The 144,179-nt window shown below is 41.8% G+C and overlaps 4 protein-coding genes across 4 annotated transcripts; 2 read left to right on the top strand and 2 right to left on the bottom strand.

Moving 5' to 3' along the window:
* Positions 1 to 4,977: 4,977 nt before the first annotated feature.
* On the bottom strand, positions 4,978 to 9,994 carry LOC121062147 (E3 ubiquitin-protein ligase Topors-like). The gene is made up of 3 exons (XM_040541811.1): positions 9,985 to 9,994; positions 8,967 to 9,110; positions 4,978 to 7,053 (listed from the first exon to the last, which is right to left on the bottom strand). Exon 3 carries the CDS (start codon positions 6,967 to 6,969, stop codon positions 5,995 to 5,997), a length of 975 nt encoding a protein of 324 aa, XP_040397745.1. The 5' UTR covers positions 6,970 to 7,053; positions 8,967 to 9,110; positions 9,985 to 9,994; the 3' UTR covers positions 4,978 to 5,994.
* A 15,659-nt stretch (positions 9,995 to 25,653) lies between these two features.
* On the top strand, positions 25,654 to 36,509 carry PHAX (phosphorylated adaptor for RNA export). Its single transcript, XM_040541463.1, has 5 exons — positions 25,654 to 25,830; positions 27,566 to 28,185; positions 30,836 to 30,956; positions 32,646 to 32,729; positions 35,165 to 36,509. The coding sequence occupies exons 1-5, from the start codon at positions 25,726 to 25,728 to the stop codon at positions 35,432 to 35,434; spliced, it is 1,200 nt and encodes a 399-aa protein (XP_040397397.1). The 5' UTR covers positions 25,654 to 25,725; the 3' UTR covers positions 35,435 to 36,509.
* Positions 36,510 to 52,852: 16,343 nt separating this feature from the next.
* Positions 52,853 to 80,557, top strand: LMNB1 (lamin B1). Its single transcript, XM_040541469.1, has 11 exons — positions 52,853 to 53,313; positions 63,701 to 63,857; positions 65,048 to 65,173; positions 66,183 to 66,353; positions 67,708 to 67,833; positions 71,416 to 71,636; positions 72,575 to 72,800; positions 77,809 to 77,913; positions 78,362 to 78,481; positions 79,195 to 79,305; positions 79,626 to 80,557. The coding sequence occupies exons 1-11, from the start codon at positions 52,961 to 52,963 to the stop codon at positions 79,665 to 79,667; spliced, it is 1,758 nt and encodes a 585-aa protein (XP_040397403.1). The 5' UTR covers positions 52,853 to 52,960; the 3' UTR covers positions 79,668 to 80,557.
* Positions 80,558 to 91,110: 10,553 nt separating this feature from the next.
* MARCHF3 (membrane associated ring-CH-type finger 3) lies at positions 91,111 to 111,255 on the bottom strand. The gene is made up of 4 exons (XM_040541247.1): positions 111,101 to 111,255; positions 110,200 to 110,404; positions 96,974 to 97,183; positions 91,111 to 92,276 (listed from the first exon to the last, which is right to left on the bottom strand). The coding sequence occupies exons 1-4, from the start codon at positions 111,253 to 111,255 to the stop codon at positions 92,118 to 92,120; spliced, it is 729 nt and encodes a 242-aa protein (XP_040397181.1). The 3' UTR covers positions 91,111 to 92,117.
* Positions 111,256 to 144,179: the final 32,924 nt, after the last annotated feature.

Below are 144,179 nucleotides of genomic sequence, written 5' to 3'. Positions count from 1 at the left end.
TTGTGATAGTTAGTTTGAAATATAAATACTTTGAGTGCCAAAATATCTTTTGGTTTCACAATATTTCCAATTAAACTAGTTCCTGTGCAGCTTTCCAGGCCACAGTCACAAAGGTCTGTGATGCAATGAATAATGATAGCAGAAGTACTAAAATGAAAATATTGCACTGAAATAGAAAATCTGTTGAATGCTAATTTACTGAGCTCTCAGTGAGATCGGGAATGAGGGTTTTTTTCTGTGCTCTTAATCTTTTCTTGTGAAAAAAGGTGTCTCCACATATCTTTCTTTAAAAGCTTGTTTCAGCATAGACTCACTCAGTTCAAGAGTCATGCCCTCTATGTGCATGTTTGTATGCTCATCTCTTTCAGTTTATGCATACCGTAAAGGATTTTATTTTCACCAGGATTTCAGAATTGCATATTGCAAATGCATTGGAACATTTTAAGACCAATGCTCATCCTCACCAACAGGCATCAAAAAATTCTTCTCTAACTGCATCTATTTATGTTACTAAAATTTGTTTGCTTTTAAAGTGTTTTGAATCTTTTTATCAATCAAGAAATACTTAACTGAGGAAATTCTGTTGAAAAAGAAAGCATTGCTGTACAAAGCTCATCAGAATTTGGTTTTACTGCTGTTTCTCAACCATGGTGTAACACTCTGGTATACTGTCTGCCTTTGAAGCTATATGCTACCCAAATCTTTCGTATTGTATCACCTGCGTTTACAAGTTCAGTGCTGACATTTCTCTTGATTCTACTGTGAGCCCCACTGTGTTTTGCTAACATCACAGCTTCTGGGATTGTTAGTGCTTGATTAAAAAAAAAAAAAAAAAAAAAAAAAAAAAAAAAGTGAAACCTTTAAGCTCTCAGGGGTAATTTCAGACGTGAAAAAGGAAAAAATAGATAAGGGTATACCAGGTATGCACCAAACAACTCACAACTCATCCCTCAGGCCAATTTTCCAATTTCCTTTAAGCAATATTTTAGGAGTTGATTTTTTAAACAGGAATTTGTGGTGTTGAATTAAGAGTTGGATGACTGGCACTTATTATGAATTACCTGAAAAGTTTTCAAGCTTCCTCATCTAAATTAAACCGAGATTTGAAACATCAGATCATCTTCCAGCCAGTGGAAGCACAACAAAGTACATCAAGTTACTATAACCCCTCCTTTCTAAGGAGCAACAGAATCTCTGAATAATGCCTTTTCCAAATGAACTTCTTGATAGAGTGGAATATATTCTGTTAGTGAACAGATTGTGTAGCCTTATCCCCACAAATCAAATTATTTCCAAAAGATCCTGAAGGAGTAAAGTCTCTTTTCTGTCATGAATTCAACTCCTGACGAAGCAGAAAAACCATGACAATCTCAGTCACTTTAATTAAATGTATGTCTCAAATCACATTTTCTCTATCTGCATGACTTGCTTATTAGGGCAAGAAAACCAGCATGGGTTTCACGAACACATCAACTAATTAGGCAACATTTTCTGAAATTTGCACACACTTTGCAGCCAGTAAAGGACAAACAATGGTCTGTGAGAAGGTATTACCATTCCTTAGGATGAGGAATCCTAAACAAATTCACTTATCACTGCAAGAAGTACAGAACGAGTCTTTGGAGCATGGAAGGAGTAGTTTCCCACGGTTTATTCAATTTGTTCTGTATACTGCTGCACATTTTTCTATGAAAAAGTGTTGACTACAAATTTGGTAGGATGCTGACTTCCTACAGTAAACCTTCTGTAACCAGGGATATATCTTACTTTTAAGCCTTATCTGGAGCTACAGTGCTGAGGTTCTTGTCTCACAAGACTGAAGTAATGGAAATAACAGAGAGGAGCTATAATTTGCAGATAGTGGGATTGTGCTTTTTTCCACTTGTCTGAATTTTAAGAATACTAGTAGGTGATATTTTCAAGGTGAGATTATGTTCAATGAATTTTCTCAAAGTTTCTTTTTTTTGTTAATTCAATCGGTTTTAATAAAGGGGAAAATTGAAGGTGTACAGAAAAAAAAAAAAAAAAAAAGAGAGCAACAGTGAGATTAGCATTTAACCAAGCACTTCTCTGTTTAGCTGACATGCAGAAAGCAAACTCCACAATCAGTAAAACTGTAAAGTAGGTATGTTTATTCAGTGCTGGGCAGCACGAGGAGTAGTCCCACCAAAGTCGTGTGCACCCCAACGCGGCACTTGCCTTGGTTATATGTGGTGAAGAGTTACATATGCATGAAGTTTCTCGAGACGCCTATACATATGCATGACCTATCTCCGCTTTGTATTAAAATTAGTTCAGGGAGTCATTTTCATAGATTCCTCCTATCCACGCTTGCGCAGTGTTTTCTGGTAGTGGTCGCCAGGGGTCGTGGGGTTGAAGATTAGTGAATCTTCCTTGTCACCGCTGGTTGACCTCTCGTCTCAGCACAGACGCATAAGCTTCTCAGCTTCTGCTTAAACTGCAGATTCGGTTTCAGTTGCTTCTTGAAATGTGTTTCCTGTTTTCTATCAGGAACTGTTAATCGTGAGGAATCCCAGAATTTCCTGCCTCAGTTTCTTTGCAGAATAGGTAGCGGAAGATATAGTACGTGTCCCTTACCTGTCTTATTTACTAAAATTCTTTTGGCTTCCTTTCACATCCCCGTTAGCCTATCTTATCTACTGAAATCCTTTTGGCTTCCTTTCATGTGCTCATTAGCCTATTTTATCCACTAAAATTCTTTCAGCCTCCTCTCATAACCTCTAAAGAAAATTTGCCTAAAGTCCCTAATACACCTCAGGCTGGAAAAATTTCTTTTACATCTCAGCCTGCACTAAAGAGCGAGACAGGGAAAGAAGTCTCCATAGAGAAAAATCATATAGGAAACTCTCAGCCACAAACAGGGTTGTGAGTAAACAGACTTTCCATTCTTTTGAGTCTGGTAAACTGTACTCTCCCTGGTTTATCATCTTGGATCTGCTTTTGTATGTTTTATGAAGTGCCTGAATGAACTACTCAGATTGAGCCAATTTGAAAGTTTTATCTTTCTAGAGTATCACATAGGAGTTATGAAGAGAGAACTCCTTCATGTGAACTACTGGAGGGTTAAATCCCCTTCTGCCACAGCTTGAGACTCCACTTCAGCCCAGGAACTGTCTATAACTCTCACCTGAATCCTACACACATGATTTAATGTCCTTGCAAACATTATGGAATAGGGTTTTTTTGCAACATGGGATGTTATTAGCAAGTATTACAATCGTTAAACTTGATGGGATATGAGGGGAGAAAAACACAGAAAGGTGCACAATATGGTTTATCTCATTTTCACTGGATTTTCTTGAATTCAGAAGCACTGCAATGGCAGTGGTATGAGGTACCAGACTGAGTGATGACAATGATACGGTTAAAAAACTTTCACTATCCTTGATCTTTCTGAACTTTGTGGCTACCTCTCTTCCAAATCTAAACAACAAGTGGTCTTCAGAGCACTAACGTTATTTCAGTTCTAGTTATGCATTAAAAAATATATATATTCATTTTTTGAAGCATCTGTTCTTACTGCTACTATTATTGTTACTACTATGAGGTTAAAGAGTCTTTTGTCTTCTGTTATGATTACTGTTTCTCCTAGATCTGATTTATTCGTATCATAGAGGTCTAATGCTTTAAGTTCAACTGGATGCAATTTATTATTTTAAAATTATAGTTGTAATTTCCAGCCTTTTTCTGCAAATCTAGGAAATACAACTTCATATTTCCTCAGCACTATTATAACTGTGGACTTTATAATAAAGATTTACCTGTTTTATTTTCAAACAGTCATCTTATTAATAAAAGAAAAAAGTTGCATAAAGTTGTCCTGATAAAGTCCATAGGGTGAACGTTGTTGTTAAATGACCTAATGTTCTTGATCAACAATTATGCTTCCATTTTAAAAAAAGGGCTTGGACATTACAAATCTATTTATATGCTATGCCTTAGGCTTGTGGAAATATTAAATGATCCCCTTAATATATTACAAAAACAACAGCGAACCTCAGTCAAATATGAGTGACCAAATACAAGTGTAACAATTTTAGGCCTACAGTCCTCAAACTCAGTGCAGTGACCTTTTTTCTTTTTTTTTTTCTTTTTTTCTTTTTTATTTTTTCTTTTTCTTTTTTCTTTTTTTTCTTTTTTTCTCCTTTTTTCTTTTTTTTCTTTTTTCTCTTTTTTTTTTTTGTCTGACATAAAAAAATGAACAAATACCTCAACCCTCTTTAACGGTATCAAAAAAAGGTAAGTGATATCATTTAATCATGTGGCTGCACCTTCTGTTTCACTGCAAAGAAGTGCTCAGTAGGTGATTATGCACAAGGTTCAGATTTAATAACAGGAATGGGATAGCTTTAGGCACAAGCCCTAGGTTTCTGATCTATGCTGGGTAAAAACACCCTTAGCATCATCCTCAGAAAGTACTTCTCTTTTGGTTTTGCTGGCAGCTTAGCAAGTTCTCAGGCGTTTTACTGAGGAAAACATAGTTTTTCAAGCTCAAAACATGGTCTGACCAGGGAATGAGGTGCCAGATGCACTGTTCAGAATGATTCAGGGGGACTGCGTTGGGTGTATGTGGCAAGGATTTGATAGCAGGGGGTCTGCAGGGGTGGCTGCTGTGAGCAGAGCCCAGCAGCTTTCCCATGTCAGACCAGAGCCAGCTCCAGCTGCTCCAAAAGGGACCCACCGCTGGCCACAGCCAAGCCAGGGAGTGACGTTGGTTGGGCCTCTGGGAGAGCAGTTGGAAGGAAAAAAAATAATAATAAAAAATAAAACTGCTGTTCAACAGCAGCTGGGAGAGAGGAGTGAGAAATGAGAGAGCTATATCCCTGCAGCCCCCCAGGTGAGTGCAGCAGGAGGGTAGGAGGTGCTCCAGGCAGGCAGCAGCAGTTCCCCTGCGGCCTGTGCAGGGAGAGGCCCCTGGTGGAGCAGGCTGTCCCCCTGCAGCCCACGGGTCCCACATGGAGCAGATCTCCACGCTGCAGCAGGTGACTGAGCACTGACACAGGTTGCCCAGAGAGGTGGTGGAGCCTCCCTCCTTAGAGATATTCAAAAACTGTTTGGATGTGGTCCTGGGTAACCTGCTATAGGTGGCCTGCTTGAGCAGGGGTTTGGGCTAGATGGTTTCCAGGGATCCCTTCCAACCTCAGCCATTCCGTGTTCTCTGACTGTGAAAATGCCGACTCATTGCAGTCCCTGCGTTTCAAGAGAGAGTACCACTTGTGGGGAATGAAAAAAGTAAGTGAACTGGAGGAAGACCTTTTTCAGCTCCAAAGATGGTATTTCTCACCAAAACAGTTTTGGACACAATGGATGTAAGATAAGCAGGCATTCAGTGACATTCATGTAGTTTTGGGAATCTCAGCAACTGTGGGCTGTAAAACTGGTTTTCTTCCAGCGCTGTCCATACAATTTGTCAGAAACTCTCTTGAATCATAATTTTTTGACAGGTTCCTGTCTTGGTGACTGAGTTGAGGCTCTCCACCAGAATACTTAAGTTAATGTGATAACATGGCTCTTTTTAGTGGTGCCCAGCACCTGGACGAGAGACAAGGAGCACAAGGTGAAACACAAGAGATTCTGTCTGAAGAGGAATCTCTTCTTAACTGAGCATGCAACTAACATACTTTGCTTGGAGAGGCTGTGGTTATCTCCATCACTAGAGATTCAAAAGCAATGCTCCTCTCCCAGCACATCTACCCCATTGACCTTTAGAACCATAAGGCACACAAGGAAGCAGTAGGAAAGTAGAAGAAAGCAGCAGTGGTGGGGATAGCAACATCAAGACATTGTTAGCAATGCAGTGACTTTTCCTGCAGTTTTCTTGCCTTTATTTTTTCAGTGTCTGATAATTAGATTCATACTACTACTGAGAGCCCCCAGGTACCCCTGGGGGGCTGGTGTTTGCCCCAGCAGCTGGACCGGCCCTGGTTTGCCTGCTCCTGGGTCACTGCCCCAGTGTCACTGGTGCAGTGACCTCTAGGGGGGCAACAGAGATTTGTAGGAGGCAGAGGCCCTCCTTCCAGGAGCTCGTTGCCCCCCCCTGTGTGAGCGGCCTCTGCCCTGTTGACCAGCAGAATGACCAGCTACAGCCTCCTCTGGCTCTTCCCGGGGCACTCTGTCCCCAAGAATGGGAAAAGGGACAGAAGATGGGTGGCTGAGACCCCCACGAGGAGCAGCAGTGGAAGATCTAGGGAGCTCCTCTGTGTTGGCTCTGGAGGAGGACAGGGCAGGAGTGGAAGACTCTCCCAAGGACACAGAGGGCCCAGGGGAAGTTTCAGGGCTGTCTTCCAGCCCCATGGCAGCATCAGAGTCATCTAGGCTCAGCAGACAATGTGCCTCCCAACCACATTGATGTACAGTGAACTCAATGAGCTGCTGAACAAATACTACTGTGTGGCTTCGCAGGTAGAACTGCAGCCATTGGACTAAAGCATCTTCTTGCAGCCCAAAGATGCCCAGGCTGGACATAATGAGGTCCTCCACCACATCTGCTTCGAAATTCTCAACACCAAGAAGCCGCTGAAGTTCACGGTGCAGCCAGGGCAGCAGGGACTGAAGCAAAGCTGGGTAGTCTCGGAAGATGGATGCCCACAGAAGGGGGTGGATGCCACCCAGAGGAGCATCGGACACCAGCCCCACAGTCAGTAGCTGGGATGTTACAGGGCGAGGGGGGCTGTGTGTGGCTGGGCCTCCAGGAGCTCTTCTTCCACGGTTGATAGTGACCGAGGCCTCCACAGGTGGTCTGATGGTCAGTTCTTTAAAGTCATTGTCCGCCTGCACTGAGTGCACAATGGAGGTCACTCTCCCCTTGCAAAGGGGGCACTTGGGCTTCCTCTCTGCCCAGCGCTGGATGCATTCAAAACAAAACTGGTGGAGACACGGCAGTACATAGCCAGCATCACTCCACGTGTCTAGACAGATTGGGCAGCGCTTATCCAACACTGTGGCCATGCTCTCCCTGTGCTCTGAAGGGCTGGGCAGAGGTGGGATGACAAGCTGCTCCCTCCCGCTGGCGCTGCAGCAGCTGGTGTCACACTAGAAAGGGAGGAGAGGACAAGGTCATCGGCTGAGCTGGGGAGTGGTGGAAGAATTGTCCAGGTCCCTCAAGGAAGAAACCCTTACAGCTGACCAGGGGGACGTGTCCTCACAGCGCTCACCTCTGCTCTTCCAAGATCACTTCCCGGGTGCCCTGGCTGCCTGAACCAGGCAGGGCCGTGGGAGCAGCTCTGCTGGCTCTGGGGAAGGGCCCTGAGAGCTGCTCCAGCAACTCCCACAGCAAAACGCAGCACAGACCAAGAGCACAATCAAGGCAACCCTTGTTCCTCACTCCAGACTTCACATAAAAGTTCAGCTGGGACACAGGCACAAACTGACTGTGTGACACCTTGCCCAGATAAACAGCGATGACCACACAGTCACAATCCATCACTTGCAAACATCACTATCCACCAGTCAAGGACATTACAATTGGTTCTCACCCACAGCACTTGCCCTAGCAGTGTTCCAGCCTGCATCAGCACTTGCACCATTACACGTGTGTCTGGGGCATCCTACAAAATGCCCTTGTTCACTCCATCCCCCCCCCATATCGTTTGGCTTCTGATGAACTTCCAAGTTTCACGACAGTTGACAAGGCCTTGGCTGGCCCTGTCTTCCTAGGGCCCAGTCAAGTCACTGTAGCAATTGTACACACCTCTTGCAAGGATTAGTCAGAAGGTTATTTAACTTCAACAGGTCTCACAAACCCGAGCTGCTCCACAAAAACAATTTCCCAAAAGTGATATTTCCCTCAACGTATGAGAAAGAATTCACTTTTTATCCAACACCTCTCCACCAAAGTGTGCAATGAAATTAAAGAATCCAAGAAATGAATGAAAGAATTGTTCCTAGTTGATGCCTTATGTTCACAATTGATGACTTAAATGCAGAGCCAGTGGAAGCAAAGCTTTGGCACTGTCAATAAAAGGGCACTCATAGCATCACAGTGCGCTCTCTTCGCAGTCCCTGCTAGATGCTTGCCTATAACATAATGCTAGAGAAATCACCACAGTTCCCTCAACGTACTCATCAGAACTCATCCTGATTCTGATGCTCTAGTCATCAAACCCACTCACAATGAAGGAAACACTCATTGTCTTAGAATTAAATTTTTAAACAAAGGTGTTTGAGGAACTTTTTCTGCTCCCTCAGCAGTCTTCTGCACCTCGAATGTAGAAACTGCTTGCCTGGACTGAACAGGTGGTACAAACATTTCTCTTTTGTGTCAGTGGCACTTGGCCCAAACCCACTGACAGACACAATGTCAGTACATAAGTACAGCATTTTCTGATTACTTCAGAAACTGGACAAAGGGCACCAAGAACAGACAAGAAAGCTCTACATAGTAAATACTAACTTTAAAGGAAAATACATAGGAAATGCAATAAATTAATGGTTGCAGAAAAGACAAAATGAAAAGTCCTAGAGAAGTGAAATTAATCTAAGTTAATTTGATTTGTTTACTATGGAGACATCTACACCTGAATTGTCTATTTTTCCTCTACAGTTAATGGAGAGGTGGTGATAATCCCCCCAGGGGAAGAAAAAGCAGACAACACTGAAGAAGTGCAGGAGCAACACAGCCAGTAGGGAAAGCAGTATTACTTCTCTGCTTTTCTCTGTCCCTTCTAGGTTCTGGGGCACTGCATAAAAAAGCAGAGAATTATATTAAAAAAAAAAAAGAAGAAAAACAATCCCAACAGATGTACAGACTGGGAGATAAGTGGCTGGAGAGCAGCTCAGCAGAAAGGGACGTGGGAGTGCTGGTGACAGCAGGCTCAGCATGAACCAGCAGCGTGCCCTGCCAGCCAAGAGGGAAAACCACAATGTGGGGTTCATTAAACACAGCACAGCTAGACAGCCAAAAAGAGATGATTCTCCCACTGTATTTAGCATTGGTATAGCCTCACCTTGAGTACAGTGTGCAGTTCTGGGCTCCACAATATAAGAAAGGTGTCAAGGTACTTGAAAGCATCCAGAGGAGGGAAACAAAGCTGATAAAAGGGCTGGAAGGCACGTCCTGTGAGAAGTTGAGGACACTCGGGTTGTCCAGTCTGGAGAAGAGGAGGCCAAGAGGCAATCTCTTGGCTATCTGCAACTCCCCGGGGAGGGGAGGGACAGAGGGAGGTGCTGGCCTCTGCTCCCTGGAAACCGACGACAGGGCTGGGAACAGGAGAAAGCTGCACCAGGGGAAGTTCAGACTGGAATTAGGAGAATTTTCTTTACCATGAAGGCAGGGAAAAAATGGAACAGGATTTCTAGCAAGGTGGTTGATGCCCCATGCGTGTCAGTGTTCAAGAGGCATTTAGGTAATGTCCTCACTAATAAGCTCTAACTTTTGGATAGCCCTGAAGTGCTCAGGCAGTTGGACAAGATCTTTGAAGGTCCTATCAAACTGAACTATTTTATAAATTCCACTCTGGTAGCAATACAGTCTCACCCTAGACACTTTCCCTAGTAAGAAGTGTTGTTCTCCTCCTTTGCTTGCACAAACACAGCTTTTCAAGGTAATGATGGGCTACTGTGCAGACAAAAATGTAACAAAAAATATATTAATCTTGCTGATCCTGGTGCTGTGCCTTATGATCCAAGCGTAATTTGTTGACTGACGATAGTATATAGGAGTGAGAAGGGCAGGTATAACTAATCTAATTCTTAGGGTACCTCTGGGAAAATTTTAGAATACTTCTTAGCAATGTCAAGATACCTCCAGCAGTGACGCAGGATCAGTACCTCAGTGACTACAGACAGGATGAACCCAACACCATTCATTCTGCAAAAATCACAACACACTTAAACACCAGGGGTGAAACTTAATTCATAGCCAAGTGTGACTTTTACCCAAAGTTAACAAAAATGCTATTTCTGACTTTTCTGACCCTCCACTGCTAAGTGCCAACACCGCTGGACATTATCAAATTAACTTACGTATTCTGGAAGAGAGCCTCAATTATCAGACACTGAAAAAATAAAGGCAAGAAAACTGCAGGAAAAGTCACTGCATTGCTAACAATGTCTTGATGTTGCTATCCCCACCACTGCTGCTTTCTTCTACTTTCCTACTGCTTCCTTGTGTGCCTTATGGTTCTAAAGGTCAATGGGGTAGATGTGCTGGGAGAGGAGCATTGCTTTTGAATCTCTAGTGATGGAGATAACCACAGCCTCTCCAAGCAAAGTATGTTAGTTGCATGCTCAGTTAAGAAGAGATTCCTCTTCAGACAGAATCTCTTGTGTTTCACCTTGTGCTCCTTGTCTCTCGTCCAGGTGCTGGGCACCACTAAAAAGAGCCATGTTATCACATTAACTTAAGTATTCTGGTGGAGAGCCTCAACTCAGTCACCAAGACAGGAACCTGTCAAAAAATTATGATTCAAGAGAGTTTCTGACAAATTGTATGGACAGCGCTGGAAGAAAACCAGTTTTACAGCCCACAGTTGCTGAGATTCCCAAAACTACATGAATGTCACTGAATGCCTGCTTATCTTACATCCATTGTGTCCAAAACTGTTTTGGTGAGAAATACCATCTTTGGAGCTGAAAAAGGTCTTCCTCCAGTTCACTTACTTTTTTCATTCCCCACAAGTGGTACTCTCTCTTGAAACGCAGGGACTGCAATGAGTCGGCATTTTCACAGTCAGAGAACACGGAATGGCTGAGGTTGGAAGGGATCCCTGGAAACCATCTAGCCCAAACCCCTGCTCAAGCAGGCCACCTATAGCAGGTTACCCAGGACCACATCCAAACAGTTTTTGAATATCTCTAAGGAGGGAGGCTCCACCACCTCTCTGGGCAACCTGTGTCAGTGCTCAGTCACCCGCACAGCATAGAAGCACTCCCTGATGATCAGGCAGAAGTTCCTATGTTCCAATTTGCACCCACTGCCTCTTGCCCTAGGCACCACTGAAAAGAGCCTGGCTCCATCCTCTTTGCACTCTCCCTGCAGCTGCTGATACACATTGAGGAGATTGCCCTCTGAGCATCCTCTTCTCCAGGATGAACAGGCCAAGCTCCCTCAGCCTCTTCTCATGGGAGACGTGCTCCAGTCCCTTCACCACCTTTGTGGCCTTGTGCTTTGTGGCCTCTTCCCATTATGCTCATGTCTCTCTTGTACTGGGTAGCCCAGACGTGGACACAGCACTCCAGGTGTGGCCTCAGCAGTGCTGAGGAGAGGGGAAGGATCACCTCCCTCCACCTGCTGGCAATACCTTGCCTAACACAACTCAGGTTACCATTAGCCTTCTTTGTGGCAAGGGCACACTTCTGGCTCTTGTTCCACTTGGTGTGCACCAGGCCCCCTACAGCCTTCTCTTCTATGCAGCCTTGCAGCTGGGTCAACCCCAGCATGTACTAGTGCCTGGTGTTGTTCCTCCGAAGATGAAGAACTTCTTGTTGAATTTCAAGATCTGTGAGATCATTTCTCCAGCCTGTCCACGTCCCTCTGGATGGCAGCATGATCCTTTCATGTATCTGCCACTCCTCCCAGTTTTGTGTTGTCAGCAGATTTGCTGAGGGTACACACTGGCATATCATCCACATCATCAATGAGGATATTTAATAAGAGCAGACCCCTATTGACCCCTGGAATAGGGCACTAGTTACTGGCCCTCAAAACAGACTTTGCACCACTTACCACTCTCTCATCCTGATTGTTCAGACAGTATTTGTTCCATCTCACTGTCTGCTCACTAGCATGTCTATAAGGATCTTGTGCCTCAGCATCAAAGGCCTTACTGAAGTAAGCAAAGACAATATGCACTGCTCTCCCAAGACCTACCTGGCCAGCCATTTCATTGCAGAATTTTACCAAGTTGGTAAAGCACGACTTCCCCTTGGTGAAGTCACGTTGACTACTCCTGACAATTTTCTTCTCTATCATTTGCCTGGAAATGGTTTCCAGGAGTAGCTATTCCACCACCTTCCCAGGCATTGACATAAGGCTGACCAGCCTGGATTCCCTGGACAGTCCCTCCTGCCCTTCTTGAAGATAGGAATATCATTTGCCTTCTTCTAGTCTTAGGGCATTTCTCCCAGCCCCCATGATCAACCAAAGATTATCAAGTGTCCTCACGACATCTGCCAGCTCCCTCAGCACTCATGAGTGCATCCCATCAGGGCCCACAGACTTAAGATTGCCCAGATTGCCTGAGCTGACTCCTCCACCACATATACCTCACCTTTGCTCAAGCTTTTCACCCTGGCCTCTGGGTTTCCCGAAGGCTGGTCTTGCCAGTAAAGATGGCCTTGTCAGCCTGAAGCGGCCTTTCCTCTCCAGTCTGCAGAGGAGCGAAGAGGTTCTGCAAGGGCACCTCAAGCTGCAGGTGAAGTCTCCTCCTCCTGCTGGTCCTTGTACTGCTGCAAGCTCCATACTTATCAGCCTCCCCCTCTTAAATGCCCCTCCCTCCATTAAATGCCTCGCCCTGCCCTCCTGGGTGGGCCACAATTAACCCATGTTGGGGTGGGTGCTGGGGTGCGGGAGGGCATGTGGTGGTGATCTGAGTGGTGCAACAGGACCAAATCTGAAGCATGTTGTCTCCAGGTTCTCCTCATGACAGAATAACGCAACCAAAATTGGGGTGTTTTGTGTTTGGTCAGAGGGAGGGCAGGCTGGAAACTTTGTGTCTCTGGTGCCACCTCAGTAATTATCCAGCCTGATCTGTAAGGACATAGAGGGGGAAGATAGCCCATTCCTGAAGGACGTGCCTGTGACCAGGCAGTGAGGTACTCACGTCTGTGGGTGTGCAGGTGATCTGGCTCAGTGTGTATGGCTGAGCAGGGACAGCAAGGTAAGGAAGAGCGGGATGCACTCGGCACGCACAAGAACAAGCAGTGAACGTAGTGAGGAAGACCACCAACGACTACCAGAGACCCTCAGAAGACCACCAGTACATTCAGGGACATTTGCACGTTTTTAACAAGTTACGGGAAATGGTATGGATATGTTGATAATCTCCCGGGAATGTAACAGATATTTATGTGTTGGTTGTTTATAACCCCTGTAGCTTGGACAATTCAGCACGCACTATAGGTGGAGTGATCCCCTGTGCATCTGGCACCACAATTAAAGAATGCCTGCTTTCTAAAACTCCTAACTGAGTTTCTTCGACCAACTTTTACAATATCAAGCCTAGAAAAGCTTGCTCAGAGAGCTGTCCGTGTGAGTTTTGAATATCTTCAAGTATGGGCATTCTACATCTCCGGGTCGCTCGTCTCAGCATTTTAGGAGACTTTTCTACAGTTTTCATCAGTTTTCATGCTTTTATTTTATTATCTGATCATTAGGTCTGGAATACTAAAGAAAGTGCCCCCGCCCCCCCCATCTCCTTGGTGACTGCAGAGTGCCCCTGTTGCTGGCATGGTCCTGCTATTGCCAGATCCCGGGGCACCCTCCTAGTGTCATCTATGAGCCTGCTTATGAGGGCACCTGCCAGCCCTCCTCTGCTGCGGGCACCAAAGCCCCATATATGAGCGATGTATGCCCTGAGTGGGAGCGGTTGGGCCTTCTGCAGCCTCACCACACTTCTCCTGCAGCTGCTCCCCCTCCCCCGGGATGGGAGGGAACAGGGGTGGGGGGAAAGTAGCTGGGACCCCTATGCAGGGCAGCTGTGGAGCTGCTGGGAAGCTCTTCTGCATTGGATCCAGTGGGGATGCGAGGGGAGGACAGGTCAGGGGCAAGAGTTGTCCCTGCAGAGGCAGTGCTGGAGTCCGGGAGGCCCAGCAGACGTCGGGCCTCCCTGCTGCAGTGGTGCACAATGATGTCAACAAGCTTCTGCACAAACATCACTGTGTGCCATCTCAGAGATAGCCACAGCAGCCAGATCAGGGCATTCTCATCCAAGCCAATGAGGCGCAGACAGGACATGATGACACCCTCCGCTGCGGCTGCTTCCCAGCTTTCTTGCCCAAAGAACTGCCTCAGCTCTCCGCGCAGCCAGGGCAGCAGGGACTGAAGCAAAGCTGGGTAGTCTCAGAAGAGCGATGCCCAGGTGCTGGCCTGAATGGCACCCACAGAAGAGCTGGGTACAGATCCTGCAGTCAATGACCGAGATGCTGCAGGGAGGCAGGGGCTGTGTGTGGCTGGGCCTTCAGGAGCTCTCCTTCTATGGCGGATGATGACGAAGGCCTCCACAGGTGGTCTGATGGTCAGTTCTTTAAAGTCATTGTCCGCCTGCACTGAGTGCACAATGGAGGTCACTCTCCCCTTGCAAAGGGGGCACTTGGGCTTCCTCTCTGCCCAGCGCTGGATGCATTCAAAACAAAACTGGTGGAGACACGGCAGTACATAGCCAGCATCACTCCACGTGTCTAGACAGATTGGGCAGCGCTTATCCAACACTGTGGCCATGCTCTCCCTGTGCTCTGAAGGGCTGGGCAGAGGTGGGATGACAAGCTGCTCCCTCCCGCTGGCGCTGCAGCAGCTGGTGTCACACTAGAAAGGGAGGAGAGGACAAGGTCATCGGCTGAGCTGGGGAGTGGTGGAAGAATTGTCCAGGTCCCTCAAGGAAGAAACCCTTACAGCTGACCAGGGGGACATGTCCTCACAGCGCTCACCTCTGCTCTTCCAAGATCACTTCCCGGGTGCCCTGGCTGCCTGAACCAGGCAGGGCCGTGGGAGCAGCTCTGCTGGCTCTGGGGAAGGGCCCTGAGAGCTGCTCCAGCAACTCCCACAGCACAACGCTAGTACCAAGGCAACCCTTGCTCCTCACTGCAGACCTGCAAACCACGCTTAGCTGGAGTGCGGGCACAAGCTGGTACAGTGAGACTATGCACCTGCATATCAGCAGTGACGACCACACAGTCACAATCCATCACTTGCAAACATCACTGTCTGCCATTCAGGGACATCACAATGACCATCCTCATATGCAACACTTGCCATAGCCTGCACCAGCACTTGCACCACTGCACACAACCATGCAAGGAGAGCTCCTGGAAGCCCAGCTGCACACAGCCCCCCTCACCCTTCAGCATCCCAGCCTTTGGCTGTGGGATCATTGCCCAGTGTTCCTCTGTGTGGCCTCCAACCCCACATCTGGGCATCACTTTTCCAAGACTACCCAGCTTTGCTCCAGTCCCTGCTGCCTTGGCTGCACCACAAACTGCAGCTACATCTTGGGGCTGAGAATTCCCAAGCAGATGTGGTGGAAGACCTCATGATGTCCAGTCTGAGCACCTTCAGGCTGCAATAAAATGTCGTGATCAGGCTGCTGGGACTCCTTCTGAAAAGTCACACAGCAATGTTTGTTCACCCACTTATTGACTTTGGGCACCAATGTATTCAAGAGGACTGCCATTTGCTGAGCCTAGAGGACTTCTGTGCTGCCATGGGACAGGAAGACAGCCCTGCAGCTTCCCCTGGACCTGCTGTGTCCTTGGGAGAGTCTCCCACTCCTGCCCTGTTCCTCGCCACCAGCTCTGCCAGAGACAATGCAGAGGAGCTCCCCAGCACCTCCTCTACTGCTCTTCATGGGGGTCTCAGCCACCCCTCTTCTGTCCCTTTTCCCGTTCTTGGGGACGAAGTGCCCTGGAAAGAGGCAGAGGAGGCTGTGGCCAGTCCTGTGGCCAGTCCCTACACTGCTGGACAGGGCAGAGACCACTCACACAGTGGGGGGGGGGGGGGGGGGAAGCCCCCAGAAGGACGGCCTCTGCCTCCCACAACCCTTTGTTGCCCCCCAAGAGGACACTGCACCAGTGACACTAAGGCAGTGCCCTAAGAGCAGGCAGACCAGGGGCAGGCCAGCTGCTGGGGCAAGCACCAGCCCCCTAGGGGTACCTGGAGACTCTCATCAGTTGTATGAATCTAATTATCAGACACTGAACAAATAAAGGCATGAAACATACAGGAAAAGTCTCCAAATTGCTACCAATGTCTTGATGTTGCTATCCCCACCACTGCTGCGTTCTCCCCACTTTACTGCAGCTACACCTACTGCTTCCTCATGTGTTGGATGATCCCTAAGGTTATCTCCAGGTCCATGGCTGAGGAGAGGGGAAGGATCATGTCCTCCCACTGGCTGGCAATATTTTGCCTAATGCAGCCCATTATCCTTCTTTGTGGCAAGGGCACACTGCTGCCTCATGTTACTCTTGGTGTCCACCAGGACCCCTACGTCCTTCTCTTCTGTGCTGCCTTCCAGCTGGGTTGCCACCCCCCCAGCATGTGCTGGCCCCTGCCCTGCGTTGTTTCCTTCCCAGATGTAGGACTTTGCACTTCTCCTTGTTGAATTTCATGAGGCATCCAGTAGGGATTGCAAAGAGATAACATGGGATGAAGATCTTACTGCTTTTTTGATGATCATGCCAAAGTTTTCCTTCCATTTAATCTCCACTTCAGTCTCCAAATATGAACAGAAAGTTTCATCAAGGAAAAAATATCTTTAATTCAAGGTCTATTGCAAGATCCAGCATCTACTTGTGTCTGCCCAAGTGCAGGACTTCACACCTCTTGTTTGCCCTTCTCCTCTAACAGGAACTTCATGAGGTTCCTGTCAGCCCATCTCACCAGCCTGTTGAGATCCCTCTGGATGGCAGCACAACCCTTTAGAGTATCTGCCACTCACCCCCTGTTTTGTGTTATCTGCAAAAGATGTAATTGATACCTCTGCAGCTCACCCAAACTTTCCATCCTTCAGCTACAGCACAGCACTTCCTCTACACCATACCTCCTCATGGCTTTAAATTAAGCTATCAAAAGCACATACTTTTCAGAAAGCATGTTTTTCTTCTGCTCACGGTTAATGCCACAGAAAGCAACATGCACATACTTGGGGTCTTCTGCTTGTTATTAATTACCATACTGATTTAGAATGATGATAGCCCTCTACAAGGGTGTCACTTTCCCCCACTTCAAGCTTTGAGATTACATTTTGTCCTTCAGCAGAAACCCTTACAGAACAGTGCACGGCAGGGAAGCAAACTCTTGCAACTTGCTCTGAACAGGTACTGTGTTAAAGAAGCAGCACACAGAATCATAGAATCATAGAATATCCCGAGTTGGAAGGGACCCATAAGGATCATCAAGTCCAACTCCTGGCACCGCACAAGTCTGCCCGAAAGTTTAGACCATGTGACTAAGTGCACAGTCCAATCACTTCTTAAATTCAGACAGGCTTGGTGCAGTGACTACTTCACTGGGGAGCTTGTTCCACTGTGCAACCACCCTTTCAGTGAAGAACCTCTTCCTGATGTCTAGCCTAAACTTCCCCTGCCTCAGCTTAACACCGTTCCCGCGGGTCCTTTCACTGGTGATAATGGAGAATAGGTCACCTGCCTCTCCACCCCCCCGCGCGAGGAAGTTGTAGACTGTAATGAGGTCCCCCCTCAGCCTCCTCTTCTCCAGGCTGAACAGGCCAAGTGACCTCAGTCGCTACTTGTATGTCTTCCCCTGCAGGCCCTTCACCATCTTCGTCGCCTTCCTCTGGACACTCTCCAACAGTTTCACGTCCTTTTTGTACTGTGGTGCCCAGAACTGCACACAGTACTCGAGGTGAGGCCGCACCAGCGCAGAGTAGAGTGGGACAATCACTTCCCTCGACTGACTAGCGAAGCCGTGCTTGATGCACCCTAGGGTACGGTTGGCCCTCCTGGCTACCAGGGCACACTGCTGGCTCATATTCAACTTGCTGTCAACCACAACCCCCAGATCCCTCTCCACGGGGCTGCTCTCCAGCATCTCGTCGCCCAGTCTGTACATATAGCCAGGGTTTCCCCATCCCAGGTGCAGGACCCGGCACTTGCTTTTGTTAAACTTCATGTGGTTGGTGATCGCCCAGCTCTCCAATCTGTCCAGATCTCTCTGCAAGGCCTTTCCACCCTCAGCCGAGTCCACAACTCCTCCAAGTTTGGTGTCGTCGACAAATTTGCTCAAAACACCTTCTAGTCCCGCATCCAAATAATTTATAAAAACATTGAAGAGGACTGGCCTTAAAATGGAGCCTTGAGGGACCCCACTAGTGACCATCTGCCAGCCAGATGTGGCCCCATTTACCACAACCCTTTGAGCCCTGCCCGTCAGCCAATTGCTCACCCATCGTATGATGTTTTTGTTTAGCTGTATGCTGGACATTTTGTCCAGTAGGATCCCATGGGAAACCGTGTCAAAAGCTTTGCTGAAGTCCAAAAAGATCACATCAGCTGGTTTCCCTTGATTGACTAGATGGGTGATCTTATCATAAAAAGAAATCAAATTTGTTAGGCAGGACCTACCCCTCATGAACCCATGTTGGCTGGGACCAATGACTGCATTGTCCCCCAGGTGCGCTTCAATAACTTCAAGGATCATCCTCTCCATAATTTTACCAGGCACTGACGTGAGACTGACAGGCCTGTAATTGCTAGGGTCTTCTTTCTTACCCTTCTTGAAAATTGGCACAACATTTGCCAGCTTCCAGTCCAATGGGACCTCTCCAGATTCCCAAGATCGTTGAAAAATAATTGAGAGAGGTCCCGCAATGACGTCAGCCAGCTCTTTAAGCACCCTGGGATGAATCCCATCCAGACCCATGGACTTGTATGGATCCAGGTGGAGCAGCAATTCCCGCACACGTTCAGGGTCAGTTGGGAGTTTGTCATTCCCACCGTCATGGTCCTCCAGCTCAGGGCACCGGGGGTCCCGAAGCCCATCATCAGTGTTGAAGACAGAGGTGATGAAGGCATTAAACGTCTCTGCTTTACCTATGTCATTGTCTGTGAGGAGACACTCCCCATCTAGTAGCGGACCTGTTTTCTTTGGTTCTCCTTTTTCTGTTCACATATCTAAAAAAAACTTTTTTATTGTCTCTCACAGACATGGCCAGCTTCAACTCTAGTTGGGCTTTGGCCACACAAATTTTCTCCCTACAAACACGAACAGCATTCCTGTATTCCTTCCTCATTGCCTGACCCTCCTTCCAGCAGCCGTACACTTTCTTTTTTCGCCTTAGCTCCAGTAGAAGATCCCTGGTCAGCCAGGCCGGCCTTCTGCCCCGCTTGCCTGACTTCCGATATTTTGGAATCGCCTGATCTTGTGCTTTTAGGAGGCAGTGTTTAAAGACTGACCAGCACTGATGGATGCCAATGCCTTCAAAAGCAGTTTCCCAGGTGACCTTGCTGACTAGTTCCCTGAGCAGCCTCAAGTCTGCTTTCCCCATACCCAGGGCTGAAGATTTGGTGACAGTTTTCCTTCTGTCACCATAAATTCTAAACTCAACCACTTCATGGTCACTATGACCGAGACGGCCGCCAATTGCCACCTCTCCCACAAGACCCTCTCTGTTCTCCAGCAACAGATCTAGGAGGGCACCTTTCCTAGTTGGCTCTCTTAGCACCTGCACCAAGAAGTTATCATCTAGGTGCTTTATGAACCTCCTGGACTTGCTCATGTCAGCCATGTGGTGATCCCAGTTGACGTCTGGCAAGTTGAAATCCCCCATTAGGACAAGGGGAGTTGATCTCGAGGCATCTCTTAGTTCTGCAAAGAATAGTTCATTGGCGTTGTCGTCCTGGCCAGGTGGTCTGTAATAGACTCCCACAACGACATCCCCTTTATTTGTTCATCCCTTAATCCTTACCCAGAGGCTCTCAACTTTGCCATCGCCACCTTGAAGCTCCACACAGTCCAGCCCATGCTTCACATACCTTGCCACCCCGCCACCTGGCCTACCCTGCCTGTCCCTCCTGAAGGGCCTGTAAGCATCTATTGCAACACACCAGCCACAGGACTCATCCCACCAGGTTTCGCTTATGCTGACGATGTCGTAGCTGCAGGACTGGGCCAAGACTTCTAGCTCATCTATTTTATTCCTCATACTGCGTGCGTTTGTGTAGAAGCACTTCAAATGCGCCTCCCTACACATAGCACCTTGTGTAGCTGACTGAAGAGCCTCACTACCACACAGTCCCTCTGATTCTTGCGCACCATCCCTTAGCTCATCACCGGCATGCCTGGTTTTATCCCCTTCCCCCTTGGACTCTAGTTTAAAGCCCTATCATCTTGTTTCTCCAGAGAGAAGCCACAGCACTACTTCTACCATTGGACCTTGCATTCTGATTCATACACCCACATGAAGCATCCACTGGCTTTGCTGGGGCCTTCTGAACAAGCAGCGTCTGTCCCTGCTGAGGTTCTCTGAGATGCAGGTGACCTGCCCAGCTCAGGCTTCGGAGTCACAGCCTCAACTTGGACAGAGGGTGTAGAAGGCTGGTGCTTCACATTCAGCTCTGCAGAATAAACTTTCCCTGGATCGAGGAACACACTTTCTGCACTGCTAGATGCCACAGATGTGTTGAATGGCAGGGGTCAAAGAGTGTAGTGAACACTTTGCTGGTGGACGGTCACTAGCATTGTCACTAGGACATGCAGGAACGGCACAGCATTTTTATCAATGGTCTAGAGCAGGAGTTCAATGCATCTGCAGCAAGTTTGCTGAGGGTTGTGAAACACTGAAACAGGCTTTCTAGCAAGGTGGTTGATGCCCCATGCCTGTCAGTGTTCAAGAGGCATTTGGGTAATGCCCTCAATAACATGCTTTAACTTTTGGTTAGCCCTGAAGCGGTCAGGCAGTTGGACGTGATGTTCTCTGAAGGTCCCTTGTAACTGAATCTATTGTAATCTAAAGTAATTTAAATAGCTACTTTTAAGACATAAGTCCTTCTTCCTCCCACTCATACATATGAGAAGACACAGAAGGCCATACTAGAGCAGGCTGACTTTTCATCAAAATAGTGAAGAGTAGCTGGCTTTGAAAGTGGTTAAGCACAGGACAGATAAAGTAAATCTTCCCGGTTATCCCTGTCATAGTGTGTGATTATGCTCAGATTCAGTCCTCAAATACATGCCAAGCCAAAGGTATCTTTGAACTGATATAGCTTTTTGACTGATTTTATATTTTTAATCCCTTTTGAAGTGATGTAAATCCTCTGTCATTGACAGCACACTCTGACAAAGACTGAGTATGGATTACCATCACCTCCATTTTGTTGTTTTGAACCTGACACATGCTAGCCCCATGTTCCTTCTGTAAGGCAGGACAGTGAACAAATATCCTCAAGCCATCTTTTCCATTCCAATCACTGTTCTACTGGTCTCTGTGAACTGTAGTTCCATGGTCATCTTTGATTTAACTTTCCTAAATGCTTTAGAGTTTCTCGAGTTTTACTATAGTTTTTCTTGGTCTTCTGTATTTTGAGAAGAAAAAAAGCAGCACACGTGTAAACTGTATATGCATAATGGATATGTATATGTATATATCATCATGGATTTACACAGTGTGAAAATTATGTTTTCTGTGCTGCTTTCTCCTCCTAGTACTTTCTAACATTTCATTTGCTTTTGAATCCCATGTGAGCACTGTCATGTACATGTCAATATACTATTATAATGATCATCTTAGTGTCCACTGCTCTGTATGTAGAGTTGTGTGTGTGTCTTTTGTCACAGGCATCCCTCCCCATTTACCTACACTGGTTTCTCAACACATTTGTATACCATATATGTAAAATTTTATTTGACCAACCACTAATTTCTCATTTTCCTTTTTTTTTTCCTTCTTCTCTCATGACTAGAGGGCCCATGATTTTTGTTCTTACTGATTTCGCACTGCTCGTCCTGTTTTTCTTAGCTATCCTCTTTATTTTGGGACAATGGGACCTTCTCCTTATCTTCTTAGATACTCCCTACTGCCATACTACTGTCATGCCTGCACAATCACTTTTGAATATGCAAGGTTAGTGGAATTTTACACTGCAAAAACACCTTCTGTTGCAAAAACACAACTTTGTTTCTCACAAAGGTGACACAGGTGTTCAGACTCAGCTGGATGGAAGTGAGCATGAGGCAACTGAGCTGTCTGCTCTGCTGTTCCTGAAGGAGTCCAGCTCCACACTTTGTCTGCAAATCTTACATTGCTAAAGCCAAAGAGAATTTTGTGCTGATGAGTAGAATGTTGACTATTCCTTACACACTAGAAAATGCATCTGAATGATGGTGTACATTTCTAGATGTTTTCGGTATATTATCTGCAGATTTTATTTACAAAATCCAAGAGCTGTTCTGCTGATAGGCTGTGCCCCACTATGGAAAATCAGTGAGGCCATGAAACAGTTTTAAAGTATACATCACCTGCTGTATGTAGCTAATAAGCAAAGAAAGAAATCCACTTTTTTTTTTCTCTTTGTAAACTGAATTTGCTTTCAGATGAAATAATTTACTACTGATGAAAGCTAATTCACCATGTCCACTATATTCTTAAAAGATTGTTTCCTTTATCATCTGAAAGTGCACAAAAGTCAGACGTGCACACACATGTGATATATACATGTATCTGAGAGGCTGGCTTTCAAGCTAACTTATGTAGTGATAGATACTAGACTCAGTGAGACATGATATTAATGAGTGTTTTAGTAATTGTAAAGCATTTGCTTACAACTATACTGAAATAGAGTGATTTTGGTTTTACTTCATAAATTTAGAGAGGAAACTACCTGCTGCTGAGGTAAAGAAATTTTCATAGGTGGTTGAGAAGGTAATAACAACAGGAATGCTGTTAGAATGAGCTAATATACTTTGCATTGCAACAGTCTTTGGAATAGCCTAGAGCACTCTAGATTCATGTGACAAAGAAGATATGCACACAACTTTACATACAAAGCAGTGGGTACTGAGATGATCATTATAACAGCTAGTCTCATGAAAACAGTGCTCATGCGAATGGTTGTGAATATAAAGCCATGTGCATTAGAGAAATACTTTACTGCTGAGTGCAATATTGTTATGCAAAGAGCTGTATGGAATAGCCCTAAATTTTCCTGAAGTTTTTCCCATGGTTAAAAACTTTTGTATATATATATATTTTGTTTTGTTTTGTTTTTACTTTTGAGAGTCCTACTTGCTTAGCACTTTGAAAAGACAGCATAGTTCCACTAGTGTGGATTCATTTGCTGTCTCACAGTCTGGATTAGCAATCCCATGAATATCACTGCTATGAATCATTTCCTGCTCGGTGGTTGGTAGCAGTCTCAGAGAAGAACAGTCAAAGAAATTGTCTTCTATTAAACACATACACTGAACCAATATTTCTTTCTTTTCATTCCTGCACACAGTGTACTTTTAAAGGGCAAAGAACAATAAAGTTTCAGCACCTCATTGTTGTTTCATTGAATCACAACTGCACAATTCTCTACCATTTGAAGAATATTGACAAGAACAACAAGATACACTGGAGTTTATAAATTTTCAGATCAGAGACATCTGTACTCTCTCAAGGTCAGCTAAAGTCAAGGATAGAAAGTAAAGAGCATGTGTTTGAGATTTTTTTGGTCTTTGTGATATACTTGGTCTTGACCACATTCTTAAAGATAATGTTTATTGTGACGTTAGACAAACTAAACAGTTCACAAGTGTTCTGCAAATTTGCTGGTTTTAGAGAAAAAAATAAACAAACAAATGTATGCAAAATGCATGCAAGAATGTTCAATGTTGGGGTTATCTTGGATCCCTGGGAAAGAGATTGTCACTGGAGCCAGAAGAAGAGCTCTGAGGACTAAAAAGCTCTGCGGCCAAGTACTGTGTGCTCAAGAATAAGGGTACAAGTGAAAACGTTTTGAAGTCTCTGTGGCTGGAATCCAATGCAAGTTTTGTTTGCTTGTTTGTTTTCCTGCAGGAAATACCACCTGGAGGGCTTCAGTAACTGAGTTACTATATTGCCTTTATTGAAATTACCTCTGGGACGAATGCACACACTGCCAAAAGAGGTAGACCTAGCTTTTTTTCTTTTCTCTCAGTTATTTGTGTCTGCATTGTCACTTCTATCTAGAGAGCCAGGGAACTGACCTGGCTGAAGAATAACATCTTTTCTGGCTAGGCCAGTTTTCAGCTGGATCATTTTCCTGAAATAATTCCTGTGTAACCTGAAACAAAAAGTCTAATGCTATTTCAGGGAAGGCATGGAAATTCTTCTCCAGTCTGTCATTTTTATGATATGCACTATTTTTATGACACAGTTCACACTTCTTGTGTTGTGTGATGGGATGTGTCACACATTTCATGATAGGCTTTGCACTTTGAGAGTTGTGTGACCCACATCATGTGTTGTTTGTTGTGTGACAGGATTTTTGTGTGGAATCCTTGTGTTTGAAAGATATTTCATATATTCACATTTCATTGAACATTTGAACTCATTTCATATTTCAAGAATAATTTATCTTTAACAAGTTAACATTTATCTGTATATGCACAGAAATTGAACCACTGTTTAGGTAGAATAGCTTATCTTGCTAATCGCTGTGGAAGTTGGATATGTATATGAAAGTGCATATTACTGTTAATTGTATTTTCTTTCTGATTTGCATGAGTTTTCTGTTGTATCAAAAAGGGGCATCACACTAACTACCCATCCATCAGACAGTAACCACTGGATTCTGTTTTCTGCATCAAGGTGCTGTGAAGATTCTCTGAAGCTCTAAAAATTAACCACAATCCACAGTGTCAGCTACTTCTATCTTAACTAATGGTAATCTGAACTTTATCTACATTTAGAACAGCATGGCACCATCTGCATCATGCTTTATTTATTCAATAGCAGCCTTTGATTTTGTCATTCTTCAAAACATGACAGGTCACAGTATATACATAGGCAGGAACCATCGACAGTATATTAAATCTCGTAGAAAATTGTATTTCTGGTAGGTAACATATCTTTCTTTGTCAGTATCAAACCATCGCTTTTTTGTATGGTGCCAATAGCAACAGACCTAATGCTAGTCTGAGATGTCAGGTAAGAGCAAAGACCAGTCTCTTGGTTTAATTGTTCTCATTAGCTAGGTCTGAGTGGCTCCTTGCTTCGGGTGTTAATGAAGAGATTTCTTCTTAGCTCTCCACTGCATGAGGGACCTCAGTGCCTAACTCGAGATTTTCAAATGCCACCCAGAAACACAGTAAGCTTCTTGAACATGCACATCCCGCCATTTTGTGTACACAGCTGAGGGACTATACATGTAGTAATATATAATAATATACTAATTATGAAGGAAGACATAAGCTGAATGGATCTACCTGGCAATCATTGGAGCTAAAACAACCAGAAGCTCTTTTCACTGAGTTTTTAATAGTTTGACTGATTTTAAATGGATTGGACTGTTGTGATAGTGACAAAAATAATAATAATAATAATAATAATAAAATCTGATTATCAATCTCTTAAACAAGCCATTACTCTGTATTCATTGACACACACACACCACACACACACACACACACCACACACATACACACCCTCTCTCTCCACGCTTCTAGATTGTTCTTTTATTTGTTTCTTTTTATTGATACTGAGCATTTTGGTGGGGCTTTCCCTCCAGCGTTAGCTGAAGAAATCCGAGGAGAATCTGCCGTGCAGATCAGCGCGAGCCATCTTCCTGCCCTACTGCTGCCGCTGAGGAGCTGCGGGCTGTGGTCGGTGCCGCCGGGCAGCCACAGGGTTTATATTTTATTTACTGACTGTAGTTGTGTTTTGTCGCACAACACCAGCCGCTTCCACAGCGCCGTCCCGACGCCATACCGGGGGTACCCGCACCCACCGCCGCGTACAAGATGGCGGCGCCACCCGCCCCGCCGCCATTCCCGCCGTGCCCCGCGCCCCGCGTCCCCGCCCCGCCGCCCGGGGCATCGCCGCGCTGCGGGGTGGTGGCGGCGGTGTCAGGATGGCGCTGGAGGCGCGGCGGATGGAGGGCGACGTGGAGGACGGCGAGCTCTCCGACTCGGACTCCGACATGCCCGGAGCCGGCTCCCCGGGGGGCCAGCAGCAGGTGAGAGGGCGGCGAGGCGGGCACCGGGCGCGGCCTTCCCGGCCCCGCCGCCTCCCGGTGCGGGTGTGGGTGCAGGCCGTGGCCGGGCCGTTCCGCTGGGGGACGTTTCTGGGGAGCCCCCTCGGGCTCCGTTGGTCCTCGCGGGCTGGGGGAGCTGGACGGAGGGCAGTCCGCCGTGCTCCTGGGGCGTCTGGTCGGGAACAAAAGGCACAAGCCGTCTCGGGCACACGTGGGGGTGGTGGGCAGCAGCTGGTGGCCTGCCTCGGGTGGAGGTTCGGCTGCTCCCCGAAATTCTGGGGAGATGTGGGGTGCTCCGGGTGTCTCTGCGGGTGTGCAGTTGTTAGTGCTCAAGGTATATTCAATAACGTGAAACATAGATATTTTGTAATATAAAATAAGTTGAAGGCCTTTCTTCTCTCTCTGCTTATAGGAAGAGAAGAAATGTTACCATAATTGTGGTGAACGCAGTAACGATTTTTTAACCTCAGATTAAGAGAAATTTAAATCTAAATATCGCAGCACAGTACATAACTTTGTGATAAGAAATCAGCCAGGGGAAACCTGGAATTAGCAATAAGGAAAGTGCTTGTTGTAGAATGGCATGGGCAGCATGGCCAAAATTTCCTTCCAGTTGTGAATAAGAATTCTGGGTTATGTTGCCTGTGGTGTTTCCACAGATTACGCAGAGTTGATTCAATGTTCTAAATTTACCTATCAGATAAATGGGGAATTACTATCTTATGAATATTATAGCAACTGGACTTGTTTGTGGAACATTTTAATATCTTTTGGGTCTTTTGTCTAAGTTAATAAGTGGCTATGGTGAGTCAGTAGCATGTTCTTGCTTTAAAAGAAGAAAAAACTGAAGCACAGGAGGTTCCAGCTGAATATGAGGGAGCACTTCTTTACTGTGAGGGTGGCAGAGCACTGGAACAGGTTGCCCAGAGAGGTTGTGAAGTCTCCTTTTCTGGAGATACTCAAAACTCACCTGGATGCCATCCTGCACAATGTGCTGTAGGTGATCCTGCTTGGCAGGGGAGTTGGACTTGGTGATCTTCAGAGGTCCCTTCCAACCTCAGCCATTCTGTGATTCTGTGAAAACCGAGTTCTTCTCTAGGGTATTACCATCACTAACTGTTCATGTCCTGTCCCGTATGAATCAGAATTAGCACACCCAGTTCACTTCTCAAAGTCTGAGCAGCATCCAACTATTGTGGATTTATAGTTCTTTTTTTCTTTTCCTCCTCGCTAGAGACCCGAGAAGCACTATTGTCATTACAGATCGTTAGTCCAGATCTCTTTCTGGCAGGTCAGACTCCAGAGAAAACATTATTTTCTCTACTGTTACAGAAACTTTCACTAAGTTGATCTGGTGGTTTGCTTTTTTAAAACTACTGTGCGTGTCTGTCATTGTCTGAATTGGGAGTTGTAATAGCTTTGCCAGCCTCTTAATAATCTTACTTAGTGTGATTCAATAAAGGTTATGTTAAGCAGATCAGTGACTCTTGATATGTTTTTTTTTCTGTAGCAACCATGCTGTAGAAGCATTCAAAATAGAGGAGTTTCGTAAGATGCTCGCGTCAACTGTAGTCCATAACATGCTTATAGAAGACTGCCCAAACAGCCACAAATCAAGATTAATAACTGCTAACTAATGAAATTTTTGGCATGACTTGATAGCTCTTTTTCTTTGCAAAAGTAATTGGATTAACAGATATTTATTTCTTCATTCCAGAAATCACGTGGCGGCAGTAATTCAGGCAGACCTTTCCAGAGCAGCATTTCATCCTGTGCACCAAGCGTTCCTTATCGAACAACCAAAAGTGTGGATTCAAGTGATGAAAGCTTTTCTGAATCTGATGATGACAGCTGTCTGTGGAAACGAAAACGACAGAAATGTTTCAGCCTTCCTCCTACTAAGTCTGACCCTTTTCCGCTTAGCCAGAGCCACCAAAAACAGACTGCTCTAGGTGGTAAGAAGGTCAACAATATTTGGGGTGTTGTGCTCCAGGAGCAGAATCAGGATGCAGTGGCTACTGAACTTGGGATTCTAGGAATGGATGGTAGTATTGACAGAAGCAGGCAGTCTGAGACTTACAATTATTTATTGGCTAAAAAGCTGATGAAGGAAGCTCAGCAAAAGGAGGCAGAGACATTAGATAAAGAACTGGATGAATACATGCATGATGACAAGAAAACAGCTCCAGCAGAAGAAGAAAATGGACAAGGCTTTCTCAAACGGAAGCGGCCTGTAAAAGATAGACTGGGTGAAAGACAAGAAATGAAATATAAAGGAAGGTATGAAATAACAGAAGAAGATTCAGACGAAAAAGTGGCGGATGAAATAGCTTATCGGTAAGTTGGGTAATGATGCATCTGCCTTAAATATGGGTGAGATGCTTGATGGAAAAAAAGGCAAAAAAAAAAAAAAAAGCTTTCTGGCTGCTAAACCTGTAATACCAACGTATAAAAAGCATGAGTGCTTTGTGGCTATTTCCAAAGTCCTGAAATTAAAATACAGCATTATAATTGCTGTCTTCTAGAAGCATCCAGTAATGTCCAAATTTTTGTTTCTTTTTTGAAAGGGGTAGGTAGAGGTTGACTGGAATGATGTGTTATTTGACTGCAGTGGCAAGGACAAATACCGTTTCTCACTATTTAGATTTAACAGTAGCTTTTTTAGGAAATACCCTGTACTTAAAAATGTGAATTTGAAGTTAGACACCAATATACGTATGCTGTTTTCACCATGAAAATCTGAGTTATAAATCTTTGAAACTATAGTTGACTTAGATAGTGTAGTGCTTTGGAGAGCACGGCTTCTGAAACAAGTTTCCTTCACATGCATGGAACATCCCTGTCTGCAGAGATGTTTCACTGCTGCTGTAACTAAGGGCTGTGCCAGGGCTAGACACCAGCACTGAAATTAAGCCTTCTCTCTTTTTGTGTTGTGAAACTGTGCTGCAGTTCTGTGCTAATCTATGCCAGCCGGCATTAGGGTTATCAAGCTCCAGCCACGCACAACATTATCAAATTCTTTTCACAGTCCTGCTCTTTACTGACTGTACACTGAGCTGACAGTCTGAGAACTTACCTGTTCAAAATCCTATTGTGTTTTTTTTTTTAAGGGTTAGTTTTCAGGTAAGGTTGTTTCCCCAGTCAGTTTGCTGCTCAGTTTCCTTTAAGCTTGCACTGGCAGGGCTGGACTGATGCAGGGAAATATGGGGGCACATGACAGTAGTGATTTAAGATTGATTTAAGCTGCTGTATTCTTTTCAGCAGTGCAAAGGAACAAAATTGGTAACTAGGAAACAAGTTAAAGGACTTACTGATTTGTATATTGACATCTCAACTGGGTTTGTTGATCATTGTTGATTTCTGACATATGATACTTGGTATTGCCAGATGCTGAAATACAGCAATTAGGCAGTGATTAATGCTGTTATCAGTTCTCAGTATCTTCTCATTTGTGAATCTGAAAACTTGGAACATGTCGCTTTTAACAAACTTTTCTTTGTTCTGTTTAGCTTCATGACAATAAGGGCAGAAGCCCTTTTTTTTTTTTTTTCTAATTATTTATAGGAATAGCTGCACTGAACTATGTCAGTAGAACTGTGCTTATAGGGATGACAGCACCATTATTTAAGCTGTGCTGTGCCATCTGTGCCTGGATTCACACAATGAATGGAAATGAAACAGGTTTTCTGTCAGTCTTGTGCCGTTTTTGCCTCTTAACCTTGCTCGGTCCCTGTTGCTCTGCGTAGCATTAAAGTGCCCAGAAGAAGGTTGTACAGGAGTAGGATGAACACTAGGTGGAGATCTGACTTTTTAGGCTGCCTCTGCTGGTAACAGAAACCTCTGTAAGGAGTCCTGGTTATCTTAAAGTTGCCTGCATCTTTGAGAAACCTTTTCCTCTCTTCCAATAATTCACAATTTAGAATTCAATCCTATAAAAATATAAGAAAGAATTCAATTTCTGATGCCTTATCATTCTTTGAATTCAGATTAAGCACAACATAAAGTGTTGCTGGCTTGGTAAACATTTGCATGGTTAGGACAATTGTAGCATAGTCATGTCACGTAGAGCACTGAGGGCTGGAGATGGTTTTCAAGAAATTTTTGTAGTTGCTGTGATCTGTTGGTCCTTAAAGTTTAAACCTACTGCTTGGGATTGTGCATAATTAGATTTGTCATTTAAAAAAAGAGAATTTAGAGCATGAACCCTTGCTCTTGACAGGTGGTTTTGATTTGTGGGCTTAGGCTTTTTTCCAGTAGGAGTACACATTTTGGCACAGTGAGTTGATGCTGTGTAAAACTTCTTTTATGCAGACTCACAATAGAAAACTTATTAGGATGTGGTTGCTAAAAAAAAAATAAAAAAAGGGAATTTAACTCAGTAGTAATGTGGTATTTTTTTCTGTTGGCATTTGATAGATTAGGTAGATAATTTGATGGGTTTGATCGTAGGTTGGTGAACATCATGTTATTTTATTATGTGGGTTTGTTTCAGTTGCACATGTTAGAGGGTGACTTTTACATTTGCTGTTGTCTCCTTTTACTTGTTGATTTAACTGTTTCTAACTAGCCTAAATGTTACACATTTACTGTAACATCCATCTTTTTTGCTGACTTTGTGCTTGTAACTCTTTTAAAGTTACAGTTTGGTGTAACACTTCGTTTATACTGTAATTTCAGATGTTTAAAAAGGGCTTTACCGTTTCTCATATGATTTAACTTCTCACAATTCAATAGAGGGAAAACAGTGCATTTCTGTTGAAATAATTATTTAAAATGCATACTTTAGAAGTTACTAGCCCTTAGAAACTCGATATTATAAAATTACATTTTAGAAGCCACTGAAACGCATCTAAATGTGTAGAGACAGATTTTAGCACAGTTTCACGTCCCGCGGAATAAGTTGGTGAATATGGAAGTTCTTTGGGTGATTTTACTTGAAATTCTACTGACTGTACGTGTGTGTGTTTGTTTGTTTTCTCTCTCTAAGACTTTGTGAGCCAAAGAAAGATTTAATTGCCCGAGTAGTGAAAATAATTGGAAAGCGAAAAGCCATTGAACTGCTCATGGAAACAGCTGAAGTGGAACAAAATGGTGGACTGTTCATAGTGGTAAGGAGGATGTGATATTGTGGGTTTGAGGGTGGGGAGGATGCTTTTTACTTGCAGAACATTTAAGTAGTACTATTGCATAGCCTTCACATTTGACAGGTTCTCACAGATGCCATGCATTAACCTATGGCCTTCTCTCAGGAAGGAGATCTTTCATTTGAGCCATGAAAGTCACTTAGCAGTAAATAATAATGTAACCACCAGCAGGGTTAGAGGAAACAGTGAGATGAATGAAACTGGAAATTGCCCAACTTTGTGTCCTCAGATCAGTATGTGTTTTACACTGTTAACGTGTGCTACCTGCCTTCTCTGGGGTTGTTTCCCTCACAAACTTAAGAGTAAGGAATTCTAAATCAGGAATAAAAGCTTCAATTTTTGGGCTGTTTTACAGCACTAACCTACTTAGGTTAATCAGCATGCAATCAGAGGTCAACATACTATGTTGAGCATATCTAATACCACGTTTGAAAAGTAACTTTAAAAAGCGAATCTGTTAGCTTTGTTGTAGGACTGTTAGTTTGTGTGCCAGGAGAGCAGAAACAATCACTGATATCTGTTAGAAATTATAGTAAAAATCCTATATGTAATGGATAGGCTGTAAGTTTTTGTGCGTGTTTTTGTTAAATAATGATCTGTAAGGCAAATGAAAAAAAAAAAAATGGAGGAGCAGGAAGAGCCTTGTGTATTGTTTATATTTTTTACATTCAATCATTGCAGGTCAGGGAGAAAGCTTTCTGGCTAGTGAATTCTCTTAAAAGCAGTCTATTGTCTTGAAGGATTTAAGTATTTACAAAGGAGATGAAAGGAGACAACTTCTAGTGGCACAGGCTGCTTGGCTGCAGATCAGAGTATACCATTTGAAAGGCAGATTTAGTATACTGTTTTTCTTGGTTGGGATTTTGTGCGACTAGGATGATAGAAGTATGTGGCATCTGTTGTTTCAAGAACAGATATAAAAATCGAGGCTCCTTGTTAGAACTTTTGGATTGTGTTTGTTATTTAGTAGAAAAGTGTCATTTAATACGGTATTAGGGCATTAGAGTAGCAGCTCAACCTTATATGCTGTGAATCGTAGTTGAAAAATATTCTGATAATTAGTATTTATAATTTATAAAGATTTCAAAGTTGGGTCTGTTCATGCTTCAGTATGATGCATCACACCACTGTTGTTCCACTGAAAACTACTGCATTGTGGGGAGAAACTTACAACTTAGGCAAAAATGCAAAATTCTGCAGATAAATAAATGAGATTCTACATAATTTTATGAAATTAATTTTTGACTTTGTACTATGCTTTTATGTCAGGACTATTTTGAATATCTAACCTAATACATGCATTATTGCAGACAGCTGTGAGAGTAGTTAGAATATATTAGCATTTTATGTCTTCACTACCAAGATCAGAAGCAGAGTGTAGTTGAAAAATTTGGTTTGATGTTCTAAAGCAGATTTTTCTGAAGCCTTACACATTACCTGTCAAAATGTAGCAACCTAGTAGTTGACCTTCTTCTGACTAGAACAGCTGCAAGTGAAAAAGAACCGGGGTCATGGTTATATAACATGTAGCACGGCAGAACTTAACTTTCTGGATTTTGTCTCAGTAGAAAGCATTGTCTTTTGTGCTGTTTTTGTATCAACAAGTTCTTGTTAGGTTTGCTGTTACCACCAATTTACTTTTTCTCTATTAAGAACGGTACCAGGAGGAGAACACCAGGGGGTGTTTATTTAAACCTGCTGAAGAATACACCCAGTGTCAAAGAAGAGCAAATCAAGGTAAAATTGTCAAGAGTACAAGTGATTGTCCAAAGTAAATTTGGGGGGCGGGGTATTCTGCCAGAAATGTTACAGTTGAATCCTCCTCATAACTTCTAGCAAGTTTAATTCTATTATTCCAAAGAAACCAGCTTTTCATATTCAAAATACAAGGAAATAACAATTGATGAAGTACATTCACACAATGCAAAAGGAACAGCTTTTATGTATTGCTAGTCACAAAAACTTGTCAGGGATAATGAGACTGTAGAGTCCGAAGAGTTAAATGCTGTATTTTCTTTACTTTGTATATGCTTTACAGTAATGTTACCTATGGTTATTTTAGTTATTACAGTATTTTTCCCTTTGGACATCTGCCTCATTCTATACTGGTTTAATGGTGTTCTCTTATAAAATACTTCTGTCCTGTACAGCTCCAGCTGTAGCACCAGGCAGTACGGGCCATCACACTGTGATCTGAACCTAGTCTTATCTGCTCTCTGGCGTCATCTGTGGTGCTCACCACCTTAGTTTTGTGAGCTTGTAAATATTACTGCCTTTCCTTTTACAGTATGAAATAGTCTGAGATGGTATTTTTCGTGCTATTAAAACAACTTTGTTTTGAACAGTATTTGCCATTTATTTAAGTTTGTTTAAAGAATGACTCATTTGTTTGTAGGTGGCTGGTGGCTACAGCCCACTCTACATATCATCCCAGTATCTTGCACTGGGAAAGAGGTGAACTAACATAAATATGATTGTCTGTTGTATGTTTAAAAAAAAAAAAATCTTCCACAGCTTACAGTAGTCACAAAAAGATGCGACTTTAATCACTTTACCTCATTTCCAAAAAATAAAACACCTCTTCCACCCCTGCTCTGTGCCCTAGTAATTGTGTGCCTCATTCTTCTCCTGCTAATACTGGCAAGTGTTTAATGAGGCAGCAGTTTTTACTAAATGAACTTGACTGATAGTCCGAGACATCATTTGATACACAGTCCTGTGCAAAAAGTAAGTGTAATACTGTCATCATACAAGTTGTCTTGTATGCAGATCTCTCACAGATTTGTTTGTCCTTAGCGCTTGACTTGCAACTCCTGGGGTGAAAAAAGCATTAATGTTTTCCTTATGCAACTTCCATTTTTCATAAAATGAACAGGAAAAAAAGGCATGTAGTTGTATTTAATTATGTTACATGATCTTTTCCCCCTTAACATAAGGAGGAAACCTGTAAGAGTAATACTTTGTAGGAGTTAAACGCAGGGGTTCACAAAAGTTTGACAGTAATAATCATGATTCCTGGCCTCAAATTTCAGTTCTGGGGGAAAGCATTTAAAGTTGTAATAGCAACTTTTTGTCAGGATTTCTCTACAGGTCACCTTTAAAAATTTTCTTTCAATTTGGCATAAAATATTTTTCTTAGAGTGGCGTATGTTGGAAAAGACCTCTGGAGGTAGGCCCTCTGGTCCAACTGGCCTGCACAAAGCAGGGCCCCACTACAAGAGGTTGCCCAGGACCACATCCATACAGGTTCTGATTGTTTCAGAAATTCAGCCAACTGAAAATTATGCCAATACTCAGTCATCCTTACAGTCAAAAAACATCTGCCAGTGTTCAGGAGGAACCTTCTGTGTTTCAGTTTGTGCCTGTTGCCTCTTGTTCTGGCACTGGGCACCACTGAAAAGAACCTGTCTGATTTCTTCACGCTCTTCCTTCAGGTATTTGTATATATTAATGAGATATGGGACCCCTGGAGCATACTTTTCTCCAGGCTAACATCTTAATGGCCCTTTGTTGGACTCTTTCCAGTATGTTTGTATGGCTCCTGCACTGGGTAGCCCAGACCTGGGCACAACACTCCAGGCGTGGCCTCTCCATCGCTGGGGAAAGGGAAAGGATCACCTCCCTCCATTTGCTGGCCATGTTTGTCTAACGTAGCCCAGGACACGGTTACCTTCTTCGTGGCAAGGGCACATTGCTGGCTCACGTTCAGCTTGGTGTCCATCAGGACCCCTAGGTCCTTTTCTGCCACCCTGTTTTTTTCAGCCAGTTGGCCCCCAGCATGTTCTGGTGCCTGGGGTTCTGCAGGTGCAATATTTTCTTCTTGTTGAACTTCATAAGTCCACTATCAGTCCATTTCTTCAGCCTGTCAAGATCGCTCTGGATGGCTGCATGACCCTCTGGCGTATCAGCCACTCCTCCCAGTTTTGTGTCATCTGCATGTTTGAAATGAAAACTTAAAGCATTACTTACATGGTAGTTTGAAATCACTGAGAAATTATATAATAGAATTATTTATGGGGCATTTTTCTTAATTGCTATCTCTACTCATACTTTGAACAATGTATATATTAGTTATTGTTCAGCAGTATTAGTCATAAAAAGGATTTTACTTCATGTTCTCTTTAGGAAGCACTAGTAAAATGAATATACCAAACTTTTTTTTTTCTTTCAAGGAAATATTCTATCTGGAAAACCAAAAGGAGTATGAAAACAAAAAAGCTGCTAAGAAGAGGAGAATACAAGTTCTAGGAAAGAAGATGAAAAAAGCCATCAAAGGGCTTAACCTGCAAGAATACGATGATGCATCTCGTGAGACTTTTGCTAGTGATACAAATGAGGCTCTGGCTTCCCTGGATGATTTACAGGATGGGCACCATGAAGCAAAGATGGAACCTGAAGATATTATAGAAATTGATAATGCTCATGATTTGGAGATCTTTTAGTTCACAATGATAACGAAGTCCCTATGAAACACATTAAATGAGTGTTTCTTATTATCCCATGACTTCATGTTTTCTAAATTGCAGAAACATGGGAAATATTCGATGGTGAAGAAAGTGACATAATTCTTAGCTAAATTTAACAGCATGAAACATGTTAGTTGTCCTGTTACTTGTTTGCTAAGTCTTCAAAAACTGTTAAGATTTTTCTAGATAACAACTGCATCACTGTGTTTGTCCCTTAGGAACTTTTTTCTAGCCATGTATTAAATTTAGGCATTAAGTCTGTTTTAACCGAATACATCCTACTTAGTCTGCTGAAGCTAACAAAGTTGCCATCAAGTGGGGGATATTCCTAATTACAGTTGGACAGAAACACTAGCATAAAGTCAGTCTTGATGTAAAAGATCCTGTGGTCCTAATATGACAGTGAGTTGACAAGAATAGCGGTGTTTATAGGATTAAGACCTGTAAAAGCAGATTGGCTTGTGAAATTAACTGAATTTTCACAGCTACTGACTTTTTGATAACAACCTTGTAAATAAGTACTGTTGAACAGTGGATGTTGTAAATTTCTGCAGCAGTTCACTCCATTTTATAATAGTGGTTTGAGTTTCCAACTTGTTCTGTCTAAGCTTTTTACATGAATCCACAGACAACTTATACAGATCTTTTTGTTCTGAAACATAAGTGAATTCTTTCTGAGCAGAAATGTAATATGTTTTCCCCCCCAAGGGTCTGTAAGTTCTACGTGCAGGTATGAATATTGCAATTCTTGTCTCCATGCTTTTTCTCGTGCAGTAGAATGAAGCTATGTGCAGCTTGCATAAATTCAGTTTTCCTTTGCCTGAATCTTAAGAAAATAATAGTATGCAAAAGATAATTTTTACTTGATGCAGAAGACTGTTGTGTAGTTCATAAGTTTGAAGGTAACTTTTATGTTGAACATTGCTTTTAATATAATTGAAGAACATTTGCAACACTGATATGTATGATATCTACATACTTGGTCACTAAAATAAGTTGTGTTTTCTGTGAATATACGCTATTTTTCAGTATAAAAATGAAATCAAACTGATCAGTTTGTTCATGTTTGTTTTTTTTGTGGTGGTGTTTTATTTGTTTTGTTTTTTGATTGTTTTTTTAAAGAATTATTGATTATACAGTGCTCTGTTTTGGTGTTTTCAGAAATCAGAATGTGTGCACATGGAAGGGGAATAGCAGTGTCATACTCCTTTTTTATTTTTTTAAAGGATTAATTATTATGGCCCCTTGTCAAAATACATATAACTGGGAATGAGAGAATACCAAGCATGCTTATGAAATTTCCACAGGAATTGTCTGATAGTAACTATTACTCCAGTTTAACATCTCAGTCTCTTTCCTCTGTGGGTTACAAATTGAAGACATACTCAGCATCCTTCAATTTACGCAGGATTGTATTTTCCCAGTTTAGCCCAAAGAGCACAGAGCAGATGAATACCTGAGCACCACAGCTGTAAAGCTGTAATCTTCTTGGCATTTTTCAGAATGAGTGGAAAGAAGCAGGTGCCAAGCAAGCTAGAAGAGAAGAGCCTTAGGGTTCCCTACCCTTGATAGTCAAGTAGCTGAACAGAGGAATTTTTCTTGCACTGCTCTCCCTGCCATGGCAGTCTGCCCCAGCTCTAAATAATTTTCTGTGCTCAGCAGCTGTCTGGCAGTGTTAACACCCCAGTGGGTTTCCTGTAGATAGGTATAAAATCATATACTGGGTAGGCAATATGCCAGTTTGCCTGGCCTCTGAAAAATATTTTCCTTCCTTCCTCCCTGCTATGGTTTTGTCTATTTTTTTCCACCAGTCCGCAAGCAAATGAATCCTCAGCAGAGGATTTCACAGGTAGGAGGAAGGCATAGACCCACTGCAGTTTACTGTGGAAGGCAATCCCATAGAGGACCATGTATATGAAACAAGCTTTCGAGTAACGCTAAGTGTGAGTTCACATCAGCGATTATGTGAGGATTTACACAGATGAAATCATAGCAGATATGAAAGAGGATGTTCATGTATTTGGTATATGACTCTGCTGATATCTACAAGATTATTGTCCAAGAAATTTCTGAGAGTGACATCAACAAGCTCCTCAAATTAGCCTTTGAAAAAGGGGGGAAAGAAAAATACTTTATCCTTTCTGTAGTTGCCAAATCTCTCTGGGGAAACTTGAACCTCCTGGCTGTGAACTAAATCTAATAATACTGCCAAATTGTCTTTGCAGAATTACTTGAGTTGAGGAATAAAAAGATTTTAAATAATTTATTTTTACAAGGAAATGAGTTTAAAAGGGCAATAGCAGAAGATTCTTCCCTAAAGGCATAATTACATGCAACTTCAATACTGCCAAGTATTCAGAAATGATAACAGCTGCTTCAGAAACACTTAAAATAACTAAAAGTAGATCTGTGTGTCTTGACCTTTCAGTTCAAGAGAATGTGGTTATATGTCGACAGCTCAACATGCAATATTATTAACCTTTTAATTGAGAACAACATGCAGGATGATTTAATGAACCCCTTTCAAAAGCCTTTAACCTATCCAGAGTCTGCAAACCACAGTTTACAAGGGAGCAGGTACAGTGGGCCTGAGAAAAGATGTTCACTGCTGTGTATGTAACAGGGGTGGGGAGGATGTTCAAGAGCAATATGTAAGAAAATTTCACTTGTTTGTTCCTGTTCCAGTTGCCTGGCTGTTCCTGCATTGCTTCACATTTATGTCTGTCTCCACCAGCGTGCTATTCGTGCAGCTCTGCAACTGTCCGTCATCCCTCTTTCCAACACAGGCCCAACCACACGTTCGCTCCAGTTGTCTCCCGAGGTGATCAGACTTCAGCTACAGAAAACAGACCCTGGGACATCTTTAAATGTTTCAAAGCAGTCAAGGCAGTTGTTTCTACTCTGTTTATTGTAGAGTGTTTCAAAAGAAGAGTTGGACCTTGACAGAGGTGGCGCTCAGCCTCACTGGGGAATGAGTTTACTCACGCTTAATGGTCAAAAGGAAAAATGTTAAGGGTCACAGGACTAGGAGCTAAGCTGCAGTGCTTGAAGGCTGAGAGAGGTCATTCAGGAAGCCTGGAAGAAACTGGTTTGTTGTTTTTGTTTGTTTCTTTCTTTTTTTTTTTTTTTTTTTTTTTTTTTTAAGTGGAAATTCATACAGGAAGGAGTTAGTTTCAGCAACTCCAGAGCTTTCAGGCTGAAGAGCTGGGAGAGAGACCAAAGTGAGCAGTTGGTTCATGGAAGTAAATTCTCCCCAGGTTCCGGAAAACATACTGAATCAAGACTGAGGAGCATCTAGGAGGAAATCTGCATCTAGTCTGTGGCTAAGCTTCCCCAGAGGAAGAGCAATTGAGGAAACAACATTCTATTGTCTAAAACCTGCTAAGAAGGTGTTTACAGCAGGGCCCAGAGCCAAACTCAGTAAGCCCTGTTTTAAAGTTGCACTGGGGGCTCACTGAAGACCAAACAAGTGTGCTCACCGTGCCTTTGACTTAGCATCAAGTGGAAAATGAAAAAAATATCCAAACGTAACCAAAAAAATGTTAACAAAAAGTGCATGATCTCTTTCCTCCTCTAAGTGTCGCACTTGCCCCAACATTTCCTAGCAAAGCCAAAACGCAGGAACAGCGTTTTCTCAAAAAGTGCTGGCCACGGGGATAAGTTCATGTGGGTAGTATGTGTATGTCAGAGACCAACAGTAATTCTATTTATTTAAAATAATGATAATTTTAAAAGATAACGTATCAGTATTAATTTGTGCTTCCAAGCCAGTTCTTTAAAAGAAGTTTTACCATCTTGTGGTGGTTTCACACTGCTGGCCAGCTAACCGCAACTCAGAGGAAGGCGGGGGGGGCGGGGGGAGTACAATGGAAAGGGCTCAAGGGTTGAGATAAGGACAGGGAGATCACTTAACAATTACTGTCAAGGGAAAAACAGGTTCAGCGTAGGGAGATTAATATATTTTATTGTCTGCTACTAACAGGACAAAGCAGTCAGAACAAAAACTAAAAACACCTTCTCCCTATCCACCCTCTTCCCTCCTCCTGAGTGGTGTGAGGGAATGGGGGCTGCAGTCAATCCCTAATGCTCCAACAGGATGCCGTCCTTCCCGAACTGAGCCTGCGGGGGCTGCCCACAGGCAGCAGCTCTTCAAGACCTGCTCCCACACGGCTCCGTACCACGGGGTCCATCCATCCCCCAGGAGCAAACTGCTCCAGCACGGGTCCCCCACGGGTGGGCGGCAGCTCCCCCCATTTCCCCTGCTCCTGTGTGGGCTCCTCTCCACGGGCTGCAGCTCCGGCCCGGGGCCTGCTCCTGTGGGGGCTCTCCATGGGCTGCAGCCTCCTCCAGGCCACATCCACCTGCTCCAGCGGGGGCTCCTCCACGGGCTGCAGCGTGAAGATCTGCTCCGTGTGGGACCCGTGGGCTGCAGGGGGACAGCCTGCTCCACCAGGGGCCTCTCCCTGCACAGGCCGCAGGGGAACTGCTGCTGCCTGCCTGGAGCACCTCCTGCCCTCCTGCTGCACTGACCTGGGGGGCTGCAGGGATGGTTCTTACTCCTTGCTCTCCCAGCTGCTGCTGCACAGCAGGTTTTTTTTTTTTTCCCTTCCTTCAATCAGCTCTCCCAGAGGCCCACCCAGCGTTGCTCCCTGTCTTGGCACTGGCCAACACCGGGTCCCTTTGGAGCTGTCTGGAGCTGGCTCTGCTCTGACATGGGGCAGCTGCTGGACTCTGCTCACAGAGGCCACCCCTGCAGCTCCCCTGCTACCAAATCCTTGCCAGGTAAACCCAATATACATGTGTGGCTGTAGGGCTGTATTTTGACAATGTGAGTAAAAAAATTGTCTATGTATGTCTATATATGTCTAGTATTTGATTGTTCTTGCTACACACTGTAGTATTTTAGTTTCTTCCTTTCTAATTTAAGTGCAAATTAATGATGTTCACTAAAATTGCATCCTTTTCTGTGTAATCAGGACTTTTATTAGTTTTATTCAACCAAACCGTATGCTTCACAGTATGATAATAGAAAGGATTTAGGACCAACACTTTATAGGTATATAGCAGAGAAGGACAGGAAAGGGATATATCCTGAGACTGGTTGGAATGTCACAAGACGGAAAGTAAAGGCACTTATTTAGACCATGTTTTCCTTCTTCGACTCCTGATTTACCTTGGTATTACAAATAACTACTTGTGTATTTGTGAAAGCACTGGGAATACTCTGTTACCTTTAGTCTGTTATTTACTAATATTCAGTCCATGTTATTATACTAAACAATGCTGCAGTAGAAAAAACATCTAATGTAGAGAAGGAAGGCACATGCTACTTTGGAATTGACATGATCTAGCACTTTTTCCTTTCTTATTTTTTTATTCTCTCCAGTGTGTAACTGTGCAACAATGTTTTGTGTCTTGGAACACAGGCATAGTTTCTTAAACTGTGTAGTATACTACAGTGTCCTGAAAGTCAGAGAGATTTGAAGACAGAAGAACAGTACAAAACATCACAGAGCTGGCTAGAATTCTTCTGAATAAAGATTAAAATGACAGTCTGTGTTCATTGTTTTTAAAGGTACAGTTGGATTGCATGTCATGTTCCTACCTAACAATGTCTCAGGATATTTTCCTTTTTCCCTTTATAAAGGACCTCAGTTAAGTCTATGTCCCATGCTTATGAATGCTTCCTTTACATTGACAACCCCCCCCCTTTTTTTTTTTACTGTAAATTTTTGATGTTTTGTGAATTTTTTCAACCTTTGTGCTTAGCCAGTTAGTTACACAAGAGTTACCAGGGGAGGTGGAAGAATACCAAGTTTTCTGTCATAAAGAATGAAGGAGGTGCTTTCAAGATAAAAAAAATAAAAGTAAGAAAATTAATTAAAAAAAAAAAAAGAGCTAAGAATTTATTATATTTTTAAGTTATCTTGTATTTAGGGTATTGTGAGGCTTGGCAGTTGATTCAAAGTGAAACATGAATTTTGTTCTACACACAAAATTAAAAATAATTTCTAAAAAAGACTTCTTTATTTCCTCCTGGTTGTTTCTACGCACTATATTTCTCTTCCATAATGTTATTAGATATCGTCATACAGAAGAAGAGGTGATGTTTTGCAACAGCATATTTAGTGGAAATCAGAGTCACAAAAAGAAAGCTAGATTCTGAAAAGAAAAACAGGGTAGAAAGCAGTATATTTTGCTTTTTAGGACTCTAGCCCAGATCTCTGGAGAGGTTATCTTGTGGGTTAACCATTGTCTAGCTGTATGCATATTTTCAGAACTAGATAATTTCTTCAAGATGTTGAAGCAATTATTGGCTCAATGCCTGAAAGAATTACTCAGATGTCTTTGAACTTTTTGAACCAGATGAGCAACTATTTGAACCTTCAAGAAAGTTGGAAGAGAAAGGGATTCTTAGAGTTTGCAAATGTAGTTCCAGAAATGCATCAGTTTTATTTTGCAGCCAGCATATCAATATCTTAGCAACTACATTATTGGCATTATACTACTTTCTTTATAAGAACCAACAGGAAGCAAGGTGGTTGTGTGTGTGTGTGTTTTGTTGTTGTTGTTGTTGTTTTTTAAGTCATTGTTGTGTTTTTTTTGTTGTTGTTGTTGTTATTGTTTTTTAAGTCATTGTTATAAAAAGCTGTTTACTTTCCCATTCATAGGCTATTACGACACATAGCAATTTTTATTCATTCAAGATTTCTTTCTAACTCTAAAATATTTTTTATCACTAAGAGAATGTTAACTCAATACTTATGAAGTACTCGTCAGCTCTTTGCAATGTTTCAATAATGCTTCAAGAGAAGTATGCAGTGTTTACTTCTGCAAATGAGTGCAGAATAAGGTAAGAACCTTTTATCGAATCTTGTCCTCTGCTGAACAGAGCAGATTCCATTAAAGTCGGTGTGGATGAGCAGCCATTTATCTCTGGATGGAATTTGGCCCTTTGGCCATTTGGAATTAATACAAAAATCTCTTAAACCGTGAGAAGCTAAGCTTTAGGATTCCAAAAATTCTTCATGTGCCAGGCAGCCGATGATGAATGTAAAACAATTTTACACTGATCCAAATAAAATTATTGCCCAAGAAAAATGAAGAGTACCTGAAACTTAGGAATGTATGACTTAAAAACACTTCCTACTTGTCTAACCTGCTTAGAGAAATTTCTAAATGTAATGTAATTCTAAATGCAATTTCTAATGGGTAAGCAGGGAACTTTGTAGTGTTAGGTGAACAGCTTTTGAATATGACTCAGAGATACATGTACATGCAAAAATGAAACTGATTTGGGGAAATTAATTCAAACGGTGCCTACACATCTGGGATCACTAAGATTGAAATTCCCCATGAGGTACACAAAGATCATGATATTCATAAGTTCAGTCTCTCATTTGGTAAGAGGTAAAATACAGGAAAATGAATGTACAAGCATACTTTTTTTCATATATCATTCCTTGAAAGCTGTTGGTGGTTAAAAAATAAATTAAAAAAAACTTATAAAGAACAAAAAATCCTATATTTGGTCAGTCCTTTGTTAATTTAGCAACTAAGGGGAGTGGTAGATGGCTTCTTCTGGGAACAAAAGGGAGGCCCATAACCTTGGAAATCCCACTCAGAGCCCAATGATCATCAGGAGAAACCAGAACTTTCGAGAGGCAGCAGCTCTTCCTGGGGCACGCTGGGTGCTGGGAGACTGTCCTAGCACACCTGGAAGCAGCACTGCATGGTGATGCATTCCCATCCCATCCCACCCCAGGTATTGCCACCCCTGAGATGGTGATGTCAAGTTGATCCAGAAGAGGTTGAGAGTGATCGATGATCATGCTCATCTACTCCTCTTTATTGCTAACAACTGTTGCCCTACAGGCCTTAGGCACAGCTGCATAAACCTTAGTGCTTACAGCTTCGGATCTGACCTTATGCTTCAGCCAGCACAGCTGTGAGTCAGCGAGCTGCCTGGGCTCAGTCTGGGAGCTCAGCATTGTGGTAGGATGTAGTCCCCAAGAGAGGGGCATACGTGCACATGGACAGGTCAGATTTGTGTTGTTAATTTGCGGTTTGCTTCATCTTTACTAGTCTTACCCCTCATTCATGCTGGGATAATGAGCTGACTTTAATAGAACTTGCTTCCTGCACACTAGAGGCAAAAGCAATGCATGATTTCAGTCACTGAAGCCAAATGGAAATAAGCAATACTTGATTTTCTGCAGTTTACTTTAGACATTCTTGCATCATGTAGTGTGAATGTCAATGAACTGGTGGTTGGCCTCTTCTCACAGGTAACTAGTGATAGGACTGGAGGGGATGTCCTCAAGTCGTGCCAGGGGAGGTTCAGTTTGGAAATTAGGAGACATTTCTTCTCAGAAAGAGCAGTCAGGCACTGGGATGGGTTGCCCAGGGAGGTGGATGAGTCACCGTCCCTGGGGGTGTTCAAGGAAAGGTTGGGCGTGGTGCTTAGGGACATGGTTTAGTGGGTGATACTGGTAGTAGGGTTACAGTTGGACCAGATGATCTTGGAGGTCTTTTCCAGCCTTAATGATTCTACGTTTCTATGAATGAAGGGAAAACAGCAAGAATTGTTATTTTATTTTATGAATATCACTCATCTGTTGTTCCACAAAAGTCAGTTATTAATAAAAATGACAGGGTCAAGTCACTTTTACTGAAGTACAGAGGATATGCACAATAAACTCTGCACCCTAGTATGGGTCCTTCTTAATGAATAGTTTACCCTGTACATATCAGTACAGAGAAAAAAGTGTGTGGTTTTCTAGGAAGTCTCATCAGGAAGAAAGGGCTGGTAAGACAATCCTTATACCCTCTTACTTTCTTCTAGCATGCAAAAAAAAGAATGTCTGTAATGACATTGCTGACAATTTAAAAGGTAAGAACCTGCTTGTAGTTTCTGCACCTAATTAAAAATCTACTTTTATATCCTTCCAGTGTATGAAATATTTGTTACTTCATAGTGAATTCTATGAAAATTCTATGTGAATTCTAGTGAATTCTAAGAAAGCTGGATCACCTATGTACACCTCAATATCATCTTTCTCATCCAATAAACATTGATATGCCCTCATATGTAACAATGGCTATTTATTGCAAGAATTTTTTTTACAGTATGACTCTTTGTGTGCGTGTAGTGGTGAATGTACACAGGGGAGCAATGACTGCTGAAATTTCTACCAAGAATGCACTGGGTCATGGTAATGATTTCAGAGTGGCAGAGCCTAAGTGGGCTCTACTCCCATGCTTTTGGGAAGATTGCCTCCTACCTCTGCTTCCATATGGATAATAAAATCCACTGCAGATGGCTTAGTGCTCCAGTGAGGTACACAACTAATGTGCCACATAGAAACCACAGCTCTGTGAGAATTAAAGGATTTTCTGAACTGCTGAGTTTGACTTTGGTGTTTCAGTAACAGAATTTCTGCATTCCAAGTCCTCTGCTCACGTACGCACATTGTCTTCACCATTCAGATTTCCACATGCAGCAAGACAAAGTCTTCTGCATCACTCTTTCTGCTGGCCTTTATCCACAGGGTTAGAATCTGCATGCAGTCTGAGGTTTTTATTAAAATATAGCTCTACCTATTAATTACAGCTATGAGTAGCATGAAATTAAACAGTACTTCAAGTACCAACCGGTAGAACCTGCTTAGTAGAATCAACATTTGACTTCTAAAGAGTAATGAATAATAAAATAGTAAAATATAGGAATATTTGTGTCTGCATTGATTTCAGGAAGTAGGAAGAAGAATGCCAGAATGAAATATGGCAACAGTGAAAGAAAATGTAGAGGTCATACACCATCATGCCTTACAGCATCTTTTCTATTTAATTTGCAGAGCTGAAAATATTCTATACTCACTTGTAATTACAGCATGTTATTCACAGAGTTCCAGAACTGAAAACTTAATAGACAAAAACACGTTGCAACTTCCTACTGGTGTTTTGGTGAATCTTTTCTTTTGCTCTCTGTTGTGGGTTAATCCAGCAGGCAGCTGGGCACCACATAGTTGTTAGTTCACTCTCCGGCAGTGGAATAAGGGAGAGAACTGAATTTTAATTTTATTTAAAAAAAAAAAAAAAAAGTACAAGAACTTGTGGGTTTAGATAAGGAGAGTTTAACAAGAAAGGAGAAGAACAAACAAACAAACAAACAAACAAAAAATGATACACAATACCATGGTGCCACAGGGTATGGAATATTCCTCTGGTCACAGTTAGGGCCATCTGTCCTGGTGGCATCCCCTCCTGGCTCCTTGTGCACCCCCAGCCTCCTCGCTGGCAGGGCAGCGTGAGATGCTGAAAAATCTTTGTCTCTGTGTAAGTACTGCTCTGAAATAACTAAAACATCAGTATGTCATCAACATTATTTTCATCCTAAATCCAAAACACAGCACCATACCAGCTACTATGAAGGAAATTAACCCTATCTTAGTCACAACAAGGACGTTCTTAAAATATTTTTTTTTGCAATTGGCTACAAGAGTAGTTGTATGGTGTTCTTGGCATCCGTAATCTCTTCTGTCTTGTCATTCAGGGCTACAAGTATCCAGGCTGTGAAAAGACAAACTACGACAGTTTTGAAGATTGCAGTTTTTTCCTCCTCCAATAAAGTGGAAATGATTCCACAGATATAGGTAAAGCAACACTTAAAAATGGAACAGGTTATTACTATCAACTTGAGGAGTCTGGAGCAAGCCTCCCTTTTCTGAATTTTCTTTTCAGAAGCAAAAAGTCATAAAAAACATAAGGAGAGTTTCCATCAGAGAGAGTGTTCTATCAGAGAATATTACACAGCTAAGAAATGATGTTTACTCTGGATTCTGCCAACTGCAATTGTACCAGTGCAAAAAGTCATAATGGACAGAAGTGTACTATTGCCATTGTAGGATATGTGTTTATGTGTCTCAGTGTGCTGTATTTACCTCCCTCAACATGAGATCAGAAACATGTAGTACATCTCTGTACTTCCATGTAGGTTAGAAATATGGGACTTAAGATGAAGTATTGAAAATTATGTTTTCTTGTGGATTTTAAACATGTGATAATCTGAGTACAATACAGTTTTAGTATTATGACTTGCTGTCCTATAATTTAATTTTATTGGACTTATGATTAATGCAATGTCTTAATGGTTGGTGAAAACCACTGGCTCATCAAACCTATGTTCTTCAAGCCTTGTAAGAGAAAAAAACACAGATGGTGATTTTTTCCATATTTTAACTATAACACTATTGCAGTCCAGCTATGAGTAATTAAAGAGTAATTAAATCGAGATTGTATCAACACACTAACCACACAGACAGTAGTAAAGAAAATACTAAAAAAACTGGGTATAATGTTGTGATGTACAAGTGTGACTTTTTTGTTATCCCTTTGGCTGGCTGGATCCTGCTGCTATTGAATATACTGACTTCAACTGGAGCAGATTTGAGTCCTGGGAAAGAAGGAATTTACTATTTGGTTTTACTTTGAGGGAATATCAGGGTGTTATGGGGTTGTTGTTTGCTTGTTTGTTTTTTTCCCCTTTTGGAAAAATGCAAAATGCTTAGGAAGCACACTAATCTTAATTTGCTTTGAAATTGTCCTAACATTTACAGTATCTTCCTCATGCTAGTGCTCCATATTAGAATCCCTTGACATCTGGAGGTAATCACAGTTCCTAACTCTGAAATATAGTACAGTTTTTATAAGACTTCTTTATGAATAACATTATTAAAGAAGATCTCTACAACCTAGACAACAAACTTTAAAATCATAATTATTATCTTGTAATTTATTTTTAAAATGCATAAGGCTTTCTCATGCCTCTAAATCTTCAAATGTATAAAGTGAAAACTGGTATTTCCAATGCCTGTATGGAGGCTGCAACACCCTTAGAACAAACACTGACACTCCTTATCTTCCCAGCCACATAAAAGAAGCTATTGGTATAAAACTAAATATAAAGGCATGTCAACACCTGAAATTTGCTGCAAGTTTATTATATGTTGTGCATTGTCACGCGCAGCAACTACTTTAGGAGCAGACAGGCTCAGTCCATATTGTGGGATTTCAGCGTTTTCAATGAAGCTCTCTAAAAGCATTCTAACCCAGTAACTATCCTAACTACTGTTGTGGAGCCTGGAGCTGTTTCTGATGGAAGCAAAAAAATCTTAATAGTGTGCATCAGTCTGAGCTGCCCTTCTTGTTCCATCCCATCATTAATGTGCACAGGTTGTGGTGTTTGGGTTTTGTTGTGGTTTTTCTGTGACCTAGCACTGTTTTTTTTTTTTTTTTTTTATGTTTGTCTTGTTTTGTTTTGTTTTGTTTTGTTTTGTTTTTTAATGCTCTGCCTGTACAGAGAGGAGCCGGTCTGGTGAGCACTGTGATTCATGGTGTTAAGCTCCTATAGCTTTTCCAGGTGTTTATTCTCTTGAATAAATGAACTCTGACTGGTGAGAGAGCTGCATATGTGAGTGAGCAACAAGCTACTAAAATCCAGTTTTCTGAAATTCAGTACTAAACTTGCTTGGAGATGTGGAACAGATCAACCACATGAGAGCCCACATTAATGCACAGAAACCAGGAAACTCACTATGCCTACTGTCACCTCACAGGTACTAATTTAGAGTTAAAGCAAGTGTTTAATTCTATTTAATTAAGATGTTTAATTTTGCACTAACTCACACTTTCAACATTTTTTTTCCTCTACCACTAAAGGGACAAGAATATTTTAACTAAAACTTTGAGTTGTGATTATTCAGTGGAATTCATAATTAGTCTTTGAAACAAAAATAAACAGTTTTATAAAACTGATGACAAAGTCACAGAAGTTGGCAACAATTAAGGTGTTCTCTTAGCCATTGTCCTTACTAAGTGAATTGGAGTTGTTCTGTCACCAGCTACAGCAAAGTGCTCTCATGTATTAGAATGGTTAATACCTCTCTAATTTTTCAACAAAAAGTTCTTCCCAAAGACTATTATTTCTGTATAAGCATAAGTCTCCTGTGCTAACTGGTATATTACTAAGCAAGGAGTTTCTCTGTAATTTGTTTTATAGCTGTTTGCCTGTGTGGGAATGGGATGTTTCTAGTTTTGCACAGAAGTTTTTAAATTGCCCCTAAAAAACTCTCAGCTTATAGCTCGCGTGGAGCTATATATCATCAGTTCCTGCTTCTCTTTTACCATCTGTAGTTTCTTTCTCTCTGCTCTGGGGTTTTGCAATCACTGTGGGAAGTGACTTTAGCAAGGACTAACAGTAATATCACTACATCTCTCCTACATGTACTTGTATACAGAGGGGGGCGGTGGGTATAGAATATTCCCTGGACGTTATCTAAGCCAAAATCAACCACCACTGTGCATTCCTTCCCCTAAACATGCATCACAGTGTGATTTTCTCTGCCTCGAAAGCTCTAGGATCTGCTTGAGTAAAGAAAAATGAACAGTGGTGGTTTCAGTAATGGATACTGAGGAGCGCTACAACTCTTGCAACATTCTTTTTGCTTCGGTCTTTCCTGCACTGCTGCTTCAGGCTACATTCCCTTCTCCTCCCTTGCCTTCATCAATCTTAGTGTGCCATAAGCATGCAGATACAGCAAGGCCGCATCCCAAATACCTCTATACATGTTATTTCAGCTTCTCCTGGAGGATATATATCCCACAGAACACAAAATAAAGTCTTCAAAAAACTTTCAACGTGATGGCTTCAGCAGAAATGAAAAAATACATATTTGTACCTTAAACAGTAACTTAAAAAATCCCAGAACCTTTATTTTATTTTATTTTATTTTATTTTATTTTATTTTATTTTATTTTATTTTATTTTATTTTATTTTATTTTATTTTATTTTATGTTATTTTATTTTATTTTATTTTTACTTTATATACTTTTTTTTTTTTTTTTTTTTTTTTTTTTTTTTTTTGCATTTCATATATATGCAGGAAATATTGATAGCTCTGTTTGAATCCTGATGAGGTACAGTTTAAAGTTAATAATTTAAAAGTACTTCTTAGGCAAGGCTTTGAGTTAGTTATACATGAGGAAACTTACTAAAAGTAATGTAGTCGTACATGAGTTATTCCAATACAAAGTAGTGATTAGAAACACATGGACCATGCAGACCTTAGAGTTATCTGACTGGCATCACTTTTGCATTATCAAAGCCAAAAAAAACAGGGAGGATTATTACTATTATCCTATCTGCTGATGTGACGAGTCTCCAGATTTTGCTGTCTTTCTAAACATCTGTAGACATACCTATTCCCTGCTTGCCACTTCCTCTCTCCCCTCACCCCCCCAACATTGCAAAGGGAAAATAAAGCAAGATTCTGTTTCAGAGTGTCTGTGTCCCCAATAGTGGTCTCTAGTCAGCACTATATAAGCAAAGGAATTAACATTTTCGTTGACTTTCCAGAATTAAATACTGTAATATTTATGATGTGTATGATATATATATGATGTATATGATATATATGGTAACAGGGGAAAAAAAAAAAAAAAGGAATCTGCTGAAAGGGAGTTTTTTCAGCACTTTAGTGTAAAGTTAATTGTACTCGGGATGAGGTCCTGATACGCTGTGCATACAAGTACAAGTTTATTTTGTGCTCCAAGGTTGTGAAAATGCTTAGTAAAGTTGCACTTACTTGATACTGACTGTAGCTGACAGGAACAACCCTTCTAGATCCCTGCTACATCTAGCAGGACTGTAACTATTTTTTCTGTAACGTTGTTACAGGAAAAATATTGGCATTCAATTTTTGTTGGTTTTGCTTGCTTCTTCAAAGCACAGACTTCAGCATTTACTCAGATGGACTCTTCTGTAGCAGACATTCCCTGAGTGGAAACAAATAGGCAATATTTCACTGATAAATACTCAGACTAAAGTTTCAAGCATTTATCAGTTTCCTGTTTAGAAGAGTGGTATTTGACTCCCTAAAGTAACATTTACCCTTGTAGTACTGACACACTGATGGAATGTATTCACCATGATTCTTGCCCACTTCAAAAGTAAATAAATATGAATGATTATATATATATATTGAAAAATATGCATTTTAACAATACAGTGTCAGGAATGGTAAAAATGGCTTATTTTCCAGGAATGATGGAATCTGTGCTAATCTTCCACAAACTCCCGCAGATTCTAGAAGTTTGTTTATGTAAATTACTTTTATGTAAAAAGTTTAGAAATGCAAACTTTGCTGTTAAATGGTGCGTGTTGGAAAACCGAGACTTTTCTTTTAAAATAAAAGGAAAAAATGCTATATTATCTCAATGAAATCTTTTCCTTGTTTAAGGGAGGGAGGTCTCAATACCGTGTAGTCTGCTGTGTCTGTAAGATATACAGATGCCTGATATATACAATTTATGCTGGCTGTATCAGACTGTGACAGTAGTGGTATTTCAAAGCTGTGTGAAAGTTCTTGTTCAGAGATCAGTTCTAAGAGTTGTAAACCATATCAGAGTAATAAGCTGAAATAGTTTTGAGTCGAGTTGTAAGCGACAAGGGTAAACACGGCATTCCTTTGTTTTGCTTTGCTTTGAGGTAGAGAAGACACTCCTGATTCCCTTGGGCAGCAGTCTGTAGGGATGGGAGTGTCGATGCCCAGTCCTCTGTGGCTGTCTTGTGCCTCTGAGCAGTGACCCCTCTGGCTGATTTAATAATGGCACTTACCGGCTTCTCCACACAAAGGAAGGATACCACACATGTGGTTTCTATCAGGCCCAAGCTGCCAAGAGCAAAGGGGAACAATGTCGATATTCAGTTTCACAAGCAAAGTGTCTGACATCAGCCGAGGCACGGTTTACACGCTTTTCTGTTCTTATTTTCTGTCTCAGCCTAGTGGAACAAGATGAACTCAATCACGTAAATACCAGGAAGAAATCTCAGGTGTAAGCAAATGACAGGGAGCTTTAAATGTTTGAATATGTCCTTTTAATCTGGGAGATGAAATGAAAAACCTCCCATAACTCCTTTGGTAATAACAATATGCTTCACTTCAAGCATAATAACTGCAAATCAAATACGGGGAGAGTCGTAATATACATCTCTAAAACAGAATGAAAGCTCAGTGATTTAAAACACAGTGCTGCGTTAAATCCGTGAAGCAGACATAACCAAAACCAACACTAAACACCTGCAGAGGGCTCAGCTTGTACACCAGTAAAGTATCCCAAATTTTACTTGTCTCTTGTACTGCCTGTGAATACAGATCCTTTCACTCTAGTGCCAGCTGCAGTGTAAAACTACCTTGGGTCATAATCCTACTTTACTGACAATTTTGTGTTGCAGCAGGTGCTATAGAGATGAAATTCCTCTTTTTTTTTTTTTTTTTCCCCATCTGTTTTCACTCTTTCTATCCAGCTTTGCTGTTTTCCAAAGGGCTGGGAAAGAGAGGATTGTGTTAACAGGCAGAAGGAAAAGGAAGAGAGAACAATCTGTATCAACAACAAAGGCATCATGTAGGAAAAAACAGGGACTCCCCACTGTTGCTAAATTACCTGTAGTCATATAAGCCCCTCTGACTGGAATATATTTTTTTCCTTGAGGGGATGTCTCTTAATAGTTGAAATTTGCAAAAATTAATTTGCTAAAGCAAACTGAGCTGGGAATGAATGTTGGGGAATGGACATGCAGTCCCCAGCTTCAGATGGGGCCAACATCATGTCCTGTGGAAAACTACCAGGTTTTTAGCCTCCATTTGTGGCTCATTGTAGAAAGAACCTTGTTAAATGATGTGAGGAAAAGCAAGCAGGAGAAAATCTTAGTGTTTTCCTGCTGACAAGCCCTTTCTACAGGAATTTGTGTGAGAAGAGCCACTGGGTTTTGAAGCAATCTTTTGAATTGTTTGCTGAGTGGTCGTGGTGTAAACCGGTTTACAGACGCACAGCCTAGTTAATCGTGCTCATGAAGGGATGCTGCTGATTTGAAACCATAAAGCAGACTTTCAGCAGGTCCACGGAGTGGAACTGGGCTCTTCCATCTGCTGCGTGCACTTTGTGGCACCGAGGGACCGATCCTCGCCCTGAGGAAGGCGAGCTCAGCCTGCAGTCAGGGGACACGACGCCTCACTCGCAGCGCGCCTTCAGGAGCCAGACCGGCACCGGATAAGGCGCATCCACACGCCACCACCGAAACCTGGCTCAAGCCGGCTCCGCATAATTACATTAATTACATTTCGACTACTGCAACGCCAGGGAGGCGTTGGGAGGAACCGGGGGGGCCAACAAAGGGCGGCGGGGCCGGGCCCCTCAGGAGGGGGGGGAGGGGAGCGGGGAGGTGTCTGACAGTTGCAGCCGGCGGCGGGTTTTGAATCGCGCCTGGCGCGGCGGGAGCGCGGCCCGCCTCGGCGCGCCATTGGCCGCGGGCCGGTCACGTGGGCGGCGGCGGCGGAGGGTCGGGGGCGCGGGCCGGCGGGGCTGGGCGGGCGCCGGCCATTTTGCATCGCGGCGCCGAGCCCGCCGCTGCTGCCCGGGTGTCTCCGCAGCCTGCCGCCGCCATGTCGTCCGCCACGCCGCTGGGCCCGCGCTCGCGGGGCAGCGCGTCCGCCACGCCGCTGAGCCCAACGCGCATCTCCCGTCTGCAGGAGAAGGAGGAGCTGCGGCAGCTGAACGACCGGCTGGCTGTGTACATCGACAAGGTGCGCAGCCTGGAGACGGAGAACAGCGCCCTGCAGCTGCAGGTCACCGAGCGGGAGGAGGTGCGCGGCCGCGAGGTCACCGGCCTCAAGGCGCTCTACGAGGCCGAGCTGGCCGACGCCCGGCAGGCGCTGGACGACACGGCGCGGGAGCGGGCCAAGCTGCAGATCGAGCTCGGCAAGGTCCGCGCCGAGAACGACCAGCTGCTGGGCAGGTGAGGGGGGGTCCCTTCCCTTCCCTTCCCTTCCCTTCCCTTCCCTTCCCTTCCCTTCCCTTCCCCTCCCCTCCCGGGGGAGGCGGAGGAGGGCTCCCCCCGGCGCCGTACCCGTCCGGGCAGGGAATGAATGAGCGGGCGGCAGGAGGAGGCAGCGCCGCCCCGATCCGCCCCGGCGGGAAGCGGCGGCCCGGCCCCCAGGCGGGGCGAGGCATCGTAGCTACACATTCCCCCCCCCCCCCCCCCCCATCCGTCCAAAAACCATCTAATTCCACCCTGCTGCCACGGGCAGGGTCGCCTCCCACCGCACCAGGTTGCCCACAGCCCCCTGCACCGTGCTTGTTTTTATGTGACTCGAGGCTCATTTCTGCGCCTGCTGTAGTTCTCCGTTAACAAAAGAAAATTTGCTGCTTGGGCGTTTTTTCTCGCCATTTGGGCTAGCAAAGTGCACCTGATGTCACTCTTGCTATGCCATACCTTATCTATGGATTAATCTTGAAAGAAGAACAAAGAGCCGTGCTTTTAATCCTGCTCTGTTCTCGTATAATCTGTTAATTTTTATTTTCAGTTAAATACAGTCTTGGTTCTGATTTTGATAATGAAAAAGATACTGCATGTGTACAGTACTGCCCTGATGTTTTCATGTGTCTGCAGATATCTCTTACATTGTCTGAGCTCCTAATGTGGCTTGCTTTGCATGCTTTATTGTGTGCTGCTAACCAGCAAGTCCTTGTGGTTGCTCTTTGTCAACCCATGAAAGACTTCTATTACAAACAATATTGACAGTGGAAAGGAAAGCAAAGTGCAGCTGCGGATGGGCATCAAAATGACTTGAAAGACTAGCAAGAAATTTCTGTCTCTTTGTGACTTGATGGGGAAAGATATATTCTTCTCAGAAGCTGACAGATGAATAGGTGGAGGCTTAGGATGAAGACATAATCTGTAGGAAAAGTCATTACTGCTTCTTCCGTTTCCGTGGCTGTAATTGAGACGTTTTAATAATGTGAGCGTGAAGGTTCTTCATGTTCTCATTTGCATTTTCCTGTGCACTGATAACCAATGCAAAAAGATGACTAAAAATTGTTCTTGTGCTGCTGCTGTGGCCTCTTACGAAGATGAGTGTAATATTCCTTGATATGAATACCTGTCTGAGATCGTCTTGTTGCACCACAAAGCACAATGAGATTTTAGTTCCGGGCTAGAACTACTCGGTAGCTTAGTGAGATGAACACTCGCTGCTGCATAAAACTGCCAGATTCTATGTAAATGTGCCTGTGGTTATTTGTACTTTGGCAGACCTTATTATGGCATGTAGTTTCTTAGGTCATCTTCGGGTATTTTTAAGATGCATACCTTGGAGATACCTAGGCTGATCTGTAACTCTGTTTCCAAAGTTTTCCAAAGAAAAGGTGAATTTTTTTCTTCCCATATGGAAAATTCCTGTATTTGGAGAATGCTCCATGACGGTTTCTTTAATACATTTAAACAGCTGTAATAAAAACTGGCAAAAACACGCTTAAAATACTTTGCACAAATTTGCATGGGTGTACTTTAGGACTACAGATTTCCATTTGCAAAGTGTAGTGAGAATTCACATTCTCTTAACACAAATTTCTTTGTTCTTTCAGAAAGCTAAGTGGAAGCGTGGTGTACATGCTGGCTGTGGCTTAAATACTGGGTAGATCAACTGTACTAGTTCTTGCAGAGTATCTAGGCCTTCTTTGCAAAATACTCATCCTGGTCATTGGAGTGGGATTCATCTCACCTGCTTTTGGTCGTGTAAGGTCGTAGATGGACACAAATGAGCTCACTGTGTGGTGTGTTGCTGTGGAAGGGAACAGTACCCTATCTTCCTACCACCTTCCTATGATTCTGTCCTTTGTCTTGGTTATTCAGTTATTAATTTAGATCAGTAACAATGCAGAAAGTTGCTCACTTCTGATATAGAAAAATACCAGGGCTGGCATATAGGGTGTTACTGAGGGCGAGGGAGAGGGGCAGGCTGTGTGGGACTGAGTCTGCTGCCAAGCTGCAAACCATTGTCTTGGCTTGGGTGTCCTGGCAGCCACATCCTGAGAGTCAGACTAGTGGTGGCTGGTTATTTGGTTTCCTTTAAAATCACTGGAGATAAATGGTAGAATGAATTCCTCTATTGAGTCATCTTGGGACTGTGGAAAGAGCACAGATGACTGGCTATTTAGTTGGCTGACTTTGGGCAAAATGATTTCATGGCCATCATGCTCCGTTTGAATATTTCTGTAGGTGGTTATTGTTTCTTCAGATACATGCGCAGCTATGCTTTCTTTAGTTAGTACAAAATTCTTCTGCTGCACTTCTTTATTATTCCAATCCTCTTTCAGTCCCTTGGTTTCCTGCCTAATGAGTGCATCGAACTGGATCTTCTGGTCACTTCCAAAGTTCTGCAGCACTTCTACATTTCAAGGCTCATTCACTTATTTATTTCCTGTTAGTTGACTTCAGTCTCAGATATATGGTGTGATTTCATGAACTTAAGTACCAGAACTCCGTTCTGTTCTCATTTTTAATCCCTCAAGAAAAGCTGCATTTTTTCTAAAGTTAATGCTGCTATATATGCTGGACTCTTCGCATGCTCTGCTTGCAGAGTTCCTGCCATGCAGTGGGTACTGCTGTAACTAAATGAATATGAAGGCTTCTCTTAACAGTTGAAATATTGAAGAAACAGGAAAAAAAATGAGGTGGAGAAAATAAACTTGCTATGTTCCGAGGAAACAACAGGGAGGATAAGTTGTTTTCTGAAAGCAAAAACAGACGTAACAAGAAGAAGGGAAATACGCTGAAATAAATCTCCCATCTTAAGACTGTATTGTGGAAAAATCCACGTATCCTTGAGCTTAGATGTACAAAACTCCGGGATAGTTCTCATGAGGTGGAAAAAAGGGAAATCTGTTCCTCACTTGTGAAAGAATTGGGAGAAGTTACTGATTTAACAGTATTTCCACTTTTTTCCTGATTAGGCAAGACTTTACTGTATGCTTTCCTGTTGGTGATAGCTGTTGTAGAGAAATTCCTGCGTTTCCTTCCTTCCTTTAAGTAGTATGCTCAACTGTGATTACTACATCTCTGGATTCAAGGGCTGTAGGGAATGTGATCTGTAGTTCAGCAACCGAAGTTCATTGCTAATTAAAACCACAGTTTTGGGAACTGCGGGATCCTTGTTCTTGCTTCTGTAGCCACCCCCTTTTTTGTTTCACCCCTGTTGAAACAGGTATTAGCGTGGCTACACAGTAAGCTGAATTGGGAAACTCAGAAATTAGCACCAAGCTTTATGCTGTTAATTTCAGTCAGAACAACCCTCCCACCACAGGACAGCCTTGGCTGGGATTTTGGATTACTGCAGATTTGGGGTGGGTGGAAAGACGTGAGCAGACAATGCAGGCAAAGTAGGGAAAGAAGTGTTGATGTGAAATATCTAAGGATCACTGAAGTGGCAGACAGAAATGTGGGGCTCCATCATTCCAGCACCCTTCTGACTGGATGAAGTTTCTGCTTTTGAGTGGAAGCGTGTCAGGCTTTCATAGCTTGCAACAGCTGCAAACCAGGGAGAACTGCAGAGCAAAATTGGTGGAAGAAAGTCCTCGTGTAACTTGAGCAATTAACCTGACAGCAATTCACGCTGTGAAGTTTGACACAGCTGTGTCACCTGGTAATGTTAAAATATGTGAGGACAGTTCAGTTGTGGGGCTCAGTGTTGCTGTATCAAAGATACTGGTAAAGGGTACAATGGATTGTCAATTGTTCTAGAGTGCAAAAATCTAGTGAAGTAGTTGTGGCAAGGAATTAGTTTTAAGCATTTTTAATATTAAAGAGGTTATCTCTAACTCTTTTGAGTTGTGTCTTCAGTCTGCCCTCTTCATCCTTATTCAGAAGTGAATATCTAAGATGGGATCAGGCAGTAATAGCCTAATAAATACCAGTAATAACTATGTATCATCCTAACTATTACTGTCATAATTGCTGTGCCAGCAGGCAGCACTGCGCAGCTGGTACCCCGAGCAACTGCTCAGAAGAGCACTGTTGTTAACACAGGCAAAGTTGTAACAGCTGTTCGAGGGTTTCCCGTGGTACGCATGTGGTATGCTGCAACGAGCTAGAGGTACAGTTTGTGCAGCTGATTTAACACTTCTCAATTTTTGTTATGGTGGGTGGCATTGGGAAGTTAGGTAAAGATGGGTGGCTTGGGAGCTGCCAGGCTTTAATCGGAACCCTGTCACAGTTCTGATCTCTCCTGTAGGGACAGCATCCCAGAGAGGTAAGGAGGGGAGTAATTAATGTGTTGCACAATGACTTAAAGTCAAATGTAAGAATGTTTCTTGAATGATCCAAGAGTGTGCCTTCCCTGCAGGGTAGGATGTAACGACATCCTGTGACTAGCTGTGGTGTAGGACCTGAGAGCTAAAGGTTTGTTCTCAGATACCCGGACATGTAATGATAAGTCAGATCTGGAAAGTAAGCTCTAGTGATAAATTTCAGCCATGTACAGAAATTGCGATCTGCTGCTGTCTAAGACAGTGAAATTATGACAGAACATTATTTCATCAAATTCCTGCTGTATCTTGCTACCCTGGTTTAGAGTTTAGACAACTATAAACAGTTTGTTCTTCAGCTCATTTGAAAAGTTTCAGTACTTTTTTTTTATTTTTTACTTTCTAGAGGGTTTTATTAAACAAACTCTTGTCTAAGCATGTTCTGCAGAAATTTTATGGGTACTACTGTCATTTAAAAAACAGATTACTTGTAGTGTGGGGGTTTTATTGAAAATTCAAGGTGCAATTGCATCTTAGAGCTGTAATCTAATCAGCATTTTGAAGTACTTTGAATTGTTTACTCATGTTTTTAAGATGTACTTGGACAGGATTATGATTGAGATATATATAAGTCTGGCAAAGGGTTCTGCACAACTGTGGGACCTCAGTTTAATTTTGCTGCAGATAGTGAGTTCTGTGTTTTAAATCAGAGGAGATTATTTTCCTTGTCACCTTAATCAGTTTTCAAAAGTTAGTGCACCTGTGAGAGCCTGTACCTTCTAACAGCAGACCTATTGTTGATTTCTTCCTGCCTTTCTACCCCTCAATTATTGAAAAAAGAAAAAATATATGGGGATTTAATATTAATCACATGTTCTTTTTTATAAACATGAAGTGCTGTAGAAAAAAGACCAGATACTCTGCTCATTTGGAATGTTTAATCATGGGTAAAATGGCTTCATACCACTCTCGTGGATTCACAGAATCACAAAATTGTAGGAGTTGGAAGGGACCTCGAGAGATCATCGGGTCCAACCCCCCTGCCAAAGCAGGTTCCTTAGAGCAGGCTGCCCAGGTAGGCATCCAGACAGGCCTTGAATATCTCCAGAGAAAGAGACTCCACAACCTCCCTGGGCAGCCTGTTCCAGTGCTTCGTCACCATCACTGTGAAGTTCTTTCTCATGTTGGTGCGGAACTTCCTGTGCTCTATCTTGTGGCCATTGCCCCTTGTCCTGTCCCCACAAACAACTGAAAAGAGGTTGGCCAAATCCCTCTGTCTCCCACACCTCAGGTATTTATAAACATTGATAAGATCCCCTCTCAGTCTTCTTTTCTCCAGGCTGAACAGACCCAGGTCTGTTCAGTGAACTGGTGATCAGTTGTTGAATCCTAACTTATCTTATGATTGGGCAAATACAGAAAGAAACTCATCCGATTTTATGAAACCATGTGTGCATACGCTTCTACACTTCTTTTTCAGATCCTGTAAAAATAATGAATTTTGAGCAGTGGCTTGATGCATGCAGTACTTGCGCAAAGGCTCTGCCAAGACTGGTGGTTAGAGTAGTTGGATTCTCGTGGTCAGCTGAGCTCTTCAAGAAGAAACATGGTTGAGCAGTAAGTGACTGGGGATATGCATTCAGCAATAGTCTTAAACACTCACCATTTCCAGTCGAATAGACTGGATAAAATGAGAAAGCTGAAACCAAGTTACATATATTAGCTTACAGAAGTGGCAAGCATGTCCTATCACTCTTATTGTCAAGTTGATACGTTTACAAAATCATTAATGTTTTCAGACAGACGTTTTTGTAAATTGTATCCTTGCAAAACACAGCTTTATTGTTTCTTCTCCTTTAGGGGAGAAGGAAGAACAAACAACAACAAAAAAAAACATGGAAAACGAATGCTTCATATTTTATTTACCTAGCCGTCAATGACTAGATTTGTTCTTTAGTTTTTCATGTTTTTCCACAATTGGTGGAAAATGAACACAATGTGCAATACCATCTAATTTTATAGAGAAGTAAGCATGGTCTGTGTTATCGTTAGTTACAACACTTGTATAGTTGTTTCTTGAATTAGCTGAAAACTAAATTTTTTTGAGGTTACTGCTGGTAGTGCTTGCTTTTGTGATCTAGCTGTCTAAATACAGGCAGAAATGAGTTGAGGGTTGCTGGGAGACTGGAAGGCATCTTCCCTAGTGTGCTTGGTGTCTTGCACTTGGTCAACTTCAAAGGAACTTTAAATCGCACCCAAGCTCAGCTTAAGATCTAGCTGCTGACTGAAAGGAGCAGTCATTAAGTGTGTGGTTTTATCTGACCCTAGGGGTCTATTCATCTTACTAAACCGGTATAAAATTATTTTTATCTGTTTGCAGGATGGCTTTTCTGCTAGCTTGGTAGGAAATTCAAGGAGATTGCAAGAAGTTCTAGGGTGTTCCGTGAACTTCAGAGATGAGGAAAGAGGAAGGGTGATTGCAAGAGCATGAAAAGGAAGCCTTCCTCTTTCACTGAGCTATTCAGTGTCTTGGCCATTTCACTGGTTTGCAAACCGAGTGGTCTAGTTAACTCACCAGAGTGGTGATAGCACCATGGCATTTGTATTTCTGAGAGCTTTGAATTAGTCTTAAATGAGATGCCACAGGTAACCAGATACAGCTTAACCACAGTACCTTAGAGTTGTATGAGCTCATTTATTTTGTTTTACAAGCTATTTTGTGGGAACGGTGGGCAAATCAAACCATCTAGAACTCTGTGCATTGACTAGGCTGCTTCTGGTGTGAGAAACCATCTTGTGGAAAGGTATTGTGGGCAGATGTACCCCAGCGTCAGAGTTGCTTGCACTCTTGAGAGTGGCACTGTGGCGTGCTTGCTACTGTCAGCTTGCTTGGGGAAAACAGATTGAGTTGTCTTGCAACTCTGTTAATGAGAGCAGTGCTGGCAGTATCAGTTGAGAGGCATGCTGCAGAGTCTCTGTGAGTTGAGTGATACAGGTTACGTTTTTGAAGTGCAAGTTCTCCCTGAAGTACAGAGAAAATAAAGGGGAACTGGCTTGTTTTAGGTCAGATCTTCGTTCTGCATTATTTTGACATAAATCACACAATTCCTTGGATAAAAAGATCCAAGTGCTACAAAGAGAGAAAAGCAGGTTTCTTCTTTGAAGAAGAGGCAAGCCAACAATTAATTCTTTACTTTTGTTTCTTTCAAGAGCAGAAGTACTTGAAGGAGCACAGTTCTGAACGCTGCAACAAGGTGTTTGGTTTTCTTTTTGTTTTCCATTTTTGTTTGGTTTGTTTTAAAATGCAGCTTCAGCATATCAACAGTTAGCTTTTTTTCCCCTACAGAAAGCTGAAGCTCTTCCTGTTAAAATTACTGAGTGTAAGGGTGAAGTATGTATTGTATATATTTGATGTTTGTTTCCATAATTCAGAGGTTTTTCTGATCTTGTTGCCCTTCTTTCCCATATTTCTTTAGGGCTGGGATGACACTTCTGACTTGCTGAGATTTCATCTGGCTTTCAGCAAATGAAGTGTTGAGCTTCAGTTTCTGTTTTCTTCTTGAGAATGTGTTCAGATGAGTTGTCTCATAGTTAGACAGCTCATAACACTAATAACTAATAACTAAATTTTAATTCTTTTTTTCTTTCTTAATATGACTTCAGTCATATTAAATTATAGGATAGCTTCACAGCCAGTCTTGTTACAAACAAGCAAGGGGTGTGCTTGATGTAACTGGCAGTACTTAACTTAGTAGTACAGCTAGTGTATTAGGTTTTAATAATTGTTGTTGCTAGTCCACATTACATACCTTTCTCTGTCTCAGTTGCAAGAACTCTGTTCTCAGCTGCCTACCAGTTTGTAAGTGATAGAGGTATTTGCACTGGGGGAGAATAAAAACTTTTTTTTTTAAGTTACTTTATTTAAGGAGTATAGAGAATCTTCCCATTTTGAAGTCCACAATAATTCAGAGAGGGCCACATTACAGCTCTCAAAGCAGTCTATTCGTATAGGACTTCTAGTCTCAGGATCCAGCTTGACAGGCTTGACTTCAGCATGAAGCATTATGAGATAGGCTGAGTGAGAGTTTCTGCATTTTTTGGATAAATGTTATCCATCAGTGATAAAACAATGAGGACCTGGTGTGGGCCCTCATCCATCCCAATAGACGATGGAGAGATTTTTACTGTAGGTGTACACCATAGTAAGACATCTTTCCCTGTTTTTCCTCCTCTGCCACACAGTATCCTTGAATGCTGAAGTTCTTAGCAGGCCTGGGGAGAGAGGAATGACAGGGTGGCGTTACTCCAATGAGTAATGGAGTTGCAAGTAAGAGCCCACATGACCAAAACCTAAATTCTGTGCTCTGGTCTGACCTATGGACCTAACTGTTAAGAACTGGTGGGTCTAAGAAGTGATGGGTAAAGTACCGTTGAACTAGGTAGCATTGTTGTACTGGATGGTGCTGAGCAGCAGAAGTGACAAATGCTTGAAAATATGTTGGAGTTTAGAATAGCCTGTGTGTCTCAGCTTTTGCTGTGTATGACCTCAGTGAGTATTGTGTTACCCAACAGAGATGGGATTAGCTAGTGCTAAGTCTGTTACATAAAGCCTGCCATCTTGTGGCTGTAATGCCTAAATCATCCCCAAATTACTTTCGTTTGTAAAGATTTTTTTGCAAGCCTTTGTGCACACTTTTCTCTTGAGCATGAAATTAATTGCATGTACTTATATGTTATTTTGGAAAAGCTTCTTTTTAAATTTAGAAGTCTCTCATTTTTAAAATTGTAGGTTGATTTATTTGACTGGTCTCATTTTGATGAGAAGCTTTGCTTTTGTTTCTTGTATGTTCTGTACCTTGATTTGAAAAGTAGTAGATGTATTAATGCTTTAACCCTTTGAATCTAGTTCTTAAGAATCTTTACCTATTTTTAGTCTCCTCAGTGTAGTGTTGTGAATGCTAATTTTTTTTTCAGAGAAGTGTGAAAACTGGACAGGAACCTGCTAGCTGTTGTCCTAATCTATCCATTCCTGTAAAATGTTCATCGTTTGATTATAAGCATTTATATATGCTTACATATATTCCTTCAGTAGAAAAATCTGGATATCCCAGAGAGAAAAGAATAAACATTTTAGAATTATTTTACTACTTATTTGGTTGCTTTATTTGCATACATCCTTCTACAGAGTAACCCCATGAGACACTGTTTGACCACTTGCATTGACCTGAAAACTAATTTGAATGGTAATTTGGAAACCCTGAGTGTTTTGTCTTAAAGAAAAAGACATCTGTACCTCATCACCAGTGCAGTTTCACTGATGGCATGGACTATCATATAGACAGGACGTGGGTATCTTTCCTCTGATCTGTGGACTTTACCATTATGTGTTGCAAAACTGCTCACTATGCTGCAACTTCTACTTACAGCTTTTTCATAGTGAACATTGATTTTAATTGAGAAATTGGTCTCTTGCTTGGAAGAGGGCTGTTTGCAGCCCAGACAGTGGATTTCCACAAATTCCTACATGGATAAAAGACAACAAAGATTATTTGTTTCCACCATATGGAAAGGGCCTCTTGATGTGGGAACTTATTTCTGGTAGGAACTTATTAAAACTGGTGTGGACAGGGCATTTTTGCAGAGGCTTGCTAAAGAGAAAGTGGAAAAACTTTTAATAGACACAGTTTCTTCCCCTTTCCATATATGTCTTACTTTTAAGATCCCTTGACACGCTGTGTTTCCCCTATAATAAGGTCTCTACAGCTCTAGCAAAGTATTCAGCTGTTGCTATGTAGAATCACAGAATCATTAAGGTTGGAAAAGACCTACAAGATCATCGGGTCCAACTGGCTCCCTACCACCAATATCGCCTACTGAACCACGTCCCTAAGTACCACATCCAGCCTTTCCTTAAACACCCCCAGGGACAGGATGACAAAACAGATATGATGAGTTTATTTAAACTGAAGTAATTTAAGCCAAGACAGTGTTTGTCTTAAGTGTCTGAAGTTTGATATTCAGATTAGACCTTGTTTTATTAGTCACCAGCCTACTTTGGGGCATTTCTATGTTTACTTACATCTTTCTCTCCTTTATTCCAGCTATGCAAAAAAGGAGTCTGATTTTAATGGAGCCCAAGTCAAACTTCGAGAGTTTGAAGCAGCACTCAATTCTAAGGAAGCTGCACTAGCCACAGCTCTTGGTGATAAGAAAAGTTTGGAAGGAGAACTTGATGATTTAAGAGACCAAATTGTACAGGTGAGCAGGCATATTTAACTATTAAGCTTCTGTCAGTAGATGAGGTGATTTGTTTATAATACATCTATAGTATAAACAGCATGTCATTGTGGTAAAATGCAACTCTGTAGCCAAAATATGAATACAAATCTGTCATATGGTCAAAACTAGAAGAAAGTTATGTATCAGAATTGGAGCCGGGTGGAATTAGGTGTCTGTGTCCAGTATGGTTTGGTTTATGAACAGCATGAATGGTGAAATAGTGCTTTTAAAACTGCAGACTCTGTGAAATAGCAAGGAATAACACTTATATTGACAAACAGATCAAGAGCTCAAAATAGACTTGACAAACTGGAGAACAGGTTGTGGGGAGAGACTGACTTCACATACATAGGCAATGAATAACTAGTTCAGTACCAGTTTTCCAAAGGAATCTGGAAGTTGCAGTAGACAACAAACTGCATAGACAGCATGGTTGTAGTCTTGATCTTCAAGACTACTGCAGTCAGTTGTCTGTGTAAGTCAAAAGCAGACCAAAAAGTGTCAGTTTTAAATTGCAGCAAGATTCCATATAAAGGTTAAGAATAGTTGTTCAATAGGAAAGTTGGTGAGGCAGTGAGAGAGTGCTGGAGAAAAGACACTGTAATTGTTTCTCATAATGGGGAAAGACACGTGTACCAAGAACATAGAGTTGATTTTCCATGGAAGCAGAAGTATCAGTATGGTTTATACTTCAGCGTGCCTCCTACCTTTGAGTTTGTGATTCTCTGTGCACTCCATGTGGTTCTGCCTGTGGCTGTCTAGGTCCTGGACATCTGATAAAACAAAGAAAAAATTTGTGTGCTAGTTTGGTTGACCCTTTGAAGCATCTGATTTGCAATTTTAAGCAACACTACCTTATAGGAATGAGTTTAGCAGACATTTGAAAACAGGAAACTGGTATTTGCCAAGCAGAAGAAAATGAAGGTTTGTAAGGACATTTGATAACTAGCATTAAAATGCAATTTATCAATGTGCAATATCTAGAATTCACTTATGCAAGCGATCACAAAGGGGGGAAAAATGCATGAGTGCTTTCAAATACTGGATTTGATTGTCATGTTGAACCCTAAAATGTAGTTAATTAACTGTACATGTAGGTAGGTGAGGTTATTGTGTTATTTGAGTTTTGCTCTGTATTTGTTGTGCTAAAGATTTTTTCTTTCTTAAAGCTTGAAGCTTCTTTAGCTGCTGCCAAGAAACAGCTTGCAGATGAAACTTTACTGAAGGTGGATCTGGAAAATCGTTGTCAAAGTCTCATTGAGGATTTGGAATTCCGTAAAAATATGTATGAGGAGGTAAATTACCTTAGTGTGAAGTATTTGTATTTATAACAGAAAGAAGAAACTTGGGGGGTAATTCTGGAGTAGTAGAATAATTTGGGTTGTGATGGACCCCATCTGTTTTAAACTCCCACTCAGAGCAGGATTTATTTCTATTCTAGCTGGAAGATTTCCATCTTTTTAGTATAGAAAAATGTGAACTCAGAACTATTATAAATGGTAAAATAGCTTCACGTGTTATGTTGTTTTGTGTTTAAATTCTGCCAAAGGTATTGCAATGTGCAATCTCTTCATAGTGTAAGTAAGTAGATTAATCATTTTTCACGTTGTGCTTCTATGAGAAGTAAAGTGGTGACTGATACTCAAACACATGCTATGAACTTTTTTTTAATTTCAGAACTTTCTGATAGGATACTCTTCAAGAGTATAAACAGTTGCTGGGTATGTCTTTTAGAACTCTTCTTGCCACACTTCCTTCCACTTGTTAGTGCTTCAAGGTTTCCAGGAGAAAATAACCTAACCCTACTGTATTTCATTCCACGTGCGCATTTCCTGCTAGTTCTGTTTTCGGCTTAGTTAGTGTTTAGAATCCTCTTTTTTTTTTTCAGCCACCAAGATCAAGCATACAAATAAATGGGGAAAATGTTGATAGTGAAAGTGACTGTTTAGTTTCATAGTACTTTGATTTTGAGCAAGCATGAAAGATAGATAAGAATTGGGGGTTATTTCTAAAATGTAATCATATTGAGGTATATTTGTTGAAAATGTAGGCAGCTCTCAGAAGGAAATGTGACTTCACATGCTGATGGTATCCTAAGTGTTTTCAATTGCAAAATAAGGTGCTTTGCTGGTCAGACAGGAAAGTGGCCCCGTGAGAAACCTGCAGTAGAAACGGTGTTAAACTACTCTAATGAAGACCCACAAGACTAGCTAAAAAAATGTATTGCTAGCTACTAAGTAGATAGTCTTCTATAGTTTGTTTTGCCTCACTTATTGAATGGCTATTTTATTTTTCTGGTTTTAGGAAATCAATGAGACAAGACGGAAACATGAAACTCGCTTAGTTGAGGTTGACTCTGGTCGCCAAATTGAATATGAACATAAACTGACCCAAGCACTTCAGGAAATAAGAGAGCAGCATGATGCACAAGTGAAGCTGTACAAAGAAGAGCTTGAACAGACTTACCGTGCCAAAGTGAGTGACATTATTTTTGCTTTGGTAAATGGAAGTATCCTAACATTATTACTTGCATTTTAAAGGGTTTAATTCTGAAACTTGGTTTAAAATCACAGTGTTTTTGAAGGTAAATTTTCAGGTCTTATTTTAGAAGCAGATTTAAAACTCAAGCAGCACAACAATGTAAGTGTAGAAAGCACAGTGTGACTGAACTGTGTGGAAGAAGATTTGTACTGGGATTGCTACAAATTCAAGGAAGTTAATGTGTTCATTATAACTATATTGTTACAATCTTGATCAGTAAGGTGTCCTGTGTTTTGTATAAAGCTTATTTCATAAAACAGCTTTCTGAGAAGACAGCATCCTGAGTCCTCAGACCCTATATAAAAATTGTGTGAAAACTTTACCACACCCAATGGTTTCTACTTCTATAGACAAGTGAAAGCATATTCAAACTGAAATCAGTTATACTTCATAATTTCCTTCCTCTAAATGATTCAGCATTTCTGTAAGGAGGGATCCTGATGTCTCAACTGAACCCGGTTTCTGTGGCTGCTTGTTGCAGTTAGTGTTTTTAAAAACAAGGTGGGGTGACAGTATGCTGTTGCCTATCCTCAGGGCTTCAATCTGACTTGAAAAAACTAGAGAAAGAAGGTAATTTAAAATAAGATCTAGCAAAAAATCTTTTCCTATTTGCTAATATGAAAAACCTTTCATAATTGAGTGTTTTTTGTTCCTTTTTCTCAGGTGTACTGCTTCTGTGCTTTCAGATTTATCTTAATTAGAAAGAAATCATACCATTTGATCTATAAGTTCAATGCTGAGTCTGTGGTGCTGCTCAAGTAGGTGAGGTGGTGATCAGCAGGATGTTGTAGCTAGGTTAAATACATAAAAATATTTGAGTGTGAAGTAGTGATTAAAATGAAGAAGCAGTGGCACAGGCACTGAAATCTGAAGGCACGTTCCCAATGTGATTAACTTGGCTGATAATTAGCATCAGTTTGCTAGTTTTTTGTAGAGAACTAGCAATTTTAGTTTAGCTTCTATTTAAGCATACTTAAGAAAGTATTTAAATAAATACTGACCAGCATGAAAACTGAACTTAGCAGTCCGACTTTCAAAGTTTCCATTGAAGATGTTACTAATGGGTGTTTTATTAATGGGTATTTATTTATCCTAGTATAAATGTTCAGAGGATTCTGATTTCAGATAGAGCAATATGAAATGGTAATTGAATTGCCATGTTTAACCCTTAAAGAGAGATGTTTTATTGTGTTAGAGCTGCAGAGAGGAACTTTGCAGCTTAGTGTAGCGTGTGTTTTTGTTTGGTGAATAATTTTTCTTTTAAACGTCTTAACTTGATCTACTGCAGCTTGACAATGCTAAACTGTCCTCTGAGATGAGCAATTGTACAGCCAACTCAGTCAGAGAAGAGCTTGATGAAAGTCGCATACGAATTGAAATGCTCTCTTCCCTCCTCAACAGTCTTCAGAAAGAGGTAACAAGCTATTTGTGACTCCAGTCCTGCTAATTAGTTCTTGATTTTTAATATAAAAAAACTTCTTTCCCTTAACTTGTAATTATGTTCAACTTCACGACTTGGATTTGTCTTTAAGGATACAAACACTACCAATTTTCCTATTATGTAGGCAAGTTTGTCTCTGGAAAAGATCAGGTGATGTAATCAGTGTGTGTGAAGTTGCACAAGAAGTGGATTGAGACTTCTGTCTACTTGGCTCTTACTCCTGCCTTTACATACCATTGTGTTTCTTCTGGTGGCTCAGTCAATGTGTTTCTGAGGGGATTTTTTCCTTCTTCCTTAGTTAAATATCAGTGTTCTGTTGCTTACATTAAGTGGCAGCTAGGTTCAGAGAACTTGCTTCTGAATTTGCAGGGTTATTTGCTGTGAATTTCAAAACTATCAAAATCGCCCTCTGCAAGTTTGACTATACCTGTCCACCTAAAAAAGATTTTGCTGCTCTGCTTTTTGTAGTGCCAGTGGTGTTAACAAGTACAAGTTTCTTTTCAGTTTGCTAGCACTGATTTCAGCTAGCTTTCTTCTCTTGGAAGAAAACTCTTATCACTGATTGTATTTTGGATTACTAGCATTGAACACTGCAGCTGTTTCCACTAGGGTCTTCTATGTGACACTGGACTCCTTTTCATAAACTCAATATCGAGTCTTAAGATTGGTAATTAATTGTGTTGGTCCACTGCATCAGCCTCGTAGGCTGCCTGTTTTCCTTGTCTCTGGACTATGATGACTTCCTGAGCAGCATGCATGCATAGCAGACTTGGCTACTTAACACCAGGCAAGGTGATTCTGGGGCATTAGAATTAAAAAGGGGTTTTAGGAGAAAAAAGAGGGTTTATAATCTTTGGAAAAGAGGGCGGGCCACTCACGAGGACTATAAGGCTGTTGCGAGGCTGTGCAGGGACAAAATTAGAAGGGCCAAAGCTCATCTGGAGCTCAATCTGGCTGCTGCTGTTAAAGATAACAAAAAATGTTTTTACAAATACATCAACACCAAAAGGAGGACTAAGGAGAATCTCCATCCTTTACTGGATGCGGGGGGGAAACTTAGTTACAAGGGATGAGGAAAAAGCTGAGGTGCTTTAATGCCTTCTTTGCCTCAGTCTTTAGCGGCAAAACCAGTTGTTCTCTAGATACCCAATACCTTGAGCTGGTGGAAGGGGATGGGGAGCAGGATGTGGCCCTCACTATCCACAAGGAAATGATTGGCGACCTGCTACAGCACTTGGATGTACGCAAGTCGATGGGGCCGGATGGGATCCACCCGAGGGTACTGAGCGAACTGGCAGAGGAGCTGGCCAAGCGGCTTTCCATCATTTATCGGCAGTCCTGGCTATCAGGGGAGGTCCCAGTCGACTGGCGGCTAGCAAATGTGACGCCCATCTACAAGAAGGGTCGGAGGGTAGACCCGGGGAACTATAGGCCTGTTAGTTTGACGTCAGTGCCAGGGAAGCTCATGGAGCAGATTATCTTGAGTGTCATCACGTGGCACTTGCAGGGCAACCAGGCGATCAGGCCCAGTCAGCATGGGTTTATGAAAGGCAGGTCCTGCTTGACGAACCTGATCTCCTTCTATGACAAAGTGACGCGCTTGGTGGATGAGGGAAAGGCTGTGGATGTGGTCTACCTTGACTTCAGTAAGGCTTTTGACACAGTTTCCCACAACATTCTCCTCAAGAAACTGGCTGCTCGTGGCTTGGACTGGCGTACGCTTTGTTGGGTTAAAAACTGGCTGGATGGCTGGGCCCAAAGAGTGGAGTGAATGGGGTCAAATCCAGTTGGAGGCCGGTCACTAGTGGAGTCCCCCAGGCCTCAGTACTGGGGCCAGTCCTCTTCAATATCTCTATCGATGATCTGGATGAGGGGATCGAGTGCACCCTCAGTAAGTTTGCAGACAACACCAAGTTAGGTGCGTGTGTCGATCTGCTCGAGGGAAGGAAGGCTCTGCAGGAGGATCTGGATAGGCTGGACCGATGGGCTGAGGTCAACTGTATGAAGTTCAACAAGGCCAAGTGCCGGGTCCTGCACCTGGGGCGCAACAACCCCAAGCAGAGCTACAGGCTGGGATATGAGTGGTTGGAAAGCTGCCTGGCAGAGAAGGACCTGGGAGTACTGGTTGATAGGCAGCTGAATATGAGCCAGCAGTGTGCTCAGGTGGCCAAGAAGGCCAACAGCATCCTGGCTTGTATAAGAAGCAGCATGGCCAGCAGGTCTAGGGAAGTGATTGTCGCCCTGTACTCAGCTCTGGTGAGGCCGCACCTCGAGTACTGTGTTCAGTTTTGGGCCCCTTGCTACAAGAAGGACGTTGAGGTGCTCGAGAGAGCCCAGAGAAGGGCGACGAGGCTGGTGAGGAGTCTGGAGAAGAAGTCTTATGAGGAGCAGCTGAGGGAGCTTGGATTGTTCAGCCTGGAGAAGAGGAGGCTCAGGGGTGACCTTATCACTCTCTGCAGGTACCTTAAAGGAGGCTGTAGCGAGGTAGGGGTTGGTCTGTTCTCCCACGTGTCTGGTGACAGGACAAGGGGGAATGGGCTAAAGTTGCGCCGGCAGAGGGTTAGGTTGGATATTAGGAAGAACTTCTTTACTGAAAGGGTTGTTAGGCATTGGAATAGGCTGCCCAGGGAAGTGGTTGAATCACCATCCCTGGAGGTCTTTAAAAGACGTTTAGATGTAGAGCTTAGTGATATGGTTTAGTGGAGGACTTGTTAGTGTTAGGTCAGAGGTTGGACTCGGTGATCTTGGAGGTCTCTTCCAACCTAGATGATTCTGTGATTGGTTTCTATGTCTGTCCTTTAAAAGATTTTCAGAGACTATCAAACAGAGAAAACATGGTTGGGGAAAGTAAATCTTAAAGATGTCATTATTGAGTTATTCCTTGGTAAGCATTCTGTTCTGTGTGTACAATATTAAATTTTACTTGCTTGATATAATTTTTTTCAAGTATGTAACATTCTCTTTTCTTGTGGACCAATTACCACTAACTTCAGCAAGTAGGCAGACGAGTTTTCTCATTCACTCATTCTCATAGAAAAAGAACATGTTTTCTCATTCACTCGTTCTCATAGAACAAACCCTATTGCTTTAGAGAAACTTTCTCGTAGAATTTGGAAATGGCAGCAGTAGGCTGAAGCAAGGAAGAGACATCTGAAAGAACGCTTACTTATCACAGGATCTGAAGTTAACTGAGCTGCATTTTCATTCTGTGTTGTCCTGCCCAGCATGTCTTAAGCAGTCTGACTCTTTAGATCAGTTTTTCTCAACTGAGTAAATTCAGCTGTGGTAACATTTTCAGATTTCAGAGAAATTAAGTAGGTAGCTCTCTTCCAGAGTAGGTTGCAAACTTCACTGGAACTTAAGGTGTTATATTTTTAGAAGAAAATGTGGAGAACAGGAGGAAGAATATGGGTGAGTCTGAATTCTGAAAGGGAGGGAAAATGCTTAACCTATTTTTTTTTTTTGAGTTTGAGGTTACCTGAAACGCAGAACGTTTGCAGATTTGAGCTTTCCTTTAGACCACTGATGTTTTGATGTTTTTTCACTGCTTTCTAGTCTAGAGTATGGCAAGATAGAGTACAAGAGCTTGAGGACACCTTGGTCAAGGAACGGGAAAACTGCCGCAAAATACTATCCGAGAGAGAGAGGGAAATGGCAGAGATAAGAAATCAGATGCAGCAGCAGTTGAATGACTACGAACAACTTCTGGATGTTAAACTGGCACTTGATATGGAAATCAATGCATACCGGAAACTGCTGGAAGGTGAAGAAGAGAGGTATGAAAGAACATGGCAACAGATGTTGGTGTCTCTATATGCTTCACTTGCCTAATTCTTTTAAAAGGCAGTTCTGGGAATGCATTCATGAAGTATCTGATGCACCCTTAAGTCTTTGTGAGAGCATCCTGCTTGAGTATCAGACCAACAGTCGTCCCAGGGAACAGAGATCATTCTACTATCAAGAGTCGTCCCTGAGGAAATAGGGAATTGTCATTTGTGGGTCTATTTGGCACCACTACTAATACTGTTTTTCAGGGGTAATTACAGGGTTATTTAATTGTGAGCCACGTGTGATATGGTGCTAGAATAGTTTTAATACAGTAATAGCTATTATGATTACTCAGCTTATCAAATAGATATGGTTTTCACATCTGATCCCAGGCTTCAGCAATATTGAGCAATATTTTGCTTGGTACGCCACAGCTGTCATTTGAAATTTTGATATTTCAGTGTTTTTGACTGACATACAACTCATCTGGGCTGATACCTCTCAAGTATGGGGATAAAATACAAAATACAAAGAGTTGTGCCATTGGCTTTTTGCATAAATTTCATACAAAAGCATAAGCCCCTGTAAGATTGTTTTTGTTTTTTGTGGTGGTGGTAGTTTCTTTTTTTTCACTTGTTCCAGATACCCAGGAATGCAGTCACTAGCAAAGGCATAAAGATACTTTATAATGTTAACATAGTCCTTTAGTATTCCATGTTCCCAAAGCATTAATCACCCATTCAACAACATTTTATTTAATTGGGTAAAGTACCTCCAGCTTCAATTTTTGATGTAATGTTGTTTGTTTATAGTATTCCTTTACCTTTATCTATATAAATCTTTGGGAAGAGGAGGGGATAGGAGAAAAAGTTATATAATTCAAGGTTTAAAAAAAAAGTAAAAACAAAGTGTGGTTTGTGTGTGTGTCTTGTGTCCTTTGATTTAGGCTCAAACTTTCTCCAAGTCCGTCTTCTCGAGTGACAGTTTCACGGGCTTCATCAAGCCGTAGTGTACGTACAACCAGAGGAAAGAGGAAGAGGATTGATGTGGAGGAATCTGAAGCCAGCAGTAGTGTCAGCATCTCCCACTCAGCTTCTGCCACTGGAAATGTCTCTATTGAGGAGATAGATGTTGATGGAAAATTCATCCGCTTGAAGAACACCTCTGAACAGGTTAGAAAGTGCCCATGACATGACTTTACAGTAGGCTGACAACTAGCGGTGGAAGGCATCCTCCGCAGTGGTCAGATCCCAGGCTTCATGTTAATTCTGGAGCTAAATTGGGCTCAATAAAAGATGTCATGAAGAAGTTAGTGTATCACAAAATGAGCTTTCGTACAATATTCTGGGTTGATGATGGTTGGTTTTTATGATTTAATTTTCTTGGCAACTATTTTATCCCTAGGTATCCCGCCCACCTGAGTGATGTATTACTCGTCAGAGTTTACCTTGCCAAGTGTGATCTGGCTTCACAGTTAACATTGTCACTGACAGCCTAATGTCTGCTTGCACCATTTCCTATCTCAGAAGTCTCTTTTGAAGTTTGTCTCTGCTTTAAAAAGCCCCAGGAGAAATACATACTGATGGAAAATTAAGGTCTAAATGTAATTGTCAGTGTCCCTTCTATTTGCATATAGCTTCTTTAAATCATAGTTTTCCTTCCTCCTTGATTGCATCCACAGTTTCTAGAAGTAGGAGCCCTCAATGCCTGTGCCAAAGCTTTCAGATTATTTTTCTCTGAGTAGTTTGACCTTCGTATCAGTTGGAGAAGCAAGACTGTATCTATTTATCAAAGGGTATTTCATTTAAGGAAGTATTTTGTTACTCATGTTTTGATCCAAAGGATGTTAACTGTTACATTCAATAATTTGCTTCCTCCCAAGACACAGATAAATTCTACAAATCATCACAGGATAGGGCTGGACACTGGAGTACCGGAAAACCTTTGGTATCCCTTTGGACAGAGGGAGGTTCTTTCCATCCCTTAGTTTGGGAGAAGAAAAAAAATGAACATTGCTTCAGTAGTGTGCCAGAATTATGAGACCTGGTTTCTTGTAACTTCAGTTTCAGAAACGGTCTAAGTAATTCTTGTTTTCTCATGTGCTGTCTGCACCTAAACTGTGTTCAGAATTGCTAACTGTTCTTTGTTTTCAGTGTTACATAGGCTTTGTCTAATGTAGTCAGATCCTTTAGCTTTACCAAAAGGGAGCTTATCTTGATGTTTTAAATGGCAAAGATTAATCTGGTTCCCAGCATCTAAGTTTTCCCTCTGATAAATGAAGGTACACTCCCCCAGGTGTCAATACATGAATTAATCTTAATTACCTGTCTCGGATAAGACTTACAGGCTGGGTGTGCCTATCCTTATTTACTCAATGGACATTAACATTTAGCTTAACATTTAGCTGTCTAGACCAAGACAGTTGTCTAGATGTCTTTAATTTACCTGAATTTAGCTTGCTTCTAATGAATCAGGACCTGTTATTTTTTCCCTTTCTGAGTTTTCTAGTAATTCCCCAATGCCTGTGTGTAACACATGGATTTTCCTCCTATTGTGGGCCACATCTAACTACACATTCATTGCTCCATGAGTGGACCATTGGTTCAGTTATAAGTAGCGACAGCTGATTCACGGTTATTGTACTTTGGCAGCAGTATAGCAATAGTCTGTAGCACAGTGTTATAAGTTGTACTTGGAGATGCTCAGAAGTGTTGGACAGAGCAATGTATGTATCTAGATAGGTAGAAAATATACCATACTCATTTAAAGAGGATTTTATATATTTCTATTGCAATGACCAACTGAATGTCAGCAGCCGTTAAGGTAAATAAGATTCTTTATTTTTAAATGATTAACTTTCCAGATTCCATCGTTTAATATTTGGAAGGTGTCTGTTGGTTGGGAGGGGGGAGAATTTAAGAAATCTATACCTGTTTTGAAATTGTCATCCCGCAGTGATGACCTGTATACGTTTTCCTATTAGATTGGCCATATGCTTATCATGTAGTTGGTAGACAAAAAATAATTGAAAGCAAAAAGTAATGGAGGTCTAACAAAACAAGTACATAGTGAGAGGTGTGCATATTTAGAAACATCTTTTAAGAAGACCAAAAGGGATGATTTATTTTCCAGAAAATCTTCTCGTCGTCTTTTCTTGTCTTAAAATTGTGCTTCCAAAAACATACTATGTATTTCTAAGATTTCTGTAGTATTTATTTAGACTAAGCTGTTAAAAAAAAAAACAGATGCAAACAATAAACATTAATTAAGAAAAGTAACATCAGAATTAAAATGCAGGATGTATTGAGCTTTCTCTTGAAATAAGAGGTAAGATCAATTTGACTAAAACTGTAGCTATTTACATGCTGAAGGTAAATCAGCAGTAAATGTTTTCACTGAAAATTCTATATATGCATTTGTGGTGTAACAACCACATGGACACCAGGGTTCTTTTAGTGTCAGTAACCACTACTACTTCGATGACATAACTTCAACTCTCTCTCTCTTATTGAGGGCATAACTTCATCTTCCTTATTGAGGACAGGCTCCCTTCTTATACCATTTGCCCCACAGCAGTACTTTTCCACTAACTCTTTATTGGTCCACAACTTTGCCCGGCAACAGCAGACACTCAGCAACTTCCATGCCTTAACGGCTGGAGAACAAGCAACCCAGGACCTCAAGCCCTCTCCTGAATCACCCTTCTTTGTTCCCTCTTTACATTCCTGATGGCCTCATCGTTAAGAGTCCGATGTTATCACCAGCCATGGGGCTTGTCGACCCCCATGGCCACACTCCCACATCTCCCCCTTGTTTATTAACATAAAAAAGCGCAATTAACACAAATTAATAACACAGAGGGAAAAACTACCAGGCATACTAATTCTATCTTTAACAAACTTTGTAACCACATCCCAGGGAGAGGCAGGCACTGAGTGCTGCTAAGCCGGGGGGCTCTGGCTGCCCCTCCAGCTCCTGGAGTCCTTGTTTTTGGGTCTCGCATATGCTAGCGGGACCCTCCCATACGTTGTTTTTTGTCTGAGCTGTAGTCCAAACCGTGGAGGAGAGTGCTGTGATCATGTTAAGGCAGATGAGGAGATGGCCGGACGGACCCATCGTGCTGACACCCATCTAGGACCGGCTCCTGTTAAAACACAAGCACAACCTCAGCCCCAAGTTATTCAAGTACCCTTCCCAGTCATTGGTGCTTTAATTTTTTACCATGACTTGTGCCGTTTCTTTAACTGAGTTTCTACCAGATCTGTCTCCCAGATCTGTTCGTTGCCTTTTCTCCTGCATGGACAGATGCAAGGACCTTCCTCTGCCCATCGATTAAAAAATTTAAGAACATAGCATACTTGTAGCTATCTTTTCCTGGGGATCACACCCCTACTCCCCCTTTTTGTTTAAGAAGCACAGCTTTTAGGGTACCATATAGGTTCCCTAGGGTTCAATAATTGCTTGACCCATGGGGAGAATGAGGTATACCTGTCAGATGTTGAACACCTTACTGTTGAAAAAAAAAAAAAGTGGGTTGTATAGGCCCCATATCCTGGGCCATTATCTGTTTTAATCATTTTTGGAACTCCTAATTTTGCAAAAGCTGACAGAAGATGTTTACACACATCCTTTGCCTTTTCTCTTGCAGGGGGAGATGCAAAAATACAATCAGAAAAGGTATCAGTTGAAACATAAACATAGCAAAGTTTTCTGAAGTCTAGCAAGTGTTTAACAAACAATCCTTTAAGTCTATTACTATTAATGTCCATGACCATGGGAGCATAGTTGGAGATGGCAATTGAAGTTGACAACTCAATTGGCAATTGAGTTGAAGTGCTCCCATATTTTCCGTGACTTAATTAATTTTTCTCAGATCATATAACAGTCTCCATTTTCCACTCATTTTCTTGATTACAAACACCGGAGAGTCCAGGGCTAGTCGTGGGAACAATATGTCTTGCTTTAAGTTGTTAAGCAACTCAGCCTTCGGGCCCTGTGTATCCTATTCCTCCCGGATCGAAGGGAAACAGATCCGGCTCCTTTTCAGGGCCTATAGGGCCTGGATCAAAAGGAACGTCCAGGTCACCAGGGGGCGTAACAGCAAAGGCCTGTGATGGCAGTAGCGGCGGGGTGGCCGATGGCACAGCAGGCGGATCAGTAAACGAGCCTGCAGCTCCCTTACTGTCTGGCAAACCACATGTTTCTGATTGTGACCGCACATGGCTCCTTAAGGCCTCAGAAAGGCTCGCCAGGTGCCGAGCAATCCCACTGCAACCTTGTCGTTTTTAGTAGCAGAGTCCCACACCTTGACCTCAGTTTGGTCCCATGTTTCAGGATCATAAACTGTCTGATTTGTAATAAAGGGAATAAGCTGGAAGGTTGCCAGGACATTTTTTGTTTCTAAGGACGTATGATTCACCATAACGGGCAACTGCTTACCTTCGGCCAGCGAGGGGCAGTTGTGCGCGCAGGTCTGCTTCTCTCAGCTTGAGCTTCCTTCCAGCCTGGGTGCGCCTATTTCCAGTGACTTTCAGTACGAGCTTCTTTGAGCGGTTGGCTCAAAACTCATCATTAAGAGTCCGATGTTATCACCAACCAGGAGGCTTGTCAACCCCCATGGCCACATTCCCACGTCTCCCTCTTCTTTATTAACATAAAAAAGCGCGATTAACACAAATTAAGAAAGCACGATTAACACAAATTAAAACACAGAGGGAAAAACTACCAGGTATACTAATTCTATCTTTAACAAACTTTGTAACCACATCCCTGGGAGAGGCAGGCATTGAGTGCTGCCCAGCTGGGGGGGCTCTGGCTGCCCCTCCAGCTCCTGGAATCCTTGTTTTTGGGTCTCGCATATGCTAGCGGGACCCTCCCATACGTTGTTTTTTGTCTGAGCTGTAGTCCAAACTGTGGAGGAGAGTGCTGTGATCATGTTAAGGCAGATGAGGAGATGGCCGGACGGACCCATCGTGCTGACACCCATCTAGGACCGGCTCCTGTTAAAACACAAGCACAACCTTGGCCCTGAGTTATTAGAGAGTAGGGCCCTTCCCAGTTATTGGTGCTTTAATTTTTTACTATGATTTGTGCCACATGCATTGTGTCTTTATACGTAGAATACCCAACATGTGTAATAGAATGACTGCTGATGAAAACATTTTTTCTTCTTTTTGTTAGGATCAACCTATGGGAGGTTGGGAGATGATCAGAAAAATAGGAGACACATCTGCTAGTTACAGATATACCTCAAGATATGTACTGAAGGCAGGACAAACTGTTACAGTAAGTTGTTGAGCTTCAGCTGTTCATCTGAAACAGGCTTTAGGCCAGTTTGTGTGTATCAGTATATATATCAGTGTGAAGGCTTTAGCTTTGCTCTTACCATACACATGTTCAGAAAACAATCACTTCCATTTATATTTGGCATTCATTGTATCAATTGTTGGGAAAAATAACTCCTTGGTGAAGAGAACCGCATTTTTCAGAAATTTGCTTTTTTTATGGAATAATAATTCTGACCATAAATAAATGCATTTACGTATTCAAAAGTCTGTATTGAAAATATATTTTACAGTAAAAAAAAAATCTTTGGAAGTGGCTAGGCAGAGACTTGTATTTTTTTAACTGGAGGAGATTCATTGGTGTCACCTAAATGGAATTCATTAACTCAATAGCATGGAAATGTATTATGTGAGACTAGCAAGTAATGTTCATTTGTGACCTTTAACAGATTTGGGCTGCAAATGCTGGAGTAACTGCTAGCCCACCTACTGACCTCATCTGGAAGAACCAGAATTCTTGGGGCACTGGTGAAGACGTGAAGGTTGTACTGAAAAATTCTCAGGGAGAGGTAAAGTACCTCAGATATGTTTAAACTTCTTTGACTGTTTAGCCATCCCAGCATCTACCCTTATAAAGATGAAGGTAGAACCATTGTAAGAACTTTGCACTTTAGTGCACATGAGTGTCTAGTAAAGATTTTCTGCTGCTGCTTTTCAACCCAGCATACTGTACCTGTCTTAAACTTAATTGCAGTATAGGAATGTGATGTTTGGAAGCTTGCAGATTCTTTTATTTCCTCCCTGCCCTCTCCCTGTATGGAGTAGTAGAATGACTTGTTCAGGTGTTGCCCAGACGCCAAGAATTAGGCAGTGCCTTAAAATGTATTTTGAGGTAAAAGATTTTCGAGGTAAGCTTTTCTCCTTTTTTTTAGTTTGATTTTCATTAAAACTGTGTTCATGGGGAGTTGGTAAGATTAAAGTTTTAATTTTGGGTAGATAAGTCACTATGACATGTAGCAGTTGAAGTAAATTACAATATATTTTTTGTAACAAATTTTGGAAAAACTTGACACGTGTCTTGGTAGAAAGACTTTTTAATGTTTAAGAGATTTAAAATTGAAGTGCTGGGAATGCTGTTTGTATGCTCTTTAGGTACTGCTCTGCATAGACAAACTGTACAAGTAGCTTTCCAACCAGATGGCACTCCCATTTCTCAAAATACAAGTAGATTGGCATCAGATCTTTAGAGGAGTCAAGTCTTTAAAATGTAACTCTGTTGCAGGAGGTTGCTCAGAGAAGCACTGTCTTTAAAACAACTATACATGAGGGGGAAGAGGAGGATGAAGGTGAAGAAGAAGTAATTGTTGAGGAAGAAGACCTTTTCCACCAGCAGGTATGTGTTAACTGTCGTCCTACAGAGGTTATTTAGACAGTAAAAATCAGATACATAAGGAACGGATTTTTGCAGTTATGTCTGTGTGGTGGGTGTTCTTTTGTTAAATTTTTTAATTTAAATTTTGTTATTTTTTTTAAATTTTCTTAATATTAACTTAATGTAAGAGGTTGTATTACAGCTTTATGGCATTCTGACTCTTGGCTAGACCATACCAGGCTAGTAATTTCATATATTTAAAATATGCAGTATATTATTTTGAGTTGCTAATCCTTTTACTAATGGATTTTTTTTTCAAACCTGACTTCTGTTCACAACAGGGAGGCCCAAGGGCATCTAACAGAAGCTGTGTGGTCATGTAAACTCCTCCGGCCAGTCAGGTTCCTCAAATAATGGTAATTCTTGTCTACAGAACAGAACCTTCTCAGAAGCACAACATATTTTTGTATTTCCTTTATGTGAATTTTTAATCTGAGAGTGATGGCCTTAATTTCCTTTGTCACTGAAAAGGAAGTTTTGTAAAAGAAACTATCTGTAACTTTCTTGCAGGATGTGAATTGTTGATTCTGAACAATGTACTGTTTGAAAAATGAAACTCCTACCCAGTTTTATATGCCAGGTTTTTTGTAATAAAAACCTTGCTGGAAGGGTAATACACCACTGCTTATTGGGGATTGATCTTAGATTATACACCTCTAGCCATGTACTGTTGACCTCTTTATATTTAGGTGCTGTTGGGGAAGGGAAAGGCATTTTCAATACTATGAACTCTTTTTTTACTGAAGACTTGGACTTTTTCTACAGCACAATCAAGGTTAAGAAACTTTCTTATAGAAAAGAACAGCTTTTTTGTTGTTGTTGCTTGCTTTTTTTTTTAAAGAAGTTTTAAAGAAAGCATAGCCCAGATGATCATGTGAGTACTCAGCTGATGAAGGATGCAGTACAACTTTCTATTGGTACTCTTTGCTTAGATTTCTTATTCTGAAAGGGGATACATGTTACATGCATTAGTTGTGTTGTTAAGATAGTGTAACCAGCTTAAATTTGCTTTCGTGATTTTTTTAACAAAAGTATGTTTTAATATGGAATGCCTTGCTTGTTTACAGTTTTTAGGAACAAAACCAAATCTTTTAGAGATGTAGTCTACGTTTGTATGGAAAACAATTGTAATTTTGTCATTGTGGAAAGTTTTTGTCCTTTTTGCATTCACTTGATGTCTGAAAGCTTTGAATAAAAAGTATCTCTCTATAGACACTTCTGATAAAGCTTTTGGAATTTGTTTTGTGACAGAACTGAGCTAAAGTTGAATGATTGCTGAATATTTAGAATTGATAAGCTTTGAAGCTGGAAAAACTTCCATGTGAATGGAATAGTGGCACTTGACTTGTAAAGATTTCTTTTAAAATAATGGGTAATATAACTTGACATTTGGAAAATGAATTCTTTAGAGCTTTATTCAGACTGCATAACTGTTTATGCAGTTATCTTCATCTTAATCTGGAAGTATTTTTAAAAGCATGACTAGAATCATTGTTGTCATTGGAGTTTTTTTTTTCTATTGTTAGTTCTGTGACAGACTTGAGACATTTTTTTTAACATGTCTTTCATGTTAGATCCATTGCCTATTCTGGTGAACTACATAATGGCATTTCAAATTTGTGGCAGTACAAGTACATGAATGTGGGCAAGGGTTATATGGATGGAGACTGTAGTGCAGTATGGAGCGAGACTGCTTATTTTGACAGTAAAGGTGGCTTAAACAACTTAATTAAGCCTCAGAGTAAAAGTTGATTTAATTTCCTATTCACATGTAAATGTTCTTACATAGTATAAACATTTTCATATATTTTCAGTATTATTTTTCATATCCTGTAATATTCTGAATATGTCTAAATTTGATTTCTAGAAATAATGGCTTTCTGTTCATTAGTCTTGGGTATCTCTGGGCATTGCTCCTATAAACACTTAAGTTGTGGGAAACTTTATTCTAATCCTTGGATGTCATTTTCAAAAGTAATAGTAGAGTCTAGCAGCAGTAGATTCCAGTAAAGACTTAACTGGGTCAGTTACATAGGTTTGTTACTGCTCTTCACCACTGATGAGAGAGATTATTTTGCATGTAGCCATTGGTTGCCATCTTATTTGATGCTAGGAACCTGCCAGTATAAGTATTTTTGGCTCTAGCTTTTTACAGAGTCTGTCTTTCATCACCACAGAATATTGAACAGTGCTGTAAGTCTTACCTGGGCATGTACCTAGGAGCTGCTACTTGCGGCTTTTGTATAAAGAACTTTTAGATGAGTCTTTACAATATTCAGGTAAATCAGTACTCTTGTGATAGGTGGCAGTGGGAGAAATGATGGTTTTTAGAAAGATGGTTTTACTTCCAGAAGTACTTTACTTAGTACATTACCTAGCATAAAGAATGTTAGGAAATGTAAATGACCTTTCTGCTGTGTATTGTTAACTTTTAGAATGAAACTTTCTACCACCAGATGGAGATCTTGTTGTTGAAATACATACTCTTTTTATTTTTGGCGGGGGGGAGGGGGACACAGCAAAATTTCCTACACTATCCTGAAAAGTACCATGTTAACTTTAGAAAGTTTCTGCTTTACTGGACAGAACAAGTTCTCCCACCTCCTCCCCACCTTTCCCGCTCTGAAGTTAGGTGGACCTTTAATTACTGTATTGAAAAAACAACCACAAGCTTGAAAGAGGTGTACTGCATGTGTAGTAAATGCAAATATGATTTTATGTCAATACTAATTCCCTTCCGCCCCACTTAGGAACAAGAGTTGTCACGTTAGTTTGGAACTGTGTTAAAATACGCTACCTGGACTATTGTAGTTACTGCCATAATCTACACCAGCCCAGGTGAGAGAAGGTAGACTGACAGATTTGGTAAAGGTAGCATAACACGGAAAAATGAGCTTATTAGCTCTATTATTTTATTACATATTTATTTATGATAGCTTTATTAGCTGTTGTCTAAACTGTATTTGTGTTCTTCGTGCTTCCCGCTCTACTCTGCGCTGGTGCGGCCTCACCTCGAGTACTGTGTGCAGTTCTGGGCACCACAGTGCAAAAAGGATGTAAAACTGTTGGAGAGTGTCCAGAGGAGGGCTACTAAGATGGTGAAGGGCCTAAAGGGGAAGATGTACAAGGAGCGGCTGAGGTCCCTTGGCCTGTTCAGCCTGGAGAAGAGGAGGCCAAGGGGAGACCTCATCTCAGTCTACAGGTTCCTCACGAGGGGGAGTGGAGGGGCCGGCACCGATCTATTCTCCTTAATCACCAGTGATAGGACCCAAGGGAATGGTGTCAAGCTGCAACAGGGGAGGTTCAGGCTGGACATCAGGAAGAGGTTCTTCACCAAGAGGGTTGTCGTGCACTGGAACAGACTCCCCCGGGACGCAGTCACGGCACCAAGCCTGTCAGAGTTTAAGAAGTGTTTGGACTGTGCGCTTAGTCAGATGGTCTGAAGTTTTGGCTATACCTGTGTGGTGCCAGAAGTTGCACTCGATGATCCTTATGGGTCCCTTCCAACTCGGGATATTCTATGATCCTCTGGCTCATTAGCTAGCTTATGACCTTTAGAAAGTAAGCAAACAATGTCCTAGTTAGCTGTATAGACATCTTCATTACTACTTCTATAGCATTACTTAAAGAATATTTTTATGTACATTGTTTCTTCTAGAGTTAATTACAGATACAAAATATCAAGAACTGATCAGTATGACATGTAGTTTACAGGAGATACTTACTGTATCTTCCTGGCACATAAAAGCTGGTAGGGATTTGCTGCATACAACTAGAAAAACTTTGCTAGAAATCTATCTGCTAAAATGCATTAATTCCTGTGAAAACCAGAAAAAGAAGATTTTAAGAAACAAGTAATTTCATTTTTACAGCACTAGTGTTGTATGATTGTGGTGGTTTTACCCAGCTGGGCAGCTGAGCTCCACCACAACTGCTCTCTCACTCCCCCTTCTCAAAGGGAAAGGGGGAGAAAATATGATTAAAAGATCTCAAGGGTTGAGACAAGGACAGGGAGATCACTCAATTATTATGGTCATGGGCAAGACATGTATAGGGAGATTAATGAAATTTATTACCTATTACTAACAAGCTAGAGAACTGAGAAACTCAAAGCAAACTGCAAACACCATCCCTCCATCCACCCTCTCCCACCTCTTCCCCCCAAGCAGCGCAGGGGAACATGGGGAATGGGGGCTGTGGTCAGTCCCTGACGCTTCATCTCCGCCGCTCCCTCACGGTCCCTCCCTGCCCCTGCTCCCCGTGGGGTCCCTCCCACGGGATGCCGTCCTTCCCGAACTGAGCCTGCGGGGGCTGCCCACAGGCAGCAGCTCTTCAAGACCTGCTTCCACACGGCTCCGTACCATGGGGTCCATCCATCCCCCAGGAGCAAACTGCTCCAGCACGGGTCCCCCACGGGTGGGCGGCAGCTCCCCCATTTCCCCTGCTCCTGCGTGGGCTCCTCTCCACGGGCTGCAGCTCTGGCCCGGGGCCTGCTCCTGCGGGGGCTCTCCATGGGCCGCAGCCTCCTCCAGGCCACATCCACCTGCTCCAGCAGGGGCTCCTCCACGGGGGGGCTGCAGCATGGAGATCTGCTCCATGTGGGACCCCTGGGCTGCAGGGGGACAGCCTGCTCCACCAGGGGCCTCTCCACAAGCTGCAGGGGAACTGCTGCTGCGTGCCTGGAGCACCTCCTGCCCTCCTGCTGCACTGACCTGGGGGGCTGCAGGGATGGTTCTTACTCCTTGCTCTCCCAGCTGCTGCTGCACAGCAGGTTTTTTTTTTTTTTTTCCTTTTCTTAAATCTGCTCTCCCAGAGGCCCACCCAGCATCGCTCCTTGGCTCGTCTCTGGCCAGCAGCAGGTTCCTTTTGGAGCTGTCTGGAGCTGGCTCTGCTCTGACATGGGGCAGCTGCTGGATTCTGCTCATAGAGGCCATCCCTGCAACTCCCCAGCTACCAAAACCTTGCCAGGTAAACCCAACACAACAGTGAGCATTCCTGAGGCAAGGTGTTCATTCCTGTCATTTGTTTCTATTTCTATAGATGTTTGAGTTTCAGACTGCTCTTAGCAAAAGCAGCACAATTTTAGATTGCTTTATTTGTTTATAGTAAGCAAGTTCATTACTAAACCCCAGTGTAATCAACTGTAGCTGTATGCTACAAGTTGTCTTGTATCTTACCTGACTTCTTTATCCCTGCTCTATGTGATAGGATGAGGAAATGGTCTCAAGTTGCACCAGGGGAGCTTTATATTGGGTATTAGAAAGCTCTTCCTGGAGAGTGAGGGTGGTCAAGCATTGGAATGGTCTACCCATGGAAGTGGTGAAGTCCCTGTCCCTGGAGGTATCTAAGAGACGTGGTTGTGGCACTAAGGGACGTGGTTTGGTGATGAGACTCACTAGGTCAGGCTGATGGTTGGACTTGACGATCTCTAAAGTCTTTTCCAACCAAGATCATAGAATCATAGAACGGCTTGGGTTGGAAGAGACTTCAAAGACCATATAGTTCCAACACCCCTGCCATGGGCAGGGATGCCACCCACTAGATCAGGTTGCCCAGGGCCTCGTCTAACCTCCTCTTGAACACCTCCAGGGATGGGGCATCCACAACCTCTCCAGGCAACCTGTTCCAGTGCCTCACCACCCTCTGAGTGGAGAATTTCCTCCTAACCTCTAATCTAAATCTCCCCTCTTTTAGTTTAAAACCATACCCTCTTGTCCCGTCGAGGTTTAGTTTAAAACCATTCCCCCTTGTCCTTGATAGTTCTATGGTTCTATATTCCAACAAAATGTTTGTCCAAACACACAGTAAAATACAGAAAGAAAAATTAGTAGCTGTGTAAACATATATGACTACACTCTCTGTTCAATAGAAGGTAATGATTCATTTGTCTACTTTTGTAAAAGAGGCAGTTTTAATGCTGTTCTTATCTCACAGAGAAATTTAACTGTCTTAACTAGTGTATTGTTTTGATGCTAATTTGAGTGTTTCCGGAGTGAAAAAGGGGTTCTTATGGAAAACTCCAAGTCTGGGAAATAGTGTCTTTAAAATCTATGCAGCACTGTAAGCAGTGTAGGTTCTTCTGCTTGATAAAAATGACTTTCTCTTGAAGAAAAGGCTACAACAATCAACTATGAGTACTTTTCTCCAGGCAAAAAAGGTAAGTTGTTGATAGGAATAAAAACTTACAAAACTCTTATCTGAAGTAGAACAGCTAGTACTAACTGATGATTTTATAAAGGAAACAGGCTGTATACAATGGATTTCAATGCTTATTTAGGCTTTCCCTTTTTATGACAGATAATATCAAGGAAACATTGGGACATTTAATTTGTAATATTCAACTAGATACATCCCAGGATTACAGCAAAAGTTAGCTACTACGTACCTCTGGTTTTGCTTAGTGTATAGGTACTGTTCTGAGTTCTTTGCTGCTTCTCTCCAGTTTCCTCATATGGGTTTGCATAAATACAGAACTTGTTCCCCATAAGTTTAACTCTGGAGAAAGAAAACTTACATTTAATGGTATCAATAAGGGTACATTCCAGCTTAGACTGATTGTATGGTAGGTTATTTTCATTTGGTTATCAATTAAATTTTGGATGTGAGTTTTCAAAGCTAATTTCACTGTTGCATTTTATGAACAGGAAAGATTATTGCCAATAAAGTCTTGACTTTCTCTTTAAGCCTGAAAAAAAAAAGGTTACATCAGTTTTCTGTGCAACTGCAGTATTTTTTTTTTCCCAGAAGGTGGTGTGTTTTGCTGTTTGTAATGGGGTTTTGTAGAGAGTGTATCAACACTATGTATACTTAAATTCTGCTGTGAAACTGTTTTGTACACTTAGGATACAGTTGAGGAAAAAGTTGTAATCAGTTCTATAACCTTGTGACATCAAAGGGAGGGAAAAAAGCTCTGTAGCATTGCCATGGTGAGGTGTAACAGGCAGTCAGTAAAAATTTGATAAGAACTAAAAGCAGTCACAAGTGCTAACAGACTTGGCAGCTGTTGGGATGTAGCCCTTGATTTTGAAAAAGCTAATTCCCCTACTGCTACGTCTGGGAAAGAAATAATATATATACATAGAGAGAGAATAACAATAATGAATTGGCATACTACATATCTATAATGTAGACTTTGTTTTACAGGCCTACTAGGTGTTTATAAAAGTGGGGGCCTCTGTTGTGTATATTGGTTTGTCTAAGAGCTTTAGAATTACTTTGAATGCCCCAAATCACCATTAGGCTGTAAATAGGTAGTACTTAATTCTGACGTTTGTCACAGAATGGCTTGGGTTGGAAGGGACCTTAAAGATAAAGATCACCTCATTCCAAATCCCCTGCCATGGGCAGGGATGCCACCCTGGTTGGCAGGGCCTTGTCCAACACCTCCAGGGATGGGGCATCCACAGCTTCTCTGCGCAACCTATTCCACGGCCTCACCACCCTTACAGTGAAGAATTTCCTCCTAACATCTAATCTAAATCTTCCCTCTTTTAGTTTAAAACCATTCCCTCTTGTCCTGTCATTGTCTACCTGAGCAAAAAGTCATTCTCCATCTTTTTTATAGAATTCCTTTAAGGACTGAAAAGCTGCAATGAGGTCACCCACGAGACTTCTCTTCTTTAGTCTGCACATCCCCAGGTCTCTCAGCCTTTCTTCATAGGAGAGGTGCTCTAGCCCTCTGATCAATTTTGTGGCCCTCCTCTGGACGCATTCTAACAGCCCCACACCCTTCTGCTACCGGGGGCCCCAGACCTGGACATCCACTCTAGGTGGGGCCTCACGAGGGCAGAGCAGAAGGGGACAATCCCCTCCCACCACCTGCTGGTCACACCTCTCTTGATACATCCCAGGATGCAGTTGGCCTTCTGGGCTGCAAGCGCACACTGCTGGCTCACGTCAAGTTTTTCTTCCACTACAATCCCCAAGTCCTTCTCTGCAGGGCTACTCTCAATGAGTTCTCCCAGTCTGTGCTCCTGTCTGGAATTGCCTGTGCCCAGGTGCAGCACCTTGCACATGGCCTTATTGAACCTCATGAGGTTCATACAGCCCCACTTCCCCAGCCTGTCCAGGTCCCTTTGGATGGCATCCCTTCCTTCTTTGGTATCAACTGCACCACTCAGCTTGGTGTCATCTGCAAACATGCTGAGGGTGTGATTGATCCCATTGTCTGTGGTGTTGATAAAGACAGTAAGGAGCACTGGGCCCAAGACAGACCCCTCGAGGGACACCACTCATCACCAGCCTTCCCGTGGGCATAGAGCCATTGACCACCACTGTCTGGGTGTGACCTTCAAGCCAATTCCTTATCCACTGAATGGTCCACTCTTCTAATCCACATCTTTCCAATTCAGACATCAGGATGTCATGTGGGACCGTGTTGAAGACCTTACATAAGCCCAGGTAGATGTCATCAGTTGGTCTTCCCTTGTTGACTGATGCAGCCACTCCATCATAGCAGGCTATTTGCCCTTGGTGAAGCCATGCTGGCAGTCTTGGATCACCTCGTTGTCCTGCATGTGCCTGCACATTGCTTCCAGGAGGATCTTTTCCTTGATCTTGCCTGGTACAGAGGTGAGGCTCACTGGTCTGTAGTTCCCCAGGTCCTCCTTTCTACCCTTTTTAAAATGCGAGTGATGTTTCTCTTTTTCCAGTCACTGGGGACTTCGCCTGACTGCCCAGACTTTTCAAATGGGATGGAGAAAGGCTTGGCAACTATATCAGTCAGTTCCCTCAACTCCTTCTAGGTGCAAAGAAAATTCTTGTTTAATTAAGCAGCTGTGTTTTCAATGGAGCTTGGTCTCATAAACGATGTCAGATGAAAAGCTTAATTGTTAGCAGTTAATTTTCAATCTTACCTTCATTTGATAGAGTAAAGCTCTTTTAGCTCTCAGTGCATAAGTGGTCCTCCTTGTGACTCTTCATATCTTTTTCTGATGAACTCTGTGATACCTCTTTGGCATCAAACGCCAGTTATGTGTACTGGCTCTGATGCCCATTATGTGCGAAGTTATCAAATTGCCCTTCCTGACTTCCTACTGTGAAAATGGTGAAAGCTCTTTTTAACAAATAAAATGTAAATGAGTTTGAAGTCTCAGTCTGACAGAACTATATAGAATGGAGTAAAGAACCTGAGGGATCATTAATCCTACTCACAGTGTGACTTCCTTCCGGTTGAGGAGAAGGCTGTGGTATTTCTCAAACTTCATTTATATGAATTGTATGTTTATACATACATATCAATCTCTTTTACCAATTCAATGTACTCCCTCCTTCTTCCTAAGGTGATTTATACTGCACCTCTGTTTTACTCTCCTCAGTACAAGCAAGGAGTCACAGGGCTGCCTGCTGTTGAATGTCTTACCTTTGCAGCATCGTTATTTTATCAAACACTACTGCTTAATCTCTCTTTAATTTTGTCTTATTTTGTATGTCTGTGTGTTTATATTTATGATAGACTAGGCCTGCAGGGGAAGGGTTATGTAGAAGGGAAACGACATTTTCGTCTTGCATTGCAGTCATCATTTATTCTGAATTGTAGTGGACTGAGCTTAACTCTAAATACTTTAGATGGTGTTTTCTATCATCAGCAAACAGGAAGTGAAAAGAAGAAACAAAACACAATTATGTCTGAGCTTTAGGGTTTTTTTTTTTTTTTTTGATGACTTAAGTTGAATTTTATCACTTTCGTCTCATAATACTGATTTGGATACTGTTGCCTGTCATTTCTCACATGGAAAAGGAATGTAAATACAAGGCCAGCTGCATGAGAAGAAAGCATAATGTTGCTTAGAAGGAAATTGAATGACACTCTGTTAAAAAAAAAAAAAAACTTCTAACCTTTCATTAGTTAACTTCTATTTTTGCTTAACTGGGAATTCTTTTTAAAGATAGCATAACAAAGACATCATTGAACTGCCAGGAGCTTTGCTAGCTGTAGCTACTTCTTGCTATTAATTTTGGCTCTTAAGCATTTTCTTCTCTATAGCAATATTGCTGCTGTTGTAGAAAAGCTGCTGTAATGATCCAACTCTGAATTTTGATTACAATTTCAAAACTGGTGTGGCAACAATGGCCTCAACTAATAGCAGAAAATGCAGTACTGGTCAGAAGAAGCCTTCTGTCTACAACTCTTTACTTTAGAATAGAAGTGGGAATAAGAGATTAACATCACCTATCTTCTGTGTTTCAGGAAAAAAAAAATAAAAAGAGGAACATCAAGTGTGCTTTTTTTTTCTTTTTCTTTTTTTTTTCCTCCCATGAGTTTAGTGCGAAAGGATAGGTGTGTGACTGGGTCTTTTCTGTGTCATCGTCATTGTTATTATTATTTCTTTTAATGGTCTTTTATTTGTTTTTCCTCAATAAAATGTCTGGGAGACCATTGCTAGTCGCTTCACCAGTCAGTTCTGCTGTGCTTGCTTGTGTGGCACAGAAACTAGAGTAGCAATGTAAATACATTGCTAAACTGGACTGTACTTTCTCTTCGGTTGCTTCAGGCTGCTGCCTTCTGCCTAAATGACTTGTCTTGAAACCAGAAATGAAACTTGCACTAACACAGACCAGCTGGTTGAAGTCATTATGTTGATCTGTGTGCAGATGATTTGCAGCTTGATTTGAATGACTATTTTCCTTGTTACTTTGGGAATTCTGTATCATCCTATTTTTATGTTTTATAAAATAAGAATACCTCTGACTTCACATTTCTTTCATGGGGCAACTTTTTGGGATATATCCCAAAGAAGCAGAAGTAGCAACTGAATTTTGAAGAAATCTTACATACAGAAAATGTGTAGGCATTAAAATCTTGGTTGTCCTAGTGTGGCAGTGTTGTGACCCAGCTAGGCTTCCCTTATTTCTCTGCCTGTGGCCAGCAGGTTTCCTTTTAACCTGAAACACTCTGCTTATGTGCATTTTCAGTATTCTGTCCAAAGTTACTCTGAAAAGATGGTAACAAAGCAGTAAACACGTTAGGCAATCACAGTTTGATACACGTTTCCTCAGAATTTTGTGAATTTTTCCCTGTTTTATTCTGGAAGAGAAGCAGGTGTCTGATACCAAACATATGACCGACTCCTGACCTTACCGTCAGACTAATGATTACAGACCTGTAGGTTCATGACTTTTTTAGACACAAGTTGATTGTTTCTTGCTGTGAAACTGCAGTTTTATGTCTGAATAAAACTGTTGTTACAGTATTACGTAGATGGTTGATTCCTTTAGCCCTATGAAAGTTGCAAATATTGCTAAATAGCTTCTTTATGCTATTATTTGGACAATTCTAGCTTCAGTCATATTAACAGATTTGTCTAGGTGTACGAAGCTTTCTCTCCCCTAGAACAGATCATTAAATAAATTCTGTGGGTGAATACCCCTATTACCTTGATCTGTCCAGATTATGTAAATCATTATCCTTCTTGCTGTCTGTTCCTTTTATTATTAATTGCTGCAGAGTTTGGAAAATAATGCACATGGTGGCATTACCATCTACAGACACTTCTAAACCAAACAAACACATTAAAAACACATTCAAATAAGCTATGTATCAATTGCTAATTCTAGTAGAATTTGTTAATGACATAGTTTTGTAAAAAAAAATATATGTATATCTCTCCACATAAATGTTATGTCTCTTTTAAGAGTAAAGAATTCTTAAACGATTTGGGCAAAAACCAAAGGGGAAATAGATAATGCCATCCAGGAATAAAGTCTAATATTTAGATTCCAAATTCAGTTCAGTCAACACTGTAGGTTGTGTTTTACATTTTTTTAAAAAAAGCCCTAGTCTCAGTGCTACAGAGAGGTCAGGGTTTACACACACCGCTAAATCTACCTGTCAAGCTGAAAATTCTGCAGCTTTAAAGGATTGTTAATAATTATGCAAGACAAGTTCTTGCTCCCTAAAACGTGTCTAATGATCTCATTCATTATGTATGCAGAGTTTGCCTTACAAAATTACTTTATACAATTAGGGTTAAATTCAACTTGGTGTAAACGCAAAGTAAATTCACACCAGCAGAACTTCAGTGCACAATATGATACCTGATTTGTTGCTTCTGAGTGGAAAAAGTGCAATTTTTTTGTTCCCTGAGTGTTACTTAATAGAATACTTTCAAGTAAGAAGATTATTGCAATTTGTGTCACTTCTTTCTTTCACATATTCCAAATTTATTCATGAAGAATTTTCCTATCAAAACTTCTCTGTCAAACAAGAAACAGAAGATCATCTTCCAATCATTTCATAGTGTTTAAATAATATGCCAATTTGTAGAAGTCATCACACACAAAAGAAGTATTTTAACAATCCAAAGTGCTAGTATAAAATCCTTCAAATAAAATCAGTTGGGGAAAAAAAATCCATCTGCAATATTGTTGATGTGATTCAGAAAAACAAAGTACAGCACTGGTTACTATCCATTTATCTGAGGACATAGAACTATAGGAATAGAAACAATAAAAACAAAGCACTCTCTACACCTGTTTTGCATTGTTAATTATCATAGTTTAATATTTTTAAACAATAGAAAAGTTTGCATCACTTGTTGATGCCAAGTATTAACATGAGCTTCCATATAGTATCTGCTAAATAAACATGTTTGGCAGCTTAGCAAATATCATATGATTGCAGCATCCATGATTTGAATTCAGACAGTGATTTCTTCCTCTGTGAAGAGTTTGTAAATCAGAACAGCACACTAGTGGGTTCTGGACAATGTCTGAGCCCAATGAGTTTGAGGAAAATATTTTTTGTGCACGGACCCAGTGCAGAAATCCCCAGATCAGACGATTGTCTCCTTTGAGTTCCTTTTGACTGATGGCAGGCCCAGCAAAGACTGCTGGTTGGAGGGAACATTGGCAGACTTCGGGATTAGGAGTATCACCCGCTGATTGGTCCGACGCCATTCGTTGTATAATCTGCAATGATATCTAAATGATACCTGCAGAGAGAAAAGAGGTGCAGTGCACTTAGAATCACTTCACTCCTCTATGGAATCAATTAGGGTTGCAGGAGGGAAACCTTCAAGTGGGACAAAACGCATATATTGGGTGGAATAAAATTGAGCAAAATGGTTGGCAAAGATCAGACCTAACATACAGATGGCAGGTTCCCCACATATCCATGGCGGAAGAGGAAAGCAGCTTGTGCCCTACCTTCTGCTATTGCCCACCACTCATTCCCTTTTTATAAAATGAAAAATTGGACATCCTGCCAGTATTTCCCAAGAACTAGAATTACTGGTAGCCATTTACAACCAGGTGAATTTGGGTTTGCGTTGTTAAACTGACAAAAAATGGAGCTGGCTGGATGGTGAAGACTTGCAGGTAGCTAAGGTGTGCATACACTGACAGGGTCATATGTTCTACCTTGTAATGGCTTTATTGCTGTATGCATTGAGCTCAGGGTTGCTCAGACACAGTGAGGTGTGAGCCATCTTCTCACTGTCTTAGAATTAGTGTCTCAGACGAGGTTGTCTTTTGAATTAATCAGCTAAGCCTCAATGTGGTTCTGCTAACAGTGGAAGAGAAATGACTGCTATGGATATATGCAAGATAGCTTGGCCCTGTAATTTTTTCAAAAATAGTTTACTGCTTATTTTAGTGACAGTCAAGTGCAGTGAGTTAAGTCTGTGTAAGATGCTGTACATTCACAGCTTTGTTAAAAGCTGTTAGCAGGCTTGGTACCTTTTGGGTGAAACATGCCAAATGACAATTACAACGTTACTGAGCTGTGGGCAGGAGAGACCTAAGCAGTGAGCGCAGAAGGAACCTTGTCTTGTTAGCTATTCTGTTTTCACACGCAGCCTGTTATTTATCATTAATTTTTATGCACCTGTGCCACTTCTGCGGGTCGCTGCTATTCAGAGGGTAGAAGGTGCCATGCAGATGCTGTATCTGGAGGTAACACGCTTGGTTTGCACAGGCAGATGGAAGGTACTGCTGTTTGCAGCAAAGAGTTTGCTTCCAACCAGTGTCTCTGTCAAAGGGGCTGTGCTGCTTGGTTCCCTACCCCCTGCGGCAGTGCCGGTGAGGTGTGGAGTGACTGCAAAGCCTGGTGCTTTTGTGTTAGGCACCAACATGCCTATGAATGTACTCTTCAAAATCCTTTCTTAGTGCAAAGGGGTGCTTTTAGCTAAATAAATGATTTACCATTCTATAAAATCCTACTAGGGACAGGAAAAAAAAAAAAAAAAAGCTGTTTTTTTATTAGATCTTTATCCAGTTGTCTGCTGTTAACGAGGGAAACCCACAGAGCTTTTGTTCAATAGCAGTTGCCCAAAGACAGCTCTTCCAACAGATGAATACATTCCCCACCTTTCGATCTCCTCTGCTCCCCCTGAAGGTAAAGCAGCCTGCATCTTCATTTCTGTGGAACATCTTATGTATAAGGACATGAGAAATCTCTTTTAAAAAAAGAGCTGCAGTATCAGCAGAATTCATATGATAGTTTAAAAAAAAAAAAAAGAAAAAAGATAAAAACTGCAAAGATGAATGCCATGCAACGTGCTGTGACAGCTTCAGAGGAGCAAGCTGGAGTTTAGGATGGGTTTTCCAGTAGCATCACATCAGAGTCTTTGAGAAACAGCTACATTGTTAATCCAGGCTTTAACTGTTTGTTTGTTTAAGGCATTTTCAGAGGATATCCCAGTTAAGTCTGACAGCTTGTTTACAATGGGTTCTTGCCTGAAGGCAGTTTCATGTCAGCTACTCGATTTCATTGAGAGCCAGCGTTTCTCACCCTAAACACTTGCACTGGATGGGAAACTCGAGATGCTGAACAAACGCCTGTTTTCACACTGGTCCTTGCCACACTGAAGTTCTTTGTTCACCTTTTCAATAGGATAGCAAGGGGAGATGTCTGTCTTTCTAATTTGGATTCTTTTAGGCTAGCCTTTGTTTTTAACCAACAGTTATGTTGTACTGGAAGCTGCACGGCCAAATCCTATTGCACCCCAATCCCTATCGATCTTATAGAAATCAAGATTATCTAGGTGTGAGAAAGCAGAATGTGGCCCTGAATTCTTAAACAGAAATCTCCGTTTTGTCTGAAGCTTTCATCTTGGGCATAGCAGGCTATATATATATATGGTGGTAGATCAGTTACAGTGATCAAACGTTGGAAAAGTAACAGTATTTTTATGGAGAACTTGGCTGTTTTAGGGGAAGGGATAAAATAGCTTCTTGGATGCTAAAAACAGCATCTCTCCCATTTTCACTGGGCTACTGCGGTGTGCAAATAATCTATATGCCAGCTTTTGCCTCCAGAGAAAATAAACTGATTTATTGGAATTAAAATGAAGCTGTAGTTTTCTTAATTTTCCCAGGTCCTAGAGGAGCATTATATCACATGTTGTGTGTAATTTACCCAACAGCACTCAATATATTCCCTGTACAGCCTTAACTAAGCAAGAAGTACAGGATTCACACATCTGCTAAGCCTTGAAAAGTAGAGAATAAAAAAAAAATAATAGGGAGGGTGCTGCTGAAGCCCTCGATGGGGTTAGGACTTCTGCTGGCAGGTCAACCCTTCCCTTCAGAGTGAGGGCAGCAGTGCTTCCCCGTGCACGCAGGCTAGGGCTTTCCTGTGTGACTGGTGCATCCTAGGCTGCTGAGCACATCGCCCGTGTGTAGAGTGCTCAGTGCTGTTTGTAAAATAGTTGTATTAAACCTCTATCTTGCCTTTATAGCTCTGCCTTCTGATGAAGCATATGAGAATGCGCTGGCATCTGAGCCTGTTGGCTTACTTTACAGATGTACATAAACCTCGGCTAAACTCTTTCATCCCACGCTAATGCTGGGAGAGAAATGAGGGCACCTTCTGTACTGTGAACAGAGCCCGAGCATCCTTCCCACCACGTCTCCCTCTGCTCTACTCGCTGAATTAACTCCACGCTGAACAGGGCGTTTACTGTGTCCTGAAAGGCCTCCTGCCTTGCTCTTGCCTGATGGACAGAGTGCCTCATTAGCCCATCCGCCTCCTGCTGGGCTGAATGGCAGGTTACAACAGAATATCTTACACAACTCAGTGGGCATTAAAGATACCGTATTTCAATTAAACCAACCGAGGTATGCGTTTATATCAAGCTTGCTATCAACACATTCTCCAAGTGCCAAATAACCTTAAGGTTAATAAAGGGCACACAGATTTCTCGCTAAACTTCTGAAGGGGGGAAAGTTATAAAGTGAATAGAGGTCATTTTTACCACTACCAGTGCAATAGCAATAAATGCTGATGGTGATTACAGCTGAGATGCTGAAGAAGTATTAATGAGCAAGGTTGGATATGTCCACATGTCACAAGTAATTTAACCAAGCAAATCAGCCAAACAGCCATTTCTAACTTAAAACCATTCTGATGTTTGTGGTTTTTATATATATATAAAAAAAAAAAAAAAAAAAAAAAAAAAAAAACCACCAAAACTGGGCAGCATTTGGATTTCTAAGGCAGTCATGTGCTCAGGCAATTTGAGCGACCTTTGCTTGACAACTCGAAGGAAATGACTACACACGGTGTGGCAGGAAACCTAAGCGCCCCATCACTGCTGGAGTAGCCTGCCTTCCTGTCAAAGGGCAGAGCTGCTGCTTTATGGGGAAAGGAAGCAGAAGCAAAGAAAAGTGAAACTGCAGGAGGCTGAGGCAAAACTCTGAGATTTCTCTACTACTGTGTTAAAACTAGCCTGAAGTCCTCTGTGGATGAGCTGAGGTTTTACTGTTCTGAACGAAGCGAAAGAGCTGTTACCTTTCATAGCCTTCTTGGAGCTCCTCGTTAGTTATTGGGGGGGGGGGGGGCGTGAGGGATGGATTTTTATTTGTTTCTTCCTTCTCTTTTTCAAGCTTACTATTGATACCAATGCATAGTTAACTCTCTTTTGTGTGAAAGAGATAAAAAATGTACTTTGAGGAAAGGGCAAGATTACCCAGGCCTTGGAGATGTCTAAAGGATGATTAACAGAGGAACTGCTCATCAGGAAGACTGTTCTGTTGACATTCTTTGGGGGAAACATCCTGATGTATGCCCTTGAATCAATGTAACATGAATAGTTCTATCACAGCATCACAGTTGAGTGAAAAACAAAGATTATGAGTATTCTGATGTGAACTATCTGTGAACTATCCTCATTATGCAGTAAAAATCACGCCCCTAGGCTGGGAGACCCCACCCCAGCAAGGGACCCTTCCTCTCTGAGGATGCGCAGAATAACTCTGTGGTGTCAGCAGTGTCCTAATGATGTAACCACTCGGGGGCTAGGGTCTCCTACAAACATGTAAGTGTAGTGATAAGGGATTGTACAAAGTGCAGCATGGAAAATTCTTAGGTGTGCCAGCTTTGTGGGAAACCACCTGGTACCTAGACTTGCACAATTCTTCCTCTCTCCGTCTTGCTATCCTCTCCAGTGTCTGGGATTTGGGAATTACTGATCTGAAATGTACAGCATCTTTCTAGCTTTCCACAGAATTTAACAGCTATGTAACCACGCGATTTCTTGTAGTTGTATATTTATACCAGCACTAAGCATAAGTGACACTTCATACAATAGTCCACCCACTCTGCCGCACTCTGTAGCAGAGGTGCAATTAATTTTCTGATTTACTCTTTCCTTCACTCCTGTGAGTTGAATATGAAACTGATACTTACTAGGGTCCAAAAGAGGTAAATAGTGAAGAGTGCGACAGTGAGTGCAATGAGGCCAACAGCTTCTAGCCTACTACTAAAGTGCAGGTGGTCCGCAGCTCCTCGTAGACACAGCCAGCCAGAGATGGTTGCCAGCGGCGTTATGAACAAGAAGCACACCATGTCTCCAAAGAGAGTCCGTTTCTCATGCTGGGGGCCTGGGTTCCTCAGCCACTGCAGGCAAAATGCAGACAAAGCAAGTGTCAGCAAGGGGAGCACGTGTGGCCCAAGATGAACTGCTTGCTTGTGAAATGCGGGCCTGCCCCTTCGGGAAGGGCAAACAGAGACCGCATGCAGGACAGGGCCTTGGCTGTCCCTAGAGAGCTCCCACCTGAAGTTATCCCTCTTGCTGAGGCACGCCTCCAGCCACACGTACCCACAGCATCATTTGTTCAGCTGTAGAAAAGCTGACCTGAGAAGGGGACACATTTCACCGAAATGTACTGGCAAAATGCTGCCCATGGCATTCGGCTGCTGAAATGTTTCAGAAACTCCCTTCTCAACGCAGAAAGAATCACACGCTCTTCTGACAACTCCAGAGCACAGACACTGTTTGTTAGTGCTTTATATCCTACTTTAAGATTATATTTATTTATTTTAATTCTGCCCATAATCTTGGTAAAGCCATTTTAAACTTGCTTTCAGGTATCTGCGTGCAAGCAGAGCTGGATTCACACAAGGTTACTTTTACTAAGAGGACATTAATCTTGCAGAACAGAGTGCCTGAAAGTCAACTGCTGGAGTGAAGGCTGATTGAACAGCTATCAATCCTGCAAGCCTCTGTGTCTATAAACAGGATTTCAGGTCACAGAGGTGAAGGAAGTTCAGCCTACAACAGCACACCGAGCTCTTTTAATATAAAAACCTCATCACTTAGGTCAATCTTTAAACAGGATGACTACCAAGCCATGCAACTTTTTGCTGTGGAAAGGTGAAGGATTTGGACAGATCGTCACACTCCTGCCAGCAGTGCTCCCATTCTCTGCTGTCAGTGCAACAAAAAAGCCACGTTGGCTGCAGCAAGGATGCTCACCTAGGCATCCCACCTGTTCTTTTCAAACTCTGCTTCATCTTTTCCTGCTTTGCCTGTTCCAGGAAAACAAACGCAGCACTTCTCTCTCCATCTTAATACAGGGTAAAACCACTGTCAGGAAATCAATTGCAGCCAGGAGCAGGAAGCCACTGGCTCTAGCCCAGCACTATCAGGATAGGCCCAAATCAGCAGACAAATTTGCCTTGGCCTCACCGTCTCTCAGATGGAAATACACAGTGACTACTTCACAAAATTTTTGTGAGGTTTCACTGCAACACAGTAACACAGCGGCCTACATCCATTTTCAAGTATGACTCAGGAATTCAGGAGAACATAAAATAAATTAAAAAAAAAGAAAAAAGTAACTATTTTTTTTCTTGAATTGCCTTTTAAAATCCTAACAAAGTGGGAAGTGCCTTGTAACTACTTTGTATGACTATAAGCTTCTGCAAGAAGGTGCAAGGGAAGACGCTATTTAAAGAGGGAGGCTGAACGATGATCCTTCCTTTCCAAGCAGAGTCTAAACCCGAAGATGAACAAGAACACCCAAATGCCAGGAGCCAGGGCTGATGCCAACCAGCAGCAGAGTGCCCATCCGTCCGCTCACATGCTCCCACCCCAGGAGGATGGGACAGAGGTCAAAGGTCTTGCAAACAGAGCTTGCCTCAGCAGGGCTTGCACAAAGTGAGGAGACTTAGCTTTACACTCGAACAGGTTGTCATTTTACTGTAAATTTACAGAGAACACCATAAAGTCACGTGTGAAAGGCTCGCAGCCACTTTGCTCGGAGTCTTCATTCCATTTACTGAAGAACACTCCCAGGGGCGTATGCTTCACTGTTCCAGGTTATATTTGGATGCTTCTAGACATGACTGATTGCAACCTTCACCTTGTTCAATTTCCATGAATCCCCGTAATGAGAAACCACCAGGAAAACGGACTGAAAGTGCCTGGCAGTGGGGATTCTGCTTTTAAAGGCGACTGCCAAAAGGGTTTGCGAAACACATTTGTTTAAAAGGTGACCTGCCAGAGAACTGCTGAGCACCTGCACTTCTCCTTCACCTCAGTGGGAACTGCAGGTGTTCGCTGTTTTCCCAAGGCACGCCTTAAAAAGCCAGCAGCTCCACAGCTCAGCACCGTGTGTCCTGGCAGCTGGGTAGCGAAGAAGGCAGGGCAACATCCCTGAGCTCTTTTAGCACAGGTGACACCCTTGGACCACCACAGTCTGTGCCCTGAGGTATCCAGGTGGCTCAGCTAGAGAAGAAATGCTGCACCTGAGAGACACCCAAGAACAAGTACATGCAAGGAATAATGCATGAGGGCGTTGTTGTCATCTCCCACCCCATGACTTTCACAAGATAAAGTAGAAGGCACTGGGATTGAGACGGTATTTTATGGTGTTCCGATTACTGTGATCAAAAGCTTGAGCAGATAAAAAGCAGCCTGAGCATGCTTCACAGGCTGATGTCTCCAGGCACTGTTTCTGTCTTGTCTGACCCACATGAACAAAGAATTAAACCTAAGCGATTCAGATATTAGATGAGGCCAGGACAGACAAAAGTAGTATTAAATAATAAATTAAAAAATAAAATGAAATTTTTACAGTCTAACCTTAAAAGCTGGCGTAATTTCACTAGCTATTTCTGAAATGGAAGTCAAAAGCAATGAATAAGTAATTTCAATGGCTATATGGATTTCAGTCACAGCATGTACTTTTCTCCTGAAGTAGCATACATGTGTTTCTAAATATGCTCCTGTTTAGATTCTAGGTTTCAGTCTTCTGTTTTGGAAATGTGCACTGTCAAGTTACTTTATAGCTAAGAAGCCAAGTCAGCAAATCCTTTTGTGAAACTGAAACTCAGACAATGATTCCAGCAAAGTGCTGAGCTGATTAATTAGCATGGCAGTGCAGGAGGGACTACCACACTGGCAAAGAATAAGATGTAAGGCCAGATGCCACTGTCAGACCCGCACTGTGATACTCTGAAATGTATTATATTAAAATGTGTCAATGTACTCAATTACTTCTGCAATAAATTGAGACCATGAGCAATAATTTCCATTTCTGAAAAAAAAGACAGCTCATAAAAAGGGTCACATTTGAAACAAAATACTGGCCTAGCTGGCAAGGCATTTTTTCATTAAGTGCCATGTTAAAGTGAACATCGATTACTGTTCCAGATACACAGGCAGAGAACTATGGGGAGGTTTTGCTGAAATGACCCAAGATCGTTTGTCCCAATGCTGGGGAAAGGGCAATTCCTGCACGGGAGCAGCAGCAAATAGCCTGGGCAAGGCCACACCTTCAGCCACGCAGCTCCTTGTTACGAGGAAGTAGCAAGGAAGCTCCCTCGAGATGCACTGGTGATGGTCTCCTGTGTTCAAGAAAGAATCACTTCAGCTGGTACAGAGAAGGGGCACCAAGAAAACCGAGAGCCCATTCTGCAAGAGCTGACTTTGAAAGTTTGACTCATTTACCCCAGCAAGATCATGCTCTGTAAGTGCACCTTGGGGATGGCCAGAAAATGGGAGAAAGATGGGGGACATCAGTGAAGGAGAAGTGCTACTTAAGCTAGTAGACAATGCTGGCTTAAGAACAAATGACTAACAATTGGCCATAAATAAATTTAGGGTAAGAGTAGGAAAAAAATTCCCAGCCTTCAGAGGATCCAGTTCTGGAAGAGCCTCTCTAAGAGTGGTATAGGCTAAAACTCCACAGTTAATGAAAGAACTTTTGAAAAGGATGCTCGATGTACTGCTTTTGGAATAGGAAACACCACTAGCACATCTAAGGCACCTTCATCTCACACTCTGACATGCGTAGTACACTTAGAAGGATCTGTTGCAGTTACATAGCAAAGCAGTGTTGAATTTAAATGATTACCTACTCCAGAAAGATAAAACAGAGCTCCTGAACTTCATCAGAGAGTCTCCGTACTTCTTCCAGTTGAATGGCAGCTGCAGCTCTGGGGAACTTTATATGGATTGTCAGCAGTCCCTGGAAGACTTTCGGTCTGTGTGCCAATTACTGGCTTCCAAAATTTCACCTGATATTTAAAACTGCACACAAAGCCAGATCTGTCCCAAAACCCCTTTCAACACGAATATACTGAGATGTTTACTTGACATTGTCAAACAAATTGAAACTTCACGCCCCTGAGATGAGCAAATGGGCTCAGTTTCTTTTTAACTGGTTTATTTCATTATGTCTAAGCAAACATAACAAACTGGAGAAATGCTTATCTGAGATGTGAGACAAGCCAAGGCATGTGTGCGATGTGACAGAAAAGTGAAGTCTTCCATTTGAAGAAGGAAATAATCAGAACAAGCAGCAACTGAGGACCAGACACCTTCGAGAGGCTCTGGCTGGGAATTTATCAACCTAACGAAAATGAGTTGCCAGCAGGAAGCTGCTCCAAAACACCTCCAGAAGTCTGAGCTATTTCACCACTGCCAAAGGCCAAATTCTAGAAGCGCTCACTTCATATATCTAACTTCAATTAAATGACTCACAAAAACTAAGCGAAGTACGTGCACAGTGTTTTCTGGATCAGATCCTAAGGCTACAATCAGTTTCTACTGAGAAGCCCTTTTTAGTTCAATACGTTCTGTTTGGAAAATTGATTTTACATAAATACTGCTTGAATTATACCAGCAACAAAGGAGATTCTGCAGAATATGAAGAAAATCCATCACACTGCTTTTTAGTTAAAGGTATTTAAATTGTTATCACAGATGAAGCAGGGGGAGGAGACAGGAAGGAATTGTCTTCCCTAAATGTGTTTCCCTTTGAACTAAAAATAGCTTATTACACATCAAACATGTCACTTCATTTCATTCTTTTCATGCTGATAGCCCTGCAGTGAATCTCGACAAAAGCAGCCTGTAAACAAGCAAAACTGCCAGTAATTATTGTCATTTCTGGTTTCATTCCTGCAATGACCAAGAGCATTTTCCTTTAGGCTTTAAGCCAAGAAAGACTGATATTGCCTATTTTTTTGAGAGCGTTTCTTTTGGATGAAGGATGTTTTAATAGACCAAGAGGACCACTTATTGACCAAAAAAAACCATATAATAATTACACCTGAACAGGTAGTTTTGTTCAAATATTTACTTGAAAAATTCTGTTTTAAGGTTTGTTTTTTTTTTTTTTTTTGAAATGTTTTGAGACCAAGCTTACTGGAATGTAACTCAAAATAAAGTCTCTCAGAACAGAATGGTACGTATGTTCATTTCCAGTGCAATGAAACACTTTGGTTAACTCAGAACTTTTCTAGGTTAATGTTTTGCCAAGAAAAACAAATATATGACTGCTACTTTTTCATTGGAAAAAACAAAACAAAACAAAACAAAACTTAAATTTCAGTTTTGAGTTTTCCTGCTCAGATCAGATATTCAGTTACTAGCACAGCGTTATTGTTGTCAGTGAGCTGCCTTTGATAAAGTCATGGTGATAACTGACGGAAATGCTCCTTTAGTCCCAGAGTCTAGACTTCCGAGTTTTCTGACAGCTAGAAACTAAAGATCTGAGCTCTGTTATCTTTGCTATGCTAGTGCTATGGCCTCTTCATAACTGAGTCTGCACTTAACCCTCATTTTAAATAAAGTTCCAGGGAGTATTTTCATTGTTGATGTCCAAAAAAGCCAAAGCTACTACGTGAAATACCAAAATAATTTTACTTGCATGTTTTTTAAGTGGAGAGAGTAGAGTGTTTATTATAAAGATGGTATAGGATACATTTTTGTTGTTGTTGCTGTTTTGAAAAAGATAATATGCCACAGTGCAGACAAGAACCAACACTAGGCTGAAAGTAAGCAAGCAGAGTACTGCAGGTTGTTGCTATCACACTACAACAGATTCTGCCACCTAGACCTTGGGTAGCCTGCAAGCTGAAAAGCAGACGCTTGATACACAGCGGTCCACCAAGCTGTGGAGCTGGCAGTGGCTGGTAAACGTGGTGTTTGGTTTCTGGATTATACAACATTAATATCTAAAAACATGATTAGTAACTATATGATAGTTAAAACAAACATCAGAGCTTGCTATGTTGCAAAAAAAAATCTATGAAACTTCTTGCAGGTCCAATTAAATGATATTGAATCCTTTAACATTAGTCTGGCTTACTGCTGGTCAGTTTTCCTATTACCCACTTCTAGTTTATATTTCAGGTGATACTTCTAACAGGTAAAAGTTTTCAAGATACGTCAAGAAAAAAGGTTATGTGGAACTCTGGGAGAAGTAGTTATTTCCTTTTATCTGTACATTTTGCAAAGCCACCATTCTATTTTTGGATGAATGTCTTCCCAATTAGCCAAACAAATGTATGCATTCAAGAAAAATCAATCAACAAAAATCACGTTTTTGCATTTTAAATACAAAGCAAGGCAGATTTGCTATCTGCAACACAAAGTTCAATACATTACAAATACCTTGATCTACAAGGTCAAATATATGGAAACTAATGATCCAATAAAAGCTTGTTAGCCCTCCCAAAAGTCAGACACACTGAAATTTTTCATCTTAGCAATTTTTTCACTAGAAGAAGCAACCTCTTGGCTGGCTCCTGGTGGTAGGAAATGCTACCTGCAGGACAGAGATGATAACCCCGCAGCCTAGAACTGCATTAGAGAATCACAATGTCCACAGAGATGTCACCAATACCATAATCCGAAACACAAAGAGCTCTACCTTAAAAAAATCACAGTATCTTCCCTCATTTTAACTAGTCCTGAAAGAACAGTGATTGGCCTTTTCCACGGCAGCTATTTCCTCTCTGATTGTTCATTTACTTTCTCCTGGGAACTTTCCTCAACCCATGATCACTGGTCATTTAAATTTAGCAAAGAGCAGTTACAGATGTGACCCACAACCTGCTTGCTGGTAAATAATTTTTGCTTTTCTTCCTCAAGGTTTGGGTTTTGTTTTCTTTTGTGTTTGGCAGGAGAGTTGCTTTTGTTTGCATTCTTGCTGCCAGAACTATGAGAAAGATTTGTGCTTGGGGAAAGTGAAGCACTGTTGCCAAACTTTTCTGTAAAGAACATAAAATAACTACTTTGCTTCTCTTTATAGGACTTTATGAAGCTTTATGCAGCTTGTTTTGGTCTCTTTTCCCCACTAGGAATGAATACAGAAGGGTATTCTAGGTGCAAAAAGTCATTCTTGAACAGCTCAGGTTTTAAAAACTGTGTGTGTCATCGGGTTAACTGTTATTTCTATTTGTAACACGTAAACACATTTCTGGTAGAAATCTACAAGGCTGCTTCAAATTCTTCCCATGTGACTTGGATCTCAAGGGGTCCTTTTTGCAGCTGAGGACTAGAAGGTACAAAAGCATCTCCACTAGTTTGCCCTTTTTGGGTCAAGACAAGAGGCGAGATGTATATACATACGTACGCTAGTCAGTTAGAGAGTCCCTTGCAACACCCTCTGGATCTTCACGGACTCTCTTTTCCAAAGTGCTTGTGCCCATTTGTTTAAGATTAGTTGGTGTAATTTGCCTATTTGCTTTTTTTTTTTTTTTTTTCTGGCTAGCCTCTCTTTCCAACTTTTTTTTTTTTTTTTAGTTGCTCATGGGCACTTTCCCTGTCGCCAGTGCTTCTGTACTCCATTGCCATCTTTGCAATGTGCTCCAGCGATCCCGAGTGCGTCCTCTATTACCTTCAGAAGCAGGTGATGCACCTATCTGCTCCTGGCATGAACATGCTGCACAGACAGCCACAGCTCCTCTGTGCTCTGACATTTATGGAAGACATCCCTGTTGGAGACTACACCAAGTTACCATCTTCCTTCTGGCTTTGAGAGCAACCCTTCTACAAACTACGTGCAGCAAATCTGGCGTGTCTTCATCATTATTTAATGTAATCGATTGTTAATGACGGGCTTCACTGAGTAGTGGAGGGAAAAGTAAGTGAAAAGAAACCCAACAGATAAAAAGAGCATGACTCAGAGCCTTGCACGAAAAGTAAATTCAGATTTCAGCATACAGCTCCTGGAAGTTTTAAATTATAATGCAAGCTGTTCTTAACCACTTCCCCTCTTTCTTTTTCTTTTCTAGTATGAGCTCCAGAGGCAGAAATAGATTAGGCAAAAAACTGTAGTTAATTTCTATTCTTTATTGTGATGTTTATCCTGACTATTCATTCTTTCATGCTGTTTTGCTGAAGAGTTTTGTGTTGTTAATGAAATGCTTTTTGTTCTCTTGTTTGTTTGGAAAAAAAAAATAAAAGGAAAAAAGAAACGAAGAACCAATAGATACCAAATGGATTGGCCTTATTGAAAGAATAATGTAGAAGTGAAAGGTCTATAAAATCACCAACTGAAACTGCTGTAATTTGATTTCAATGTGTTTGCTTTGAGACCCTTCTAGGTGCGTCATGAGGAATATCAGGTCTATCCATATCAATCCCAGTATCAGACTTCTTTCCTCCAGCGTCTGGGGTTTCAGCTACTTTATCCTAGGTGCTCTGTGCCAAATGTGCTAGGCTCCCACTGTCATTGAGGAGACAAGGACACTGGGGAAAAGTAGGGCTACTCAGCAGTAGCTGCTTTTTGTTCTGAGATTCATCATCCCCAGGCACATGCCCAACATGAGACTTTCATGTGCACAAGCTGACATGCTGTAGGCCTCTTGTTTCCAGCAGACCGCACAGGCAGAGGTGCTGCACATCTAGTAAGTGGTAGAATAGGTGGGATCAGATCTTTCCGGTAACAAGCCGTATGTTTTGAATTGAATTTTGCAGTATCACAAGGGACTGAGGAGAATGTGCATGTACTGGAAACGTGTAAATTGACAACATATGTTGGATTACCGGCAAATAGACTGTAGTGCAGTGGATGACTACAAACAATCTAAAAGAGGAGCTCTGAAATCAAGAGAAATGCCTAGACTTGCTATATTGATGCTTGCCAAGTGCTTGAACAGCAGCAAGTGGTCTAGCAAAAACATGACTAAATGGCAGCTCCAAAGATGCTATGGAAAGTTTGTGCTCCAGCAGATTACCTCTGCTTGATGTTGGTTATTTCAGTTTTCTCAATGCCAGAGCTTGCTGGGTGCCCTCTCCAGAAGAGAAATGAACAAACTAACGCGGTGACCTTTAGCCTGAAAAAGCGCTTTTTCTATCAAACTCCATCTCCTACTCTGTTTTAACAATGTACCAAGTTCTCCAATGTACCAAGAACTTAACATTTTAACATTGTACCACGAACTCCTTCAGGCTGACCAACCTTTGACAAACACCTGCGCAGGAGATGAAATGTGTGCATTTTCCTGGTGTGTGCTTCTTTGACTTGGTGAAGACCAATACACAGAGTGCTTCCACCCACAGCAGCAGGGGGTAAAAGACAAAAACAAGAGGATGGCAAAGAGGTATAAAAACAAATTAATTTGTTTTCCTCCTATTTTAATCCATTTGTCCCAGCATCAGAGAAAGACAAAGGACCATAGCTTGCACATGCTACTACCCAGAATCATGACACGATGACTTGGGGCACAAAAGATGAGTGGCAAGGAACAAATTGCTGTCCTTGGATGCTATAGGTGCAGCCAATCTACACCATAAAACTAAATTCGTTGTTCAGAAACACGTTTCTTCTGGCAAAAAGAATCTGGGTTAAAATAAGAAGAGGTCCAGGAATGCATGAAACTTCACAATGAGAAGGTTGGATGGATCAGCCTGACACTGGTTCCTGCCTGTCTGGTGCAGGCTGTGGGCTTCAGCAGATAGCACACCTATGGGGAGATGTTTCACCCCCAGACAACAGAAGCATGCTGTATGTCACAGACAAAGGAATGTCACCGAGGTGAAGTACATAGTTTGAAACTTAGTTGACCAAAAAGAAGCTCATGGTGGAGAAAAGATACAAGAGACAAAAGAGGAAATGAAGGTCAAAATCAAAGCTATTTTACCTCTGCTTTTTTTTGTAACAAAAAGCCATGGAAAAACAACAGCAATAACAACAAAACAGGCTGCTGCCCATAATGTAAGTTGAGGAGAGAAAGCAAAGCTGGATCCCTGCATTTGTGCATCCTGTGCATGAAGTGTGCAGGAGGCAGGATACAGTTGTAGAGATCTCTCCCTTCTATCTGAGCTAAAGATCTCCAGTTTGAGCACATGGGCCCACATCCTTAGAGTGAACACGGGCAATTGCTTAAAAGAAGGCAAAAAGCCATCTTGCAATAAATTTTCATGGAGTACTTGCTCTCGTTTCATAATGAACTAATGACAAACTGACAGCATGGGTGAGGGAGAAATGGAATGGGTTCACTAACCTGCTCTGACCAAGTCATTAAGCGCAGCAAGAAATCCTCTGCTGCTTCCATAATAATGTACACAGGGGAGGGAGGAATATGGCTGAACAAGCAGCCTTGCCACTTACTGCTCACTTCATTTCAAGCCCACTACTGATGCAGCATCTCTTGGGTGCTAACAGCATGAATGCCTGTCAGATATGACATTTCTGGATAAAGCCAGTAAAGTAACTCAATTTGGTTCCATTGAGATTTCCTTCACACTCATGGCTAAGCCCCACAGGAGATAGTGATCAAGCCAATTAAAGGGGTAAGGAGAAATAATAGTGTGTTTGTTGTTGTTGTTGTTTTGTTTGTTTGTTTTTGTTTTGTTTTGTTTTCCCCATTTAGGAAAGTGAGTAATATTTCTCTGAACAGGCAGAAGTATCTTTTTTTTTTTTTTTCCTGATGGAAAAACTCTAAATCTCTAGCAGAAAACACAAATATGATGATTGATTGCTTCAAGCATTTTTATACTACTTGTCGCTGACCAATGGATGGGATACAGTCTCTGCATGAGATATGACCTGCTGAGGAATTACTGGATAAGCATGTATTGGCTACGCTCTACAAATGGCTTTATGAGTATAATAGCCCCTCTTGACCTCCCAAAATGCATTGGTAAACTCATCTTTCACCTCCACTGAAAGGACCATTTACCATTTCCATTATGTAGTTGAGAGGAACATTTGGAGAACTAATTGTCTTACTAAGTGAAGAGAACTTTGACTCTGGTATTGCCTCATGCTGTCAGCTGTGCCAGCACCTCGCGAGAGGGGAACAGCTCTAGGGAGCTGATGATACTTGCCTGATTTGTCATCCACTCAGACAAACACAACCCTTTATCGGCACTTGATGGAGTTAGAAGCAAGTGGTCACTCTGGCTTGTCTCTAGTCCAAACATTACAGCAGGTTTTTGTGAAAATTTGTCCTGCTGCATCTGATAATCCTCCCTCCATGCTCCGCTACCCTAGGTGATACAGGGAGATAGACAGGACAGTGCTCTTAGGGCACAGGCAATGACAGAATCTGGCAACTTGCATCTGGTTTAGTTGTGCTTTGGGAACTTCCAGATCTGCTGTAACTGTTTGCATGGGGAGGTTTTGGGATTTCAAAGCACTGTGCATTAAATTAGTACAAACTTTAAGTACAAACCTAAATTATAGCAAAAGAAATCAAAAGTTTGGCTGATGTCTTTCTGCTTAGATTTATCCCATTACTCTTTATCTCTGCTGCTCTCAGCTTTAAAAGTATAAATCCAATTCCCTTCTAAATCAAAAATGTACTCCTTCTACAAGACTGCAAAGGACTTTAAAAGAGTGAGTTGCTGTCATATTACAAGCTTTTCTGCAACAGCACGTAATTGTTATCGACTGTGTTAAAATACTGTGGATGTGGTAGCTGAGAAGCAAGAAAAGATTAGGTAGTAAAGAGAAAAACATCAATTAACAATGAGTACCACATTTCAGAAATGTTTCTGCACCTGCTTCTCATTTGTCCTCAGCTGAGAAACAAAAGGCAGGTTTTAGTTATTGCTATTATATATATACATAATATATAGATCATATAATGTATATAATATACAATATAGAATGTACATTATATCAAATTATAATATTATTGCTCTTTTGGCAAAAGAGAGGCTCGCTTCTGCAGGGAGCAATCAAGCGACCAGACTCCCCCAGCCTGGGCAGGGTTGGATTTTGCCTTCAACATCTTCAGTCCCCATTAGCCCAGAGAAATGTCACACCCCATTTGTGCGGAGGAAGCCTCTCAAGCAGCCCTTGTGAGGGCATAGCCTGAAGAAGGCAGACTCCAAAATCAAACCGCTCTGCACTGTCTCAGCGTTGTTCGTTTTGCAGTCGGTATTATCCTGTATCCTCTGACCCGTGAGTGAGTGCAAAACATGACGCCTTCTCTCCCTTATTTCTAATAGCGTGTCTCCTTCAACAGCTCTGCTACAGGTTACAGTAACAATGAAGGAGAACAGGCTTAGCATATGAGCACCTGCGTCACCAACTGCTACAGCAAGATGCTTTTCATTACTTCTGAAAAATGTTACCCTTTGTAATTCACTTTTAATTCCAACACAAACCATAAATTCTACTTTTTTTTTTTTTTTTTTCCCCCAAAGCAAAATAAAGGAGAAAGATCATTAACAGTGTAAAGATAATGATCTTGGCTTCTTTTTTTTTTTTTTTTTTTTTTTTTTTTTTCTGGGGGTACGAAAAAAAGCTGGCAAATTTCATGCAGCCACTAAAGCATCTATAGTCGGCCCATAGCTGAATTTTAATTGATAAGGGAGAAACAATTGCCCAATTCACTGTCTGGTCTGGTACACAGGCAAGAGGAGGCCAAAAGGTCATTCAAGAATGGCTGGAGATGCCAGACACTGAGCAAAACCAATTCCTTCTTGTGGGCTTGACACAGAAGCTAGGTTTGTAAGGCTCTTTGGTTTGTTTTCTCTCTCTCAAAAGCAAACAAAATAAAACAAAAAATAGTTCCTGGCCTATATTAAATGTTCTGAATAATGATGTTGTCCAGCAGTAACTACTGCTTTGTAGTGACACACCTCTCCTCCATCCTCTATTGAGCTCCTGGTGTACTACGTATCCCCTGCACACTGCTCCCCAGACCTCTGCTTCTGTTTACCGTGAAGCAAAAACATCATTCCCGTTCTTTTCGCTTGTTTCAATTTTGTTTGAAACACGGGTTTTGCTGTTCCTGCCCTTTCCTTGAGCTCCCACTGCCACCTTGCAAAGCCCCAAACTGACAGCTTGCCCTTGTTTCGGCGGAGGCTTCGTGATGGCTATGTAAAAGCGGACAGGGCTCACTCACTGAGCTCTGGGGGATGTGCCCTGAGTACTGACCTCTACCAGTGGCCTGGGTTTGCGCTCCACTGCAAACCTGAAGTGGCAGAGCTCACAGTAGCTGGTGTTTGAGGACGACAGCCAGTGCTCCAGGCAGCTGCGGTGGATAGTCCCCAGGGTCCCCGTGCACTCGCAGGGGGAGAGCAGGTCTTCCTGGCTGCTGCCCTCGTGGCAGATCCTGCACATTGGCCGGTCATTGAAGGGGCTGCTGGAGGAGAAGGGAGAAGCCGCCGGTCAGCACGCAGGGCCGTGATCTGGAGTGTCCCTCTTCCTGCGTGCGTCACTAACTCACAACGCAGGAAACTTCTGTGGCATGTGTGCTGTGCTCTGTAGTCAGCACAGCAGGCTGCTAGGCTAGAGACCGGAGGCACTTTGATAAGCTCGTTTAAAGCACCTCCTCGGTGGGGCTAAAAACGTGGAGGAGGAAAAAAGGAAAAAAAAACATGCAGAAGCGGGCAGGTGAGTGCAGGGTGCCTGTGTACCGCCGCATTTCTCACCTCCTTGCAACAGCAGAGGAGCTTCAGGAAATCCCAAAACCCATCAGGTAAGTTCCACGGGCCGCCGATGATCCGCAACACCTTCTCAGAGCCAGCCGACCCCAGGCACCACAAGCGGCCAGCACCAAGGGCCTGGGGGGCCGGGGCGGGCGGCACGGCGCCCTGCGACCCCCGAGCAGCGCGGGGACAGCCTCGCACCCCTCTGCGGGACAGCCCCCGACGGCTGCCGGGGGGGAAAGAGGGGGGCGGCGCGGAGCCGCGCCCTGGGGGCGCGCACGAAGGTTGGGAGGGGGGATCGAAAAGTTGCTGCCGGCTCCACCTGCGATCCCGCTCGCCGCCCATGGGGCCGGGGCCGCGCGCCCGCTACCGATCCCCGCACGCCCCCCGCTTTGCGCCCCCCTTACCTGTGCGCGGCGAGGCTCCGCACGGCGGAGGAGAGCAGCAGCTGCCCGTCCTTGGCCGACACCTGCATGACATGCCGCGGGGGGCCGCCGCCGTGGGGCTCGGCGGGGCTCGGCGGGGGGGCGGCGGGCGGGCGGCTGCCGCTGCTGCTCGTCATGGCGGCCCCCACCCGCGGAGGGGGGCGGCGGGCGGGGGCGGCGGGCGGGGGCTCGGCTCCGCTTCGCCCCGAGGGCCCCCGGTGCCAGAAGGCAGCGGGGAGGCCGGGCTGCCCCCGCCCGCCGACCCCTCCCCGAGCGCCGCCGGGGGGCTCCGGGATCCCCCATGCGCTGCTCGCACACGGACGGAGCCGGGCGGTGGGGGCTCGGCTCGGCTCGGGAGGGGACCCGGAGCAGGCTCGTGTCACGCAGAGCCGCCTCCTACCAGCCTGCGTGCGGACACAACTTGTGCCGGGAGGGAGCTGAGGTGGAAATCTCCGCTCGCCTGCGGTGCTCTTCGGGGGCACCAGCTGCGGCACCGGGAGCAACAGGCTGCGTGGCCCCGGGCCCCCTTCCCAGCCCGCAAACACGGATAAACCCTGCCCGAGGGGAACGCGTGGCCGCGGTCACGCGTGAGTGCTGTGCACTGCCACTGCGATGCTCACGTACCCACGGCAGGCGTGTTTCTGTTTGCACCCCCCACCCCCGAAAGCCTGGGAGACCACAGCATCAGGAAGACCACCATAGGAAGAAACGTCTTCAAAAACTAAACAGAGCGCCCTCTCTAAACAGAGGTGTTTACTTTAAAAGAAATCTCGCAATGCGAGCAAGTGGCGCTGCCCTGGAGGATGCTGAGTGGGTGTCGGTGAGACTTTGGAGCCCCGCAAGGCTGTGATGGGGACGCTGGACCACTTGTACGATTTCACGTGGGGACTTGGATTCTTAAAAGGTGTCTAAAATAGGAAAAGGCCTGGGAATGTGTTCGTTTTGTGGCGTTGCTCTGGCTATTTTTGGACCATGAATACCCCAGAGAGCAAACTGGAGGCTGATGAGCCATCTTACGGTGCATGTAATGTTGAGAGAACAGGGAAGGAAGGAAATCAGACTCTGGCCCTCATTTAAAATGAAAATGAGGCAAATGGCTGATTTCAAAACCATTAAACCATAAAAGATGCAGACTTCATAAGAGCCATGGACTCTCCAAGGAGCACAGAGGGACATGAATATCAGCAACGTTTTCATTTTAAAATCCATGCTGAGACTGTTCAACAAGAATATTCAGCAGCTGAGTAGCTGCTTCATTAATCCTAAAAAGCCCAGGCATCACCATGCTTACAGACCCATGCCACAGCTTTCTATGTCTTTTCTGGATGCTTCACTGACCTCATTAAGTGTAACAGCGGGTTTATCATTGCGTATAAAGTGACCATCCGAGCCTTTACAAACGCATCCATCAGCCCCTTGATGAGTTCAAGGGCATTTGCTGAAGCATCAGATGATGCAACTAAATGCAGAGCTTTGGAGCACATGTAATGTCGCCATGTTGCAGCAATGACATTAATTCAAATTTCTGGGTACAGTACTGCATTGATATCCCACTTTGGTAGAGCAAATACATATGACCCCTTTCCAGATAACATTCTTTACAAGAAAGTTGGAGTCTATACATTTTTTTCCTCATTTCAGAAGAATGCAATGTTAAATGGTGGGAGCCAGAATATCAAACATTATTTCAGATGCCAGAAAATTCAGAGAAGAGTGGTTGGTTCTAACGTGATGGATGCATGTTTGAAGAAATGTGTTGCTGCACCCACTCCTCTTGCACATCTCTCGTCTATCCAAAATCTATTTTAAGACTACCTTACGACTGCAATATTTAGCCCAGATCTTTTCCCTGTTCTAGTTTTTCTGCTTTGCCTTCACTGCCAGTTTTTAATTTCCCCTTCTCACCTCCGGGACATGAGATCTTGTGATGGGAAGTGGCAAAGTCTAGCTGTCTTTTAGAATGGCCCTCCCACTCCAGCACTCTCTTCCAGCCATCACTGATAAACGTACATACAGTTCAGTGTGCTTCTTCTCTTCATCTTCTTGTGCTATCACTTTGATCAGCTATACAAAAATCTCATTTTCAGGGTTTCTTAATGATCACAAATTAAGAAGTGCTGAGTTAAGACTGAATTTTTTTTTAATGTGTTATATATATACATAAATTTATATATATGTGTGTGTAAAGATACTGCATGCATTTTGTTTGTACCATAAGTGTGAATTTTAGCAGGAAAAAAAAAAAAAGAAAAAAAAAAAAGCTGTTAATCCTTGAAGCTGTTCTATGTCCTCAGAAATTTCAAATTTCTGGTTTGAAAAAAATCAGTGGATGTTTTCCTGATGGAAGGACATAATGGAAAAGCACTCTACTAGTCACTGACTAAAATATCCTAGCTGTAATTTATTCCATCCACTTTGTTCCATAAGTCCACCGCTTATGGACTAAACATCAGCAAACACTGAAAGTTTCCCATATGTTCCTGCTACTTTTACATTCAGTGCTCTGGTTTGCAGATGTGAAAACTGCAAGTCTCAAAATAACAAGTCCACTCCCTTATTTAATTTACATGGTTACAGATGCAAATGGTTGCAGTAGTTTGCAGTTGTTTATGCTATTTCCTAAAAATAATAATAATAATAATAATAATAATAAAAAACACAACACACACACACACAAAAAAAAAACAACACCTGCCCCCCTCCCCCCCTAAACCCTGCAGGCAGTATACATACAGTCAGTAAATTAAACCTAACCATCACTGTGAAACAGGGAACTGAGATGCAGTATACCCAAGCAAATTACCTGAGGTCATGGTGGAGCTGGGTAGAAGACAAAAGTGCAACCTACATCCTTCTCCACGGAATAATTTATAGGATGCGATTCCAGCAGGTGTTCATTATTCCTTAGAGTCTCTCTTCTCTCCTGATCTGCTGGGAGCCACCCCCAGTGCTAAAAGACAGGTCAACATCTTTCTCTCTTGCCCCATTCTGCCTTTCCCACCCTTGCGCCCACCCCCCGCTGCTTTTATAAAAATCATTCCAAACTCCTGCTCTCAAGGGTTGCAGTACTTATTGCGAGATACCTGGGAGTATTTTTCTTCTTGACATTGTGTGAAGAAATGCAAATATGCTGGAGAAGAGGCTCAGCCCCACAAACGAATGCCAGCAAACACTTACAGTCTTTGTTTCCCAGGCAAGCTACTTCTGGGCTTTGTCACCTGCTGATTATTGCAACCAGTGCGCCCCCACTGAGCTCAGCAACTGTTTCTTTATATGCTGTAATGTATTTCCAGCACATCTTCTTTCACATCTTTTTAAAGAGATTTATGACTTCTGTATCACGAGAAACTGTGAGACTCAACAAATGTCGGTGAGTGAGGCACTGCTACTGCTTTTGAATTACGCTCAAATACAAAATGTTGAAAACCAGTATTGCTACTCTGGAAAAGAATTTAAAAAAGAAAACATCTGCACTTACAATAAACACCTACAACTGTAATCCTTGCTGCACTTTAGCCTACTGTGAGCAAACTGACCTCATTTCTTAAAGCATTATCATGCTGATGAGTTAAATTATCATAATAGATTTCTTTAAGCGGTGGAGATTTTCTGCTGAAACCATAAGTGGTTTTGATTTGCATGAGGCAAAAAGGTACTGCACTTCAAGCGATAGGATGCAAAAGTTAAACAAATATTCACACAGAGCTCTTGAGTGAATTGCTTGCTTTTCCTTTCTGCAGCACCTTTACTAAGAATAACACGTAATGCATCTCTCCTAGTCATACAGCTCTAAACTTGGAAATCCATTCACCTTTCTTGTTCTGTGTTCCCATGAGTCACCCTGTTAGCTTAAAGACATGCAACCCAAGCGTGCATCAATCAGCTTTGAAAGTTAAAAACACGTGTGAAAAAACACTGTCTTCTTATCTAGAGAAATTTTCCCAAGAAATACTGCATTATTAAAACAATCAAAGCCTTTTTTTTTTTTTTTTTTTTTTCTAAATAGCTTTTGGGGATGTATTTCTGTTTCCTATCTATGCACTTTCACACACCAGAGGAACATTTCCCTTTCTACTCTATCCACACCCCAGTGTTCACTATTAAAATCACAATCCAGTATCAAGGAGAAATTGCAAACTAACTGTGCTAAAGGCCAGGAGTGAAACCAAGGCACATGTTGACTTTGTGTGACTTGGTGGGGCTATATCTCCTATGCGGGCCCATGATCACGCCTCTACTTGCCTGATCAATTCTGCAGGCACAAACCTATGCACTTTGCACAGATCACTGATCTGAGTGCCAGAGGAGGCTGGTACTGGGAGAACAGTGACCTGTGCTCACAGGTAGATCCTGGCTTCAGGACAGGTTACCAGACTTCAACGACAGATGCAATTCCGCATCATATTGCAATCTGGAAAAAAGCTGCAGTTTTTGGAGAAACATCTGCCTTTATTTCTCCTAGCAGTCCTATTAATTACTTAGGAGTGAAAATAGTTGCATTCTGATATAAAGCATTGTTTCAAAGGTTGGCTGTAATGTACTTATTAGATGGTGTGTGACGATATTGTTCTCCACTGACTTCAAACTTATCAATCAAGTATTACAATATATACATCACTTTGCTTTTGAAATGGAGAATAAGGGCTCATCTTTCCCTCACTGAAGTTTAGGCAAAATTTTTATGCCATCCTGCTTCTTAAGACAGTTCTCTCCCCCCCCCCCCCCCCCCCCCCTTTTATTTTGTGTGTGTGTATATATATAATTTCTCAGAAAAGGACACATACCTCTTCAAGTTATCCTTATTTTGCATGATCCCTGTAGAGATCCAGCACTGCACAAAAAACCTCTGCTTTAATTAAACTACTGTTACGGTTTTAGTTACAGCAAGATAGAAGTCAAGACTGCCTGGCAAATCTCTGAGAAGCTAAATGCTTCAACAAGTTAAGCTAGTTGTGATTAAGCTCCATCCCACTGCAGCTACGTTAAGATGCTCCAGAGATTAAACTAGGCTTTGTAGTGAGTAGTTGACTTGCTCTGCGAGCCCAGATGTGTTGATTGTTTCTCATATTCACCTTCCCACTGGAAAAAAACACAGAAGAAACAGAATTCTCATCCTCAGAGTACTGTGAAACTTATTTTTTTATTTTATTATTTTAATTTTAATTTTATTATTTTATACTTAAAAATTTTTGACCTATTAAGAAATAATACTGGGGTACCATGAAGGTGGCATGGCCAGAAAGTTTCTAAAATTGCAGGACATGCTGAGGTGCCTGAAACTCTGACTTTAACAACTCTGACAGTCTTATTAGGGAGTATTGTACATCATTTCCAAGGCATTCATGGTTAGAATTGTTTTACGTGTACCTTGGCTCTTCCCTCCAAACTCCACCATATAGAGTTGCATGGATCCCCTCCTGGTTTCAACCCCATTGAGGTTTAGTGAGAAAAGAAACAAACTAAGTACCACTCATAGCCCGAGATGCTGCCATCCAACACATGGATATATCTGTACTTCTTTCAGCCGGCAATCATCAGTTTAGGAACAGAAGACTTGGGAACCTCATGCCATGGGAGATGCCAGAAGGGCTCACACAGCCCAGGCTCCCAACCAGCCCCTCCTGTCCTCTGTGGTGTGCCTTTGGCCATGCCTCCTCTCTCTTCACCTCCCCAAGATCCCAGTCCATCAGCTGCTATTACTTTTTGCTTCTGGACTCGGTTCCAGCCCTGCTGAGTGATCCTGTGTGTACCAGGGTTGTTTTTCCAAGTAACTAAGCCTACACCACTACCAAGACCAGGATGTGTAACAGGAAAGGCCTGCTGCCCTATGGCCTCAGTAGATGCATGTGTCATTACAACTGGTACACTTTCCCATGTTTGTTATGAAATAATAATCAAAACAAAACAAAATACAGGAATTTTCATCAAAAACATCCGAGTCACAAAGAAGTTGCACACAAGACTCTCAACTAAGAGTTAAAAGTTAATTTCTACAGCTTGAGATGATGAAGCAACTCCTACAATTGACAGTCATGTTGCTTAGAGAAGGGGAGGACACTCATCTAAACTTTTCACTGCAGTGGTGCAAAACACTCACTGGACTCCAGCTATCACTGTGGATGGCTGGGAGTGCATTACTGCACACAGCAATTCTGGGACACAATGACAGTGAAATGATGTTGAAGAACAATAATTACAGCCTTCCAACAGCATTCATTTTGTAACAATTGCAATAACAAAAAAAATCCAATGAGCTATGAGAGACAACTGAGAGCGTTGCAAGAGGAAGGTGCAATACTTGTTTACCAGTCGAAGAGGATGGTAAACTTTATGCTCCTTGCAAGATTTCACTTTAAAGCATGCCAACAAATAGTAAGCAGTGCAATACTGAATTTCACTGATACTAGAAAATTTCAGGTTGGCTGTTTCAGCACACAGTTTACTAATTCTTCGTGCTGTAGATAACATTTTCTGCTCAGTTAGTCTGATGGCACGGGGCTCCAGGGCTTCTTAAAAACATCCATGCAGTAGGCTGCACGTAGAGTGTAATTCTATAAACATGCACATCAAAGAACTGAGTGGTAGTCTCAGGCAGTAGCACAAAGCAATTCAGCATGAATAGTCCTTAAGAGTCTTCTTTAAAAATCATTGCCCACCCATAAATCAATTATTTTTTTTGTTATGTACTGAACCTTGGACCACTTTTCATGAGAGCAACGGACTAAGTTTTGGGCACCGTGGAACTTAATGAATTGTTTTATATGTCTGTACAGATGCTAACTGAAGTCTTTTGTTTCAATTTTTCTTTTCTCACTAGCTGTCAAAATGGAGGATGTCGCAAGCGCAGGAAATCTCATAACATTTGCTAGCTGAAGCGTTTAAGAAAGCATGATAATATATGACAGAAGTAATCATTTCAGTGGCATTTTAATCTTACATTAATAACAATTTAAAAAAAAAAAAAAAAAGGAAAGCATAATTTACAACTGATTCGGAAATAACAATGATACCTTCTTTCAAAGTATAGAGAAAGATGCAAATTTTCTTTTCCACTAGCCTTTTCTAGTGATGTCTTTCCTCATACCAGTTGGAATGCAAGACCTGTCTGTCTCATTTTTCCTAGAAGACATTTTGGATTACTAGACAAACAAGAGGAAGCTGTGATTCAGCGTAACTGCTAGGTGTTACAAGCAGATTTTCCAGCCCCAGCCATGCACTTCCCAAGCAGAGCAAGCTGCTTCCAGGCTCCCTGAAGCAATGTGGGTTGCAGAAAACCCGTATTTCCACAGCTGTCCTTTGCTTGAATGGGACCCCTGTGCTTGCAGAGACTGGTAGAACATAGGCACAAATGGAACAGCCTAATGTGCCTAATTGCACTTTTACTAAGCATAATCCAGGAAATAAACTAGTCTTTCTGTATATGCATTTTGCATTTGTAAATTCCTGGCAACAAGTAGCTGTTGCGAGCCACACTCCAAAACCACGCACTTAATGGGCACTTGCCAACGGCACGCACCAGCCACACTCAGGAGCCTTGCTGCAGGTTGCCCTCTGCCTACATGGCACTCCCTGCAGCGCTCTTACAGGTTCCCCAGCCCACATGGCCAGGGGATGTGGGGTCAAGCCCAGACACCGTTTGCTAACACACATTCTTTCAGTCAAAGGTTTTCCAAAGAGCTCGGTTCCCTGTAGCGGGATATGTACCGTCTCCTGAAAGCTGGGTGATATGCCTGCCTATGCACCGTACCCAATTTGTCTGGGAAGGAGGACAAGAGTGCAAACAGAAGCACCAAAATTCATCAACAGAATTACTACATAGTTATACACCGAAAGCTCACAAGTTAGAGGTCTGGAAGTTCATTTTTCCACTAGAAAGTATGTACTAGATTCTCTTTCATTTTCCTAAATTAGGTTACTTCGTACAGTTGTGAAAAGCAGATTTTGAAACCTAACATCAGAGATGCATATTTACCTCTTGGCCTAAAACCTGCAAGGTGAGGCCTGCACCAGGACATTTCATTTGTCAACAACAAAGGCCAAAGGTCAAAGCATCCCATGTCAGTCCTTTAAAGTCAGAACTCCTCTTTAAAAATGACTCAGTAAATACTTGGTTATGAAGATCAGCGATCTTTTTTTGTGCAATATATATTACTAACACTGCACTTCCTTTAACACAGGAACCGTGAAATGTTCAATTATCCCTCTCTCTGCAAGTACCTAACATTTCATCAGAAAGCTTATCTATTGCAATTTACGACAGCAGCAGTTTTAATTGGATCAGCCAGATTCTCCAGACTCTGTCTGGATTCTCCTCTACAGATACTTCTTTTCTGGTGCTCCTTTTACCAGGAAAAGGATAATCCAAGAGTGCAGGGTGCTCCCTCTACACAGCATACATCATGTTCATGTTTTCAGGTGAAGTGGAAAAAATACTACATCTGCACACTTTGGGACAGTTGAAAAATGTACACAGATTGCACCTACTATGCCCAGAGATTTAAAGCTAGCTGTTTTTCAGCCTTGCAGTGACACTGTGAGACCAAAGTCTCCTTGTTAAATACACAGTCTTGAAGAGAACAAGTCAAATCAGACCTGATCAAAATGTGGTTCCACTTGATGAAAAAGTTACTGCTGACCTCGCCGAGCTTTACGTTGGACTCGTAGTTCCTGTTCATCATCTGCAAGCTGAATATTAAGGGAAAATGGTCAAAATTAAACCTTCATGTATGACCAAGTCCGTGTTTTCCCCAGGAAACTTTCAAAAATAGCTCTCACCATTTCCACCACAAGGCTGAAAGGAGGGCTGCTAACATCATACACCTACTGCCCTGTCCCACATATTAACTTCCTAACCACACTTCATTCTCCACTCACACAGGTAAATATCAGCTGAGCTCAACTGATTTCCCCTGACCGGGTGAGATTATGCTAAAAATGACTTGTGTAAGCTGCAAATGATGTACACATTGCTTAACTTCATGCCCAGGTTTTAGTAACAAATTCCTGTTTGTGTGAAGCTTGTGTAAATGAATGTTCTGGCAAACTGGAGCAGTCTGAAACCTGTTTTTTATATGGCTTACAGTGGTTTATTCAGCATAACTCCTGAGCTGTTGATGCTCCATGCAATAGCGTGCAGGACGGAGAACATGGGCAGCACTGGTTAGCAAAGGTGTTGGGTATTTGAAAACTTCAGTAATATTACAGCCAGAAATGGAGACCAAAACACAAAGTGTTTTTAATTATTAAAGGAGAATACTTAGAGCAATGCGGTCACAGAATTTCTACAGATAGCTTAGCTGTTAATTCTTTTGTTCATTGTTGTTGTTAACTCAATTATGTGCCCATTTTGAGCATATACGATTTGTCAAACTCCAGCTCTTGCAATCATGATTGTATTCAAATATGATCTCATTAAAAATATTGCTTTTAGAGTCCTGACCACTGATGGAAAAAGTTGAACATATGAAAATTAAAAAACATGTTTTGCAAACACTTCCAAGTAAAAAAAAATCTAGAAAATTAGAAGATTTCTCTTTTTAATAGCTTTACAATTTAATGCTAGACTTCAGTGATACTGTATCAGTCTTCCACTTGCTAACAAAGACTTCATTAGAAGCTCAATGAATATGACTTCTCTTTAAGACTTTAGTTTTGAAATAAAGATGATCTTACATTGAATACTACTATTTTGTTGCACTGTAATTTCACTTGAATTCATTCAATTACCTTTATATTCACTTTTTTCCCCAGACTTCATCTGCATAAATATTTAATTTTAACATTTATTTTCTGTATTGAGCACTTCTTTCCTGCCCATCCAATGCATCCAAAAAAATCTTATCATGTAAAGTCTTTCAGGAGTGTTCTATGCAAGACACTTACATTAGTAAAACCATCATCTGGTATTGCTAATGAAGCTTATGTGCATTAAGTACCATGAATACTTGAGCTGAAGGAAGAGACAGCTTCCACCTCTTCTGCCCTATATGTTGTGTTTGTCAGTACTACAGTGAGACTGAAAACTACTTGGGGTATATTCAAGACTTCCAATATTTTATTCAGTGATGAACCAACTGATGACACTTTGTAAATCCATGAAACTTAGCTTGTTTGTGGTGCTTGCCAAGCACACTCCAGACAATCATATTTATATGCAAAATTTATGCTTTCTTGTATTCGAAGACTGTGATCACCACATGTGTTTCTGAAGATGCGATCTAACAAGCCCTTCTCCTTCACTAAAAAGAACTTACTTTGTATTATTTTATCTTGTAGTGTTTTAATTGGCAGTAGCTGAGCTTTTGATGCTTACTGGAGGGAATTAGTCTTCCAAAAATATTGTTTTTTTAAAAAAAACCATTTTTTAAAAAGTGACTCAAAATTCAGCTCTTTTCCTTTTCCCTTTCCTATTCTTACCCTCCAGACAAAAGCAGCTAAAAATATTCCCACTGCATTTTTATCCACACAGGAAGATACACTAATATGAGAACGAGAAGAGTTTATTCTTCTCAGCAGGAATAAAATGCAGGCTCAGTGGTCTCCTAGTATGTTTACATGAAGATTTCCCTCTGAACTTGAATTCTGGGGGTAAAGTCTTTCATCAAACTGTGTGAATTGCACTCTAGAGATCATTTCAGATGTGACAAGCATGTAGGAATACTGCAGGAAAATTTAAAAAGTGATCTTTTCCTACACTAACTGGTTTTACAAGTATATGTTTTAATGCTGAGTAAAACTAAATGCTGAAGTGACTGGCCAGTCCCATTCCTTTTCCAGCAACAAGCACACCAGTAATGTTTTTAGAGACTGTCAAACTAGCTTGATATTGCTTAAATAAATCAGGCCTGACATATAGACCTGGGAATGAAAAATAATTGCTGTAAATAAGCAAATAAAATCCAATTTCTATTCAATAACTTTCAAGCAAATTACTAAGATACCTCAGTAGTGCATGAAAACCACAGGACAGAACTTAATTGAAACAACGCAGGTACAATTTAACCGGGCAACATTATTCTCCTTATCCAAAGCCAAGAGAAATACCAACATGTAAATATATTTACCAACATGTAAAAATAATAACAGGACTTAAAAGTTAGATATTAGCCCTAGTATTATGAGAAATAAAAACAAGTGTGGGGCATGTACTGGTGTCAATTGGGATTTTGATCTCTGTGTTATTTTGACTTCTACATTGAAATCAACCTTGAGATGCATATTTTCGTGTGTGACTATTATAAACTTGGTACGGGACTGTGACAGAGAAACAGCTTGATGATTGCACCTCAGCTTGTACTAGCACTGCTAGAGTTTCTCAGCAGTCTAATAACTGCTAAGTTGCACCATTGCCATCTATTTCTTTAGAAGACTATATATGCACTATGGTTTCCTGATTTATAACACTATATAGCTCTTTTAACTGGTTAAGTTCCTAGATAGCCATTGAAGTCAGATTCTGGCTCCCTATCACTAAGATGACTTAAGCTGTGATCTTCATGTAATGGCTACAAATGCAGTAGTTTGAAGGGGAGACTTGCTAATCTAGGAAACTGCATCCAACAGTAGCAAGCCCTTGAGAAGACTACCTTTACTTTTATCACAGGCAATTCTAAAAAACAAAATAAGAAATATTTAGTTCTGCATTCTGAATGTCTGTCCAATATCTCTTAAAATAGAAGTATGCTCATATTTCATAGGAATAGAATCTTAGAATCACAGAATCATAGAATAATTAGGGTTCGAAAAGACTTCCAAGATCATGTTGTCCACCCATCACCCTACCGCCAATGTCACCCACTAAACCATGTCCCTAAGCACCACATCCAACCTTTCCTTGAACATCCCCAGGGACGGTGACCCTACCTCTTCCCTGGGCAACCCATCCCAGTGCCTGACTGCTCTTTCTGAGAAGAAGTTTATTTATCACTTGAAAGATAAGCTTCCTTTTCTTGAATCTGAAGTGTGCCTACCAAGCCTAATACATGTGGGGACAGAGAATAGTATTAGAAACAAGTGGGCCATACTTCTCCAACATACTCTGGTTTGGAGTTCCTTCTACATGTGTAGGTATAATGAAGGGACTCTGGCCAAATTCCATTAAAAGGACAAATCCCATTAAAAGGCCAAATCCCATTAGATCTGAGGATGTGATCATTATGAAATTCCTTCAGCTAACCTTTTAAAGCATTATCTTAGTATAGATTCACTTATGTCTCATCAAAAAGTATGCACATGTACCATTCTGCATATAGTAAACATCACTGATGGCACAGAAAGCATGGAAGCATAGATGGCTGGAACTTGGCAAAGCATGTTGGTTCTCTTGCAGGTCAGCCTGCATGAAGAAAAGTTAATCACTGCCAAAAGGCAAAATAACTAAAGAGCTTGAAGTTTTGCCTCATTGCCTGGGGTTTATGGAAAGGTTATAAACAGCTAGAAGTAAAATAAATTATCTGACTTCAGCAATGCTTTATGCAACCTACTTCAATACACAAAGCATTATCCGTTCTTAAAACAAAACAAAACAAACAAACAAAAAAAACACCAACCACAAGTAATTAAAAATGTTCATGTGTAGCTCCTGAGCAGGAAAGTACTACCCTCCTGTTGTTGCTTGTCATTGAGGAAGGTAAGGAGAAACACCCTGGTGGAGGTTTGGGATGCAGGATTTCCATAACCTGTTAATTAACTTCCGTGTTCCACAAAGCAGGATTTTGTGTATCCTTGTCCCCTCCACTTTCTCTAGACAACAACTTATTTTCAGCCAGTCTTGCCACATTAAAACTGTGGTATCTTCTTCTGTGATGCCTATGGCCCCATGGTTACACACGACAGTTAAGTTGAGTGTAGTTAGAGACAATTACCAATGAAACCTAAAAATGGAAACCTTAAAAGTCCTAAATTATAGCCTTAGTGAGCCTTTGAGGTACTCTTGTTGTGTCTCTTAATGGAAACCCATTTCTAGTTACATAGCCCATGAAATGTGTAGTTTGAAGATCTGGCTTCAGAGGGGCTGTATACAACTGGGCAGCATTTAAAAAAGTAAACGAGCATACAACATTTTCCAAGAAGGGCATTTTCCTTGGTTAAATTTATGCCCAGGCTTAAGCTTTTAAAGCACATTCATAATAATCCAAACACAGAGAGCAAACAAACAGGATCAAGTGACTAGTTTCCAATTCTTTCTGCTTATTTATAGATGATGCACACCGAAATCTGCTCTGAGCTACAGAAAGAAAATGACACTTCTTGTCCCAGGAGGCTTCCACACAGAGATGTCTCAAACTCATGAGTAAATTGACTACACAGACAATTCAGCTGGTTCTGGTATCCAGGAAAAAAAAAAAAAAAAAGACTATTTTTACCTTAGTACTTCATTATCAATTCAATGGCATCCTGAGGTTTATCAGCCTGTCAGGTCAGGAAGAAAGTACACCTTGTTAGGGAGAAGCACTGAAGCAAATTTCCTCGTTAAGTACCATGTCTCCTAGTTTTTCTCTGTTGCCAGAAGGATCATTTTTTACACTGCAAGTTTGGTAACCGTAAGCCAAATCGTTATCTGTTGGCTATCTCCATCACTTTTACCTCTCTTGTCTTTGGCTACTGCATTTTAAAGTGATTGCTTCTGGGTCTTGATATAGTCTCCATACATATTTTATAATAACACTGATACTGACATAGGGAAACTGATCACTGTATATATATGAACATCTTACTATTCTAATGCATCTCGGTGGATTTTTGTCTCATCTTTCTGAGCCTGTTGCATTGCCAAAGGTTAATTACATTTCCCACGCCACCTGGGCATAGTCCTCAGTTAGTCATACTTATCATTACATTTGTTCAATCTTCCAACATAAGCATCCCCAGTGTTTTCGTTAGAAAGCTTATATCCTCCAACAACTCTCCTTCCTTCCTAGCTCCCAGTTTATCTCTTACCACAGCTGTGGATGCAGAATAAATTCCTGGTATCACATCGTTCAAGAAAATTCATCTTAATGATCTGGCACACTTGTTGACATACTTGTCTCTGTAATACCCTCCAGGCATACGATTTATCTGTAACCCTAATAAAGAAAACTGATTGAAAAGAGTGACAAAAATTAGTTGAAAGTAAGCCAAAGACTTGTTCAGACCCCTCCTCATTGCAGCTCTTCTTCAAAGTCAAACAGTCCCATCCTTACATTAATTAAACATATGTGCATATAATGTTTGTGAGGTCAGCCCTTTTTGACAGCCAGTATCTGCTTCATGCACGTTACATTCCTGGCTGCTGATACAGTCAGTGGACGGACTAATTATGGATAGGTATTCGTGACAAATGTTCCCGGAACCTAAATACAGATTATCTGTCTCATTGCATATATCTATCAGCTCATAACTGTCAGGCAGAGCCAAAAAAGCAAAACAGAGGAATAAAATTCCCTTTTTCAGTCCCCTAACACTTAACAAGCTCGGCACCCACCAGAGCTCAGGTATATCATCCAAAGGCAAACCACAGGAATCTAGTGCCCAAAGAAGGTAAGTAATGGCAACAGGCCAGTACAGGAAGAAGTGAGGGAGCCCAGATGGTGGCAAATTTCACCTGTTTAATTTTTTATGCTAGTGCAAGGCAGTACCTGACTCATTGCCATTCGAGACTTTTGGGAGAAGACGTACCTGCTTATGATTCTGAACACGCTCTGTTCCTAAACAACTGTGAACAAGCAAATGGTGACAGTCCGCCAGCCACTACTCATAGGAGCTTGTATGAAGATGTCTTTGCATCATCTCTTTTTAACAAAGACATACAAAAAATATGAATCCCTCTGGCAAAAGTTGTGCAATAATCAGTCAGGTTTGTAATTTTTCATTATTCCTTTTTGATTTATTTAAGAGAAGCTTTCAAATGAAACTAAGTGGACCAAATACTGTCTGAAACCTGTATAAATGAGCGAGAGTATGAAAAAGTGAGTGAGACAGTGAAAGCAAGCAAGAGCAACATGGAACCATAGAAACATAGAACAGCTTGGGTTGGAAGGGATCTTAAAGCTCACCTGGTTTCAAACCCCCTGCAACAGGCAGGGACACCTCCCACTAGATCAGGTTGCCCAGGGCCTCATCCAACCTGGTATTGGACACTTCCAGGGATGGGGCATCCACAGCTTCTCTGGACAAACTGTTTGAGTGCCTCACCACCTTCTGATTGAAGAATTTCCTCCTAACCTCTAATCCAAATTTCTCCTCTTTTAGTTTAAAACCATTCCCTCTAGTCCTGTTATTCTCTCTTGTCCTGTCTGCCTGAGGAAAAAAAATAAATAAATGATGTTCTCCATCTTTTTTATAGAATTCCTTTAAGGACTGAAAAGCTGCAATGAGGTCACCCACGAGACTTCTCTTCTTTAGTCTGCACATCCCCAGGTCTCTCAGCCTTTCTTCATAGGAGAGGTGCTCTAGCCCTCTGATCAATTTTGTGGCCCTCCTCTGGACGCATTCTAACAGCCCCACACCCTTCTGCTACCGGGGGCCCCAGACCTGGACATCCACTCTAGGTGGGGCCTCACGAGGGCAGAGTAGAGGGGGACAATCATATCCCTCCACCTGCTGGTCACATCTCTTTTGATGCAGCCCAGGATGCAGTTGGTCTTCTGGGCTGCAAGCACACACTGCTGGCTCATGTTGAGCCTTTTGTCCACCAGAACCCCAAAGTCCTTCTCTGCAGGGCTGCTCTCAGTGAGTTCTTCTCCCAGTCCATACTCATGTCTGGGATTGCCATAATCAAAGTGCATCACCTTGCATATGGCCATGTTGAACCTCATGAGGTTCAGGTAGGCCCATTTCTCCAGCCTGTCCAGGTCCATTTGGATGGCATCCCTTCCTTCTTTGGTATCAACTGCACCACTCAGCTTGGTATTGTCTGCAAACATGCTGAGAGTGCAATTGATCCCATTGTCTGTGGTGTTGATAAAGACAGTAAACAGCACCGGGCTCAAGACAGACCCCCGAGGGACACCACTCATCACCAGCATCCACTGGACATAAAGCCATTGACCACCACTGTCTGGGTGTGACCTTTAAGCCAATTCCTTATCCACTGAATGCTCCACCCTTCTAATCCACATCTTTCCAATTCAGACATCAGGATGTCATGTGGGACCGTGTTAAGACCTTACATAAGCCCAGGTAGATGTCATCAGTTGGTCTTCCCTTGTTGACTGATGCAGTCACTCCATCGTAGCAGGCTACCAAATTGGTCAGGCATGATTTGCCCTTGGTGAAGCCATGCTGCTGTCTTGGATCACCTCCTTGTCCTGCATGTGCCTTGACGTTGCTTCCAGGAGGATCTGCTTCATAATATTCCCAGGTGCAGAGGTGAGGCTCACCGGTCTGTAGTTCCCCAGGTCCTCCTTTCCACCCTTTTTAAAAATGGGACTGATATTTCCCTTTTTCCAGTCACCAGGAACTTCACCTGACTGCCCAGACTTTTCAAATGGGATGGAGAAAGGCTTGGCAACTATATCAGCCAGTTCCCTCAGGACCCTGGGATGCATGTCATCAGGCCCCATAGACTTGTACTGTTCTATTCCATCAGGTGGTCTCAAACTTGCTCTTCACTTACACTGGGAGAAACTTTGCTCCCCCAGTCCCCATCTACAGTTTCAGGGAAATGAGGGATGTGAGAAGCCTGACTGGCAGTGTAGACTGAGGCAAAGAAGTTGCTGAGTACCTCAGCCTTCTCCATGTCTGTCATTACCAGTTCTCCCTTCTTGTTTATCAGAGGAGGTACACTCTCCTTCCAATGTACCTATAGAATCTCTTCTAGTTACTCTTTGCATCTCTTGCCAAACTCAGTTCCATCTGTGCCTTGGCTTTCCTGATCTCATCCCTGTACATCTGGACAGCATCCCTGTGCTCTTCCCAGGCCACATGTTCCTGCTTCCACTGTTTGTGCATTTCCTTCTTGTGCCTCAGTTTGACCAGCAGGTCCTTGCTCAGCCATGCCGGTTTTCTGCTCTTCCTGCTTGCTTTCTTACACAGGAGAGTGGAGAGTTCTTGTGCTCCAAGAAAAACATCCTTAATGAGTTTTCAGCTCTGTTCAGCTCCTTTATCTCTAAGGACAGTGTTCCAGGGGATCTCTGGATCCATCTACTAGGTCTTTAAATAGCTTGAAGTTTGCTCTTCGGAAGTTCAGGGTCCTGATTTTGCTCTTTGCCAGGCCCATATTCCTCAAGATCAGAAACTCAGCCAGGGCTTGGTCACTGCAACCCAGACTGCCTCCAGTCTTAATATCTTTAATGAGTTTGTCTGCATTAGTAAGCAGCAGATCCAGTAATGTTTGTCCTCTGGTATTACGTGGACCAGCAAATTATCCTCAATGCACTCCAGGAATATTCTGGATTTGTCACAGCCTGCTGTGTAGTTTTCCCAGCAGATATCCGGGTGGTTGAAGTCCCCCATCAGGATGAGAGCATGCAAGCATGACGTTTCTTGTAGTTGAAGCAAGAAGGCCTAATCCACAGGCTCCCCTTCATCAGGTGTCCTGTAATAAGCCCTGACCACAAGGTATCCTTTATTGGTGTGGTCCTTAACTTTCACTGACAAGCTCTCAGCCTGTCCTGTTTCTCAGTGGCATCTCTTCTCAAACAATCTCTTCTCTAACATAGAGAGCAACACCCCCACCCCTCTTTCCCTGCCTATCTCTTCTGAAGAGCTTGTAGCCCTCTATTTCTCTGTTCCAGTTATGAGATCCATCCCACCATGTTTCTGTGAAAGCAATCAGGTCATATTTGTCTAATTGCACCAAGGTTTCCAACTCCTGCTAGTTTCCCATGCTGTGTATGGGAAACATGCATATGTACAAAATATCTCAAAGGATTGTGAGTGTTGCCTGTTGATTTCTAAACCTCAGTGGTAGCAGAGCATGATTACAATGGTAATGTTAAATGAAGTACTTCCATTTCTTCTCCCCTGCTGCACTTTTTGTGGTTCACATAAAATGCTGGCTGTTCACATGGGTAGCACTGAAACATCAGGCAGCCACACAGCAGTTAGGCATTAAGTTTGTATTGTAGGTCATGCCTGAAAGCCCACACTAACCTTGCAGCTAACAATTACTTCCAGCCCAGAATGTGTCCTTAAAAGCAGTATTACCATACCTTTGCAACACAACCCTACAGTCACAATGAGTGACTGACTGACCGCTCCCCATGCGAGGAAGTCAGCTTACAACTTCCAAGTTAGCTTTAAGGGCTATATTATGGATCAGTTCCTCCTATGTTATTGAAAATACTTTGATCTCTCAGGTTTTAGCACAGCCTAAATTTAAAATAAGTGTCTATAAGAGAAGCTCTCCTTTCATGCTGCAATTGAGCTGCATGAATTGCGAGGTTGCAGGCACAAGGAGGACAAAAGTAGGAATAGGAAGATTAGCTACTGCATTCATCTTCCTGTCTGCCTTGGAAGAGGCCCATGCAGTAAGTCAGAAACTACAGCTCCAGCAGTCATGAAAAAATGTCTTTCCATTTAGCTGGAGGGGCAGAAGGAAGAAATAGGATTCAGTTTCCAACTTCTTAAAATTTGATCATCCTCATGAGCTTAGAAGACAAAATTTATTACCTGTCTTAGTGATACTCCCATTCACACTAAGTAATTCTTCTCCCCTTGCTGCACCAGTCTCCCTCAGATGTGATTTAAGCTGTAATAATAGAAACTGATATTCCTTATGCATGCTTAAAAAGTGAACACCATAAATACGCTAGGTGAGGGGCACTAGTCTGTCCTAGAGCACATTTCTCTGACTGTGCCAGGCTCTGTGCTGACTCCTCAGCTCAGGACGGCAGCCTGTGCAGAGGTCTGGGCTCAAATCAAGGTCTAACATGGCTCTTCATGAAGCATCCAGAGAGATAACCTCCCAGAAAGCTTCCCGTTTCAACTGCCCATGGCCATGCTCAGCAGCTTCTGTCCCCTGAATTTCCATGATCTCCACCACCCAAGTGGAGGCCTCACTCGGGATGGCCTCCATCAGCTGAGCATTGGCATCAGCAGCTGCTTCAGCCCCTGCTTATCTCAACTTGAGTAAAGTCTGAGGATTTCTGTACTAGTTGGCAAGGTCTCCAACAGCATCTGCAGAAGTTATTTTACTCAGTTTCACAGAGACCTGAGCTCAGAGAGAATCAGGCCTTAAAGATGAATTTAATGGTTCAAGAAGCCCAAAGGATGAGGCTGTAATGTTGTCCTCCATGTAATTATGACTGTGTCAACACTGAGAAGCTTAAGCAAGCCCTGTATATTTACTAACTCTAGCTACAAACATGAACTGCTGCAGCTCTTTATTTCTAAACATTTTATAAATAAAAACATTTGATGCTTCTCATGGACAGCCTAGAGCAGAGAAGCAAAAAACTAACACTGACCTTGTGTCAGTGTTATGATTTCATTTTTTAAACCCTCAGAAAACCAATTGCCTAAAATGTAACCTACTTAGGACACGACAAATCTTTCAGTTTCCAGTCCAGTGAGGTTTATAAAGCATCTGGCTGGTGGGGAAAAAGATTGTTCTCGAGTACACTGATGTGAAAACCACATACCAAGTTCTTTTTGGTTTTGTCACTCCAACCCTGGCAAAACTTAACTACAAAACTCCACCAATTAAATCTCCACCATTAGATCAGAGTTGCTATTGGAGTGTGACGGAAGAGCAGGAACAAAGAGTATTTGCACTGCAGTTTGCATTTTCAAAGAATTTTGCAAATGCTAGTGAACGGTGGATCAGATCCTTGATTTAGGTTATCAAGATTACTCATCTTCAGCCAAGGCATATTTTCTTTGCATAAGAAAAAGAGGAAAACAAAACAATACAAAACAAAAATTAAAAAAGCCACAAAATAATGCCAAGGTGATGAAAACATTCCTCTGTAGCTCTTGCACTGATAGGAAGTACTTTTTGGAGACTGCAGACTAGTGCAGCTCTGTACTCACCTCACACTGCTGTCTTTCCTGAGATGAAGCACTGGTCAACAGTACTGAGAACTAGGATACCACAGCTCAGGTCTGATGACAAGAGAGGAAGGTCTCTTGCACTTCAACTGCAATCCAAGCATCTTGCATTATTTCCTTTCCCTTTACTGCATTCGTGGTGGCTTAATGGAAGAATTAAAGATGTTTGCCTCATCTCCAACGAAGAACACCAAGCCACAGATAGGCACCACGCACTGACTGTCTCAAGAAACAGTCACCGCTATTGAGTGCACAATTAAAAACCCTTTACTAGGTGGTAACTCTATGAATTACACATTAGCCTGTAAGAATTCCACTGTAAGGTGCTGGTTGGATATCTAAGTTAAAAAACAACAACAACAACAACAACAACAACAAAAAGCATGGAAAGGAGAATTGCCTTCGTCTTTGTAGCTGCATAACACTCTTTACTATCCTCAGATTTTATCCCTAGGAGCTGTTCTCCCCAGAAGTTTCTACCCCACCGTCCATGGAGATGTTTTGTTCCCCAATACCAACAGAATTAGCTCTTTGGTTTCTCCTCCAGAGGGACTTCTGTTGGAAGTGAAAGGAATTATAAAGATAGCCCCAATGAAAACCATCTGTCACTACGTGGTGCTACATCCTGATTGTTGGATGAGGTTAAAAAGTAGAATGAAATCCCCTTACAGGGCTGGAATATGGTATGCTTTTTTCTGTACTAGCTTTTTATAGAGTAACAAAACTAAAATACTTCAGACTGCCTGAGCTGTAACAGCTTCATAACAGTGTCGATTCATTTGTGTTTACTGTCATATCCTAATAAACATTGCAGTCAATAAAGGTTTTGTGCCAGTTACCTGTATCCTTTGGCTCACCTTCTGCAGAGCTTGTGTATTTATTACGACTGTCAGAGTTAAGCCAGAAAGCAGTCACTCTTGCTTAATTTTTCACCATAGGTACTTCTATGCAGACACCACATTTACAATATTTGTGTGTTAACTTCTTAATATGTGCCAAGTGGTTTTACCACAGCTGCTGCTAGGCTCAGGTACACTGATAAAAATATAACAGAACACTGAAAAAAACAATCATCAACTGAATCTAATGGAGCTCTTCCCCTGCTTTCAAAGGGGAGCTGTGCATGGCCTTTTCTCAGGTCATGAGCTTGAAAGCTGGGCAGAGTGACACCAGCTGCCATCACCACTACCACCTCCCTCCAGGAAGGAAAGTACAGTTTCTACTTTAAGTTATTCCTCCTAAAAATATACTCAACATTTCAGCAACAGCTTTTTCAAGTACTCTGGCAACCTGCATGACCCACAGATTTATTTCATGTCTCTGACTGTTTTTCTACCTTCTGGCAATCTTTGGTCTCATACAGACTGCCCCAGGTCATGACATATCTCTACATCTCCCACAGAACAGCCAACAAAAAAAAAGTATTTGGTAAAATTAAGTAAAAGGAAAAGAGCTCCTGAGAGCTCTATACAAGGCTCTGTGCCTTTCTACCTGTAGCCATCATGGCTGGACAAGGATATTGGTTTCCTAAAACTCAGCAATTTTGTGTAGCAAATCAAATCAGATTCATGCAATCTTAAAAAAGATATATGTATTTTTTAAAGAAGGTTCTTACTTATCTTCCATAGCTTACTCCAAGTACATGAACCCATAAAAAATAAGACAGTCTTCACACGATTATCCTGAAAGTGGTTCGTAGGTTTTAACAGTCATTCTTTCTGCAGCAGACATAAATAGAGCATTAAGTAGCTGGCAATTCCACAGCAACAGCAGTATTTGTTGCATGAGCTGTGGGAAATAGCATGTGAGTATGCCATACCCAGAAAGATCATTACATAAATCATTCAGAGCATTATTCTGAAAAACAAATATGAGAGTGAAAAGTTATGGATGAGGACAATACATAATGACAGGATAATACCACAGTTAATTTCTCTTGTGCACAAGTCGCTGAGTTTCTAAGTTCCCTAGCAATGTTGATAAGTAAAAATTCAGTAAAAAGAATCCAAGATCTGACTTAAGTGTTTTGAGATTTTTTTACAAAATGTTGGACTGAAAATTTCTTCTTGCTTCTGCTTCAGCAGTACCAGCAATGATTAATCACTACTAAATACTGTTCAATAATTAAAACCAGATGATATTTCTGTTCTCATTATTTTCTCTCTCTCTTGTTAAGTTTTCTTTAAAACAAATGTCCCCCAGTCAGCTAATTAATGTTCACTTTTCCAGGGTCTGTTCAGAATAGGAATACACTAACTCTTCAGGTAAAAGTAATTTACAGACTGTACTATCCTAAGTTATTTTCTATTATTTTGTCCTTGGCAAAGCAGTGTTGCAATGATGACCCACAAATTAGCACAGGTTATGTTAATAAGATTGTTTATTTCCTGAGTTCTACTAACAAAAAAAAAAAAGTCACAGCTTTATTAAAGAAGACTGAATAGAAACTTTATTACCAACATTCTTCCACAAAGAAGAGCCATTAGTGATAGCCAAACCGTCAGTTCAGTGAGCTTTTAATTACTGTAAAGAATGAATCCCAGATCCATGAAACTTATTCTCTATATTGCATTTCTTCTAATGACGGTGCTATGAAAGAACTTGCTTCTGAGTAAGCCTGAGAGGGCATTTCAGACACTGGTAAAGTAGCTTCACTGCCACATAGCCTTGGAGAAGTATTTACAGAGAAAAAGATTGTCTGCCTTACATAAAACCTAATGTTTGGGTCTGATCTGATAGTCTTTTACCCGTTTAATGAGTGAGTTTGGGAATCATTTCACTTTGTCCAAGTTGCTTGTGCACATTATCCCATGCTTACATTGCTGTTGTGCGCAATGACCTTCAGACAGGACTTCAGTATAGCTAACAGGATTTGCACACAGACAATCTGTATCTGTTTTTACAACACAGGAACATTTGTTTCCATAATGTACTGATTGGTGGAAATTGACATTTTATTTAAATTAAAAGAGTAGTATAGAAAGAAAGATAATTTTCTCAAGCCAAACTGAGTTTTATGCTTCATTTTCAGTACTTTTTAGAAACACAGTTTGATTGAAAAACAAACAAACAAAAACATGACACAAAACTAGAACCTTCTGTCATGCTAAAGTGATGCCTGTATTCATGCTATTTTTTTTTTGGAAGACAAGCTTTCCTGAAAAACTCGGGTTAATCTAGAGAGCTGGAGATGTTGAGTGCTGTATCGAGTTACTAATTCACTCCCATTTTAGAAGACCTTCCTGGAATCTCTATATTTGAGGTTTTATGAAAGCATAAAGCATTTGATGTTCGGATACATTTCTGCATACGTAAAAAGAAAATAAAATAGCTACTTTAACTTGGACTATAACTTAGCACATACAGCTTTTCCTTTAATATCTGATAAGCTTTACTCCATCACTAGTTAAGTGTTGTAGCTTAGTGCTTTTCTTATTAAGAAGTATTACATATTTTTAGCAATATTAATATTTTTAGCAATCTACTTCCTCTGAACATTTTGGGAACCTTTCAGTATTCCACATGAGAAGTTTTGTGTTTGTTAGAGAGTACTGGAAGTAACCTGAGCTTTGGCTCTGAGCTTTGGCTCTGGGCATTGACTGCATGTTGTGCATGATCATTGATCTCTTTCACCCTAAATGCTTGGTATGATTTTGTGGCAGACCAGTCTTAGTGCTGTATCAAACAGAACTTCATTGTTAAACCTGTGTCTAGTGTAAGCCAATGTTTTTGTCCTTTTGCTAAGCATAAGGTTTTTATTTATTTTATCCACTTCTTTAAAAAACAGATGTATGTATTTTTTTAAGAACAGTATTTGACCTGATTGCATATGTGAGTATTTACTTATTTTCCACAACAGATGAAGTTAACAAAAAGGATTCTATTTTTAATTTCAGACTTTAAGTTTTTAAATAATTGCATCCCTAGGCACCATACAACAAAAAGTAATGCAGAACAATGGCTATGTTTGTTTCCAAAGTTCATTGGAATTGTGCGGAGCCCAGCATCTTGGTCCTGTGACATAGTGTTGGAGTGGCCCAAGAACATCATGAGGCAAATAACACCTGAAAACAATGCCAGCTTTTTCAGAACTCCAGACTGGTAAAAAAAGAAATGAATACAAAAAAAAAAAAAAAAAAAAAAAAAAAAAAAAAAACAGACTTTAGTAAAGTATGTGACAGGAACAAACCATAGCTGCAGAGAGCGAGGCATGCTCAGCAGGAGAGGACAGTCAGGCGCAACTCCATTGAGGTAATGTAGGCAGAAGAAAGGAACAAAAAAAAAAACCCTTCCTTTCCTGGTGACTGACCCAGCATATAAAGTCTAGGTATTTCACCAGAACCTTTCCGTTTACTTCCAGTAACACTTGGGCTTGTTCTTCCCTGCAGGGATGTGGTGTAGACACCAAGGCAGTAAGCTGCTGACCATTCGCTTTCCTAATTTAAGGAACACTAATACATTAATACACTAATACACTAGGCCCATCGATTACTCTTTGGCATGTCTGCCATCATGCACTTCTGAAACGATAACTCTCCTAGCAAACGTTTGCTGTCACTGTTTGCTGTTTGTTTGCAGCCCTCTGATTAAGGTGATGGACTGGACTCTGCTTTCACTTCAGACTAAGAATGTGGGACCCAAAGTGGTATTCAGGGATCTTTGGCGCGACACTCATTGATATACAACTTCTATGCTCTCCAGCAATAAGTGAAGAAAGATTTCACTATGCTGCACCATTTCAGTTTTCACATAACCACATAGCACTTTCGCATATGAAATGAAGCTGTATCCCAATTGAAAGTCATCAGTCCCCCATCCTTCCTCTTTATCTGACTACTGAGATGGTACCTAATTTTCAGTGGCTTTTCCTACGCAACACCTCTTTTTCCTAAAACTCTCATTAGTTAATCATCTCATGATCTTATATCATTAAGTTTCCTTCTCTTGGAATATGTAGAAAACACCAGCTCTGATTGGGAACCTAACATTGAACTCTGGATCTACTGACTTTAAGGAGAGGTTAGCCATGAACCACCACAGGGACAAGATTTCTTTGCTGTTAAGCAAGGTCCCATTACATGGGTCACCATCACCTTACAGTTTCCTAGTAAGGCCACATCAGCAAAATCAGTTATTTTGGATACTTGCAGAACAGGCTTGGAAACCCATTTTACAAAATTGATCATTAGACATCATGATGATACTAAAAAACAGAATGTACAAAATTTAAATGTTGTTCCTTTGTGTCATTTGGCAAAATTAATATCATGATATATCTGATTCTTCACTTGGCATTCAGTTATTTTGTGTCAACAAATATTTTGTGGTTAGCTTTACTATAATTGTCTCAAGCTTTAGAAATTCCAAATCAGCCAGAAATGGCTTATGTCAGTTGTAAGTCAGACTGAACAGTTTTTTCCACAGTTTAAGTGGGGTTAAAGAATGCCAAAATTAATATTATGCTACATCCAAAGTACAGATTAGTTGCTGCAGATCTTCCTCAGTTCAGAGATTTGCAACAACAACACTTTGGCTACTAATCTTACAGAAAAAATTGTCAAACTCGGCTTTTTGTTCCTTTTGCTCTGCAGTCATTTCAATAGTATTTGCATACAATGGGGAAGGTGAGCTGGAAGCAGAGGCTGCAAATGCATCTGATTAATGAAGTAATTAAAAAACACCTGGAAAGGTAGGAATGTAATGTTGTTCAAAAGTCAGTCACCTGCCAGTCAAGAATCATAGAATCATTAAGGTTGGAAAAGACTTCCAAGATAATCTGGTTCAACCTTCAAGTTGGCATTTACCATACCGATATTTCTACATTTGCTAGTGAAAAGAAATTTATCACTGCTTGAGTTGTGCACTCACAAAAATAAAGAACTGCACATGTTCTAAAAATGTTGGTGTTAATTAATCGTAATATTTATTACATAGAAAGTATGTCTGTGACATTGTCTTAGCGGTTCAATTCATAAGTATCCAAAATTCCCATTTCAAGATTAGGCACTTAAACCCAAGATGGAAAAATGTCAGTGAGTCAGTATTGTTCCTCAGTGTTTGTGGCAGAATGCTGCCCTCAGAAGACAGTGCACTTGCTTTTTAAAAGATTTTAAACACCAAAAACCACCTTGCATTTTTGTGAGCTTAAAATGAAAGCATCCACTTTTTATGCAAAGTCGTCTTCAACCTCTCAGCAGACATTGCCTCTGCTTGGGACAGAATAAGCAGATCCAGCTCTCGATGGAGTTAGAGTAACCTTTACAGAGGCATGATGTCCCTGAGGACAGGTGGCAAAGATCTGATTACACATTGAGGTACCTCTGATTGGGCTTGGCTAGATGTTTTCAAAAAACAAAATTGGTGAGGAAAAGATGAGTTGTGTTATTACAGTAGTAGGTGAAGAACTTCTCTGCAGTGAGACTCTCTTCTGACCCTAGGTCTTACTTGGGTTGGGTTAAGTCTTTGCTGGGGGAAAAGAAAGCTTGCTGCAGAAAGGCTAAAATGTGGAGGGACCAGCAATGCTTACAGAGATATACTTGCATTTCTGGGCTCTTAAGCAGTTCAAATAAGCACATGGCAAGACGTATTGGCAGCTCATTATAATAGGCCTTTCAAAGAAGGAACACTGACTACCAGTGGGTTATTATCATGGGATTTTATTTGCCTCCATTTCTTGAAACTTTTAAATGAGGATTGGATCGCTTGGGTCCAAAAGAATATTAATAGAAAGTTTTGGCATTCATGTACATAACTGGGGAAAAATAATTTCTTCCCCATGGCAAGGCCTTATGACACGACCTTCTGCATGTACATAAACGTCCATTCTGTGAGCACCAATTCCACAACCTTTGCTCTACAATGCTGGAAGGAAGGAAGAGGAAAAGGGAAAGGGAAAGGGAAAGGGAAAGGGAAAGGGAAAGGGAAAGGGAAAGGGAAAGGGAAAGGGAAAGGGAAAGGAAAAGGAAAAGGAAAAGGAAAAGGAAAAGGAAAAGGAAAAGGAAAAGGAAAAGGAAAAGGAAAAGGAAAAGGAAAAGGAAAAGGAAAAGGAAAAGGAAAAGGAAAAGGGAAGGGAAAGGAAGACACTGAAAGAGGAAAAAATAAAATAAAAAAAGAGAAACATCACAGTCTTGCAGTTATTTTACAAAGTTGCAGAGCACTCTGAATGTATGAAGGAAATGGATCATAATGTCAGTAATACAAGGAATAAAATTTCAAGGTTTTGGGAATGAATGTTTTGTTATGGCTTAACATATCATTAGACCAGCAGATGGAAGAACAGATTTCTATGTGATGCATTACCCTAGCACTCTTAAAGTGAGTAGCTAAACAAGAAGCTGTGGAGACAGATTTTTTGATCAGCTCACTACTCTTTTTCTATTAAAATTTGAATACTGGAAAAGGTGGCATACAAATTAGAATCAGAATCATAGAATCATCTAGATTGGACAAGGCCTTCAGGATCATCAAGTCCAACCATCAGCCTGACCTACTGAGTCCCATTCGTCCCTGGCAACTGGATTTTGTTTACAAATTATGATGCAGTTCCAGATTAGCATTGGCAAACTACGAACTGTTTTGTTTCTTAACCATTGCTTGTTGAAAAGGCCAGAGATGACCAATTTATCAACATCTCCCTTTATGAATTCATTCTGCTTTTCTGAGATATCCCAAGTCAGTTCTGCCGAAGTGCACTCAATTGTGTGACACAAAAGAAAGCACCAAGTACTTGTAACCCATTTGCTTAAGCCCGTCCATGATAAGTGACTTTTCTGAACCCACAGAGGTAAAGTCAAAAGAAGATTTGTTCAGCACTTCCACAAACCTACAGGGAGATCTTCTTAGCCAAACATAGTTGCTTTACTTAGAAGCACATCTGGACAAGGGCTGCATTTTGGGTGCTTCTTCTTCCACTTACTGAATTACAAACAGTTTCACAAAGCTGTAAGTGGGTCAGTAGTATAATATTTACCTGTTCAAGAAAAAACAGGACAGTGTGCCCAGTAAACCCTTCCAACAAGCCCAAACATTTGTGTTGTTTGAATTTGTGTCTGTGCATCTGCTCATGAGTATACAGCCATATGCCTGTACTAACGTTGCACAAAGCCTCCTTCACATAGTTCTGTATAATTTTGCACTCCCAAAATATTGTTTTCGCAAGGTTATTATAGGGTCAAATAGAGAGTTCCCCCACACAGGTGAATGCTCACTGTAAAAAAAAAAAAAAAAAAAAAAACAGATCCTCCCCTACTTTCAGGTACTATTTCCTACTGGGAGAGGATCTAATATTCTCATCTGTCTGATACGTCAGATTCATGCCTTCTCAAGTCCTTTCACATTGGCTTAAGAAAGGTGCCAGAGCAGGAGATCTTTGTAACTCAGAGCAGATGAGGTGGTTACCAAGCACCAGATGACAAAGGACACCTCAAAACTGGAAGTTCATCTGGTGAAGTTAGTTTAAGCCTTTCATTAACACATACTGTTAAAATGTTCCCACCCCTATTAAACAGAATTAAAAGGAAAACACATACAATTTTGCAGAGACTCTGAAGTAAATAAATAAGCATAATGAGTTTCTTTCTCTACCTACCTTCCCAAATTTTGAGCATCTAAGAAATGTTAATTTCACGGTTATACATACTGCATAAGCAGATGCTCTGTAATGGAGCCTTTAGTAAAACAGACAATAATTAGATGATTTATACATAGACAGATTTGCTTAGTTTTATACATCACTATTATTTCTCTGTTTCATCTTCAACTTTGACTTTTCAAATACTTCAGTTATCGATAATTGTGATTTCTGTCTTAAAAAAAAAAAAAAAAAAAAAAAAAAAAAAAAAAAAAAGCTCTGCATTTACTTCAACAGAATTTCAACAGTCCTAGCATGAAAACTGTGCCTGGAGATTTCAAAGTTTTGCTTGCCTAAAAACAAAGAGCACTCTCAGAATGAGCTCCTGTTCTCTCCCAGATATCTTGGTAGACTGTGTATCACGCATTTTCTTTCATATACTGAATTTTTAAAAGAACAAATACAGCAAATTGAAATACTTTGTTCTCAAAGCCACAGTCCCATACTTTGTACCTGAAAAACAATGTATGCAAGCAGACATCAGCCTGGATTTATTTTCCTTCTTTTCCTCTAAACCCAACTTAACAATTCCTGTGCTACTGCTCCTTGGGTATCTTCAGATGCTAGCAGTTCAAAAACAAACATATGCTTCCCTGATAACCGTCCTTTTTTTTTTTTTTTTTTTTTTTTTTTTGAACATTCTCTATGGTGCTTTATAAATGAAGTACCTTAAAATCTTAGCAATATGTACCTGTGAATCATCTGCAATGACTAATTGTGCCTACAGACTGTAAAGCATGTAAACTCCCATAAGAGTTTTCAAATGGAGAAAAATGAATTCACTGTGAATTGCATCACCCTTCTGAATAACTCAGAAAGTTTTCTATCACTTCTAGCTCACAGATGTTTTAACTAACAGCTCGGTGAGTTTGGTTATAAGGTGCCTCAGAAAAGACAGTACTGATGAAACCAAGGAGTACCTTCTTCCAGGTGGGAGAACTTTTTTTACTTTGGAGATGTTTCTTGTGCTAGTATTAAAAAAAGAAAAAAAAGAAAAAAAAATAATTGAAGATCTCTGTGCTGCGCTCATATATATAGCAAAGGGAAAAGAAGTTAGCTGTAACCTTGTCCTATTTGATTAAACACTTAAAATTTGTATTATCTTTTTCCATCTTTACAGGCTTTTTACCCTTTTAGTAGAGCCACAGTCACCTGAGCATTTAAAGCTGCCTACCCCTACGTTCTTAAGGCCCTTCTTGTCCCTCAGCAAGTTTACAAATGACACCAAGCTGAGAGGTGCAGTTGATACCAAAGAAAGAAGAGATGCAATCCAAAGAGACCTGGACAGGCTGGAGAAATGGGCCAACCTAAACCTAACGAGGTTCAACACAGCCATGTGCAAGGTGCTGCATGTGGATCATGGCAATCCCAGACAGGAGTACAGACTGGGAGAAGAACTCATTGAGAGCAGCCCTGCAGAGAAGGACTTGGGGGTTCTGATGGATGAAACCCTTGACATGAGCCAGCAATGCATGCTTGCAGCCCAGAAGGCCAACTGCGTCCTGGGCTACATCAAAATACGTGTGACCAGCACGTCAAGGGAGGTGATTGTCCCCATCTGCTCTGCCGTCGTAAGGCCCCACCTGGAGTGCTGCGTTCAGGTCTGGGGCCCCCAGCAAAAGAAAAATGTGGGTCTGATAGAGCGAGTCCAGAGGAGGGCCACGAGGATGATCAGAGGGCTGGAGCAACTCTCCTATGAAGAAAGGCTGAGAAAGCTGGAGATGTTCAGCCTGAAGAAGAAAAGGCTTGGGGAAGACCTCATTGTGGCCTTTCAGTACTAAAGGTGTCTTATAAAAAAAGATGGAGAAGGACTTTTTACTCAGGTAAAAAATGATAGGACAAGGGGAATTGTCTTAAACTAAAAGAGGATAGATTTAGATTAGACACTGTAAAGAAATTCTTCACTGTAAGGGTAGCAAGGCACTGGCACAGGTTGCCCAGAGAAGCTGTGGATGCCCCATCCCTGGAAGGTGTTCAAGGCCAGGCTGGATGGGGCCTTGGCCAACCTGATCTAGTGGGTGGCATCCCTGCCTATGGCCGGGGGGTGGAACTAGGTGATCTTTAAGGTCCCTTCCAACCCAAGCCATTCTATGATTCTATGATTCTTGTGTGTGCCAAGACCCATCTCCTTGTCAGTCATCAATACCACAGTGTTTCTTTAGCTGAAACGGTTAATGTGTTATGTCCATTAAAAAAACTGCATAGCCAGAGAGAGTACTATGAAAAGGCAGAAAAATGAAAGCAACTTATTTTGTCTTAGAGAGGAAGTACATTATGGGATGGTTGAACCAGATGATCTTGGAGGTCTTTTCTAACTTTAATGATTCTATGATCTCTTACAGTATCATCTATAATTGTTTGTTATTTTCCTTCCTACCGAGAAACAGGAAAATGAAGAAAGGTCCCCCACCCACTGCCATATATTTCACACATTTGTACCGTACCCTAGTATTACAGCAGAGCTATGTTATAACATCCTGACAGAATGAGCCATGTTAGCCAGTTTGAACAAGGTGTCCCCACTTGCTCTCGGCCTCTTCACAACATCTCTTCCCTGTCCATAATTTACCCCAAAGCTTCGCAGTGTATTTTGGAGCCCATTATTACAGCTGAGCATGTAGCCAATAACAATCAAGGTGATCCGTCATGCGAAGGACCATGTATATCACAGTGTCATAGAATCACAGAATGGTTTGGATTGGAAGGGAACTTAAAGACAGTCTAATTCCAACCCCCCTCTGCCATGGGCAGGGACACCTGCCACCAGACCATGTTGCTCAAAGCCCCATCCAGCCTGGTGTTGAGTACCTCCAGGGATGGGGCATCCACAGCTTCTCTGGGGTACCTGTGCCAGTGTCTCACCACCCTTAAATTAAAGAATTTCTTCCTCATATCTAATCTAAATCTCTCCTCTTTTAGATTTAAGCCATTACTCCTTGTCCTATCCCTACATCCCCTGACAAAGAGTCCCTCCCCAGCTTTTCTGTAGGCCCCCTTTAGGCACCGGAAGACCGCTATAAGGTCTGCCTGGAGCCTTCTCTTCTCCAGACTGAACAACTCCAACTCCCTCAGCCTGTCTTTGTAGGAAGGGTGCTCCAGACCTTTCATCATCTCTGTGGCCTCCTCTGGACTCGTTCTAAAACATTCATGTCCTTCTTGTGCTGAGGGCCCCAGAGCTGGACACAGTAAATATAACACACAGATGGCTGCATGACAGCTAAAAGTTACTGACTTCTAAAAGAGGTGCAATGTTTACAGTTGTGTAACTTTTTTTTTTTTCAAAAAGATTGCAAAACCTTTCTTCTTTTAACTAATGCCGTAGAAGATGAGTTCCAACAAATGGAGAGACTTGTCCCCTACTGTACAGAGCCTATCCACTGTACATAAATGTCAACATAGCTTTCAGTACTAGATAAGTAACAGCAGAAAATTACTTTATGTATTAGGACTTCATTTACTGCCTCATTTTCTATCGTCCATATAGTCTAGTCATTGAGCCAGCGTATGTGGTGGCAATATATATAAAGCACAGACAGCTCTGTGACTTGGAGGCCAACCTCAGAAGTGTATTTTCCAGCAAATGAATGAATCTGTGCTGAGTCTCATGTCTTGTGACCATATCGTAGCACTAGGATGTACAGATAACTTCAGCTGTTAACATCCTGATTTTAATCACTGTCATAAATTTACACACTCAGGAGGTGATGTATGGTGGTGGGAATGATGGGAATTTGGCCAGAAGAAATCAATTTGTTAAGTCACTTGTCACCTAACAACAAACACTCTTACAAGGCAGTAAGTTGTAACTACTCATGGCCAAAGACATTTTTTTTTCCATAAGAACAGCTTGCTAACCTTCATGCTATTTTAATTTTTTTTTTTTTTAGTTTAGACGGCAGCTTTCACTTGCCATAATCTACCTTCATGACTACAGTGTGTGTGTATAGCACTCTTAATCATTTCCTAATCTGCAACATTAAGTAGTGCAAAAGCTACAGAACAGTGAGTAGGAACAGTTTACCTGGAGATGGCTATTTATTAAAAAATAAATTAAAAGTTCAGATGAAAGGTTCCTAGGTATACCTATAAGGAGACTATACCATAATACAAATTGGAAATCTTACTGGTTCTTACTTAATTATTTTTTGCCTTTTACTTCTTTGAAAGAAGGAGAGAAAAATCCCAGATACAAGGCAAAAATATTTCGTTCTTTTAAAGTACAGTAGCCATGCACAATGCTTTCCCTCCCAATTTTGATAGACCAGCACCTGGTAAATGTCAAAACCTAGTTCAAATGGACAGTGAGATACAGTTGCACTGTACAACATCCCCACCCAGCAGATAAGCAGAAATGTAGTGATGAATTTTCCCCTTTTCTGGAGAGGCTCTCTCTGAGCATTGTTGTACTTCAACATTTCCGAAAGCACACAGGCAGGGGAAGGTGATTGCAAACAACCC

The sequence above is a fragment of the Cygnus olor genome, chromosome Z, assembly GCF_009769625.2.
Source record: "Cygnus olor isolate bCygOlo1 chromosome Z, bCygOlo1.pri.v2, whole genome shotgun sequence".
In the NCBI taxonomy this organism is placed as follows: Eukaryota; Metazoa; Chordata; class Aves; order Anseriformes; family Anatidae; genus Cygnus; species Cygnus olor.
This window is presented reverse-complemented; position numbering and strand designations above follow the sequence as displayed.

Coding starts and splice junctions, on each gene's coding strand:
- LOC121062147 (XM_040541811.1), bottom strand. CDS start 6,969: ATGGCCACAGTGTTGGATAAGCGCTGCCCAATCTGTCTAGACACGTGG.
- PHAX (XM_040541463.1), top strand. CDS start 25,726: ATGGCGCTGGAGGCGCGGCGGATGGAGGGCGACGTGGAGGACGGCGAG. Junction 30,957..32,645: donor ATGGTGGACTGTTCATAGTG/GTAAGGAGGATG, acceptor TTCTCTATTAAG/AACGGTACCAGGAGGAGAAC. Junction 32,730..35,164: donor TCAAAGAAGAGCAAATCAAG/GTAAAATTGTCA, acceptor TTTTCTTTCAAG/GAAATATTCTATCTGGAAAA.
- LMNB1 (XM_040541469.1), top strand. CDS start 52,961: ATGTCGTCCGCCACGCCGCTGGGCCCGCGCTCGCGGGGCAGCGCGTCC. Junction 78,482..79,194: donor TGAAAAATTCTCAGGGAGAG/GTAAAGTACCTC, acceptor ACTCTGTTGCAG/GAGGTTGCTCAGAGAAGCAC. Junction 79,306..79,625: donor AAGACCTTTTCCACCAGCAG/GTATGTGTTAAC, acceptor TGTTCACAACAG/GGAGGCCCAAGGGCATCTAA.
- MARCHF3 (XM_040541247.1), bottom strand. CDS start 111,255: ATGACGAGCAGCAGCGGCAGCCGCCCGCCCGCCGCCCCCCCGCCGAGC. Junction 110,405..111,100: donor CGGAGCCTCGCCGCGCACAG/GTAAGGGGGGCG, acceptor CTCCTCCAGCAG/CCCCTTCAATGACCGGCCAA. Junction 97,184..110,199: donor AACCCAGGCCACTGGTAGAG/GTCAGTACTCAG, acceptor TTTTGCCTGCAG/TGGCTGAGGAACCCAGGCCC.